This window comes from Amblyomma maculatum, chromosome 10, assembly GCF_055883805.1.
Source record: "Amblyomma maculatum isolate TAMU_Amacu chromosome 10, ASM5588380v1, whole genome shotgun sequence".
NCBI classification, from domain to species: domain Eukaryota; kingdom Metazoa; phylum Arthropoda; class Arachnida; order Ixodida; family Ixodidae; genus Amblyomma; species Amblyomma maculatum.
The window spans coordinates 72678059-72822237 of record NC_139353.1 but is presented as its reverse complement, the minus strand read 5'-3'; the positions used below and the strand labels follow the sequence as shown (position 1 = coordinate 72822237).

The following is a 144179-nucleotide window of genomic DNA, read 5'->3' as shown; positions in this document are numbered from 1 at the left end:
CACCCCTGGAAAAGCCGAGCGCCAGGTCGGGGGACGCTTGTACCCATTTTTACCGGTGGGTGTCCGGCGGTGGGTTTCGAACTAACCACCTCCCGCAGCCGAGACGGGCGCTCTAACCACTAGGCCACGGCTGCGGACTACCGGGGGGGGGGGGGGGGGGGGGGCTGGTCGCATTGCTTTAGTCTTAGTTGAAAAACGGCGGCACCACTCAGCCATTGCGGCGTGGCAGTTATTTTGGAGACAATACCTCTTGTGAATTGTAGCCATTTACAACGGATTTTGCGATAGAGCGTGAGGGCCCTGTGTCGAAGAAACCCTCTTGTCAGCTTCGTTGTCCAAAGTGACGTGAAAATCAGCAATGAATGAAAGAAAAGAAGTCAAAAACATGCTGCGTCTGTGTGAAACGTTATTAGGTAACTAACGGTGGAGGTTCCCCCTCCCCGGCGTTCTGACCATTTATCATGTTGCCATTAGCTTCAGCCTCTTTATTCTGCTTAAATCTATATATGAGTGAATAATTGGAAACCAGAAGCCTTCCATAAGCATGGAAGAGAGCGAATGTAGTCCTTATACTTAAGCCAGGTGAAACACCGATATTGAAAAACCTGGGACCCATTTCGCTAACCTCATAGGCGGGCAAACTAATGGTACACGTAGTGCAAACGAGACTCTACAAATACATGGAACAAGAAAACCTAAGGACACTTGAAATCGTGGACTTCAAGCCGGAGCTCAGCACACAGTACGTAATGCTGAGACTTATGTAGGACATTCTAAACCAACATACTCTCCCCTGGACCTAACCCAAAGTCTTTGACAATGTCAAACACGGGGCAATACTCAGTGGACTTCAAAAAATTGGAGTTGGCGAGAAAAAATGCACCTACATTAGAGACTTTCTCTCAAACTGGGAGATAGTCAGAAACTTCCAAGACAGCAAATTCTCTACAACCACACTAGGAAGCAAGAGAATCCCTTAAGTCTCTGTGTTATAGCAATGAGAGGACTTCCACCTATTTTACACCGAATTCAAGACCTAAACTTTAGCATGTACGCGGATAAATAGGGGCAGTGACGCGGAAATAGGGTGGAAGCTGCAAACTGCCGCAGATGTGGTAGTCAAATATACAGCCGACCTAGGCCTATCATGCTCTTCGCAGAAATCAGAGCTCTTTGTCTACAGCCCGATAAGCAGGAAAAAGAAAGAGGCAGACATAAAAATCAAAATCGAAGATTATCTTGTTCTTTTAGTAGACGAAGTCAGAATATTGGGTATGTTCATTCAAACGAATGGCCAAATGCGAACGCCATAAGGATACTGGAAAATTACGCGCCGCAGGTTACGGGCATTTTTAGGAGCATTGAGCTCAAAGGCGATGGCCTTAAATAACACAGCCTTTTAAAAATGAAGTAGACTTACATCATCAGGCGTATCTCTTGCGCCACACCCTTTTTCGATATAAGAAAGTTGAACGCAATCGAATTAACACCATTATCAGAAAATGCACTAAGCGGACACTAGGATTTCCTTAAGTACACTTCGACAGACAAGCTGGAAAATATAGGGATTCACAATACATGGCAGGAACTTAGTGAGGCGGTCCGAATTCTGCAACTACATTGAAAGATTAAGCCAGACAAAAGCGAAGAGAGCCCTCCTAGAGTGGATAGCCCTCGAACCAGATAGAGGTCTACAAGACAAAAACACATTTCTTTATACACGGAGGAAACACTTATTTTTCCCACCCTTGTCGAGGAACATACACCCGGTGCATAATAAAGAACGCAGAGCACACAGAGCAAAAACCTTTGCAAAAAGAATGAGAAAGAAGTTAGCCGAAGAAGCAGCTTATGTTGATGTACCTTGCGGGAAACATAGAGCTGCAGCCTCGGCGGTGGTCGAGGGAAACCGAACACTCAAGACAAAGTGCTCGCTTGAGTAGGTACGCTGACAAACGTGCTTATGAGCGACAGTAAAACTACTTTTTGGAATTTCTGAAAAGGGAGGATCTCGGAGGAAGCCAAGCGTATCTTATTAGCCAAATTTTTAATAAAAAATATCCATTACCCGGTACGCTGTATCATTACCTGGTGCGCTGTAATTATACATACATGGTGCGCTGTAGCCGACGGAAGAGCTGTTTCACAATACCGCTTGTGATAATCAGCGGTGACAACGATCCAGCGGTTGCTGTCATGACACTTGAAAAAGGGTCGCAATAGGTCTAACCCGAACTGCTGAAAAGAAAATCTGGGCGGCTTCACAGGAAGTAGGAGACCAAGAATAGGCCCAGTTAGACATTTGTGACTGAAACAGCTAGCCACATACTTCTCGGTGGTTTCCCTCATCCGCGGCCAATAAAAACATTCTTTGGTGCGATGTAGTGCCCTCGCAAATCTCAGGTGTCCCGATGGGGAATTGTCATGCATGGCGCGCAAAACAGAGGATCGTAAGCTGTCAGGTACAAGCAGAAGGTAGCGGAGGCCAATGGCACAATAGTCTTTCTTGTACAAAAGCCCGCCACGTACACAAAAAGAACGGGAAGCTGTTGCGTCCTGTCCAGCGGGAAAAAAAAATTCTTCAGATTATCGTCCTGCCTTTGGTCAGTGCGGAAAGTACGAGCATCAGGGAACGGAGGTAATGGCGCTGCAATGTAAGCGTCAGAGTTGTTGGCGCCGCATTCTGTCGTCGCAAGCGGCAAACGTGAGTAGCCATCCGCGTCAGCGTGCCGGCGCTCACTCTTGTATGGCAATATATAATGAAATGTTTGCAGATGGATTGCCCACCACGTAAAACGTCCAGACGGATCGCGAGCAGCCAACACAGGGAATGATGGTCAGTAACCACTGGGAAGGGACGTCCGTACGAATAGCCGCGGAACCGCTGAGCGGCGAAGACTACGGCAAGGCACGCTTGCTCAGTAATTATGTAATTGCGCTCAGGTTCGCTTTAAGAGCGACTGGTGTAAGCGATAACATGTTCTTTGTCGTCATAATGATGGATCAACACCGCACCGATGGCAATACCACTGTTGTCAGTGTGAACTTCAGAGGGAGCAGAAGGGTCGAAATGCCGCAGAATCGGATGCGATGTTAGTAGAAACTTAGGTTGGTGGAACAAAAAGTTGCAATCGGATGACCACTCGTAAGTAGCGTCTTTGCGGAGAAGGCACGTGGGCGGGTGTGCGTTGTCCGACAAACGGGGAATGAAGTGGTGAGTATATGAGCACAACCCCAGGAAATCTCGACATTCCTTTACATTTTGAGGTGGTTGAAATGAAGCAACGGCCGCGGTCTTCAGTGAATCAAGTCTGATGCCTTCGCGATCAACGAGGTGCTTAAAACCAAAGTCTGCCGTTCACCGAAGCGGTATTTCTTTGCATTCAGTATTAGACCAGCGTTTTGCAGGTAGTCCACTACAAGCGCAGGCCTTTCATTGTGCTTATATAATGTCCAATAAAAAATGACATCATCGAGGTAGCACGTACATATATGCCATTTTAGGTCACGTAGGATGGCATCCACAAATCTCTCGAAAGTTGCGGGAGCATTGCACAACCCGAATGGCATTACATCAAATTTGAACAGGCTGTCGGGTCTGAAAAAAGCTGTCCTTGGGGTGCATAGGTATCTGCCAATATATCGACCGCAGATCGACGGATGAAAAGTATGAAACAGAGAACAGGAAATCTGTCGCGTCATCGATCCAGGGATAAACGTCTTTGTTGCAGCATCAAGGTGGAGATAGTCCACGCTAGAGCGCCTCGTACCATCTTTCTTCTTGACCAAAATGACAGGAGCAGCCCACGGACTGCATGACACTTAAGTTATCTGATCTTACTAGGAACACACATTCTTCTGTCACAAGATGCACAGAACGGTGAAAGGTGGTCACTCCGCGAGCGAATTACTCCACACAAAAAATATACACATTGTCAATACTTTTATATTATTTTCAAAAATCAGGTCTTGATTTTTAACATGTATTGTACGAGTATTACGGGAACTTTTTATTTATTATGCTTTCTTAAATAGCTAAGAAGCAATATTCTGTGATTTTTTCTTTATGATTTTATTTTTTGCGTTTATTTTTTAAAGTAAGTCAGGTGCTAAGTATGGTCTTCTTCCTTTTCTATCGTTGCTGGCCCCGTAAAGGGGGCTGCGAGCTCTGTCAAGTCACTCTCTTCTAAAGATACTTTTACCCGCAGTTCCCTCCATCATTTAGGGATATAAAGATATTATTCTAACACTTTTTTTCCAGCATATCCTGAACCTGTTCACTTATGACCTCTTGTTCTGTTGCCGACACTCTATACGGCTTCCGTCGAACTGGGTGTGAGTAGCCTGTGTCAATGCGATAGCGGTACGTGCCAGGGAAATGCACCTTGAAACGCCTCTATCCGAAATGTCAAAGATTAACGAGTACTTGAGTCGTAAAGTCTCCAACGCCTCAAGTTGTGCATTGATTAGCGATTTTCTAACCTTTCGATGCAGTTGAGAGTCGGGGGTTGGAGCAGCAGTAACTCCGTTAGGCGCGTCTGATATCAAAGCCACTGACGAAGCAGCATCATTTTGGCTAAATGTGGCAATCTTCATATTCATGGGAAAACCCACAAGTAGGAGCCCGGACGGAAGAGGATCGCCAATGCAAAATTCTCTGGAGCGAGAGTCCACCGTCGCACCACACTTACGCAAAAAATCAATGCCGAGAATCACGTCATGCGTGCATCGCGAAAGTACTGAAAACTCCACAGTGAATATCGTTCCACCTAGGCACACCGTTGCACAGCATGTTCCCAAAGGGCACAACAACTCACTACCCGCTCCATGAAAGTTCACGTTTCTATCTCACATAAACGTAACTTTTCAGCCTAAGCGCTTTTTAAAGGATAAACGTATAATAGAATTGACGCCCCCGTATTCACTAACCTCCTATGATCAGCTTCATAAAACCCCGGCCCTCAGTCACCAGCGGCTGCGGAGCAACTGACCACGGCGGCGGTCAGACCTGTGACGCAGCAGGGGGGGCTAAGAATACCTGGCTCTGCTGGACAGGCCGCCAATGGAAACTGAACCTGGCGTCGTTTAACGCTAGAACTCGAGCTAGTGAAGCTAGTTTAGCAGCGTTGTTAGAGGAAGGGTATGAAATGGGATATCGTAAGGCTTAGTGAGGTTAGGATGCCGAATGAGGCATATACTGTACTGAAGGATGGGCATGTACTGTGTTATCGAGGTTTACCAGAGAGGCGACAACTAGGAGTAGGTTTCCTTGTCAATAAGTGATAGACGAATTCTATAGTAATAATGAGAGGGTGGCAGGCATCGTTATTAGGCGTAATAAGCGATATAAACTGAAGGTTGTACAGGCCTATGCACCTACATATAGTTATGATGACCAGGAAGTTAAACGCTTCTACGAAGATGTAGAATCGGCAATGCGAAATTAAAGACGCAGTATACTGTACTAATGGGCAACTTTGTGTGTGTGTGTGTGTGCGCGCGCGCGCGCGCGAAAGAGAGAGGGGGAGGGTTGTGCGCGAGCTGCTTGAGCGAAAACATGTCGTGTAGGTCATGTAGCGGGCGGTGCACTCCAATAACATGTTGAACTATGCATGAGCCCTATCTAATGCTGGCCGCCTCACCAAACACCAGCCTAGCCTTTCACTACTTTAATCCTTGAATTAATAAATCAATCAATGAGTTTATTTTCGCATACAATGTACAGCGAAAAAGGGTGATAGGAGAAAAAGCTGCTTTTATTGCAGCCCGACCGAGCTCCAGTCACCCAGCAGCATTGACGAACGATGCACTAGTTACGTCTACACATAATTTGACTGCATTAATTATACATAATACACTTACACATAATAAAGAAAAATGAGCATGCGAAATGCATAAGTAAAAAGGTGTACATGATCAAAGAGAAATGAACATGCAAAATGCATAAGTAAAAAGGTTTACATGATCAAAGACTATATTTACTAGGACACATATAGCATATTATACCCCAATGCATTATAAACGGGGGCAGTAAATGACACTGTATAAACAGTTCAGCAATACCGTTTTGACACAGTTCAGCGATATCAATCTGAAGCGCATCGTACTGATTTAGTAGTGTTGGTAACATATGTTGGGTCATCATTTTACCATAAGTTCTTATTGACGGAACCAGCCAAGTTGATGGATTACGAAAACAATAGTTACTGGAAGATTTTGTTAGTTGGGCTAAATCTAAAAATAGGTCTAAGGTAGCTTTAATGGCTCGTTTATCGTAATTTTTGCGTATACATATCTTGCGCCTTAATGATCCTCTGTGTACGAAAAAGTGGTGCTGTGTGTTCCAAGGCTGACGCATTTCCAACTGCGCAGTGAGCTCGTTTCTGGAGGACCGAAGTTTTATGTATATTTGTTGCAATGGTTTTGCCCCAAACTAAAACACAATAACACAGACGTGAATGAAAAAGAGCATAGTAGATCATGCGTTTTATTATGACTGGAAAAAATGGCGACAACGGTTTATCATTCCCGCTGCCCTGCTTAATTTTGATGAAAGGTAGTTAACATGAAGGCACCGACATTCTAGTAGAAATTAAGAAGAAGAAATGGACATGGGCAGGACATGTAGTGCGAAGAGAGGATAACCGATGGTCGCTGAAGGTAACAAACTGGATTCCAAGGGAAGGAAAGCGTAGCAGGGGGCGACAGAAAGTTAGGTGGGCGGATGAGATTAAGAAGTTCGCAGGGGTCAAGTGGATTCAGCTAGCACAGAACCGGGTTAAGTGGAGAAATATGGGAGAGGCCTTCGCCCTGCAGTGGGTATAATCAGGCTGATGATGATGATTATGATGATGAGTTGACGTGATCATTCCACGACAGATGTTCTTGAAAGATCACTCCAAGTGATTTGACACATTTTTCTGTACAAACTACATGCTGCAGACCCTTACAATTGAAGCCTAAATGACGTAAACAAAAGGCCTCCAGTATTCTGTGGAATTACCTCTCGTTTGGCAGCTTCGCTGAACTTTTGCTGTACGTACAGGAGAGCGACAGCTTCGGGCAGCCCCTTCTTTACAAGACCAACGTGTGCTGTGCGATGTCAGTGCACGTTAAAGAACCCCAGGTGGTCGAAATTTCCGGAGTCCTCCACTACGGCGTCTCTCATAGCCTGAGTTGCTTTGGGACGTTAAACCCCACAAGCCAAGCCAAGCCAAGGCAAGTTTCCCACCTTGGTTTGTCTGTAACCACGCCCGTACTTGCTTTCGTGAGCTCAAATGAAGCATTCCTGAAATCTTCAGATACTTGTGCTCCGTATTGTAGCATGATTTTAAAGCCAGCGTAGTTGTACAGTGTGTTTCTGAAAAAAAATGCAAGAACCATGCACTGCGCTTTCAAAAGAGGCGATAGTTGAAGCCTCTCGGAAACATGCCAACTTATTAGCTTCTGTAAATACAACGCAGGGCGTCACCTCTGCAATATTATTTATCCCAGTCGAAAATCTACAGAAGGTTTTAGTTTATCAAAACAGAATTTCCGTGCGGGTGCGTACAGTGAATTTGTTGTGACAGCAGAAAGTTCTGAAGTACCATCAGTAATTTCTTTAGTTACAACAGAAAACTACTAAATACCTACAGACTACAGAAAAGTACCACAGAAAGAACCGCAGACCTGTGGGACAATACAACAAAACTACAGCAATATCTGGCGTTTGCTACACAACTACAGAATATTTTGCAGTATTTTTGACATGGTTGTGTAGTTTTTTCAAGTGGGAAGGGCACAGAAACCAACATTTTCTGATGTATTACGCGCGAGACATCCGTAAATATGAATCACACAGTGCAATTTGCTTATGCTCAGTATGTAATTTTTGAATAAATGTATACTATTAGACCGTTTCAATGTCAGGTATCCACAGGATACTTCCGACGACCAAGTAGGTGTGAGATCAGGTGTGACTAACAAAACTATAGTATAGTTGATATTTGTCCAGTGATATTCACTGCGGCATCTGCAGTAACTTAGTGGTATTTGTTTACCTTTACAGCGAAGGACTGCAATGATTTGTCTCAAACAATTCTGCACTGCAGTTCTACAAATTTCAGAACTGCTATTGAAAGCCTTCTCGTGTTAAAAACAGTCCGATGTTGAAGACCTTTCTTGTAAAGCCCGTACTTAAAAGAATTTAAAGTATGAATGAGTAAACAAGTATACTTCACGTTTTCGTGCGTCACACGATGTCATACTCACCTGTGACGCCGAAATTACTTCGTAAACTTGACACTTTAACTAAAGCTGCCAGTGGTAAAAAATCTAACTACAAATTATTTAGTTTAATCATTGATGTTTACTAAAGTCTGACGTGCAGGATGAAAGTATTTTTTCTAGGGGTGTGCGAATATTCGAAATTTTCGAATATCGAATCGAATATCATAATATTCAATTCGTTAAACGAATCAAATAGTGGACATTAAAACTTATTCGAAACTGTTCGAATATCTTCGTAAATTTTTGAATAATGCTCGAATACTTTTCGAATAACTGGCACGAATTAACGACTCGGTTACCTCCGACCATTTTCGCGAAGGCAGCGTCAGCTCCGAGCAGGCACAGCTTGCTGCCACAATAAACCTACGCGAGAAGCAGAGATCACCGTTTTATGGAGCCTACTTGCTTCAGCGTGGCCGCGACACGGTCCATTCGCATGGAAACATTGTTAAAGATTGGACATATCACGAATAGCGGAGGCAACTTCTCGTAGTCGTGTCATAGTTCACACGTCTCTAATCTGCCGAGAAGTAACGCTACATGTTTATTCCCTGAAAATTTCAGTCACTTTCATCATCAATAGTTGAGGTTAAGTTTATTATGCGAGTGGCGCATGACATGAGAGTTGCATGAATATTGTCAGCTCATGCTCATACATCTCTCCACTATATATCTTAGGTCGCCTAGCGCCAGTTGTAATCGCCTAGCGCCAGCTAGAGGGGAGCACGCGAGCTAATTCAGAAAGAACGAAAGCATCGAATGTCACTGAAAAGAAGAGGACGATGAGGAGATCGCGCGCTCGGCGATAGCTAGTTCGAAGAGCCAACAGCAGGGAAAGCGCAACTCTATGGCCTCGGGTTACGCGAACGCAAGTCGGACGAAAGCGTCGCTCAGCCATTCGTAATCTCTGATATATTGTATAATGCAATCTAGTTCACTAAATAAACTCGTTGAAACGTAATTGTTGTAGGTAAAAACAATCAGCAACTGACAATGTGCTACTGACAATTTCTAGTTGTGCATTCTAGTAGTGCCAGGCTGTACTTCTAGCCAAGTTGCATCTAGTAATTTTATTAACTCCTGCCAACTCCACTTGACTTTACTGAGTGCTTTTTTCTTTTGCTTATGGCTCTGTGCAATCTTTTTGCTTTTAAATATTTAGACTTTATCTCGTCTGTAGTCAAGGTTGACGCAGCTGTACATTGTTGTGAACTATATATCAAACAGCATTTTGAATAAAATTGAATTTCAGACACTTTTTATTGTTTTGTAATCAACGTACAAATGAAATGAACATAACTTGCAGAGTATTCAATTCGTATTCTATTCGCTGCTTTCACTATTCGATTCGTATTCGATTCGCTTTTTAGCTACATTATTCATATTCGATTCGATAGCAAGAGTGCACTATTTGTATTCGATTCGGTTTGGAAAAAGTACTATTCGAACACCCCTAATTGTTTCCCTAAAAATTTCTTTTCTCAATCTTTAAATTCTTCTTGTTTTTAAGGGCATAAATATGTTCTCTTGTGTAGCTGATTCACAGCTCTTTAGACCATAGCCTTCTTGACATGTGTTACCCAAGAGGCGTTATACTTATGGAGTGGGCTCAAATGCTTCATGGAAGGGGGTCTGTAGGGCCCGTTTGGCCAGAAAGCCTTTGTCGTACGCCATCATTGGCACCATTCTAAACACGGTAAAAAGAAGTCTACTGGAAAAAATGCGCACGTGATTGCGTATCGAAAATGTGATGTGACCGTTCACTGCACACGTTCAAGTTGTACATACAATTTAACTTCCAATTACCTAATAGTCATATTGGAGGCTATTTTGCAATAGGGATTCAAACCGAAGACATAAGTTCCTCCGACTGTATGCGGTTAATCATAAAGGAGGGTGTTCACTCAGGTATTAGACAAATAATGTGCATTCTTCTGCCCTAAAACCGACATTACTTCAAAAATGAAAAAATGTTGGTGACGGTTACGTTGCTTCCTAAGGCGAAATTTGAGCGCAGCTCATTTAGCTGTTCCAGCTTTTCGATAGATTCAGGCAAGGAATTCGAGCAAAGCAAGTATGTATAACTACACTTTATTTTTCGCACATATTACCGACTACTTCCTCTTCAGCGGGTTGTTTGTTTGCTGTTTGTGCCGACTGAAAGAAAAAGGAAAAGAAAATGCACGGGCCTGGTACTGGCTCTCTAGCTGAGCCACCACCGCTGCCTCGTGCGGAGAGAAGAGAAAACGTAGAGAAGAAAGGAGAAGAAGAGAGAGAGAGAAAGACGCACTTCGCAGCAGCCGTCGTCCACCACTGAAACTGTAGCGGGTGCAATGACGGCCTACAACAGACAAAAATATGGTTGAAGGCTAGCCCACGCCACAAGAGGCAGTGACTTACCAGTCCCAGACCCGTAGGGCCAGGAAAAGCCACTCCTCCACCTCCCTCTTTTGCGGGGGACAGATAGTGGGCGTTTCGTTTCCTGTACAACACTTAACTGACTCTAGTTTCGATTGAGACGAAACGCAGAGGCGTCCGTGGGCAGTGCGATGTCAGTAAAGAATTCGAGCAAGACATCTATATACAATTCAGACAACGTTTTTTTTCACACGTATTCTATACCAATTAGTGCCTATTCCGCGAGTGGCAGTGTGCCTTTCCTTTTCTGTAAAGCACTTGACTTGCTCTAAATTAAGTTTCGATTGAGGTAAAACCAAGAGGCGTCCATGTGCTATACGTAATGAGTGCACGTTAAAGATCCATAGGTGGTCGATCCACAGGTGGTCGAAATTTCTACGGAGCCCTACACTTCGGCACTCCTCTCATTCGAACCGTTTTCACTACCATCGTCCTCCCTTCCTTTAAGGAGTGCACAAAACTGGGGTGATAGACATTGCGCCTTTCTTTTTCTGTGAACCAATTGTAAGTGTTATTGGCTATAAATAATTACCTAATTATAGCACATCAACCATTTTCTCATTTTCACCCATAACTCGACGCTCTATCCTAAGATGGCATTCTTTTTCCGATGTACCTAACAGTTCGTCTTTTACAGTACCCAAACATTATGCACACCATTCCTTGAGGCTCCTTCTTTATCACCTGCGGAGGTTGTCACGAGCGACAATGGTGACGCCGACAATTATGGTACTAGCTACTGGGAAACGGAAGGATGAGCGCCAAAGAGGTGCTCTCTAAAATTCCTAGAGTAGTGTGGAATCTACACTGCAGAAATGGAAAGCCTAAGCGTTGCTGGTGCACACAGTACATCACTAATTACAGCGTCGTTGTCATCGCTAATATTATCCTTACGGTAGACAAGGAGAATTATGATGTGCGTCTCACTATCCCGGGCGTGGCGCAGTTGTTTATCGAAACTGGATAGGAGGTTTGCAGTGTTTGTGTGAGGTTCTTCTTGTGAAAGGACCAGTCAAACCAACAGTTTCATAGGCTACGCGGGAGGCCCTAGTTTATCTCTTTTATTTGTGCAAAAGTTACACAATTTATGTTGTTTAGAGATATTAAAGGCCTATATTTACGTGCTGTTATGCAGTTGAGACTTTGCAAAGTTTTGCCTCAATTTGTCGTTATATCACAATGCAGTTAGAGAACTATGTATGGGACTTAAAAGAAGTTGTTCAAGGTTGCACTTTCTTTATACAAGATTTTCTTCGGATAATCTTAGTCATGTGACACTGAAGAAACTAAGAAGAGATATATGTGACTTACTGTTCCCTCCACTATTGTATAGATATATGCACATTGGAAGCTCTGGTCAAAATGTCCTTAAAAGAGGTTAAAAATGGACATCACTCCTGCAGCCAAAACATTCTTTTTTTGACTAAACAGCGGGACGTTTCCGGCTATACGCAGTTTTCTTCTAAGACGTCCTCTAAAGGACTCCTAAAAATGATTTTTTGCTTGACCCACAAGAAATCAGGTATATCCCGATTGAAAACGAGGATGGTTTTCCATATGACCTCTTAATGGCATGGGGCCTGCGCAATATATGGAGAAACAGGATGGCAGTGGGTCAAGCAGATCTTGACGCACGGCCAGTTAGAGAATACTTTAAGAAAGTGCTGAAAGATATTGTGAACTTATAGACATTGTGGGTCCAGCACCTGACAGTCTGCCGTGCATTGCAATCTGAAATTGTTCAAAGAATTTTAACCCTGGTATGTCAGTCAAGTACGGCAGATGGTTCCTGTGTAATTATTGCATATTTCAAGTGATATACAAAATGTAGCGCAGTTGATTAGAGCACTAGTCTGTGATTGCAAGGTGTAAAGGTTCAAATCCTCGTGGAGACAGATATTTATGGAGCTAGTTAGAGGGACAACGGTGACGCCGAGAAACGCAAGAATGGGGGCCAAAAGCTGCACTCTAAAACCTCAACGAAAGGAAACTGTTAAGTAAATGGTGCTGTTAAGTCTAATCTTAAGGAGTACCTTGAGCGTACCTTTATTATTTATTGAAATTCCAAATGCACCAGTACCAAGGCTAAGACGACTTTGCATTTTGCGGTGCCCGCCGGGTCCTAGAGGCCCCTCTTTGCATGAAACCGGAAAAGCACTTATTTCAAAGAAGAAATTTAGGCACATACACGTGCCCTGAAAATTTGGAACTATCTAATTTAGCCGTTTTATACCTGAAGCTATTTAGAATGATTTCTCCCTACAGGAAGTAGTCCCATTGTACGGAGAGCGAAGTTTTTTGTTTGCTTCTTTTTGCTTGCTTTTTGGCTTGCTTTTTTTGCTTTTTTTTTGCTTTTTTGCTTCTTGCTTTTTCAATGGCTTGTCTTCTACCCCTTCAATTCATGTCAGAAGCAAAAATTGCTTCTTGACGTGTTTTGTGTCAAGCTAAGCATATATACCTGTGTACACTGCAGGTTTTAAATTTACAAGAAATCTGTGACAGATGTAATCGTATGGACATCATGTAGTACAGATGGCTAAAGAATTATTGTATCGGCTTACACTAGAGCAAACGCAATCGACACCTCTTTTGTGCGCTCCTCGTGTCTTGTTCTTTCATACTCGATATATTGTTTCACTGCTAAGTGAGTTTAAACACTAAATTGTGCTAGAAAAGTGCATTGAAACTGGTTCGTTACTTACGGGTCTGCACATTCGAGAAAAGAATTTAGTTTGCTGTAGTATTTCGAGCCATACCATTCAACAGTCTCGTTCTCGTACAGCGTAATGTTTGCCTTGGAGAATTCCTTGTTTAGTAAACTGAGGAGGGGCACCTATTAAAAGGAGGAAAGCAGATGACTCGCAAGTTTCCGGCCACTATAAACAATGTGGAAGCGAATATATAGTGCTGTCGATTGCTCTATATGCTGGTAAATGTACATAGCGTCGGTACGCTGCCAAGCGCCCATCGTTACATATACGAGATGCTAGGAAAACCTTGTGTATATATTTACAGTTATCTTTTTTAAGGAACGTGAATATTAATCTGAACACACTGCTAAGATAGCATGAAGAGCACGTAACTTTTCTCTTCTCAATCTGGTTAGAAATTGCAGCGCTAGTGTGCTGCCTTCCACCTGCAGTCACGCGTAAAAGTTGATACTTTTCTGAGGATGGCGCCAGAAAAAGGAGAAAGAAGCACAAGAATGGAAATATGTGCCTGGATGTCAGCATAGAATACTACCCATGATAAAATGGAATAAAGGTGGAACGAAACTCACCCATACATAATTCTTGCATGCTGGCATACAGACATAATTAATAAAGGGTGTGTATCAGCCCATGTTCTTTGGAAAAGTCAGCCCTTCAGGTAAATCAGGTAAACGGCTAAAAGAAAGTGCACTGTTTGCCAGGAAAACAGGCCGGGGTTATTTGTTACCTCGAGGACTGCTACAACGCAAAGAGCAATTTCAGCGTGTTCCTTTCTCTCTTGAAGCTTCCACGTGTTTAGTGTCAGACACCCGTATCTACAAATAATCATATTTCTGTAAAACATCGCTTAAACAAAAATAACAAGTCTTTTAAATACCTCCCGTAATGTTGACGCTAAGTTATGCTGCCTTCCTATGCGACTAATGTTGCTTGTTTTTTTTGGCAGCTGTTTGACTTTATCACTGTTTTCTACATGGGGCATATTGTTTGTTCATCTTAAAGTATGCAGTTTCTCACTGTTTTCTACATGGGGCATGTTGTTTGTTCATCTTAAAGTATGCAGTTTCAAGCCTGCTTGTCTGCAAAACACCTTTCTTTTTTCCAAAGCTCAATGAGTTCTCAAGTTAAGATAAACCGCTTTAGTGAGACTCCATGTTTTTGTCCCATAGGTGAGTACTTGAGGTAGAACTACTGTGCACGTTTTTCTTGAGGGAGACTGGTAAGCTGTCATTAATAACTTAAAAGTACTTGGCAAAAGCACAACACCTATATTTTTTTCAGTTATTTCACTTTCCTTGTATAGATATTCGCCGACCTGCCCCAGGTAGATGTATTTCCTTACCACTTCCAATGCCTCACTACTAACCGTATACGCTGCTGCACTCATACAAAACTGAACACATGCATGTTTACTGGCATTGATCATACGTTGCAGGCCTTGATCCTTGTATGTGTTGCAATGCCATTAGTGAAATTCCGATTATTGAGGTATTCCCAATTATCTTTTATCCCCAACAGTTATCCATCTAGGTCACCATACTTCTAAACGTGTGATGAATAACACTGGTGACGTTGTCCATCTGCCTAACAGTTTTCCTTATAGGGAGCTTTTTCTTTCTTTATGCAAGTCTAGGGTTGCGGTGCAGCCGTTATACATTTCTTCCAACACTTTCACATATGCCCGTTTGGCACCTAAGTTGCGTAAGGGCTGCATGCAAGGTGCTTTCACCAAACAGAAATTTTCATTCTACGCATTTCACGTCTCCCTGATGGGCAGAGCATGCATCATATTTTATCTTGTGGCACTTACGAATGCCTGCCTAGTAATTGAGATAAATGAACTCTAATGTTCTCAGTCTATATGTGAATACCATGGTATGAACCGCGCAGAAAAAGGAATGAAATGTAATTGTAGTTCTTCAAGTCCTTTATGTGAGGACATAAAGGACTTGAAGAACTACAATTAACTACGGATTAAGATAGTGTTTTGCGATATTACCTGATTCCGGTACCATTGAGGTTGCAATGCATTGCGTAAAACACCTGCTGTTATTTTGCTTTTCCATCATCGGCTGCATTTATTCCTTGTATTCGCTTATAGGGATTTCTTTACTTCTTGTATTATTGCCGAAATGCCCAATTGCTCAGCACTACCGATTCTCTTATCATTGTATTCAATACACAGGGCACTGTAATATAATACTGTGGAACAGCTCGCCGATTTTTACTACCTCATATATTACGACCTACGTTCATTACGTAAACAATATTTATAAGTCCCTTAGATTACGAAACATTATACGGCTGTCTTCGTTATAGGACTGCTTGTCTGACGGACACTCAAGCTATTAAAGGCACCTAAGGAAATGGCTGCGGGTAATTGCGACCCCTTCTGGCTTTTACCGGGTGCCCTCATCGCATAGTACATGGGCGCCTTGCATTTGTCTCCCCCCCCCCTTCCCCCATCAAAGCATGGCCACCACTGCCGCAGTCGAACACCGGCCGCCAGCTTATCCAAAATTAAACTTCTGTTTTAGACCGGTGTCTTGCTTCCATATCAACGTTATAGTTTCTTGTCCTGTAATTTTGTAAAGTTAGAGCGATGATGACGACTAGAGTATATGCGTTCCCGTTGTCGTCAGTGGTACGTCAATATAAGCCGTGCATCGCAAAGATGTAAGGTTGCTTACGCTCGTAAAATTCTTCTGCAGCTCTCCGATGGTGGTTCTGAGGTACCTTTTCATCACGTCCCGCCTCTCCTCGCGAGATGCCGTCAGCTAGAACAAAGGAGGGATGATATGAAATCGAACGATGCCAGAATGCGTCCTTAATGCTTCAGATTCACCAATATGAGGCCAAAACTTTCCATCTAAAATTACAACATATCAAGGGAGGCAGATGATATATAGAGGATTGGACTGGGGTATCTAATGATAGAGGTAAATAAATGCAATTTAGTGTAACGTTTAAATAAATGCAATATATTGCACAGAACCGGGTAATTTGGAGAAATATGGGAGAGGCCTTCGCCCTGCAGTGGGTATAGTCAGGCTGATGATGATGATGATGATGATGATGATATTGCTAAGGAACTCAGGGGAAGTATTAGGGTTAAAACCATAAAAAGAAGATGGGTACACCGTATGAAAGATCACTGAACCAATGTTGAGAAGAGCCTCAAATCGCAAGCCGAGCCAACGTTCCAACACGGTGACTTGTTTTCTCGTTGCACCGCATGTTTGATGGCTTGAACATCGAAAACACTGCAGAAATAATGAACATTAATGTGATGAAAACAAAGCAAGCATCAGCAGTCTTGCTCGGCATGGCATCTAACGACAGGGAATGAAGTATTGGGTAAACATACAATTGCGTCTTCGAATGGGAATTGGAGATTTCACATCGGCACCGCGATAAATACATATCTGGAACTATGACAATGAAAAGAAGGGAATTGGGCAGGCGCTTTCATTTCTTTAAGATAATATTCCGCAAAGAAGAAAGTATACCCAGAGAGTTTTTAAATATATATATATATATATATATATATATATATATATATATATATATATATATATATATATATATATATATATATTTACAAACACTCAGTGACATGCTGGTCTTGTCTGTGCTGTACCAGCGCAACTAAAATTGTTTGTTTGTTCTGTGGGGGCTAGCGCCCCAAGGCGCCTCAGGCGATGAGAGACGCCGCAGCGGAGGTCTCCAAAAATTTTGACCACCTGGGGTTCTTTAACGTGCACCGACATTGCACAGTACACTGGCGCCTTGCTTTTCGCCTCCATCGAAAAGTGGCCGCCGAGGCCGGGATTCGATCCCGCGTCCGAGACACATCTCTTACGATAACATATCAATAAAATCGCATCGTATGAAATCTACCCAATACAGATTCAGTTCAAGTATTCTATGAGGCAGGAAGTTTAAATAATTTCTGTGAAACTACAACGCTCAGTGGCAAAATTTGATAAGCATGTGATCCAGTAAAGCAGGCTCGAGTGGCTTGAAGTTCAGCTAACTGGAACATCACGTTTAACCAAGTGATAACCTCGGAATATTGTTAGATAGCGTTATGAATATATTGATGTGAATTGTATAATCTTCAGATTGATAACAAACATTTTGCTCATGAAATGTGTCCCGCACTCACACTGAGTTGTGAAGACAAGCTTAAAAATCAATGGGATGCTTTCTTATTGATGGAGGCCAGAAAAAGGAAGCCTTTCGGAATATGAGTGACTAATACACTTATTTCGCACTGTACGAAACAATTGAATGAAAGGAAGGAACAGCTCAAACGGACAGGACGTGTAGGAAGGCGAAACAGACACATGAGCTGTGAGCTCATGTGAGACACATGAGTTCATGTGTCTGTCTCGCTTTCCTACACGTCCCGTCCGTTTGAGCTGTTCTTTCCTTCCATTCGGCATGAACCAACCAGCCCGACAAAGGACTCTTCACGAAACAATTGCGCTCGTAAATAACCTTCTGCTGGAAGCTAAGGCTTGTTCAGAAAGAATGAATATGTTGAACACTTTGAGGCTCGATATGTGGAAGCACAATGCGCATTCTGAAATTTCTGAATCTGAGTTCGCATTTTGTGTTGACTACATTAGAATTCGCTTTTTGAGCTAGCGCCTTAACTGTACCGTTATTTTAGTTAGTTATTTAATATTTCATTAACCTCTATCACGTACATACATAACGTTGCCTAACGGTGCCATCCACACCCACCGATTGAACCTACACATCGTTCGTCGTTTCTACAAATGCATAAAGCAGTTTCTCGTTAGTGCTGACTTGAGGGGTTGAAACTCAGAGCTCAGCAAAAAGGCCGGAAATTAAAATTGGGAATAGTGAAAAAAAAACGTGATATGAAATAAATTGGGAGTAAGAAGATAAGACCGTGGGTGGAGAGAATTAGGAAGTGTATGATGTCACATTTTAATAAAAGAGGGAAAACTAACCCACGACGGCAGATATTTATTTTATGGAACAAAGCAATATCATCATGTTAATTTTATGTCGAGGTTCCGAGGAAAAAAAGAATACGAAAATGGTTCTCACATTGGCCAACTGTCCTTCGAAGTTTACGAGCTCCTCAGAAAGTGTCGTCAGCTCTTCATCGCTTATATTGGGTCTCATAAACCTCAGCGCCGCTTTCGTGAGGTTCTTGTAGGCATCAATTATTTTCACGTTAGTTTTTTTCTCTGGCTGAATTAGCTGATTTCTGCCCACCGTCTTGAAACTTAACTGATCGAGCTGAAAGGCGGGACGGAGGAAGACAAGTAATACGTGAACCAGTGCGCATCACACGTACAGTACACAAAAAAATTGGGCTGTTTTTTTTTTTTACCAGCAATAACACTGCCATGGTCATATAGTCAAGGTTGATGAGAATAATAATTTGAGGGCAGCACACCGTGTGAGAAACCGATATGGCGAATTAATTGCTAGTTTCTACATGAAAATCTGAATTTGAGCTCATCTGTAATTCTAGCTTCTATTATTTTATTGCAAACCTAGCCTAAATTATACTAACTACATTAGTGTCTTTGCACAATAGCATTCTACAGGCAAATTAACGCACAAGCTATGGTAAACAGATAGTTAAATTCGCTGCGATTTTCTTTTGGAATAGGCAACCTATCAGCACTGAATATTCTCCATCGCTTTTTTTCATTCAAGCGGCTGTTAAGCTCTTTCGTGTGTACTTAATTTTACCCCGTTGATAAATTTTGTTTCTTTACAGAGACCACAAATATGGGCCAATTTGATTTGTAGGGTTGCTATTACTGTGATCTAAAGTTTTTTCTTTGCTTATGCATTGACAGATAACAATTATGTTTTGTTTTTTGTCAATCAATAATACAAGTCTTTGCTGTCGGTATTACAGAAGAAAGTCCGGTGCGGAACGGTAGTGAAACCGGTCATCAAGAATTGGGTACCCAATTCTTTTGTTTTGGGTACCCAATTGGGTACCCAAAACAAAACTTGAGGGGTGATTTAGGAGAGCTAAGAAAATTTCATTGATGCCTTCTGATAGATACCAGTAGTGATAGGCGCAATCCAGGACTTTACAAATAACTAATACGGTTTCCGTAAGGTTACCCAACTGCAAGGTTACGTGGCACTAAAAAAAACAAAGGCACCAGTAAACGTTCTCCTCGCTTTCATCCTCATCTTCTTCAGGTTTATAAAGCCAAACAACTTGTGAAATTTGTGGCTTTCCTCTTTTCCGCGAAATTTATAGTCGCCCTATCTTTCAAAATGAAACTGAAAGAACAGAGTGCCTTGTATGACTGTACTCTGGCCAACTTCTCTCACCCAGATGGCGTAAGAATTTAACGTCGTGATATCTCTTCTGACGGCTGAAGTAAAGACAGGAAATAGACCCGTCTGGTTCAGCACTTCTGAGCAATTTTTGAACATATCTCCGGTGTCGTTTGTTATCGGCCAGTGAGCGACTCCAGGCGCGGCCATTATCTCTCCCATCGCATCGCGTTGGTCTTCCATTGCTGGAACAGCTGAAAAAGAAAGAAGAGATGCACACAAATATTTGCTATTTTTCGCCAGAGTTAGTGAGCGATTGGCGCTTGTTTGTCGGCCATAGAGTGGAACCCTAACGGCAAAATCGACATCAAAAGGTCTCAAAAGGTAAGCAAGAGGGTCCACTCTGTCCCATTTATTGAAATATAAAGTCGTGCCATAAGTGCTTCACCGAGAAACAAAAAACTTTGATTGGTTACATGGCATGTACGTTGCCCGCGCGAAATCATGCAATATCACGTACATGCACGCACACACACACACACACTCTCTCTCTCTCTTTCTCTCTCTCTCTCTCTTTCTCTCACACACACAAACGCGCGCACGCACGCACATGCGCACAGACACACACATACACAGGTGGCGAGATTCCGTTCTCTCAACGGTAGGGTCCTCTAAGCAGCGTCACCTGGCGACAGACAGCGGAAATATTGTAAAAATGAATAAGAGCTCATTTAAAGCCTGCCCTATACTTTGCTTCAATGGCGCAATGGAATGACACTACTTACCTAATGTTACGTTTCTCCACCGACAAGTGGGACAGCTGACGCGGCCACCGCATAGCAACAGGCAGAACCGCGAGCGGATCGGCCATTTCGACGCCGTTCATCGGCCGCGCAACGCTTCCTCCCGCCGACAAGTCTCAGCGTGTTCCTGCCACGCGCCAAATGTGTGTGCGTGCGTGTGTGTGCAAAAGCTGGCCAAGCCTGGAGCTCGAGGGAGAGAGCGTCGCCCTCTCCTGTCTGCAGGAGATGGAGGAGATGAGGTCGGAACATCAGCGATTGAGTCATTCGTCGTGAACCAACATGTTTGGCTCTCCCTTTCCTGTGAGGGTTTACCCTTTCCCTGTGAACGGGAAAACCTATAAAAAGCAGCGGCCGACTCCGCTGGGACAGAGACTACTTTGACGCGCCGTTGGCACGACGATAGACACCAGCTGTGTGAGAGTGTCTGTAATCTCTCCGGGTCAGCTTCACTGCCCGTTTCTTCATGATGTTGCAGTAAAGGTTGTTTCGTTAAAAGACGCCTCGTCTTTGCTGGCACCTTTCATGCCGTCCGCCGTCCACGGAGCCGCAAGGCCAACGCTACCGAGGGGCGCGCAAGCGCGAGCCGCAAGCAACAACTGGCGTCAGCGATACGCTAACCCCGGCACACGCGACTCCAAATGTAACAATTGGTGGCAGCGGTGGGATGACGACGACCAAGCCGTAACCGTGGTTGGAGGGACGAGCCAGGCGATACCGTCGTCCAACAACTGGTGAACAGCGGAGAGACGAGGATGACCAAGCAGTGACCGTGGTCGGTGAAACGAGCCAGGCCTGGCCGAGGTGCAACATCTTATGGGAAGAGCGGAGATGTCACAGGCGTGACCCGTGAATCAAAGCAGCTCAGCGGAAAGGCGGGAGCAGTGCAACGAGCCCTGTGTGATGACTGGTTGCTTGCAGCGGAACGACTGCGTTGGATTCTTGGCTGCGAGGTTTGGTGAGTGCGGGACTTTCTTCTACTGAGTTTTGCCAGGCTTTTGTTAAGTAGAGAACAGAGCTGGTAATTGTGTTGTCGTTGTTGCTGGGTTAATTGCAGCAAGGCAATAGTGGGCAGTAGAGAAAGCAGCACTCGGAACAGCCATGGGTTTGGATTTGAAGTCGTTGCGCAAACCGAAATTGCTGGAGCTTGCGGAGGCGTTGGGTCTGAATTTGTCAGACAAACTCAGAAAACTAGAAGTGTTAAAGGCTATTCTTGCGTTAGAAGCTGAAGATGACGAGCTTTTGGAATGCCTTGAGATCATTGACGAACGTCAAGAGGAACGCGAACGTAGAGAACGTCACGAGAAAGAGGAACGTGAACGTAGAGAACGTCACGAGAAAGAGATGCGTGAACGTAGAGAACGTTACGAGAAAGAGATGCGTGAACGTAGGGAAGGTTTCGAGAAAGAGGACGCCCGCGTAAGGAAACTGATGCAGCTGGAGATTTCAGCACATAGAAGGAGCGTGGAAAGGATTAAAGCTTGCAATGCCATTCAGTGTAACGGTTCAATACCGCGAGATGGTCCGCCACCGTTCCTCATTGCCGAGGATGTGGCCGAGTATTTGGCAGACTTCGAGAATGTCTGCAGAAGTAAACGTTTCGAGCGAGATAGTTGGGCGCAGAAGTGGTAGCTCTTCTCTCCGCTGAGGCGTCGGAAGAAATCAAGCGATTGGTTGGCGACCGCTTGAAAAATTACGATGAACTAAAAGAGTCATTGCTGATACGATATCAGATAACGCCTCAGGATCTTCGGAAGAGATATGAGAGCGAGAAACATTGTAACGAGGCATACTTTGACTTGGCCTATCAGTTGAAAGCCGCTGTAAGCGAATGGCTAGACAGTGCGGAAGTTCCGGAGCAAATCGAACTTGCACCGGGGTGTGAGAAACAGCTTGGGGAAGCGGCCGAGCAATGTGACCGCAGTAGCGAGCCGACCGAGCCTCGAACAGAAGAGTATCCTGTTACCTTGGTCGAGCCACTAGCTGAGACGGTTAGCACATGCTTAATCGGCGAGAAGTCCGAAGTGACGCCGTTAAGCGAGGTGAACTGCATGCCGACCCAAGTAGCTGTAAGAGATACAGTTCCATCAAATGAGAGTGGGGAGCTGGTAGTAACTGAACCGTCTCTCGAGTCGAAAGCAGAAGCTTGTGTAGAGCGCGATGTAGATGGAAATGAGCTAGAAAAGGAGAAACTTTCAGTTTCCGAAATCAGCTGTGTCGTAGAGCAGGGCACGTTGAAAAGCGAAGTGCCGATCAGCGAAACTGCGCAGCCCGCGAGTTGTGATCAGCCAGGGCAGACCGACGAGGAGTGCGCGTCCGCTGTAGAGAGCGAGACTTGCGAAGGCGACAGCGAACGACCAGAGCAGAGTCAGAATAGTTCGTGCTCCGAAACCACGCTAGGTTGTATTCGCGAAAGCAACCCCAGTGCGAACGCGGACGTGGCACACATGACCCTCACGCAATCCGAAGCGTCCCAGCTGTCGAAGGAGCTTGATCGTGCGCCGGTTAACGCTGAGCGATGCGGCTTATCGGAGGACCCGTGTAACGTGAGTGGCGAGCCAGAGGAAATGCCTAGCTTGAGGGCTGGCATAAGCGGTTGTTCGGATTTGACTGAAAGTGAGTCATGCGATGCAGCCGCGGCGCCGTCAGAGGAACTGCCTAGCTTGAGGGCTGGCATAAGCGGTTGTTGTTCGGACTTGTCTGAAGGTGAGTCATGCGCTGCTGGCCGCGATGCAGACGCGGCGCCGCACTTAGACCACTTTGACGACACCGGTGTCCTACTAGCTCCGGTTACCGCTAGCTTCCCAGAGCTCGCGCCGAAAGAAAGTAGGACTAGAGTATTCAAGTGCTGTCACCGAAAAACGCGTAAGGGCAGGCACGAGAAAGATTGCTGCCGTCGTAAGGAGAGCAAGCTCAAACGGTTGCAAAAAGAAAGCAGAAAGCCTGTGTTCCAGTGCTGCCGCAGGAAAAAGCGGAAAGGCAGGCGCGAGAAAGAATGGAGCAAGTTGAGGCTATCGCGAAAAAGAAAGCGACTATCCCAAAGGCACAAATACGCCCGTGCAAAGAAAATGCGTGACTGGTGCTCAACCCGTAAGGAGAGGGATAGGTTGTTCCGAAAAGTGAGCGACTCAAGCGCATGTGTTTCTTTGCACAGAGACAGGAAGATAAGGTTGCTCCGTGAAACGGACAACCGAAGTTTTAGTGAAAAGGGTGATCTCAATGGTAACGCCGATGGCTTAAGTCGGAGCTCATAATGTGAGAAGAAGCCTGTATTCACTTGTTTGTGTTTTTCTTCCTGGCATAGGATTTTGAACCTTTGTATTATCTTTGTTCGAAGTGCTGTTTTGAAAATGCGATTTTCAAATTTGTGGACGCGTTCCAAGTGCTGCTGAGCTGCCCTTTAGTATAGATGGGGGCATAAGAGGGAAATAGTCTGGCAAAACTTAGTGAAGTTTGTGCCGTGCTTGCTGGCTAAACGGTTGAGTTTTTAGCGTGGTTGTGACGTTGCGGGTTGTCAGAAATCTCTCCTGAAGACAAGTTTCAGAGTGCCTTGGAAACCCGGACTTGCCAAGGAATTCTTCAGGCTGACTGGCTCAAGAGAAACAGAGTCGGATGACCCCGGCTAGCAGCAACATCCCGATCCCTCCGGACAGCGGATGCAGTCCCCTGCCCTTCGGGATCTCCCTTCCCCGGCGGGGCAGTCTGTTACGTTTCTCCACCGACAAGTGGGACAGCTGACGCGGCCACCGCATAGCAACAGGCAGAACCGCGAGCGGATCGGCCATTTCGACGCCGTTCATCGGCCGCGCAACGCTTCCTCCCGCCGACAAGTCTCAGCGTGTTCCTGCCACGCGCCAAATGTGTGTGCGTGCGTGTGTGTGCAAAAGCTGGCCAAGCCTGGAGCTCGAGGTAGAGAGCGTCGCCCTCTCCTGTCTGCAGGAGGTGGAGGAGATGAGGTCGGAACACCTGCGATTGAGTCATTCGTCGTGAACCAACATGTTTGGCTCTCCCTTTCCTGTGAGGGTTTACCCTCACGGGAAAACCTATAAAAAGCAGCGGCCGACTCCGCTGGGACAGAGACTACTTTGACGCGCCGTTGGCACGACGATAGACACCAGCTGTGTGAGAGTGTCTGTAATCTCTCCGGGTCAGCTTCACTGCCCGTTTCTTCATGATGTTGCAGTAAAGGTTGTTTCGTTAAAAGACGCCTCGTCTTTGCTGGCACCTTTCATGCCGTCCGCCGTCCACGCAGCCGCCAGGCCAACGCTACCGAGGGGCCGCGCGCCGCACGTAATAACTGCTGGCAGCGGTACGCTACCCAGGCGCTCACGCCCAAACCTAACACTAAGCACTGAGGGAATAAAATATCTATTCGAATCCTGTAATTGTAATTTTTTTTATAATTCTTTTAAAGACAACGTTAAAATAACCCGAAATCATTCCAGGGGGGGGGGGGGGTTCCCTTTTAGGTTGTATTATATGATATTTCTACCTCTTAATAGCCTCAAAATCAGCCTTGTACATAATAACCATGAGGTGGAAGCCTGACAACAGTAACAGTATTCAATTAGCTTCACCGTAATCATTTCCTGCCTTTAGCGAGTGTATGTTACCTTTAGGTTGCGTTCATGAACGCAACATAAAGGTTGCGCAACCTGCAGAGACACCTCTCGGTAACAATCGCCGTTTAACCCGTTGAGAGGCAACCAGTGAGGAGAAAGAAGTGGCGGGACCCTACCGTAGAGAAGACTGAATTACGCACACAGGTGCATACACCCCGACACACATACTCGTGAGCATGTAGATGGGTGGAAGCGTGTGTACATATGTAGTGTATAAGAGCACATTCATTGAGAGATAAACGTTTCTAGCACCTCGAACCGGCAAGGTTGCCGACTATTTCCCTATTAGCATGCGGTTACAGAGTGAACTCCCAGAGTCTCATATCGAGCTCGTACTATCACACTTTACTGTAAAATGTATAGATCGATCGTTGTTAAACACGATACATTCTATGCGGGATGCCTAAACCGCTTTCCGCTGTTCTAGAAACTTTTGTGCTCGCTAGTATTGACAGGGTGTCAGAGAGTTAGATAGAAAACAGCGTGGTTGCTCGAATAGTTAGTGGGCTGAATACACAAAGGCTTAAAACAGAACCTGATTTCTGTAAGCATTTGAAGGCGCAGAGAAATGTAGCTTCATTGTTTCAGCGAGCCCGATATTATTTAAAGAAAATCGTTGTAGTTCTACTTAAGCGCTTAGCGCAAAATTTAATATGCAAAAAAAGCTGCAAGTCTAACGCAACCAGGCACACGTATACCCAATGGCAAGATTGAGCATAGCCAAGTAGTATAAGTTACCACCGAGCGCACGTGGTCATGAATTTTTTTTTTCAGTTCTACCGAAGTTGTTCTCCAGTTGTTCGGCTTCGCTTTATTGGCCGTCCCTGGACATTTGAAGCCTCGTTAAGGCACCTAGAGATGCGTTTGCTATCATTCGACGTTGATTAATTGTACTTCTGAAGAAACAGTTCAACTACAGAAAAGCTAAAATTATTAAAAAACGCAAAGAATCGTGACGGCATGTCGCCCTGTTTTTTGGCTGATACATATGCGTATACGTGGTCGGCAGATCGAGCCGCATCAGCTGGCATTATATATCAGTGAGTACATTTCGCTGGTTCTCAGCTGCGACGCAAGTGCTCTGCTTCGTGTAACCGGTCTCCACTGGAAATCTGAAGCCTTTTAAAAAGCACAGGAGATGTCGCTATAGCATTGGATCGCTTGAAGGCCGACTGTTTGTACCAGGTTCTCCATCCACATCTGACGCCTCGGATGCCCAAACAGCTTTATACTCAAGCTTGGCGAGCTTCATAAAATTGTACGACTAGCTGCTGTCCGAACTTTGCTTTGTTAACTATTGCCTTCTCGCTAGTGTCCAGGTTAAAAGAAAAGAAACACGAAAGCTTAGGCTTCTGAGGGTGCCCGCCATTCCGCCGCATAAAGCTATTGTGGGTCCACTATGAGGCGAGCATTCCGCAATTTATCTCGACTTAAGCTTTATTTTTAATTTAATTTAAAATAGCGTTGTTCTCTCATTGACTCAAATTTCACTCTGGTGGAATATCACTTATGCATTGTATATGAAGGGTTGCTCAATGCTCTAATGGGATGCAAAAGTACTTGATGCAGGGTTTGTTGGTTCATCCTGCAAAATTTAAACGGCGAAAAAGGGTTTCTGTCGTTTCCTGCTTGTGTGTCTTTTGCGCTGTTATAGTTTTGCTCTGATGGGACATTCCGCACATCCAAAGACCTGCAAGGGATGGTGCTTCATGCATATACCTCTGTCGCACGCACGTTTTTAATGCGGAAAGCACTCGATGAATGACCTGGTTCACAGGCGAAAATCTAGAGCGAGCGCCGGCTGCCATATTATGTGAGGAAATAAAGTATCCACTTGCATTTTCACCTATGGTCTTCCTACATTCTGCAAAGGATTGCTCAGCTAGGAACTATATATATATATTGTCTCGAAGACTTCCTAAGAACCTCCAGAAGAGCCTGGTTATCCTCTTGAAGAAGGCAAATGTGTGCAAATTTGACAAAAGAAAATATTTGCTGAAATAGTTCGCTTTGTAGCAAAATGAAGTATCTTTGCTTGAGGTAACATTAATGACAATCTTTTCTGAACGGCAGCAGATTTGCTTGAGGTGTAGCTGTGAATTCAGTGAACAAACCTTACATGGCTATTTGAATGCCAAGCTGTTCTGCAACGCATTATGTGTATTTGTTGAAATGGTTGGAGGTGACATCATATTGCTATCGAATGTTTAGTGAAGGACATTTTTTAATATACTGAAGGCGATTTGTACTGTATTTTCTGAATTTGTACACTCTGAAGGCTTTTAAGTGTATGAGCATCCTTGGCTTGTTGTTTACAAAATATGCTTAGAACGATAGTCCTTTTTCTTTAGCCTTACAATTCGTAATGTACTGAAGTCACCCGTGTTGGCTCTGTTCCTTACTGTATAACCTCCCTTAAGCGGTTTTTTTTATAACTTCGATGTCTCTTCAGAAGTAATCAATTATTTGTTCACAATATTCTATACCGCTTGCATTTTGTGTTTGCTGTGTCTCATACCACTTGTATTTTGTGTTCGCTATGTTCCTTACACAACCTTCAAGCTGACCTGGTTTTACATTAAAGGAGTTTTATTTATTTTGTTTTTTGAGCCATTTTTATATGCATATTTTTCATCTATATCGCAATAGAAGAAATGTGAACTTAAATTATATTTCTGCACGTTAGACATGGTTTTCTGTGGCTTGCAAACAATAGTTTAATGTGGGATCATATTTCAAACTTCGTTGTGCCCAATTTACATTTTTGCGGTAATACATGTTCGGAGATACTATGCATTATACTGGAATAATCACTTCGGTTGTATTTGATGTAGACAACACATAAGATATTTTTTCTAGTTGTGTCAACACTTTGAGCCAATGAATGTTTTTGCCATCACACTGATTTTTCTCGTTTGTTGTCTTCTACACCATAAATCTTTTTTCTGTGGGGTTTAACGTCCCAAACAACTCAGGCTATGAGAGACGCCGTAGTGGAGGACTCCAGAAGTTTCGACCACCTGGGGGTCTTTAACGTGCACTGACATCGCACAGCACACGGGCACCTTGCTTTTCGCCTCCATCGGAAAGCGGTCGCCGAGGCCAGGATTCGATCCCACATCCTTGGGAACAGTAGTCGAGTGCTGTCACCACTGCGCCAATCCGGCGGGGCTGGTTAATATATTTTTGTACTCTTGAAGTCGACACCCAGCAGGTTTGGACTGCGTAACTTTTAGCATGCTCAAGGAACATTTTTATAAATGATCATTTTATGCCAACCATTAAAGCGTACAAAGGGTGCACGTGTTGCAGCATGTAACCTATGCCATTTTGAGTGCAGCATACCTTTGCAAAGGTTGCACCGTTTCAAATACATCTACCGTACGTTTGAAATAAACGTCTCTTTACGATTTGTAACTTTTGCAAAGGTTAATTGGATAAAGGTTACATTTTGTGACTTTTAAATTATAGGTGCATATGAATATAAAAATGTGCACCTTTATAAAGGTTACACGAAGGTTACCTTGTTTACAGTGCTTGTACACTGAACGTATGCACTGCTCGGCCTATTTGAAACACCCGTAATGCATCATTCCTATACTGCACAGCGCAATATCAATGTACCGTCGGCAGATTCACGCACACAAAGAATGCCGCTGCCTACAAGCTGTAAAGGGGTCATCGTAAGAAACGAAAATTACTGTCTGTTGGTAGAAGACTCTAATATTAGATTCTCGCCCAATGGTGAAACGCCCACGGAAGATATCTCAACACTTGGTCTGAACCCCTGCTAAGAAGCGTAAGCTGAGGAACCATTTTCGGTTTAGGTATATATAAACCCTTGTGTGACCTTGTGGTTAGCAAGCTTTTCGGCTGTGGGATGATTGGGCATGAGGTTTGCAACACTAGCATTCATATGGAAGTAAACAGCTCGTGGTATATGTCTCCCAAGACTTGTATTCAACATGACGGGCGTCCATTAACCATATTTGCAAATTAAGGTCTCTACTGTGTACTTTGTGTTGTCCAACCAAAAATGCCCGGAGTTCAGGGTAATAACGAGAACTGCTCTGTTTTAAAAGCGCTGTGCTGATGGTAAATAGTGGTACTTTTGAATTTGCTACCTGAAGCGATTTAAACATGTCGACAGCGCGCATCGACTGAGGAAGAGGGTAAGTACCAGTTTTCATACCCCCTTCCTTACTACGCGCCAACGTAATACCGCACGTCATTTTTGTAGAAGCTCAAAAGATTTTCAATGTAAGCAGAAATAATACCTACTAGAGAACAATAGTCTAAAGTCTTTTGAAATTTCGCGCCCCTATTTTACGCCTCTGTTGTGCAGCAAATAGCGTTCTCACCCTGAAGGTAACAGTCGCCGTTTGCTACGAGAACATATATTGTGGCTGCTTAGTGGTGTTTGAAAAGACTGAAAGCTCACTTACCCATACATGCATTGTACGCGACAGCAGCCTTGTCTGTGATGTTCTGGCATTCGTAAACAAGGCTCATGTTTTCCAGTATGTCTAAAACGGAAGGTAAACAAAGAAGACAAGAGATCGAATAAAAGAATAAGAGGCTTGGATTAGGCGACTTTCAATAACCCCAGGTGTAAAAGCGTAAACACTAGGCCAATGTGGTAGCTACTATTCTCGCAAGTGAGATAGCATCGAGCGGAGCTGAAGCAGCAATGGGTCCTCAAAAGAGACCCTGGTATATAAACTGCGTTATAGAGGCAAATCGCCCTGCACCTGAGGTGCCAGGGTTGCTTTCGAAGGGCAGTTCACGGCGACATCACGAGCAGAGGTTAACACCGTTGCTTGCAGGAACAATCTTGGTCAAAAGCTTAGAGCACAGCGTGTTTGTTTTGTCTCATATGACGTCACTCGTAACACATACCAGTGTTTCAATTCAACTGAACATAAATAATTGTTTTTCTCTCATCTGCGACGGCAAGAACGTCACAGAATGCGGCAGGAGCTCCCATACATGCGACCTCGGCTAGCAATATTTAAAAAAAAATACAGTACTCGATTGGGGGAGGTTGGGAATGTGATTGCAAGTTAGTTCCTTAACTTCGTTATAATATAGCGCTTCCTTATAGTTCACATAGCCGAGAAGCTTATAGTACTTGATTAATGATTTTTTAAGTCATTTTGTCTGCGAACGACGGCGGTCCAATTGAACGTCCATATTAAAAAACAACATGGCTGAGGATTACTGTGTTCGATGATGCGAAATCTAAGCTCAGCTGCTGAAACAATTTTAGTTTCGTTACATGAGGTCGTCATAGATATAGAAGCAGTAATGAGAAACACACAAAGCACGATTTTGTACATGAGTTGGTCTCCGTGAGCAACAACTCATGATGACCAGCAATCAAGAAAAGTTCGCCTGAATGCTGCCATGCAAAAGTATGGAAGTCATCCATACAACTGATGCGGCGAAGCTACGACTGCAGGTAAGGTGATTTTCGTATTCGAACAACATTCGTCGTCTCACCAATCATTTACCGTGATGCCGTTGAATGCTGAATTCTGCAGATCTATGATGGTTAGCGTGGGGAGCGAATTAGGTTGAAAAACATTTATGTCGTCAGAAAAGACAATGCAGATGATCCGTGATAGGTGGCTTCTCAAGTCCATGGCTGACCTGAGTAGCCCGTTCAATGACCCAGGTTCCAACTAGCAGGTATGAGCTGACCAACACGGCTTCCTGTTGCTCGAGAGTAGGAACTGCTATTACAGATTCCGGGGGTAGCTACTCTTTACAATGCGTGAATTCACGGACATGTAGTGAATACGAGTTTCCCGCGTACCTTTAGCGCCGCCTGGTTACCGTCGCAGCACTCGCTTAAAAAGGTGACTGCGGCTACATCGGCAGGAGGCGCGCAAGAGCGGCTACATTTTCGCGAAATTGAATCTCAGGTTAATGCGTTTACAAGTTCTCAGCTATGATAAAATGTTTGTTCTGTGCTCGACTTCGTTGTGGCCGTACAAAATAACGCCTGACGAGTACAGATCGTTCTCGTTCAGTTCGTGCACTGCTTTATGACGCATATTATTTTCCCTTTTCTGACGCCCTATTCATAAAACAACTTTAATTTGTTCGTTGTTCTTAGCTCAACTTGAGGTCAAAACATGGTGTGGAGTGAAAGCACCTGTTCGAACTGCGCTGGAGCTCGAGGTTTCCTCTCCAACAACAGACCATTCAACGTGGCTTGTGCGCTTTTTTTAATCATTGCGAGATCGACGGGAAGAAGCTGTAGTCAATAGACGAGCGATGGCTTACGTTTGCGGAACTTTATGTCAAAAACCAAGCCAGTTAACGACTTATCCAAATGCGTAGTATTTTGCCGTACAAGTGTTAACGCGAAGTCAACGCATGAAGTGGCGTGCTTTGACAATTTTTGCAATAAACTACTTAAAAATTTTAGTGAGACACAGCAAGCGCGCCGTGCTCGAACGCAACTCCGCGTCTGAAGCATTCGATTGCTGTTTGCCTGGAATAAATATATATTTTTTCACGAGCAACAAAAAAAAAAGCGCTTTTTGATAGTTTTGACTTGGGTTAAAGTTTGGCGCCTTACACCTCGCAAAAAAAGGTAATGTAATGGTTCTTTCAGCATATGTACAAAGGAATCTCAAATGATTAGGTAGAAATCTTCCCATGCCGAAAGATTTGCCCTTTATAAATATCATGCTGCAAGCTATGGATGGTACGAAATATGTCTATTTTAGGGTGAGTATGCCCGTGATTAAGGCATTTTTTTTTTGTTTTTCTTACCATGGAACCCCATTTTCTAGAGGAACCCCCATTTTGACAGGGTATCGTAAGCACTCATTAGAAGACGGAGGGGGGGGAGGGTCATCAATATACAGTCACACAGGTCACATGATAAGAAACGATGTCTACTGCGAATCTCCATCTGTCTAGAAAAGAACACACGCTGATAACTTTCTTTCAATTCTGCTCTGATTCTGTTTTGTACTTATCGGCGTGGGATGGGACCTAGTCCATCGATGCAGTTTATACGCTGTTCTTACGGATGAGAGCACTTGCTGAGGCTAAGAAAGTAACAAGGTGTAGTGACTCTTCCCCCAGCTCATATTGTACGTCAGCGACAATTTCTCTCAATAATATATCGATGAGACAATTGCAGATATTTAATTGCCTACCGTGCGAAGAAAAGGAGCGTTTACGATGAATAATTCGCTGCGTGTTTCGCTGTTAACCGCTTGAAATAATAAGCGGACTAATTAGAAAGAAATTATAAATATAAGGAGGCTAATCTAGACCCCTGGAATACTAGCTGTACACAGTCGTACTCCGGAAATTGTCCAAACACGTCAGCTGGCCTTTGGTTCTCCCCAGATGCATTTGATTATTTTGTCTTCGTAAACAGTGCATTGTATGTTTTGGCACGCGAAGTGTAATGCAATGTTTCTCGAAAAGGTAACCGGGTACGTACGATTCTCCAAAAGTAGCGCAGACAAGTACTGCACACGTTTACTGTGCTTGGAACGTGCAAGCCGTGGAAACGAATATGAATGATTACATCAGAAAACGATATTTTTGCTTTTGAGCGATATTTCGCCTCCAGGAGCAATGTTTCACTGCACCTGAAGATTAATTTCTTGGAAGCATACATCAAATTTTCTGTACCGAAACGTCCCACTTCGCAAAAACCTACAGAAACAAAACAAAAGAAAAAACATTCGGTTTCAAACATGTGTGTAGTGACGTTATGGTTTCCGTAATGGAGCGGCAGCACACCCCGTAGCCAAGTTGGCAGAAACTGGGCCGGTCACATTGCACTTTTAATCCGCACTTTAGAAATAGCGATGGTCATAAAAGCAAAATAAAGTAAACACTATGCACGAACGGGAAAGCTTACCATGCACCGACTGGCACAGTCACACAGCGTCGACTTATCTGCTCCGTCCTACTGTACGCTTGCTGATTTTACAACCAAGCTTCGCTCAGCGTCCAGCTTTAGGTGGGCTTCCTCGAAAGCGGCTCCGCCGTTCAAGGCTGGTGGAAGGACTTGAGCATGCAGCTCCGCGCCGTCGACCGCCATAATGGTACACTGCTTGGTTTCGTTTCTTTTAGGATGTTTAACGTAACGTTCCAAAGTGAGTCGAGCTATGAGAGACGCCGTAGTGGAGGGCTGCGGGGCAATTTCGACCAGATGGGCGTCCTTAACGTGCACATGATCACGCACGCCTCTTTGTTTTGCCTTCATCGAAATAAAAAAACCGCCGCCGCCGCCGCCGAGATTCGGTCCCGCATCCTCGAGCACAGCAATCGACCGTCCTAAAGCACTGTACCATGGCTTCGGAATGTATAAGCAGAAGCAGGCGGCAGGAGACGATTGCTGTGTGCGCTGTTCGGCCGGGTAATTTTACATATTCTGACCTGCGTCCTCTTTTCTGCGAGATTTGTAGTCGCCCTATCGTTCAAAATGAAACTGAAAGAACAGAATGCCTTGTATGACTGTACTCCGGCCGACTTCTCTCACCCCGATGGCGTAAGAATTTAACGTCGTGATATCTCTTCTGACGGCTGAAGTAAAGACAGGAAATAGTCCCGTCTGGTTGAGCACTTCTGAGCAGCTTTTAAACATCGAAATTGCGCCCTTGCATCCCGCCCGCCATGCCTCTACACCGCGCACCGAGACGGTCCATGTTGCACGCCTAAAGCCGTACTACACAGACCCTGGTTTGGACGCTAGTACGCACCGAGACGCTGCTTTTCAGCCGGCGAGGTAGTGTCACATTAGGCGGTGCATACGCATAAGGAAAGAAGAAGAAGACTCTCGTGAGTTTTGAAAGAAGACGACGTTCAACAGCGTCGGCTGGTGCCTGCAGAAAACGTCTGTTTGAAAACCTTGTCTTCCGTTTCCGCCCTCTGCTACAAGCTGAACTACCCCGTAACAATATTGTGCGCCCTCAATCACCCGAATGCATAAATAGTGACGCAGCTGCACTTGTGAGCTTGATTACGCGAAGATAACCTGCTTCCGCGTCCCTTGATACACTACACTGATGCAAAGGGGGTTCAAATTGTACAATTTTCCAGTAGATCCAGAACTTAAAAATAAGACGGAGCCGCAGATGAAACAAGAGTGTTAGAAACCGATAGACAGATGTAAGAATTGGGAAGTAAGAAGGAAAGACACGTTTTCATTTAATCCGTGCTCGCTGTTGGTAATCTTGTTTCATAACGTGGATGAGAATAGGTTTCCCATGACTTGGAAATCTCCAACGCACCTACTCTTGAAGAGCCATTCATTGTACGACCATTTATCCCTGAATAAATGTTGGGCTGTCATGTGTCACAGGGAGTGTAGCTGAAGGATCTCGATAATACGCATAATAAATTCACCACTATTATTACTGACTGTTTTAGTAGCCTTTTGCCATCGCGTTTAGTAGTATTACATTATTTCTTCATTATATTGAGGGAGCCTCTGCTGTAAACAAACGTTTTTTTTTCAGACATATTATTTAATACACGCGGTTATGTACTAAACGGGCTACGTACACAGACTATTTACAAAACACTCAGGCGTTGCTGAGCTGCACAGCAGAAAGCACAACTAAAAGGCAGGCAAAGATAAACACTACAAGAAGCGCATGCGTTTGTCATCTTCGTTTTGACCCTGTAATTTCGCGCTCAATAAAATCGCTATGATAGCACATAACCAAAAATACCAACAGTTGACTCTTTTGGAACCTGGCGACTACCGTCTCTGGATATTAATTGTGAGTGAACATGCGTATTAAATCCTAATAAATATTAGTAACATCGCAATTTTAAATTGTTATGAATAGCAATATTATAAATAATTAATTTTACTATTTCCATATCAACACTATTAAATTTCAGTCTTTTCTCCCCAAGCGGGTCGCACACGTTCTTCTTCAATTTTTGAAATAACCTGAAAAACTTGCGGACTTGCATGAACTGTGACCTAAAACCACCAACTCGGGTGTCCGCTTGTAGATGAGGAGGGTACATGGAAATTGAACCTGCTAGGCCTCCTGGGCAAGAAGTCAGACATGCTCCTAGACCAATAGCCACGTCCGTTTGGCTTGGTTAGGTAAAGTTAAGCTTTATGGCTATAAAATGCAGGCGGTCTTTCATTGTAGTGTGGAACGTATGACTGCATACCAATAAATACGAACGAGATACGAACTATAAAGATATAAACGGATTGCAGTCAAGTGGGTACCGAGGTACACGTCAAGGAAATAGCGGCCATGCGTTCTGCCGCCGGCGAGGGCTATTAAAGACGTTACGTCATACACTCAAAGCAAGGCTTATGTATCCGTGCAATGTTCGGATTTGATTCTGCCTCTCTTTTTGCATTTCACTGGTGCGGAGGCCTCAGTTGAGCGCGTGATTTTGTGGGTGGCGATGGGCAGCAAGTAGATATGGCTGCGTATAAGGTGCGCTGCTCTCATCGAGGCTTCTAAAAGGTTGAGATGGCGGATCTTCAGGAGGCACCAGGAGGATAAAGGCCTTTTAAGGAAGCATTTTTGAGAGTTAACGTTGAAGGGGCATCTGGAGGGCGGATACCGGAAGCAGACCAGCATCTTCTGGATGGTGCCGGTCTTCTGTAAAGTAGAAGTGGATATACGCTGCATGTTGGTGTTCCTCTCATCGGTGTCTGATAACTGAACGCTTTATAGAAGCAAAATGTGGCCGATGGGCTCCGCGTCAAGACGTTGGAAGCCCCAGTTCTTTTCTGGCACATATAGGCGCCGGTATTGTGCGAAATGGTGCTACTGATTTTTCATCGTTTGAAAAGGCAGCGCCTAATTTTTTTGCAGCTTGTGCTTGTTGAACGAGCCTTGCGTTAGCAGATTTTCTGAAATAGCCAATTGCCCCGCAGGTGTTTCAGTGGATAGGGAGGTCGACGACTGTGCCAAAGAATGCGGGATCAAATCCAGACCGCAGCGGCCGTTTTTCGAAGGAGGCAGAAACCAGGCGTCCGTGTGCTGTGCGATGTCAGAGCACGTTAAAGAACCCGAGGTGATCGAAGTTACTCCAATTGCTCCGCTTCGGGGTCTTTCACAGCCTCAGCCATTTGGCTCCTTAACCCCATATATAAAACCTAAAATAGTCAATCTGAGTACATTCGGCCATGTCCCATACTAGTGTGCCAAAAAGGACTGTATGAATACCTATTTCTAAAATATAAAGTAAACCTATCGATTGGAAGGATACGGGAATAGTGGGATGCCAAAGAGCGTGCACTGAAAGCTACGCTGACGAGGCGAAGCCTATGTATAAGTTTGGTTAGCCTAGCCTCATCCACTCAGGTCCTAACCTAAAGCTGCGTATTTATTTGTGCCTCGTGACCCCTCGAGCCCGAAAATAAAAAATTACGACGATTATGGTACTTTGTAATGCGAAATTTGAGCGCAGCTCGTCAGCTGTTTCAGTTTTTCTATAGATTTAGTCAACTAATTCGAGCAAGACATATATGTATAATTACAGACAACTGGTTACGAGGGACAATGGCGACGGCGACGACGACGCGAAACCCAGGAACAAGCGCCAAAGAGCTTAATGCTGGAACGATGCCATTCGAGACATATTTTGAAAAGCGAGGTTTTTTTTTACCGTGGTGAACTAGGTGTATATAAGCAAGCTACATCAAAATATGATGCTTTTCTCTGTGAGTGTGTGAATTCTCGGTTCCTGCACATGTTACCCTGCAGTTCGGTGTGGGCGCTCGCATTATTCATGAATTATCTTTGCAGTGTGCACCATTTGTGGTCGCGTCTTCCCCTTGAGCTGTGAAGCGTGCCTTTCATAATTGTTTCACACGAATGTAAAGGCGAAGTGTTGGTCACTTGTTTCTGTGGACACCTGAATCGCGCCGGAAGGGGAGGAAGGAAGGTGAGAGTGAAAGTCCATTTGAGCTTTGAAGCGTGCCTTTCAAAGTTGGTTCACATGAATGGAAAGGCGCAGTATCTGTCACACTTGTTTCTGTGGACCCCTGAATCGCGCTGTAAGGGGAGTTAGGTGAGAGTGACAGTCCACTTGAGCTGTGAAGCGTGCCTTTCATAATTGGTTCACATGAATGGAAAGGCGCAGTATCTGTCTCACTCGTTTTCTGTGGACACAGCAACCGCGCCGTAAGGGAAGGAAGGAAGGTGGGAGTGAAAGTGGAGCTGGTTACGAGGGACAACGCTGACGCCGCCGCGAAACCCAGGAACGGGCGCCAAAGAGCTGCGCTCTAAAAAGTATAGTGTGCTGTGCGATGTCAGCGCACGTCAAAGATCCTCAGGTGGTCAAATTACTCCGTAGCCCACCACTACGGCTCCCCTTTTTCTCTTTCCACTTTCACTCCCACCTTAATCCCTTCTATTACGGCGCGGTTCAGGTGTCCACAGAGTAAGTGTGAATGATACTGCGCCTTTCCCTTCCTGTGAACTATTTTTTTTACAGTTTAATGCAGTATCAAAACTTCGCGGAGGGTAATGCGACGAAGCTTTATTTTCCTCGTTCACGCTCAGAGCCTCCAGGTTGCTACATGCTCACTTCTTCAGAACGCAAGGTGCGCCGACAATAATTTAGAAAGAATACTACCGCGTGGGATTGCTTTTACATTGGTCTTGATGAACTGTTTCCTTTGACGGCTCTATCTCAGTGTTTCCTTACCTACTGGAACATTCAGCGTTGCCGGGAGCAGCAAGCATTCTGTTTCTAGAGAACCGCCAAGCGCAATTGCCGTGTTCGACGCCGCCGAATTCATTTGCAGGTGTGGATGAGCCCTGATAAAGCGTTTTTACGGAAAGTTTTCCGTGTCTGTCTTACTACTCGATATCCGCCCTTACAACGTAACAGTATACTTGCACGTTATTGGTCCGACAAAGACAAGAACAAATGCATATTTTGCGCGTCTTACCCTTAAGCGTTTTTTGCAGTTCATCGCGCAGGATACCGAGGTTGCCCGTCCAAGACTTGCTTTCCGGTATTTCGTGACTCTTGATCCAGCCGCCACATGCATACGCGTAGAAATCGTCGCATGGGTCAATGCACCGGTCGAGGGACGCATTGATCAGCTGGGCTAGATTGAAAATTAACCAGACAGATAAATCGACACGTTACGCCATCATCCACGAAAATAAATCAACTATATTTAAAAAATATGCGCTCTACCAAGCTCGTGTATTGCGCTATCCAATCAAGAAAACTAAACCTATTTTTGGCCAATTGTTAGCGTATTGATTGTTTATAAATTGGATAGACACTGGGCCTGTCCTGGTAGAAAATTTGGTTTAACGTCTTCTCCATCATCAGGTACACAAACGTTGTCTGTAGTAGGTGCAGAAAAAATTAAAAAGACGGCTTTTTAATTACATGAAATACGAAAAAGAAACTATATCAGCGACCTTTAAAACAACGTTTCTGATGTCTGCTTTTTTGAGCCATGTTACTAAAGTGGAAAATTTATAAAATTTATATATCGTGTCTTAATCGATGTTCAAGGCCTTCAGGTTTGCAGTACAGGGTTGGTACATGAAATAAAGTTAAGGAAAGTGGTTACTAATTCTACTTTTAGATTTGTGTAACAGGTATATTATATCATGTACATGATATCCACTTTGCTGTATTGCTTTCCTGTAAGAAGATGAAATCTCCTCTTTAAAAAGTTGTAATGCTAAATCATTTCTTGCCACGTCAGGAATCAGGCGGTAGGAATAGAAATTGGACCGTCATCTGTCCGTTCTCCAGCCGTGAGCGGAAACCACTACTCTACGCGGACATCCTGATAACGGACATCATGATAATACCGCAGGGCGATCAGCGAAAAGACAACAGGGACAGTAAGAAAAATTAAACATAAAAAGCTGTCCTTCAGATTAAGTAATGGAGGGCAAAGAGACTAATTCCAAATCTGCACAAAAAAACTGCCATAGAGGCAAGTCATCATCATCATCATCAGCCTGACTATACCCACTGCAGGGCGAAGGCCTCTCCCATATTTCTCCACTTAACCCGGTTCTGTGCTAGCTGCATCCACTTGACGCCTGTGAACTTATTAATCTCATCCGCCCACCTAACTTTCTGGCTTTCCTTCCCTTGGAATCCAGTTTGTTACCCTAAGCGACCATCGGTTATCCTCTCTTCGCACTACATGTCCTGCCCATGTCCATTTCTTCTTCTTAATTTCCACTAGAATGTCGGTAACTTGAGTTATTTCTCTGACCCACTCTGCACGCTTCCTATCTCTTAATGTTACCCTTACCATTTTTCGATCCATAGCCCTCTGGGTTGTCCTCAACTTAAGTAGAACTCTCTTGGTTTGCCTCCACGTTTCAGAGGCAAGTAATGTCCTGTTAATTCGCGTGACGCCGCCTAAAAGGTTGACACAAAACACAACACAGCAGTCTTGTGCGGCTCTCGCGAAGAAATAGCAATTAAGTTCAATCATCAAATTGGCGTGGATCTGTCTACGCTGTAGGCAACTAATTTAATACCAAAGAATTGAAAGTATAAATGAAGTTGTAGACGACGCAAAAACTTAAACAGAGAATGAACTCGTGATAGAATTAGGCACCGAACGCTTTGGCATTTATTTCCGAAAATGCTTCTGTATTTCTGCATGCATAGACACCTGTAATGCGCTTCAAAATGCGAATCCATAAATATTTATTAATGCCGCATATAAAAAGCTTCGGTATAACTTAAAGTAAACTATGGTTTATTTGTTCGGTGTAAGCTGAAGAGAAGCATCGGTAACGGTCTTTTTGTTTTGTCGTAAAAATGTTACACCTAGTTTCCTCAAATTCCTTCATGTATAACATAGTTTCAGATTAACATGGAGCAGGCTATGGGCAATGTTATATATCTCAGGAAGTTCCAAATGTTAATTTTAAATTATCTGATTAAACTTTACAGAAGTAAATTTTATGATCACAGAAGCCTTTATTTTAACACGATGATTAAAAATGAAACGATTTTGGAGAAGCAATGTGCGTGTACTTGCGTATCGCGAACCGTGGTGCGTTGCGAAATGCCCACTTCGTCGGCAAGGCAGAACCGATTTTAAGGGAGCACCAAAAGGTAATTACTGAATTCTGCAATGGTATACGAAAAATGGATACCCCATTAGTCCCATTGGGGAAGTGGAAATTTTTCAGGTGGCTTCCCTGCCACTGAGGACACCATTGATCAAAAACGAGTCTCTTCCTCTCTCTCGCATCTCAGCGCACGTCTGTCCACGAAAAACAGGACCCCTTAGAAGGCGCACCAAGAAAGACACGTTTCCGTCATCGAGAAATAAGGGACTACAAATCTGAGGTGAATGGCACTTGCAAGGAGCATTTTTAAAATTTACCCAAAGATTACAAGGTCCACGCAAGGTTTATAAATTTGACTAAATGCTCTGAAAAGCCGCCTGAATAACGGTTCTGTTGCACTAAAATATTGTCATAAATATGAAGCCAGGCCCCTCTAAGAAGGGTGCTTTGGACAATGTAAATTTTATGCGTACGAAATAGGCACTGGGAGATAGTAGGGAGACATTTGTTTATCCGGATATCAGAAGCGATCTGAAAGGTGTTTATTTAAAAGCCATCCCACGGTATTTGTGCCCAACTCCTACACATTGTAGTTGAGCCACGTCGCCGTCATTTACAATTTAATCGAGCGAAAGAGAATAACAAGCCCCAAAAGAATGATGAGCCAAAATAATATCTCGAAAGAATATCAACAGCCACGAGCTTCGTGCCGCTCGCTCATCGGATAACCGAGATTGCCCACCAGCTAGAGTGCTTGCCTCACCGAGGCTGGCATCAACAAACGTCCTAGAGGCTCTCTATAACTCTCTCTCTCTCTCTCTCTCTCTCTGGCTTCGCGTTCTCATTTGTCAAAAAAAAATCTTAGGAGTTGTGCTCAAGTCTTGCATTGGGGAACATCTTATTCGACCGCAGAGTTTTTTAATAAAGTGTAAAAAATTAAAGACGTAAGATGTGAGAAACACTTTACCTCTCTGCCGACATATCTCGGTCCTACACACAGTGTAGCCCCCTGTGTAGAGTAAGCGAAAAGAATTTCATATAAGGAAAATGGACAAAAAAGAGAACAAGCGCACTTTTCAACAGTAGGTTGTTTACCAACCCATTCGCACATCCCAAGATTTCACAATAGCAACTACTATGTCTGCAGTTTAACCATCGGGACGCCTATAGTTTGCTGCTACTTACCACCAAAACATATTTAATTGTATTATGTGACGTTTGTATTAGTTACAAGGTAGGAGAAACCCCCTAAAGCAACATTTTTGTCAAAATTGGAAGCGCAGAGTGTTATTTCAGTTCACTAGCAGCCTTATTGCTAATAAGGCTGCTAGTATTCCTTTGAAATCCCATAAAAACAATTTAATACTGAGTAAGAAATTGTGAGCTTAACTGGTAATTCCAGAAACTGTTTGTGGCTGGATTACCGAGAGGAACTTCGAGCTGAGATGGATCTCAGGGAAAAGAAAATGATACCTTACAACACTGATAGACGGGTTTTACATGCAACTATTTTCTTTATGAGTGAGGACTACAAATTCACCAATATACTGGAGCCAAAACTGTTCCGTCAGATATAAGGCCTTGAAAACCCCTATCAAAAACGTAAAGACAACAACCACCTACGTGTCCAGACATCTGGTACAGCTTGAAAACTACTGTTATCTCAACAATGCCAAGATGCGGGGCATTTCTAGTACAGTTGAAGAAAACCTCACTGAACTTGTGGTTAACATTAACCAAAATGTAAAATGCGTTATTCCCAACACTGAGATTGACCCAGAGTATCCGCTCTAAACATCTAAAAAACAAAGGGATCAATCTTAGGTTTTTGCAAAAGCCAATGCACTGAAAATCCAGAAGACAGCAAAATACGAACAAATTCTCACGTTTCACGAGGTTTCAAGAGAGCCACAGTCGCTTCAGCTACTGCTTCGACCTTGGCACTCTTCTGAACTTAGTATGCTTCTCGGAAACTGGCTAATCTGGCTTGTTGCTGTTCGGGGGTCTCTTGCTGCCAGCCTTATACGGCAGCGTTCACTGTCTTTAGCGAGAGTGCTTTCCTCTACACTATGCCGCTTGGCGGATTCGAACGACAATACGCTCGCATATTTCGTCCGCACTCGACCAGATGGCTTATGCTTATGGCGGATTTACCTAGGTTAAATGAACGTAGGCTGCATATAGAACTTTATGAAGACAGCAATATTAACGGCACAACGCGAGAATGTTACAATTCGAACTTTGTGAAAGAGAGGATGTTTACTGCACAATGGAAGAGTGTGTTGCAGTCTTATACGGATCTGATCTACTGTGCCGATAGCATATAAAGCTCGCGTGCCAGGGTCAGATAAGCTTGGCGCATGCGCAGTACTTAGCTTGCGAAGAAGAATGACCTGGAGGGATAGCAGAATGAGCCTTAATAATTCCGTCCACTTGGGAATCTTTAAAAGCTCTGAAATCCCACAGCGCCCGGAATCCTTTTCGGTGTGCTGTGCGATGTCAGTGCACGTTAAGGATCCCCAGGTGGTCGAAATTACTCCGTAGCCCTCCACTACGGCTCCCTTTCTCTCTTTCCACTTTCACTCCCACCTTCCTCCCTTCCCCTACGGTGCGGTTCAGGTGTCCACAGAGCAAGTGTGACAGATACTGCGCCTTGCCATTCCATGTGAACCAACCAACCAACCGCCATCAGAACGCGGCCACCATGGTGGTGTTTGAATCCGGGTTCCTAGGTTCACTAGTTGAGCGTTTAACAGCTGAGTAACCAATGCGGGCCCAAATTGAACAAGCTATTTAAAAACCTAATGACTACTAAGCTTCGCCTAAATGTAGACGGATTTAATGGCATCCGCTAGTTTACTTCATCTACTTTTTAGCTACGTACGATACAATAAGACGCAATACCTAATCACTTTTTAGTATTTCGTATTGTTATTTTTCCTCTTTTTATGTTTATATATTATTTGTTTAATGAATATTTGAAACAACTTTAAAAAGGATCATTATTTATTAATAATGGGTTTAGTAATAACCAAAAATCAACTGTCACACTTCCCTTTCACTACCAATCACTTATCGATGAACTAAAAGCCTCTCCCTGCCCCGAGACATTCCGAATCCTTTACACAAATGCCGACAACAATCGAAACTAAGCTGAGGTTTGGCGACGGATTTTCGACCAAACTTGCTGTAGACGCCTGACCAACGCTACTTTCTCAACATGAGCAATAAAACGGTCTCGCCTTAAAGCATCGCAATTTCCTCGGATGTAATGAAGCAAAACAAAAGGACGCAATGCTCTTTAATGGGCCAACAAAATGTGTAATGCAGGCAAGTTTGAATGTCAGCGAGCTATGAAAACAAAGATATGATGAGCTTATAAATTTTCCTGCAGTCCGCCATTTATAGTCACGTACGTACACCCGCGAGCAAAAGCGGTATACTCCCTGTGAACAGCAATCTATTGCATTTTTTCTGTAAAGCAATGTGCCAGACAGAATTGCTTCGGCAAGATGGCAAGTATATCGAGTAGGGTACCTTATGCATATCTCAGAAATAACTGCTTCTCTGTCGGAAAACTCTGGCGAGCAGTTTTCTTGCAGCATGTGGAGTATACCTCTTTTGCTCACGATTGTACGAATACGTCATGATAGTCACGCTTGCTGCGCCAGAACAATTGAATTGCGAAGTGCTAATGTGGTCTAAGTTATTACTTCTGCACCCGAACAAAGGAAGCTCAAGATGACCTTACCAGACATTTTAAAAATATTTTCAACGTTAAACTATTACTTCTAGGTTATTCTCTTATTCGATAATAGATTATAAGCGAATAAATGACTAATGTCCCTTAAAAGGATGCATCTTTGAATTTAAATCCTATCCCCACTTTATTGGGTTATACAGATCATGTTAACCCATATGGAGACTACAGAAGATACCAAACTCTCGGCTGACTGTTTTGAAGATTATTCAGTAATCAGTAATTTCATGCAATGATGATAGTCAAATAAGAACAAAAGTAAACTTTAACAGGTATAGTATCTAGATCGCCACAAAATGCAGAAACCACTGAGAGAAACTTCAAACCCCTAATGTGTGCAGCAATAGTAAATATGGCACAGGAAACACTTGGAGAGAACACTTTCATGACACTGGAACATGTTCTCCACTAATACGGTAATCAATTTCGTCGTCAAAATATTTCACCAGCACTGAAGTCTAGAGTCGCACCACACTGGTGCAGAAGGACACACCCAATATCATGTCATTCGTGGCACGTCCCAATACAGCGAGTTCTGTTCTGTAGCACTCGTTACAAAGCACAACTGAAACTGAGCACAGGCCAGCAGCAACTAATGTTTCAACCGAACTCCACAAAATTAACTTTTTTTTGCATGCAAAAAATAGGTTTCTGTCGAAGGCGGTTGTTAAATGTAAGGCTCATAACTGACAGTGTCACCAGAGTCAATCAAATTATCCCTTTTAACACTGTTCAAACATACTGAAACTTTATGTTCTGGAATGACGATAGGCAGTCGTATTAGTGAAATTGACCGTCCGGCGCCCTCGCCCCCAACGGTCACATAACCTAGTTTCCAAGTGGTGGAGGAACTAAGCGGAGTCATGGAGTTGGCGAATCACCTTGTCGCTGCGGCGGGGGAGTAATGCGGCGATCGGACACAGGGTAGTAGTCATTGCGTGCGCCCCGTTGGTATGGAGAAGGCCGATAGAAGGTGGCGGGTGGCTATTCCCACTGGGCGTCCTTCGTAAAGCATAGTGGTCGTTGTAGAGGGGCCGACAAATTTGGCGCAGCGGTCAAAAGTAGCAGATGTGTGTTCTGCCCCCCCACCGTAACACATCGGTGACTGGCGGCCTTAGTATATGACAGCAATCTCTTGGATACCGAGACGAGGAGACATACGTGCAATCAGGCGCACCACTAGGCACATTATCCGGATGGGATGGAAAGTGCTAGAAATAAGGATGCAACGTCAATTGCTTGGTCCACTCAATACCGTAATTATAAGACGGTTCTTTGCTATTTGATGCACTCCATGGCGTACGTTGCTCCTATGATGGCATAGATATCAATGTCAGGTGGTAATGTAAATGAAACTTCGTAGGTTGTCGCGGAGTATCTATCTTCTCGCGTAAAATTCACCTGGTCATAGAAGCGATGTCTGCAGCCTCGGGAATGTTGATCATGGCAGTGGTTATCACAATTTAAAAGCAGCGGAATTTCGGCACTACCCGGCATATTTTGAGCGCCTCAAATTCCAGGCACTGTTGTCTGGAGAAGTAAGTTATACACGTCCTCAGCGATCTCCTTGATATGGTGCCGACCCTGTCTTCGAACATGTGTTCGTTGACAATGTGGCAAAGTTTTAATACTTCATATCTGTATCGTGTGCATGTCTCACAAGGCGGTTGGGCTCTATGCGAAAGTTCATACTGAGTGCGTTCCCTTTTCGAAACAGTACATCCAGAGGACTTAGTGATATCTGCAACAAACAGGTTCCAGGTCTTAAGGATTTCCTCGTGGTTCTCAAACCGTCAGAGTTCTGCCAGCAAGAACGAAATCAACGTTTGCAGGCGGGCGATACTGTTCGCATGGTTGTACTTGGTCCACCTTTCGTAATGTCGGAGGTATTTTTCAATGTCATCTTCAGGCTGACCATGGATCGTACGCGGCTCTTGCTGATGGAGCAAAGTCGCCTGTTCTTCAGCACTCTGTTTCTGGGTCTGCGTTTTTTGGGTCTTAACTTCTTGACAATACCCAGTTATTGTGGCGCTGATACATTGCACATATTCATTTGCATTTGCGTGATGTTGTCTAAGTAGGCAATCAAGAAAAAAAGCTACGACAGCTACGACGTTGTGCACGCGCTGCTCAAGAGAGCATCGTGACTACGAATGCGATTCGTCCTAACTGCTGTCTCTTTTCGAACTCTTCAGACTACCTACACTGTACGTGATCAGTTTTGACAGTGTAAAGCGGTGACTGCACACTAATATACCTTATCCGGAAGGTGCATATTACAGGTTTTAAAGTTACAGTTTCTCTAAAGTTTTTGAAGCTTGAACAAGCAAGTTGAAAACGCCACCGCATTGAATTATAGTAGGGATTGGCTTTCAGCTGAAAATAAAGAAATACGTTGGGAATGCTAGAGTCAGGTAAAACTAAATAAAAAAGATGGTTCTACATACACCGCTAAGCTAGAGTTGCTGTAATAGCTCTTGAAACGAGTTTGTAGTATTTGTTACAATAAATTAATTTGATACGTGAAACAAATTACGAAACTCATGGGTCTGGCTATGTACTACAGTTGGTAATTTACATAGGAAGACTACAAATATGTATCTAGCTTATGCATTCAGCAAAACGAGAAAAGGCATTAGCAAAGTTTCTTTCACAAGCGCCGTAAGTTGGTGAAAAGACTCTAGCAGCTTGCCGTTTGGATCTTCTAAACCAGTCAATGTTGAAGCTACCATGGTTCCCCAAGTTGCCAGGCAAGCTGCTATCGCAAGATGTCTGGCTTCCATAGCATCTGTGTAGAAAATTGCCCTGAAAGTAATGCAAGAAAAAGCCACAGTTTCAGGCCGCGGGAGATATTTTTCAAAACATATATGTATGCCCAAGCTATATTTCAGCTTAAATATCACACGACATGCGGGCTATTCTGACGTCAACCATGCCATTACGTTCATAGGAAACGTAGATGCCCGCATATGTTTTATAATGGCGTATTACTCAACTGGTTTAGGCCAGCTGCTAGCCTTTGTTGGCTGTCCCGAAAGTAGTCTCTTTGATAAGAGAAAGTGTAGTTCCTAACCCTAAGTCTCGCTCGTTGTCACAGGTCGGATAGCCGTTACCTATATCGCCGAGAACAAACAATATCGTGCACAGAGACACATCGCAGTTTGTATCCAGGGGTTACATTGAATTGCAAGGTTTCTAACAATTTTTTCGTAACTACATGTCTAGATCGCAGCACATGTCTGAACGATGATTCTTTCACTACAAAGAGATGCAAGCCGCAAAGGTAGGACAATGTTTTTTAGCTTCATACTACAAATGTTGATTTGGCCTTCCTCAAATTTGTGCACTCTAAGATCTTAAGTTCGAATGGTGCCAAAATCATCTAGACCCACGTCAGGTTGAATTCCATGTTTACGTCCTTTCATTTCTAAATAAAAGTAGGGCTTGTAATAGGCAGCTTAAATACATAACAAAAAGGTGTGCCGAATTCGTTTTTGTTTTTGTTTTTTATTAGACTAAACCCAGTCAAGCAAAGAAATCGACAAATCAGGGAGAGGAAAAGAGGTAGAGATGAGAGGAAAAGAGATAGAGATAGAGATGATTGACATAAAGGTTCGAATCAATTGTCATTGCAGCCTGGGTACCACGCATTTATCGCATTTTCACAATCTTCTCCCTCACAAAGGCAATACAAACTCGGCGTGACTCGGCAGCAATGCTGCAAATAGAAAATGGCAGATGTGTTAGGAAGCAGAAGGAGGTCCAAATGGCAAACAACACATGCGCAAAACATTACAAGACGAACCGCACAAGCAACAGGAATAACAGCTTCTTTCTCCTGTCGTATACAAAAAGGGCAGCTGAGGGAAACGCTCTTTCATGTAGACCTCCAACAAAGAAACGGCGCCGGCTTATTGTCAGGGCATCAGTTTGCTCCCTGGAAAATCTTCGTAATCTGCACTCTGGCGCCCGCGGAGTGGTTGCCTCCGTTGTGCATGCAGCGCTGGCACTGTACGAACTGAAGCGGGGTCTGTTGGCGGGCGCGTGATTCCGTTCTCTGAACGGTAGGGTACTCTCAGCAGCCTCACCTGACGATATATAGCGAAAATATTGTCAAAAAGGAATAAGAATGCATTGAAAGCCTGCCATTCCCGCCGCTTCTTTGGCACGGCAACTGGGATACTATAGCTTAAGTCGTCCAAAATATCCAATGGTCTGAGACACCAGTAAAGTATCTAGGGGGCCACTAGATAACTGTAAGAATGCGAATGAACGCTCGTATAGTGAAACTGTCAAGGCATGACAGAAGAATCTCAGCTCCGGTGAATGTGGTCTTCCAATGTGCTCCCGCGCGGCGGTGTGCAACTTGTTCATTGTCGCGAAAATTTGGTATGTGCTTGTAGTGCTGTGCATGACGAGAGTAAACGTGCAGAAAATATATAGAGGTTTCGCGGTCTCGGTCTGGGGGTCTACGTGGGAGCGAACTAGTCGGAATAATTGCTTCGCTCTGTGAAAAAGGGTTCTTGGATTGATTCATTTGTTTTTACGGCAGATGTTACTATATGTTTGTGTTTTTGCAGGAACAAAGTGATTCGTTTTTGCGAACAGCGATACATGTCAGGCTACGGGAAGCGTCACATGACTTTGTTGTATCGACATAGGAAGCAAACACTACAAGTGTTCGAGGATTCTTGCTCGGTTTTCGTCGGAATATTTATCTAGTGTTTCAAGAAAAAACATTAGAAAGGTGTATGCGGTGCGCTCTTACCATTATGACTATATTGTTCCATATACGGTGCAGTTCCAGGAGGGACAGGTTTCTTCCCCGGTCCCCCAGCCCACATTTTCTAACTTCTTGTTTCATCGCCACACACAAGCGGCAACCGGTTTGCATTCATTCATTCATTCATTCATTCATTCATTCATTCATTCATTCATTCATTCATTCATTCATTCATTCATTCATTCATTCATTCATTCATTACTTGCCTATTTCAAGCCGTATCTCTCTCCGTTTGTGTTTTAAGGTGTGGTTTTATTTTCCAAGGCATCTTCGTTGCTGATCGTACGTAAACGAACCGAATCTGTTTCTGCTGAGCTGCCTGCGGAAGGGGCTGGCATTCGACATTAGCCTTGTTGAAACGCCACTTCAGAAAACTACACATGACAAGCATGGAAAGCGTTCCGGCCGTGGAAAGCAAGACAAAAGACGGACAAAGCAGGCGATGAGCAGGCGAAACATGCCTGCTGAATTGCAGGGTCCGCGGCGCAGGACTACACGATGGCGGAGAGTCAGTTTTTTTTTTTTTTTTTAGGCAACGTAGCCTCACGGTCAACCAACATGCTCCAGCTACCGGGCGGTACCGCATGTTCACTGGCCGATATAGAGGGCAATTTAAGATTGTGCCATTGTTACAGCAATACCGTTTTTATATGATACGTAATTGTTTGGGCAATTAGTAAAATACCAATTAATAGTCAACTTTATAGCATGCAGTGTATTATAGGTTAATGTTCTATTTTCAGCAGCTTCTGAGGCGGCGAGTCAGTAAGAGGGCTCGTTGTAGGTGCCAAGCTCAAAGAACCGAAACTGGTAAAGGAGACGCCACGCACAACCCACATACACTAGGTTAATAGCCGGATAGAGCTATCGCCATCTATGAGTCACCCTCGAATGTGCTACGTTATTTTTTACAATACATTTCACGTTTACATCTGCTTCCGACCATGGTAAACAAATATTTGTCCCGAGAAATAGTTCTAAAATATGTAGGAGTGGCCGACAGAAGCGCAGCGAAAACTATCAGATTTAGTTAACGTAAAAAGACGGGCTAGAATTGGTCTTGATGAGTACAGTGCATATTTTTTCAGCGCAAACTTACAGACAGGACTAAAAAAGGAGACATACAAGGGACGAATGCTGAACTTCAACTGATAGTTTATTGAAGGCAACATCAATATTGTTACGTAGATGACGACGTAAGATTGATAGACGACGACGAAGTGGGACTGTTTTGATGCGGTTGTTCTCGTTGCTTTGCCAGTTTCACTCTTGTAAATATACTGTAAATACATTGAGTCTTCACATAATATACACAAAAAGTGTACAACGCCATCTCTTAAGCGCATGTCCCCAAACCTTCGCCTCTGCTTTATCGTACAGATTAGAGCCTCACCAGAATCAGCTATGGTAGATGTCATTCTGTTCTTTAAAAATTCCAGCTCTTTGGGCGACAACAAAACCGAGCTACTGCTGACACAATTATCACCTTGATCGTGAAGCTCAAATGCCTCGAAAATATCCCTGCTCAACTGCTGCTTGAAGTTGTGCAACACACGTGTGTCCCTCAAAGCAGGTGTGCATGATAGACTGGTAGGGCTAGGGCAGCGGCTGCAGTGCAAGGCCAAATGGCTAATCTTTGCAAGGGATCTGACTGCTCTTCGGCGCTCTCGCAATCTGTAGTTGATGCATCTGCCCGTCTGTCCGACGTAGGTTTTCCCACACGACAGAGGAACCTTGTGTACTAACCCCATTCTACAGGGGATGAAGCAGGTTTCATGCTTCTTCGTGCATGCATCAGTGCCACTCTTTTGCCCATTTACCTTAGGGCAAAGCCGTGACAACTTTTCAGGTGAAGAAAAGACGACAGGGACGCCGCATTTCTCTGCAACCTTCTTCAAACTGTGAGAGAATCCATGGATGTAAGGAATGGCAAGAGGCCTTGCTTACTGGCTTCTGGATTGTTGTGATCTCCCTCGTTCCTCACTCTCCATTTCCCGCAACAGCTTGTTCGCTACCGAAGCCAGGAGTTCGTTCGGGTAGCCCGCGAGTTTGAAGTGTTCGATCTGACCCTGCACGCTGATGGTCATAAAGTGTGCACACGACTTTGTAGAGCAGCACGTAGACAGTTAAGAGCGATTCCTCTTATTAGAAATTTTGAATGGGCCGAATCATACCCCAACACTTCTTTTTTCGGCCGCCTGTTTCGACGCTACTACCGTGTACAAGCTCAGTACAAAACACAGTGGTGCGCTCTATCCAGTATGTTTATTTTAGCACAGATGACCCTTTTTATCTCGACGCTCTCAACAAGCACTCTCTCGCCCAGCAGGAGAGGGACGACATAAAACTGCGGCGTCGACTCTGACAGTTGTGCTTATTAGACGGTGTCACCTACAAAAGAAATTGCGCTCGCTGTTGTACTGATTAGACAAGTTAGCCTTTTGAAGATCTGTATGATCGACCGACATGCAGAATTGGCGCAATCGTGGGAATCGATGTTTCAATACCATGGGTTTTGGTGTGCGTGGAGTGTAAGCTGCGCAGGCTCAACAGCCTGATAGGCCTGCGATGACATCTCCTGAACGTGTGGTATAGGCAAAAGCAAGACACACTGAGGTGTAGGTCATCAGACTTGGATTGTCTGCGTTTAAAGGGACACAAGACTGACAAAAATACCGTTACAGGACGGCAAGCCGGAAAACAGGGGGCCACCCAACGATCTTCGCATTCGTAGACTAGGAAGATTGCTCACGACTATAATGAATTGGAATGCTAATTTGACGGCAGATATGGTTCATAGGGTCACGAAGAGTAGGACACGACTGAACGACTGAACTGAACTGAATCTGACGGTGAAGGAATCAATGACGTGACGATAGGCGTGACTAGATAGGCGAAGTTAGAAGAGGTAAAAGGAAAGAACGCACATTAGTAGTCATGATATTATGATGGAAAGAAAAAAAAAACTTGCCTCCTATAGTATAGATCAAGTGCTGCAATTTTTAAGAAACGAGGATTTATAATTTGAATTTGTTACTGAAAACAGAATGATAACAACTGAAGTGGCCTCTTACGGGGAGAGAGTGTAATTACCCCTGCAGTAATTAGTGTGACCATAGCTCAAGAAAATGCCATTGATTTTCGTACGTGCACGGTGTTCTCAAATGTTTGCAGAGTGTGCGCCTTGTTTAAATATGCTTTGCACTGTCTAGTGCGCCTTGAATAAAAACCCACACTCATTGAGCATCATCAATGATTTGCGTTTAGTGTTTACCACTATATAATGCCAGTATCTTGAATTGTTAAGATGAAGCGTGACCATGGCTGGCTCACTAAAAGTTTTGTCGATGAGAGCTATGTTACTGTGGCGTAGCAGCCTTGGGTGTAGAAATTAAATCGAGACTACTCTGTAATAAAATGTGTGATTATTGTCTGGCGGATTAGATTTATATTAATTTCGGCTAAAGATCACTTTTGTAGCCCAGAAATTGTCATCGTGGTCGCCACCCCTGGTTTCCTGCATCGGACTATACATAAAAACGGGTGCCCGCAATTATCAGAAAACTCTTGGTAAAATAATCCTGTGGCGTTTGCGACAAAACGCGGAGTCACTCATTCGAGGCAGGAAGCTTTTCATTGCGACGAATAAAACTGGATGCTGAAAGTGTAGTGTTCTGCCCTTTTAACCACTGCTAATTTTCTATCTCAACTATACTCCTTTAAGGAGCATGCTGGGAAGTCACATTTCCACAGCAGAAAATGTAAGCAATGATGGAGAAAAACAAGCGCAGTAGAAACGTTTCTACAAAATGCCAGGGAGACAGAAGGATACAATTTTAATGAGAGCAGATGTGAAATTTTTGCCGTAAATGTGCAGTTCTTTCGGTCTCGTAAACTGTGCACCTGAGCCAGGCATATAGGGTGGAACTTGTGAGCTGGGTCTCACACTGCTACCTTGATTGCCAAAAAAACATTATTTTTTTCTTTTGATGCTTATTGAACTGTTGCTGCACTTTTCGTAAGCGTAAAAGTGCAATTTTCTCAAACTTTCTATTCTAAAGTGTTCTCAAATTTACCTTGTCATAGAAAGTCCTTATTTGACTGTGCGGTAATTTCAAAGCAATCATTTCCCTCTGTTATAAGCAGTTTCGAGCTTAAATAGGTCGTCATAATGTTCGAGAAGATATTCTTAATTCCTAAAGTAGAGGGCAAATTATTTCGTAAGAATGCATGTATGCTTATTTCGGTACCTGCACGTTGTCCTCTTCATAAAGCGGTAGGTGTCTGAGCAGCGAAACGTAACAGTCTTTACTTAATAACCTATGTTCAACTTCTGAGAATTCTGGTAGCTTCTTGGCTTTGCAGAAAAAGGTTTTATAAAATTCAGAATGGGACCTATAAATTTTCAGTTCAAAACAACCTTCCACGACAGTGCGCCCTATGCCACCGAAAAGGATATAGTGGACCCTGTATTCGTTTGCACAGAACTGTCTATCTACTATGAAGGCGGGGCATCCCATCAAGGCACCTTTGTGGAAGAATAAGTGCAACCCCAAGTAGTTATCTGTTTTATAAAACGTCAGGCAACACTAGAAGTTAGTTGGAGCCAGCGTAATAGAGTGCTAGCGGCCCACTTGCTCTATAGTAGATATTTCGAAGATGTTTGGCTAGAGGACTTTTTTTTTTGAATTCGACATAGGGTAGTACACTTACAGCGCTCCCCCAATGACTGCGTTCAACCATGAAGTATGTGAAGTCCAACAGAAATAGGACCCCACAGAACATCGCAAAATAAGGCTTAGAGTGTATGTACTTGAGGCAATGTGACGTGAGCGCCGGGAGGGTGGTCGTCAACCAGGCAGGCGCTTTGGAAGCGCCGAAACCAGAGAGCTGCTTCAGGTCTTTGCACCGCTAATTCAGACCAGCGTTTCCTTGCTCATTAACTGAGCCAGTAAGCTTAGATCCAGTAATCAGGCACCTGATGACGCAAGGCCACGGTCTCAAATCCCGGCTTTGATCCCGGTTCCTTTATTTTCCGTAGTCTAGCGCCCTAACTGAAAGAGGCAAAAAGCATGGTTCCTGTGTGATTAGTGATGTCAGGCACGTTAAAGAACCCTTGATGTTTGAGGTTCCCGGCGCCCCTCCCTCCTCCCTACGAAGTTTCTCTAGCCTTAGTCGTTTGGGGCATTAAATGCCTTAAACCAGGATCATTCGTTTTGATGCGAAAGTAACACTACGCCAGTATGCTCGGCTCGTCGTGTATGCTTGTATGCCAAGCCGCAAATGGCAGGAGCTGCCAACTTGGGTAACTCATTTCACATGGTGGGGGGGAGGTTATGTCAGAATCAGCCTTCCAGAACCCAGGTATTCACGTTACCCCTATAGGCCACTAAGGCACGTTAATACGGCTTGGTTAAAGCAGGGGTTTATATGTGGGTCGGTACTTTACGCTATTGTGACATACCCTTAAAGGCGGAGCTTAAGTGTCCCACATATTTAGATGCAATAAACGCCTTTACCACCACCACCTAAAATGCCGGTGAAAAGTGATGCGTTCAACAGTACGCTGGTTGTGCTCTATGCAACCCTCGGTTGCCTGCAGCCAACGCTTTAGCTCCACACTTGTATGAAGTAGCTACAAATGGGAGGGGCAACGAAACCCTCAGGAGACGGCATGCAAAGAAACAGATGAAGATTGCGTTGCACGTCTCTAGACAAGAAGGAAGGGGAATCTGGTCGGTTTAATCGCTGAGCCTGGAGACGACGAAGGTGGTCGGCGCGCAAGAAGGAAGGAGGAAGATGAGGAGGAAAGCAGGGGGTTAACCAGTAAAAGCAACCGGTTTGCTTCCCTGCACTGGGGGAAGGGAATGAGTGGATATAAAAGTTGTGAGAGAGGGATAGTTGAAGTTATTACAGTTACATAACAGACACGCCACATTACATCACGTTACAGTCATGTCATAGCAAACTTAGTCTTTCGTCTAGGCCTGTGCTTCTCATAAAGCGGAGCAGTGCCTGGGAGGCCTTCACCGCAGACGATCGCCGTGGCCAAGGACCTAAAATTGTAGTTTCACTCAATGGGCGTCCATCTAGATGCTCCAGCGAACGGCCTGCAGACACTGCCTTTCCTCGCTGTATATCGGGCACTCACAAAGAATGTGGCCTATAGACTTGTCGCATCCACAGTTTGTACATGTAGGGTTGTTTGCCATGCCTATCATAAAAGAATGCGAGTTTGTGAATGCTACACCAACCCACAGGCGGCACAGTAAAGTTAGTTCGCGTCGGGGTAGGCCAGGTGGAAGGCGGAGCTTCAGGTCAGGGTCCAGGGATTTTAAGCGGCAGTTCGCAAACTGGCCAGCATTCCAAAAGAAGGGTGTGTGTTCCCGCGCAAGTGCGCGAAGCCTGCCCGCTGCATCTCCCCTGGAAATGGGAATCAACACACAATCGCCGTCTTGGTGGGCTGTTCATGCGACTTCGTCCGCCCGAAGATTGCCCGCTATGCCGCTGTGTCCTGGAAGCCACTGGAACAAGATGTCATGTCCTCCATTAATTGCACAGTGATGAATTTGTCGTATTTCCGCAACGAGTTGTTCATGAGCTCCACGGTGCAGAGCCGCTTTTAATGCTTGCAGGGCTGCTTTTGAATCTGTGAAAATCGACCACCACTGGGGGCTCTGCTGACTGATATGCCTAATTGCGACACGAAGAGCGGTTAGCTCTGCAGCTGTTGAAGAAGTCTGGTGAACTGTCCTAACTTTTATTTCTGTATTAATTGAGGGTATGACCATGGAGCCGGAAGACCTCACGGCATCACTGAACCATAGGTGTAGACGTGCAAACGATTTGCATGGTACTCATGGAAGTATTCAAGCGTGATATGTTTCAGTTCTGCAGTCGATAGCTCGACCTTCTTCCTGATGCCGGGTATTGAAAGAAGCACGTGTGGTTTATGCAGGCTCCATAGTGGAGAGGACGGTCTAGATGCGGATGTTAATGGTGACGGCAATATAGCGCGATGCGCATCAACGGTCTTTCCCCCAACAAAGGCAAGTACGTGAGTAATTGCTGTCAGCCTCTTTTTCATGAATGAAATATGGAGAGTCCACGAAAGATTTCGGTCGATGATAACTCCCAGAAAGCGATGGCTGCTTTCGTAAGGTATTGTCTTTCCATCAATGCGTACGGCGTAAGGTGACATGTTCTTGCGTGTGAATGCAACTAGCGAACATTTTTCAGTTGATATTTGTAGATCACGCAGGTGGAGGTAGGTCGCAACTATTCTTGCCGCCTTTTGAAGCCTCGCTCTAACCTGTGGGCGCGTAACTCCTGATGGCCAGGTACAGATGTGGTCTGCATATATTGAAAGTTGCGCCGATTGTGGTATTAAGTCGACAATCCCGACAAGAGTAAGATTGAAAAGCGTTGGGCTTAGTACTCCACCCTGTGGGACTCCACGGGAAGTGAAATGAGATGTTGGGCTATGCTCAGTCTGCATAAAGTGAGATCTGTTGGATACATAACTGCGTATCCATCAAAAAACACGACCGCCAAGCTCGACAGCTTCCAGAGCGTCCAAAATGGCCTGGTGAGTGACGTTGTCATATGAGCTCTTTATATCCAGGAACAACGCCGCGGGTAAGCGCTTCAAAATGTTTTGGTGTTGTACAGATGATACCAGGTCCACCATGTTGTCAAATCGAAGAGCGTCCACGTCGAAACCCTCACATAATATCCGGATATATGCGGTAGCGCTCTAGGTACCATTCAGTACGTGTAAGCAGCATTCTTTCAAGTACTTTACCAACGCAACTAGCCAGCGCAATTGCACGGTATGATGTCAAGTCCAGAGGCGATTTGCCAGGTTTCAGGAGCGGAACTAAACGACTGCACTTCCATTTGTCTGGAACTGTACTCTCACTCCATGATTTGTTGTAATAGACTTTGCACAAAGAGGGAGCGAGCACGAGTCGGCCACGCGAGAGTTTCACCGCCGCTTCACGAACAACCCCTTCGGAACTGTGTGTTCTGTGTGTGGCCGGCTGTGGCATATATATGATATAACACAGATGAGTGAACTTACGCATCCGACTCTTCATTTGGCCACAAGCGTAGTCATTCAGCCGTTGCTTTCGCAATTCAACTAGGGTTATTCAGAGCTAAATCACAGCCAACGTTTTTCGTTTATCGACTGGTTGGATGAAATTCGAGAAATGATCCGACCAGCACCTCGGAATCGAGATTACAATGAGGAATATAGGCCTAAATAGCACCGCGTCCCATCAGCTGTATTCAGATTGATGTTTGTGTGCGGAGCTAAAAATGGGAGCCTGTGGAATTAGATTCACGGATTGTGGGGAAACGAGGCCTGCCAGGCCAACGAGGATAAAGCACGCTTGTGTTTGTGAATTACGTATCGAGGTGTTAGACATAGTAAGTTTATGACAGCCAAGAAAACCTTTATAATTATGAATATTTTCCCAGAGGGCTAAAAATGTCTTTAGAGGGTGTTCACAACGAGTTTCAGAGCAGTCTAAATTTAAAACGTCGTGGGTTCAAAGCAGAAATAAAATTTGCAGGAACAAACTTTCGCTACAGCGGACGCAACATGCTGCAAAACTCCTCTTACTACTTACCTGATAAACTGGAACCTACTAAATAAAATTTTATTTTTGCAGTGTAATGGTTAGTCGCAATGGGCAATTCGAAGCCGTGAACAAAAGAATGCGATATAATTTGTTTAAACGCTGAAAAACCAATTTGCTAAGATCATGAAGCGTGAGAAACTCCAATGTATTTTTTCGTACGCAATAGACACTAGATCAAAGAGAGCCGCAGTGACCTCGGTGCAGAAGGAACGTCTGGCGATGACGTAATTATGTGCTAATGGCGTCGAATTCTAACTGCTTGCTCTGCTATAACGAGCCATCTACTTTTGTTTCCTCCGTTTCTCCTAAATATAACAGCGAAGTAGCTGCAAATGGCTGATGTTAGCCTTGCACCAAACGGCGAGACATAAGTATGTACAATCGCTGCCGAAAATACACTGCCCACGGCTTCAACCAGCGGAGCAGCTCGAGCCGTGGGAACCGTGGGAGCAACAGGTGGTGCGAGGGTGCTCACCGTGAAGAGATTTTGCCCTGCTCTTGGGCGCGTTTGTCGCGAATTGGGTAAAACTGAAGTGCTTACAGCGATTAAGTAGATGGGACGAAAGAGGGCTCCCCTTTCCATGCATGCGCATTCGGCGTGTAGCTAAGCATGCCGCTGAATGTCCTCCCCTCACCCTCCAATTGACACCGACATCCATCTGTTCCCTCCCGCAAACCGAGACCAGTACTATAAAGTTAGTGAAACAAAACAAGTAGTGCAACCATCGGTAGCACTACTTGTTTCTATATTTTGCACTATATATTTTGCTGCTATATTTTGCACAAAGTGAAAGCGACGGTCGTAAGTTATCTATTTTGAGTAGAATAACGCACGTTGTAATGATTTAGTGCCCTCTAACAGCAGCAAATGAAGTATGCCGCTGCCCTCATTCCAATTAGGCAGAAAAGAGATGCAGAAAAGGCGCTCCAGTAGTGCAAAAACGGAGCAAACATGAGTACTGCAACAGTAAAAATATGCATACCTATGCGCTACACTGTACACATTTCTTCGGGCTTGTAAGCTTTCTGGAAATCAAACGATGCTTGAAACGATCATGATATAATTATGAAAGGCTCAAATTTTTGTTTTATTATCATAATCGTAAAAGCGCGATGAAAAAAAGTGCTAATAATAGAGCGCACAAGTGTCACGCTGATATCATTTCTTGTTCTATCGCCCTTGCAAATGCCGAAATGCATGACGTGCAAGCGTAATGAAAACAGAGAAGTATAGCCATGCAACAGATGCGTATACTGTTCCAGCTGTGCCTCAATATATGCCACTTTCACTCCAGCGGCGCATACCAACAATTTTAGCGTTTTAGCTTTTTTTGGAATTCTTCAAAAGCTCTTCAATTTTGGAGGAAGGGCAAATGCTGGGAGTAATGTTGAAAAACATCGTAATAGAGAATTCAATAAGTGAAAGCAAATTTTTTAAATAATTAAATATAGCCTCAGCATATGCACTTTGATATGCACTCAACACGAAACAGCTTTATATTAATATTGTCAAAACGAAATTATATAAGTGCAGTGATTAAAATACAATTATTGCCAACGCACTTTAGAGCAAAGCGAGCAAATTGTGGGTAAATAGCATTGAACTTTTAAACAGCGCCTGCTTCTTCAGGGGAGCTGTTTTGTCAAGCTAATAACCTGAGGCCGATCATTTTAACTATAAGAAACTCTATTCTCCTCATTCAAGAAATGGGGCCAGAAGCAGCCTTAAGGAGTTTCAAGAACAAGAATGCTGTTCTCGTCTCGAGATGTATCAAAACATGAGCGCTGAACAGTCACATACTTTTCTTAGGCTGCTGGTCGTGATTGGGGCTCAAAAATTCATCACTTTCATAGCACACAATTACAGCTGCCCTGAGCTATTCCTGTGCGTACACTTCCTCCGGCAACCACGCGTAAATAGCGTAAATAATCTCAAAAACAATACATAGGAATATTCAGATATGTGCACCGAGGGAGGTATCCGTAATATAGTAACAAAATGTATCCAGCTGAATTTTGTGCAGCCACGCATGCCGCATCTTGGCGTTCTCTTTTCACTTCGTTCGCAATAGCAAAGAGCACCTCGTCCGATTCGTGCCAATTGCTGCACCCAAGCATTGTTCGCTTTCTTTATGCACCTTTAACGCGCAAGCGTGAGAACGCGGCCGTGATTCTTGTGCAACGTTTCTCTGAAGAAAAAAGAGCTATAACTATTCAGCACTCTTCAAGATGTGTGTAGCAGAAGCCGCGAGAAAGAAGCGAGGAGGACCATTTATGGTGGAAATAACCACGTGACCGCGGAGAATGAATCGTGGGAGCGGCGGCGAAGAGACAACGTATGCGCTAATTTTCCCGTTCCAGGGATTTTAGCTGAGACCAAACCAAGTGGGCGCGCTTTCGGTCGCTTGGCTAAGTGGTCGGGGCTTATACCTCCGGGAACTTAGGGTACCTCAAGGCGCTGCTGGTCCATCAAGGCATCGAATAATATGTGTTCGGATGTGTGACTCCCCTCATCATGTTTAGGCGCGCATTGTGTCCGTGTGCGCAGTCCTGCCCGTCTCTGCGACAAAAAATCTGCATGCTTTAAAGCGGAAGCCGAGATGCCAACGAGAGGGAAAAGCTATCCCTAGCAGCATCCGCAGAATCTGTCGCTGGAGTCATAGTCGTAAAATGTCTGGTGACGTCTTACGAAGATGTACGTCATCTCATCAGTCATGTATTCTTATTGCGTAAAGCTAAACGACATAGCCATAGAACTCGGTAACATGAAGTTATTACAAAATAGTGTAATCACGACTAGTCATGGGATGTTCGATATGTCATGTGCAAGAAAAAGATATTCAAAATGGATTTCGTAGCGTGCTGGAAGTTATATGCAACTTGACACTAATCAAGTATCGTGAAGACTAACTCCGAAGTGCCCCGTGATTCAAGACAAAGTATCGCCGTTCAGGATGAAATAGAAAATGATGGCGGCACACCGCCGTGGCGTGACAGAGAAGTGGGATATGATTCTGGTTGTCTTGCAAAGAGTGGCATCACACCATAGTCGCTAGGGAAATAAATGTCATGCGATGCCGAATGACATACAAAAATGATGACACACACCGGAATCATATGCGAAACGTCGCCTGATTCAGGACGACTGGCAAAAAAGTGATAAAATTGACCGGAGTCTCGTAGCAAAACAGTGTCACGTGATTGAAGATGACGTGCGAAATGCCGAGTTGTCGCACAGGAGTCAAATGAGAAAGTGCTATATGCAGGATGACATGAAAAATTGGTGACATCGTGTGAGAGTCTCTTGGCAATGTCACGTGAATCAGGATGACTTGCAAAAATGGTGGCGTCATATCTGCATTTTGTGATCAAGGATGACTTGCAAAAAATGGTAATGTCACCTGCTTTTTTTTCATGGCGCTCATACCTCAAACAGCACTTATCATATCATCGCTTTGGCCAACCTACCCAAATGAACAGAACTACAGCAAAAAAAAAAAAAACAGTCTAGGCTATTCACATTAAGGACAGGGGCTTTGGAAAGAAACTTCTGGATATATGCGCGTGTATGAAAACCTTAAATGACGAACAGACTGTGTTAAAATTTGCAGAAATTTTATTTTATGTCAATGAGGCACAACAAAACTTGGTAATTATTGTTATTATGAATCACTTAGCTGCGAAAACCTATGCGGTGGCGGTGCGGCGCTTTATAAAAGCATTTTCATGATCCAAATGTATTTGCCACTGTGGGAAACAATGAATCTCTCACTGTAAAGTGTGAAGCCTAATAACAGGTGTCTTTTTGTTTTGACTACTTTTCTGAACATTTACCATCCTCCCAGAGTTCAGTGGTAATTATCATACATTTCTACATTATTCTTCTCTCCCTTATGCGTGTTTCGGTGAGCTCAACCATTAATTTTTTTCTCGCGCTAAAATATTATTTATAAATATACGCCCTGGTGCAACTACGGATACAACCTTTCCCGATTTGTATCTGGCAAGCTGTTATAACAGTAACTAGCGCGCCGAAGATTTTTCAATGGCAGCCACCGACCAGAGCAAATATTTTGTTTCCTGCCGTCGCAAGTCGTATGTAGGCACCTCAGTGGAGCAGGCATCGCCGTCTAATTTTGTGACCTTTTTGGGCCGTGAAAGTTCGGAAGTTATTTTAAATGCTGACAATAGCAAGGACCCATATGATTTATTATTAGTCAGTAAATAGTATGGTGAGGCTTCCGTGCATACAAATATTCAGAAAAACAAAAAAAATTTCGAAAATCTTGAATTAAGAAGAAATTTAAGTGATGATGAACATCCTAAAGGAATTGTTCAATACGTTTATTAAGACCATAAATATCGAATAACATTTAGAATACATAGGAGAACCGAGAAATAAGTTAGGTGGTTATTTATTCATAACCTGTGTGTCGTAATGTATGAAGTTTGCTTTTGTATGCTACTTAGCTTAAAAAGCTTTAGGCCTAGTGAAATTCAAAAATTTGCCCGCAAATTGACGCTTAACCATGATTTTGTCGTGGATGGTGTAGTTCACAGCGGTAAATCATTAGCGAACCAGTTTAACAGACATTTGCTTACGTCTGGTGCACCTAGTAGTAGCTCCACTAAGCCATATTTAAATGAAATAGTAAAATAGGCTCTCTATTTTATCCCGAACCCCACCAGTTTAAATTAAAGCAGTCATAACCCCCGCGTCGTCTCTTTAGTCTGGGCGTTCGATTGTTGAACTTGAGGACGAGGATTCAATCCTTTCCGCGGCGGCCGAGTTTCGATGGAGAAAAAATGGAAGCCATTAGCTTACTGTGCGATAGGAGGGCAGGATAAAGAGCGACAGGTGGTCGAATTTTCGAAACCCTCCACTACGCCGACCAAACAGCTTGAGATTCTTCGAGGCGTTAGACCACGTAAACGAAACGAAGCGGACGTGAAAATTATGAAAGATTTTTTCTGCACATGATCTTGATTACACTTCAGTCCGTCCAATGAGGAAAATTATAAATACACTAAATCAAAGCTCGAAACGTTGCCTTATTTGAACGTAATATATACATTTTCAACACCCTACGAAGTGTTTGCTCTATAATATATATATATAAATATATATATATATATATATATATATATATATATATATATATATATATATATATATATATATATATATATATGACCCTTGCGTATTCTTACATTTCTTCTTCTGGCTTCGTCAGCTTAGATTAAAATAACACCGAATAAATAGCATTACACTTTTTTTCATGTCAGAGTCTATGCAACTGATTTTTATGTAGCCACAGCACAATCGACGGGACAAAAACGATTGACAAAATAACCACACACACCGAACGAAATTATGTTTGCACAAATGAGGATTTCCATGACTTTTGTTGAGCTGTAGTACTTTGTTCTGCTCGTCTGTGAGCCAGCTTCACCAGAGAGTGCATCGGTCCTTCGGGTTCATCGTCGAATTAGATGAGCAGCCAAAGATCTTGCTGAATGCTTGCAAGTTTTGCATTGGTACGTTGACTCTAGAATAAATAACAAAATATTTCAGCACCTCAGCACTTGTTACGTTCAACAGTAGTGCATTGTGTACAGATATAGTGCTGCTGGTTAAAATTTACATGGCGTTTCAACCTTTAGAATCATCTTGATGGAATACAAGTAAAAGAGGAGCAATTTAAGATAGGCGAAGCAAAGAAAGGATCACGAAATCATGATGTAAAAGCAAAACAATAATTAATTGACAAACAGAACGGAGATTGCACTTATTGTCTCCGCCAGCGCCGATATCCCACTAAGCATTATTTCAAGTCACGATGAGTGGTTGAGTTAAAGTGGAACTTCTCAAGCAGAGTATTGCGTGTATTTTTAAAGAGATATAGAAACTGCATTTCTTCCTTTTCTGAATTACTTTTTCAGTGCCAAAGAAAACTCGCTCAAATGCAGGGACTGTATTGTGGGGAACAAAGAGGTTTCAAGAACGAATTGCAAACATTAACGCAATACTCCAGCACTGATTGTCCTATGAGGTGAAAAGATATGAATGTATCGGGGCAGACGCAGCATTCGTTTCTAATACACTTCTGGATAGAATCTCTTTTTGTTACCTCATACAGGTCAACGGGCTGGTGGGTGATAAGTAACAAGGTGAATAAAAAGATCAGTAGACATGTATATAGCTAAGATTGGTCGATGACGGATGGACAGATGGAAAAGGTTAGGAAGAAGTTTGAGCGAAATGATTTCTTTTTTGAGAAATAGCGATTCCTTGCCTTGTTTTAGATTGTACAGTGTCTCCAAATGCTTCTGGAATCACTGACTGAAGACATTACATACACTGGTCAAGACAAAATACACTGTTGTCCGGCGGAATCCCTTCGTCCTAGGTAACAGCTATACCGGTCACAAGTACCTTAACATTTGACTGCAGTTATACTCTCCTGTAATGCTTATTTGCACTGCCTAGTAAATTATTGCTAGAAGATGTCCGGGAAAACGCGAACTAGTCAGTGACCCTCTGCAAAAATAATTGTGCAAGGTTTGCGAGAAAAAAAGACAGCCTTTAAATTATGTGCGTCTAGTTGCATCTGTTATTACCCAGACGTGAAGGGAATATGTCATTATTTTCACAGTTGCGTGTATTACAGCCAACTAGAGAAATATTTCATATGTCGGATAAGGGGGTAGCATACTATAGACGGATGCACTCACAAAGTTTTAGATGTGCTTACTGTATGTCCCCTCACGTGCCGGCATTTCGCAATAGAGCAGCAGAGCCTTACCTATATTGACTTGGGCTGTGCGGATCGTACTGGATCTGCTGCTTGACGTACTCTGGGCGGCTGTTGCTGCACCATACCTGCGCAGGCAGGCAATCCCATGTTATACAAGCCTCATCATTTCATTCTAAAAATAATCAGTACAGTCACTGTGTGATAATGCTACTCGAAGAAACTTCGGCCTGAGAAAATATATGTACCATTGCGTGTCCAATGAAGAATAGCTGTTTCGCAGTTATGTTCTCCAGGCCCCATAAGCGGGTGTCGTTCTCACATTGCTCTTCCAGTAGCTTGTCAAACGCCTGCAAGAGGTTCACATGACGTGTTATATGACAACTTAAATGTTAGTGCTTGAGACTAAGATCACAAATCAGGTATACTTATGCATGCATATCTATCCTTATGGACACATACATACATACATACATACATACATACATACATACATACATACATACATACATACATACATACATACATACATACATACATACATACATACATACATACATACATACATACATACATACATACATACATACATACATACATACATACATACATACATACATACATACATACATACATACATACATACATACATACATACATACATACATACATACATACATACATACATACATACATACATACATACATACATACATACATACATACATACATACATACATGCGTTCATCATCATCATCATCAGCCTGATTATACCCACTGCAGGGCGAAGGCCTCTCCCATATTTCTCCACTTAACCCGGTTCTGTGTTAGCTGCATCCACTTGACCCCTGCGAACTTCTTAATCTCATCCGCCCACCTAACTTTCTGCCGCCCCCTGCTACGCTTTCCTTCCCTTGAAATCCAGTTTGTTACCCTCAGCGACCATCGGTTATCCTCTCTTCGCTCTACATGTCCTGCCCATGTCCATTTCTTCGTCTTAATTTCCACTAGAATATCGGTAACTTGAGTTATTTCTCTGACCCACTCTGCACGCTTTCTATCTCTTAATGTTACCCCTACCATTTTTCGTTCCATAGCCCTCTGGGTTGTCCTCAACTTAAGTAGAACTCTCTTGGTTAGCCTCCACGTTTCAGCCCCATAGGTGAGTACAGGCAAGATGCAACTGTTGTATACTTTCCTCTTGAGCGATACCGGTAAGCTGCTGGTCATAATCTGCGAGTGCTTGCCAAATGCGCTCCATCCCAATCTTATTCTTCTTGTTATTTCCTTTTCATGGTCCGGATCTGCGGTTACTACCTGTCCTAAGTAGACATATTCGCCTACTACTTCACGTATTTCGCTACCTAATGTAAACTGCTGTTCCTTCCCGAGGCTGTTGAACATTACCTTAGTCTTCTGCATATTGATTTTCAAGCCTACCTTTCTACTTTTTCTGTCTAGGTCATCAATCATTATTTGCAGTTCATCCCCCGAGTTGCTTAGCAAGGCAATGTCATCAGCAAATCGCAAATTACTGAGGTATTCTCCATCTACCCTTATCCCTAACTGCTCCCTAAATGCGTTCATACGCGTCCAGAATTCATACACGTACTGTTTTTGTCAAAGCAAGCAGGCTGCATACATTGCTGCTCGATCGCATAGTAAAGCACGTAATGCTTTAAATCTGGGCTGGTTAATATGAACCAGTGTCGCCTCAAACTTTCAAGCGACTTTATAATTCGAGAAACTTGTCGGGGCTCAGCTATGCGAGGGCGAAGCGAAGGACAAGAAGGATGAGGTTGGTCGACTATTTAAAGGAATCCTCCAAAGTGGAATAGATTTGTAATAAGTGAATAATTACTCCTTGACACCCACCCAAGCGCAGCCATACGAAACTTTGTAGGTAAAAAAAAATTCGTCCTGATCTGGGGATCCTTTCCTTAGTAGCCCTATGACTGCGCTTGGGTGGGTGTCAGTGAGCAATTATTTTAGAGTTCTGAGTAATGTCATGGGAATTGAAACCATATGTCACACATAATTGTTTTTCAGCTGAATCCTTTTTGTGCGAAGCATCCGCACAGACGACCTTTGGCCCTCAAAACCTGTGATTCGGTGCGAACTTCGGGGGCCTGTGGTAGGCGGACCAGTACGGGTGCTATCAAAAGACTCGTTCTTTCAACATGTAAAAGCTGGAGCCAGAATTTAAGACCTAGAATCAAATTTGTTCTAACGTTCTCTTTTTTCGAGCACCTGGGGGATCTTTAATGTTTGCTCACATAACACGGTACGCGGACGCGTCTGCGTTTCGCTTCCATAGAAACGCTGCCGCCTGTAGGGTGGGGGGGTTCGAGCCCAGGTACTTGTGTTCAAATGTTGAGCGTCTTTACCGCTGAACCAGAGCTGCGGAACTTTCAAGAAATATGAACAATGATTGGTGTACAGCAAACGAAAGGCGCGGCATCTGTCATACACTGTTTGTTGACATCTGACGCTCGTTAAGCTAAGGGAGGAGGGCGGGAGTGCAATAATTTAAAAGAATGAGTTGTCGTAGAGTGCTAAGGGATAATTGCGACCTCCTGTGGGTCCGTGACGTTCACTGACATCGCACAGAGCAAGGTTGCCGCTCCATTTCGCATGCATTGAAGCGGAGCTGCCGGTGCTCCGGTTCAAATTTGGGTGCGACGGTAAACAGTCTGGCAACTCAATCACTAGCCACCGCGGCGGAGTCCCAAAAATGCTGAGCCATCAGAGGCTGCGTTTTGATGGAGGCAAAACAAAGTGTGTGTGCTGTGCGATGTCAGTGCAAGTTAAAGAACACCAGGATGTCCAAATACTCGTTGGGCCTCCACAACCACTCTTATTTCTCTATTTCCTGTTTCAATTCTATCTTCCTTCTTTACCTTACAGCAGGCGTCTATGGAATATTTCTGAGATATGTTGCGACTTTGCTTTCCTCTAAAGCAGTTGTCATCAAGCAAACAATTATAAACGTCGATCGGCCGGAAACTCCTCTGCGAAGGTTTAGCTCTCAGAACCGGCATCGCAAGTGATTGGTGGTTCCGTAAACAAAATAGTGTCATGATAATTTGTGGTTGTAGCTATTTATGGTTACGTAGTGTGTGACAGGTGGTAACGTGGTAATGAAAAATAAAAACCATATTTTAAATAGAAAATGGTCTCAAGTGTATAAAAATGCTCAGAATGAATAGGTTTGGTTTAACTTCCCAAAGCAAATAAGGCTATGAAAGGCGCCGTAGAGGAGGGCTCCTGAACAACCGCCTCAAGACCAGTGTCTCAGGCAGTGCTTATCACACGTCCAATCGCTAACCGGTATTCTGGTATGACGGACACTGATCTCATCCGCGTGGACCAAGGTTTTGTGATGACTAGCATTACCTATATGCTAGCATACTTCAAACTTAGCGTAGCAAAACACCGTGTTGATTGCCTGATCAGATGGGCATTCAAGTCCGCACTTGGCCTATCGTATAAATACTTCCACGCAGAGCTTCAGTGCCCTCCGAGTCTACAAATGCTCTTAGCGAGCTGGTAGAGGCCCACCTCAGCTCTCATTACGAACGGCTAACCCACACACTCACAGGACTCTTTATCCTTGAAGCCCTTTTAAATTTGTACCTCGCAATAAGCCAGGACAAAGTGCCATATGCGATGATCCCGCGAACTAGAAAGTCCTACCTCTCCTGAAGAATATGCACCCTCAAGTTGCTTCAGGCAGGCGAGCTGAAAAAGCCATAGCCCTAGACAAGCAATGCCAGTTGAAACACGACACGGTCTGTGTCGATACAACCGAACACGCGGACCGCAACGCCTTCCCGATTGTGACCCTAAATTATCAGGGTCAACAGCTCACGGCCGCTTCGGTCATTGCTAATGATCCGGAGGAAGCGCAGCTGACTGCGATCACCCTCGCGATAAGCTCAACCTCAGCCTTCATATAATTAGTGACACGAAAACCGCAATAAAGAATTGCAGCAAAGGTAGGATATCCCCTATAGCACTCAAATTGCTGGTTAGCTCTCTAACAACTCACTTTCCCATATAGCTAATCAATACACCAGCACATTCCGCCCTGCCTGGCAATGAGGCTGCCCACAATTTCGACTGAAGGCTCATCAGCCCGACGACGGGACAATCTCTCATGTGGTCAGCTAAGGACTGCATTATTTCCTATCAGGAAATCCCACTACAGTTCCGTCAAACACGTATCTTATACCTTTTAGGGTACAATTTCTTCACAAAGGCACAGGATGCCATTTGGCGAAAATTACAGACGCATTCCTTTCCGAGTTACGTAGCCTACTCATGCTGGGCAAATGTTCAACTTTTGAACTGCTGCATGATGTTCAATAAAGTTTTCTCGATGGCTTATAGTTCTGTTATTGAAAACATTCTAAGTTTAGTCACCTCAGCACAGAGAAAAAGTTACTGCTGTCATAATGAATAATTAAGCGTCAGTTTAAAAACCTATCAGTTTCAAAATCATGACGATGTAGTACCTTTTGTGCCTAAATTCTAAAGCTGAATATGCAGGATGAGATCAATCGCCAGTTATTTTATGAATTTTCGTACAAATCTGATGACTTCAAAAAAACATTTTTCGATTGTCATTATATGTCACATATTCTATATATTGTTTTCGTAAATAACAGTTAGAAATCCAAGAAGTATTTTATCTTATTCTCAATAAGAATTTAGCCCAGAAACTACAATAGTTTAGAAGTCGCAGTTTTGTAGCCAGAGCAATAGTTTAGAAGTCGCAGTTTTGTAGCCAGAGCTACATTCGACTATTAGTGGAGCATTTAGCTGCAGAACCGCTCTGGAATGTGTTGAATGAGCCGCGCACAGGAGGAGCACGTGCGAGTGGCGTGAAATTATAGCTTCACTACAGTGCGCACCCACACGTGGATGCCACGTGTCGTGTCAGCTGCATAAGTGCGAATGCGTAAAAGCGTGCACAAACGTGGCGAGACATGGCGGTCGCAGCACGGTCGTTTTGTGTGGAGAATGAAGTGGCGGTGGTATCGACAGGGGACTCGCAATTCCTCGAATCCAGTATGTTTCGCCCTCAAATCGCCATTTAGCAGGGCAAGCGTAATACCGAATGGCCGAGCGAGCAACAGAGACTCCTGAACAGAGAGGACATCTCGCCAAGCTGAAACGCCAGGATGCAGAGCTTAAAAGGCTGCGCATAGGAGCTTAGATGGAGCCTTGGAAAGATCAAGGGGAAGCAACAACTCCGACAGAAGAGGATGAAAAGGCCCGCAGTATAAATGTTTTGGTGATGCCAGTAGACTTCACCTAAATAAAGTTTAAGATGGCTTAGCTCTACTATGCCTGGATATACGTAGCGAAAAGCGGTGACTACCTCAGGATAAGAAGATGTTAATTTCTCCAGTCTTTTCTGCCGTTCGTCAGCAGCTAAACTCTCCTTGGAATTCCTGTCGAGCGCGTCTTTCACCGGCGTTCTATAATTCTTTTACATGAAAGGAAAGGCGCAGCATCTGCTCGCAGAAAGCAAGAAGCGCCGCCCGGCGGCGTTGGAGCGCACTCGTTCTCGCTTGGTCCTCATAGCGGACGACCGATGAAGGACGTCACATACATATACATACACACATACATACATGAACTTTATTGCGAGAAATATACATGCAAAAAATATCGGGTGCCCGCAGAAGCGCAAGCGCTTGTGGGCGGGCAACGGCAGTCACAGCGGTATGCATTCAATATAAAAACGCTGATAGTACACAGTCAGTCAAAAAAGAAAAACAAACAAAAACTGGTACAATGCATATATAGTTTTCTCAGTACAATCAATAGCTAAAAGACACTCAAACCTGTAGTCAATAAACGTAATGAAATCGGCAAAAAAGAAAAAAAAAAAAAACGAACATAAATTACAAAGAAGCTTGATAGCTTTCTTCGCGACCTGCAATCCACGCTTTCAGTGCAGATTTAGTAGCCTTCATAGAATCGCAACCCAACACATGTGCTGGTAGTTTGTTGAAATAGTAAGGAATATAAAACTGTCGTGTTTTTTTGCCATAATTGGTATAAACCCTTGGTACCTTGTAACGTGCTATGTGCCTAAGGGACTCTGGTTTTTTATCTGGTTGTTTGAACTGGTTTGAAAAGTAATTTCTTAGAATTACCACTTGCACGTACAAGTCATGCAGGGGACTAACACCTGCTTCAACCATCCTGGTGTTGTAGTCAGCCTTCTCATAAGCAGTTCCATACAGCAAATTAGTGGAGATTCTGCACAACAACTTATCAACCTTCCTAATCTTACAGGGCGCACATGATCCATAGACAGAAATGCCGTATCTAAGCATAGATTCTCCCAAAGATTTATACACAGTCTGACGCAACTTTACAGGTGCAGTGTATTTTATACGATACAGCTGCACAGAAAGGGAACGCATTCGCTTTAATAAGTGGTCAATTTGAGACGACCAACACATATTAGAATCAAGATACATCCTTGACGTCACTCTAATTGAGTGACAACTTTTTTAGACTTTGATACTTTCAAATTGTGCGCCAATCGCAGTATCTGTCACTCGAGGAATCTCGCTATCATCCCCATGGTAGACAAGCGGAATTATGAAGAGCGCTTCACGACCCCGAGCTTGACAGTGGAAACTTTGGAAGTTAAACTCATCGCTGGTAAACTACCAAGAATTTATCAATCGTGTACGCACACAGCTCCAATCATGTTTTTCAGGAAGTCTGCCCTTGTTTGCCACTTGGTAAATGTTCAAGCAGAAAGTACGTGTGATATCAATTGAGCTTGGTGCAATTGAATATTTATACCGGAAACATCAGGAGCAGGAACTTAACAGCTTGTGCAACCAGTATGAACTAGAATGTCAATCCCCTGGCTCACATATAAATGAAATTGCTGGTGTAAAAAGTGAATTACAAAGGCATGATGCGGAACGATACTGGGGTGCCTAATTCGATCTCGTGCCAATCGTGTTTAACACTGCGAACGCCCGACACGGCAAGCTTTGCTTAATGAAAGTGATTATGTCTGCAAAGCTGAGTCCGGGATCAATGCGTAATGGCACATTGGTTACGAGTAGAGTGACGTTATGTCCGTATTCTTGGATTATTATTCGATGTTGTTGAGTGGCACTCGTCCTGTGAGATATTCTGACGTTATCTCAAGTTTCTCATCCCTGGTGACCCCTTTATCAGAAAATGATTGCTCTGTAATTAGTATCTCTCACGCAGCAGGAGGTTGAAGTAGCAATTGATTAGTTACCTCCCTCAAAAACGCCTGGTCCTGATTGCATTTCCTCTGAATTTTACAAAGCTTTTAAAACTCTTCTTGCTCCTATCCTTCTAGAGGTGTTAGTGATGAGTTTTGGTGTAGAGGCCCTTCCCGAGACATTTACAAAATGTCACACAGTGTAAATTCCAAAGAATACTGATGAAGAAAAATTACGCTCAGTGGAAGGCTATAATAGACTAATCACACTTGCTTTTGTGAATTACAAGATTGTCGCCAAAACTTTATAAAATTACCTACAGTTCGCAATGTCGGTTCACATTGGCGCTCACCAGACGTGCAGCTTGAGGAGCCGTGTCATTCACAGTATTGTACATATTGCGCGTACAGTCCTCGAATGATCAGGCTGCTTTTATTTAGGTCGACCTCGTAAAACCATTTTATCGAGTTCGTCATTCTTTCCTGTTTTCTCTTCTAGAACGAGCGAACGTTGGTTCTGAAGTACTGAAGGGGTGCAACTTTGCTACAGGAATTGTTCGACTCGCCTGATAGCAAACGGCCACCTATCAAGCCCCGTACCAATCAACTCTTCTGTGAAGCAAGGCTGTCCGATGTCTTCGCTGCTTTTTGCTCTTTACTTGGAGCCGCTTTGAGTGTTTTACGTATAGTAGTATCAGTGGCTTCTCTCTCCTTGGAAATAAGGTTAAAGTGCTTGCCTATGCGGATGATCTTGCGTTTTTCTGCACTGACAAACCAAACATGAAAACTTTATATCCAGCATAGAACAATTCGGCATTGTTTCTGGTGCTCAGGTGAATCATTCCAAGAGTTCTGGCCTTAGGTTTAGTTCGTGTGGCTCAACACCGCCCCTATATCCAGGAGGGGCATGCGTGAACCGTAAATATCTGGACGTTTCAGTGCATGCAATTAAGTCAAGTGCAAATTACTGGAAAGAGTGAGTTTCAGACGTCCAGCGTTATGCTAATACATTTGTCCCCTATCGGCTTTCAATCTACGGTCGGGCTAAGGTCTGCAACATGTTCCTGTAGACAAAACATTTTTTACGTGCTTCAGGTCCTCCACCGTGCTAGACATTACATCCAGCGTTTTCACCGAATATTTGCGACGTTTATTTGGTCAGCACATTTTGAACCCATTCGAAGTGATAACCATTCAGACCTATTTGTGCGGTGGGCTCGGCTTACTACACCGGTTTGTGAGGTAGTTAGTTGCCCGCACCTTTTTTTTTCGTGATTGTTCACACTCGATTATTAGAGCATTCCTGTAAGTTAATTTCATGAATCTGCTTCCCGACTTAGTGGTTTCTTCAGATTTTGCGGACCACCCACAGATACTAGAATTTATGCAGAAAATTTATGCTTCGGTGCGGTCTTTGACAGTACGGTTCTCGAATGAGTACTTATATTCTGTTTCGAGCAAAAGTCTTTACAAGGTGTTGATAGCAATACTTTTTCCGCCACCACTGTATCGTTGTCTATGATTTGGTCTTAAGGGTCATGGTGTGCTAAAGAGGTTGCGCGCACAATCCAGATTTCTCATTGTACGAAACATTTTTCTTTAAATTACACACCGAAGCTCTACCTGTTAACACATAGCTCAAAAGGAAAAATATTTTTGCATCTTCTGTAAAGTGCCGTCTGTATGATGTGCCTGAAAAAATTACGCACGGTTTCATTAATCGCAAAGACGCAATTCTCTTTTCGGACGTGTTGAAAGAACTCTAAACAAAGACTTTGTTCTAGATTTGTACAGTGTGCGGTATCTTGCTGTTACGCAATCTGATTACAAACCATATGACATGTCTTTCCTTATTGGACTTCATAGCGTGTGGAAGACACCCATGTTGGATCGCAACACAGAACCGGTTGTTCCACTTAGACTCCATTTTAGCAGAATGATGCTACAACTGAAGAACATTTATGAAGATAACTTTCAACTTGACTGCATTCCGCTGGTGACACGGTGGTTATCTTTGCCTGCCTTTTAGTTGTGTTTTTTTGTGCAGCTCAGCAACCGCTGAGCACTTTGTAAATGGTATCTGTACATAACCATTTCTCTGCATAACCACGTGCATAACAACCATGTCAGAAAAACAAAAAAAACCAGACGTGGCACAGCGGTGAATTGCTCGGCTGGGAATCCAAGGTATGGAGGTTCCATTGCCGGATGGAGACTTTTTTTTTAATGAGGAGGAGTCGCACACTTCTTGAACGCTGCGAGGCAATGCCGGCAGAGCTTGGCGAGGGGGCTGCGCAGCTGGCCTTGGCCGTGACGCCACGGCATACGGCATACGCGAAGCTCGATTCTGACCCTCGTAGTGAACTTCATTTTGAAGGTAGCGCAAAAAACGATGACCAAGAAGTAGAAGGACGTAACACGAGTGCTTTTTCGCAACTTCTTATTGAAAAACACGGAATACCCATCGCACGAAACTAAAACAGAAGAAAAGAAATGTGATAGCATCAAGTAAAGGAAAAGTGCAGGGCACCATACAGCTGGCGTGGGTGCTTATAAATTAAGATAAGATGCGAAAGCAAATAACCACATAGTCACGAAAACAAACAAGTTACCAAAAAAGGTAAAGGAAGTGACGGGAGAGATTAGTTACATGTGTGATCTAGATATTCCAGTTCTTTTTGTGTTAGAGCAATCGACGGTGTGCTTATGCATGTACTCCCTTGTCTTGGTATGTAAAAAGCCTCCGTGATTTCCCGCTGAAGTCCTTCGTTATGACTTGAGAATATTTCTGCTTCCTCATAGAGGGGTTTACACTTTTTTTCATGCACACAGGCTTGCACTCCGGCTTATAATCCGGTTTATAATCTTGACATCCCTGGCAATGGTCAACCAAATGCGAGGAATTTGACCCTGACAACGACTTTTCATGTTCCTTTAGCCGTAGATCTACACAACCTGCACGTCAAAGGACCCCAGGCAGTCGAAATTTCCGGAGTCCTCCACTACGCCGTCTCTCATAGCCTGAGTTGCTTTGGGACGTTAAACCCCACAAACCAAACCAAACAACGTCCCGGCTACCTTCAAAATGAACAAGATTCAGCTCGCCCAACTTTCAACCTTACTGCTCGTAGTGAAGCTTTTCGCTTCAGTAAGAAAGTCAGAGTCTCCACCTACATGACAAAAGGTGTCGCTGCTCTCAGTCATCTGACTTAAATCGCAGTGAACAATGTAGAAGCCTGCTGGGTTAGACTTGTGGAGGGTGGCATTGTCATACAAGGAGTTTCGTGGTGCCGGATCCATCTGTCGAACCCAGATTAATCTAGGTTTTAACCTGTGAGCCAGATTACGGGACGTTTCCAGAGTTGCGCGTGACTTTAAGAGACTTCAACAGGGAGGAGGTCTAGTTTCGTCGTCATATGAAACAAAAATTCGGCTTTAATTTCGCATGAATCCCAACGTCTGAACCATACGGTGGCTGACTGCCATTGATCTGGTATATAAAAGTGATCTGTACATTCAAGATTCTGCATACAATCAATCGCAACGGCAGCGTGATCACCAAGCCGTCATCCTTCCCCGGCATGAAACAAAACAATGATGTGTGGCACCCAATGTCTTTTTATTGCTAATCAACATAATCTCACAATAGGCTCGCCAATATGCAAAACAAGAACAAAGAAGCTCTCGCTACGTATATCCTGCCGCAGCCAAGCTAAGTCACTGCCAATTTTTATTTTCTACCACCCTGTCTGCATATTTTGACTGCTTTTCAACCGAGCGATTTCCCGCCTAAAACAACCACGCTCCTCCAATGGGTTTCAAACGGATGACACCCTTATGGCACGAACAATAATCCATCAGCTGAGCGTTGGTAGCGATCACACAATTTTCTACATTGAGCAGAATCAATCGTATTACGTTTTATTACGTTTCGCCAGATTCGTGCGGAATCGCTAACGCCGCTGCCGCAGACGCAGGGCCATCACTCGAAGGGGTGGACATTTTGCGCAAAATTGTGCACACTGGTGCTCCGCCGCGATTAGGCGGTGGTCAAGATGCCGATCTACTGTGCCGAAGTACCCGGGCTCGAACCCCACCGCCAATGGATGCATTTTGATGCTGACGAAAGGAAGAGGCGCCCGTGTGATGGGCCGTGGCTGCACGCTCAATATTCCCTGGAGGTCGAAACTACTTCACAGCCTTCCACTATGGCACCTCTTTTTCTCTTACTTCTTTCACGCCCATCGTCCTGCCTTGCCCTACGGCACAGGAAGGCGTCCACAGTAAAAGTGCGACTGGTACTTCGCCTTTATTTTAATGGTCATCAATAATTATGGTGTAAGTTGGCAGTGGAGGCTTCCGGCGTTTAGCCTGCCAAGACCCATCCGGAAATATGTCATCGCAATGTGCAATCGAGTGCATGTGCGGGCGGGGCACCTGTGGGGACCCATGTGTGCATGCGTGTGCGCTATGCCTTTTATTGCGCATATGCAACTATGACCATCATGTGCCTTATGTGTGGGTATGTTTGTGTTTTGTGCATGCGTCTTTGCGCTCGGGGAGCATAACCGCCCACAGCTAATGCGAAGACGTTTACAGGTGTCGGCGTAGCTGCTTAATACAGCATGGTTTTAGGCCATTTGTGGAACGATCGCGACCATGAGGAACAAGAACGGAGCAATGAGTGTGTTGTGGCCTTAATTCATTTCTGTATTTTGTTTGGTTTTATTGATAGGCATGCTGTAAATGGATATGTCCGCAGGATCTTGTTGTTGTGGCTGTAGCAAGAAGGAAAAGAAAATGCACGGGCCTGCTACTGGCTTTGTAGCTGAGCCACCTCCGCTGCCTAGTGCAGAGAGGAGAAAATAGACAAGAAAAAAAAAGAGGGGAAAAGAAAAACGCGCTCTGCAACAACAGCCGTCGTCCACCACCACCGCAGCGGTGGCTAGTGCAATGACGACCTACAACAGATAAAAATTCAGTGGCAGGCCAGCCCCCGCCGAAAGGGGCGGTGACCTACCTGTTTGAGCCGCGTATTTGGCTTTACTCGGTGTGGTGCTCCGCGAGAGAGAAAACAACTGAAGAGTCGGAGAAAGCGGGCTGTTCCCACTAGCATCGACCATCCCCAGAGGCGGCGCAAAATTGAGGGAGCCGAGCGGCCTAGCTATTCAAGGCGCATGCTTTTTAATTGACAGATACTAGCCTTTCTCTTCCTGTGAACCAATTATTATTATTATTATTATTATTATTATTATTATTATTATTATTATTATTATTATTATTATTATTATTATTATTATTATTATTATTATTATTATTATTATTATTATTATTATTATTATTATTATTATTATTATTATTATTTTTTTCCATGTGTGCGTCGTCGTCGTCTGACGGTGTTAGTCTTAGCGACGGTGGTGCTAGAGTCCCTGGTGCCCCGCTCCTGCCCAGCCACCCGACCGGTTTTCCCCCTTCAGCCGCGACCGGCGAACATGGCGGTGAGTTTGCCTCGCTACGGGCTCTCCTCCTCGACGCGCTTGAGGGAATCTCTTTTCTGAGCGATGAGGTTGCCCAGCTACGGGAAGAGAACGAGCGCCTTCGTGTAGAGAACTCGCGGGCTTTCGTACAACAAGCCGAGGTTATCGCCTCTTTACGTGCCGATGTTCGCGGCCTACGCCAGGAGCTTGTGCGGTGCGCTGCTTCGCAGTGTGAGCGTCCTCTCGTCGAGCGTCCTCTCGTTGTCTCCGTGGGCAATCCTACCCGTGAGGAGCAGCCATCTGTGGACTACTCCGCCGCTCTTCATCGAGGGATGACTCCTGGAGATATTCCCTGTTCATCTTCTGCCTCTGCTCCTCGCCGTGCGGTTGACTTACCCAGTGAGATGAAGAAGCACCGAAGTCGAGCCATTACTGGCGCATCGAGCTCTTCTGTCCTGAACGTTGCCATTTACCAAAAGAAGCGTCCGAAGACTATTTTCGTCTCTAAACTCAGTCCCGATACTACATCGGTAGACCTTACCAACCATCTAAAATCAGTGAATATTACTCCCATTTCCTGCCGGAAGCTGAAAACAAGGTACGACTCCTACTCGTCCTTCCATATTGAAGTTGATGAAGAATCCTACAGTAAGCTTGTTGAGCCTTCGATGTGGCCGATGGGTTGCATATACAAGGACTTTCGTGGGAAGCTTTACGACGATATGCTTCATCCCTCTGAACTGACGCAAAATTGCAGTGGCCCCTAATTTGGATATCTATTATCAAAACGCCCGAGGTCTTCGGACTAAGGGATCAGAATTTTTTTCTAGCGTCTTGTCCTCTTGTTATACCGCTGTTGTGGTTACCGAAACCTGGCTGTCAAGTGATATTCCTTCCAATGATTTCTTTCCAAATAATTACTCTGTTTTTCGTAGCGACCGCCCTGAAACAGGTCCCAAATCAAGAGGAGGTGGAGTGCTCATTGCTATTGACAGTTTTGTGAAGTGTGTTCGACGTTCCGATCTGGAAACTGTTGAAGAATGTGTGTGGCTCGAGCTCACTTTAAATCGACATGAAAAACTTTTACTTGCAGCTTTCTACATTCCTCCGAATCTACCTCCTTCAGCCTATGATGATGTTCTGCTCTCAATCGAACATGTTATAACCCGTCATAGCAAACACAAACTTCTTATTTTAGGTGATTTTAATACTCCTGGTATCAACTGGAACTCACTTATTTCTTCTCACAACAATCATTACATATTAAGTAAGTGTAACGCTCTACTTGATTTCATAGCCTTTAACTATTTGCAGCAACACAATTTCATTGAAAACTGTTGCGGTAATATTCTTGACATCTGTCTATCGAATTTTGAAAGTGTTCGAGTCTCGAGTTCGGACATACCGCTGACTCGCTGTGACAAATTTCACACTCCGCTTCTAGTTACTACTGCTGTCTCTGCCTCACCTTCTACTAACTCAGATCGGGTGGGGAATTCGCCCCGTTTCGCGTATGCACGTGGTGATTATGTCGGTCTTTTCAATTTCTTCTCTTCCGTCGACTGGTCCCTTTTAAATGACATTAATGATTCAGATGGACAAGTCAGTCGCTTTACAGAAATAGTTCTTGATGGTATGCGTCGGTACATACCTTTGCATACTCCTACGCGTAGGAAGTTCCCTTCCTGGTTTTCAAGGGAACTAATAACGGCGTTAAAGCTCAAGGAACGGGCCCATCGTAAAGCGAAACGCCCTGGGTTTCACAATTGGGCAGATGAGTTTCGCCGTGTGCGTTCTCTTTGCAAACGCTTATACAAGCGGGACTACGACTCCTATCTTGAGTCTTTAGAGAGGTATGCCTCAAATCGTCCTAGTTAGTTCTGGCGTTACGTTCGCAAGCGTTCCATTAAATCAGATTTAAGTATCAGCTTAGTTGACTCTCAGGGTTCGGAAATTCGGGATGTTGCCGACAGTTTTGCACAACATTTTTCCTCCGTTTACAAACATCCACATTGTGATTCCGTTTGCCTCCCATCTGGTGCACTATCTAATTCCATTCTCTTTGACGAGGAGTTGATAACTGAGAGTCTTAAGCGTCTGAGACCATCTTTGTCTCCTGGACCTGATGGCATTCCAGCTGCCATAATAAAAGCCTTCAGTTATATCTTCGTACCAGTACTGACTGCCATATTTAATAACTGTTTAAAAAATGCTGCCTTTCCTCGCGTGTGGAAAATGGCACGCGTGTTTCCTGTCTTCAAGTCTGGAAACAAAACTGATGTTTCCAATTATCGTCCGATTTCTCTTCTATGTGCAACCTCTAAGCTTTTCGAATTAGCTTTGCACAGCGTACTTTCCTTCCATCTCAAACATATCATAGTACCGAATCAACATGGCTTCATGTCGGGTCGCTCTACTTCCACCAACCTAGTCACGTTTATGACGTATGCCTCTGCAGCAGTCCTTCAGAGGGGTCAGGTTGACACTGTGTACTGTGATATGAGCAAAGCTTTCGACGTTGTTACTCACTCACTACTTCTTGAAAAACTTCTACTCTCTGGCGTTGAAGTCTCTCTCGTAGCCCTCCTACGCAACTATCTCCTTGATCGCTTCTGCTTTGTCAGTGTCAATGGACAGACTTCTTTCGTTTACCCTGCAACGAGCGGAGTTCCTCAAGGTTCAGTACTAGGCCCGCTTCTCTTCTCCGTTTTTATTAATGATGTTTCCTGGGCGATAAAGAACTCCTCGTTTCTTCTTTATGCTGATGATATAAAAATATTCAAGGTAATACATTCTTTTCAAGATTGCGTGTTGTTGCAATCGGACATATCTGCTTTTTCTGATTGGTGTGCGATGAATCGACTTACCCTCAATTCTTCCAAAACTAGGGTTGTGTCCTTTACTCGTAAAACACATAGCTTTCTCTACCATTATTCTGTCAATTCTGTGCTCTTGGACAGGGTTGATGAAATTAATGACCTTGGTGTACTTTTTGACCGCACCCTCAGCTTCTCCTCTCACACTAAACGCATTGCTCAGCGGGCTATGCGCACACTCGGATTCGTTTGCAGACTTTCGAGAGAGTTCCATACTCCACTTCCGTTCCTAAAACTGTACCTGTCCATATGCCTCCCGGTCTTGGAGTATGCGTCGGTTGTTTGGAATGGCACTTGCAAATCGAACTTGGACAAGGTTGACAGAGTACAAAAAAAATTTTTACGGATATTTCATTATCGCTTTCCTTTCGCAACTTCCCCCTCTCGCTCCACCAGGAGCGCCCAACTGAATCTTCCTTCCTTTCACTGCCGTCGTATCAGACTTGATATCATATTTCTGTACAAACTCCTTCATGGCCACATTATGTGCCCTCAGCTCTTAGAGTACGTCCTACTGCGCGTTCCGCGAAAGAGCATGAGGGAATTCAGACCATTTCAGGTTTCTCCTCTTCATTCCCACTCCCCTCTGGACAGGATGCAGTGGTTATTTAACTCTTTTTGTCCTCACCTTGACATCTTCCAAAACTCGCTCTGTTCATTTACATTGGATGTTCGTAGCGTTGTATTCTAAATAGTACTTTATCACATATAACTCCCACTTTCTAGCCTTAAATTGTATTTACTTCACTTTTTGCTTTTTCTCCTGTTCAATGCTGTCTGTATCTTGAACTACTTTTTATCCGTTTCTTGCTTATATTTCAACTTTAAACTTTATATTCGAATCTTACTGTCCCTTGTTCAATTTTACTTCTTTATTGTATTATTCTGTATTTCTAGCCTGTGTTTTAAGTACCATGCACTTGTTGCGCCTGGAATGGTTGTTTATTTTATGTATATTTCTATATTACCATAATCAATGTCAGTCATCTGTTTTTTTTTTTTTTCTCTTCTACCTACCGTTCTTTTTTTTTTTCTTTATTTCCTGGTGTGCTAAAAATTCTCTCACTGTGTATATAAGTGATGATACTCATTGTTTGCTTAATTTCCGTGATACTTTTCGTCTCAGTTTCATTTCATGTATTAATTATTTCTTTTTTTTGTGTTCTCTCTGTGTGTGTAAACATGTTTGTGCTTTTTCATTTTTTTTTTTTGTGCTGCAGCACAAAGACCACATGGTTGTTCCTGCGCACATTAAATAAAGATTGATTGATTGATTATTATTATTATTATTATTATTATTATTATTATTATTATTATTATTATTATTATTATTATTATTATTATTATTATTATTATTATTATTATTATTATTATTATTATTATTATTATTATTAGTTCTTGATGGTATGAGTCGGTACATACCTTTGCATACCTTTGCATACTCCTACGCGTAGGAACTTCCCTTCCTGGTTTCAAGGGAACTAATAGCGGCTTTAAAACTCAAGGAACGGGCCCATCGTAACACGAAACGCTCTGGGTTTCACAATCGGGCAGATGAGTTTCGCCGTGTGCGTTCTCTTTGCAAACGCTTATACAAGCGGGACTATGACTCCTATCTTGAGTCTTTAGAGAGGAGTGCCTCAAATCGTCCTAGTCAGCTCTGGCGTTACGTTCGCAAGCGTTCCATTAAATCAGATTTAAGTATTAGCTTAGTTGACTCTCAGGGTTCGGAAATTCGGGATGTCGCCGACAGGTTTGCCCAACATTTTTCCTCCGTTTACAAACATCCACTTCGTGATTCCGTTTGCCTCCCATCTGGTGCACTATCTCATTCCATTCTCTTTGACGAGGAGTTGATAACAGAGTCTTAAGCATCTGAGACCATCTTTGTCTCCTGGACCTGATGGCATTCCAGCCGCCATAATAAAAGCCTTCAGTTATATCTTTGTACCAGTACTGACTGCCGTATTTAATAACTGCTTAAAAAATGCTTCCTTTCCTCGCGTGTGAAAAATGGCACGCGTGTTTCCTGTCTTCAAGTCTGGAAAAAAATCTGATGTTTCCAATTATCGTCCAATTTCTCTTCTTTGTGCAACCTCTAAGCTTTTCGAATTAGCTTTGCACAACGTACTTTCCTTCCATCTCAAATATATAATAGTACCGAATCAACGTGGCTTCATGTCGGGTCGCTCTACTTCTACCAACCTAGTCACGTTTATGACGTATGCCTCTGCAGCAGTCCTTCAGAGGGGTCAGGTTGACACTGTGTACTGTGATATGAGCAAAGCTTTCGACGTTGATACTCACTCACTACTTCTTGAAAAACTTCTACTCTCTGGCGTTGAAGTCTCTCTCGTAGCCCTCCTACGCAACTATCTCCTTGATCGCTTCTGCTTTGTCAGTGTCAATGGACAGACTTCTTTCGTTTACCCTGCAACGAGTGGAGTTCCTCAAGGTTCAGTACTAGGTCCGCTTCTCTTCTCCGTTTTTATTAATGATGTTTCCTCGGCGATAAATAACTCCTCGTTTTTTCTTTATGCTGATGATATAAAAATATTCAAGGTAATATATTCTTTTCAAGATTGCTTGTTGTTGCAATCGGACATATCTGCTTTTTCTGATTGGTGTGCGAAGAATCGACTTACCCTCAATTCTTCCAAAACTAGGGTTGTGTCCTTTACTCGTAAAACACATGACTTTCTCTACCATTATTCTGTGAATTCTGTGCTCTTGGACAGGGTTGATGAAATTAATGACCTTGGTGTACTTTTTGACCGCACCCTCAGCTTCTCCTCTCACACTAAACGCATTGCTCAGCGGGCTATGCGCACACTCGGATTCGTTTGCAGACTTTCGAGAGAGTTCTATACTCCCCTTCCGTTCCTAAAACTGTACCTGTCCATATGCTTGCAGCTTTAGAGTATGCGTTGGTTGTTTGGAATGGCACTTGCAAATCGAACTTGGACAAGGTTGACAGAGTACAAAAAAAATTTTACGGATATTTCATTGCCGCTCTCCTTGCGCAACTTCCCCCTCTCGCTCCACCAGGAGCGCCCAACTGAATCTTCCTTCTCTTCACTGCCCTCGTATCAGACTTTATATCATATTTCTGTACAAACTCCTTCGTGGCCACATTATGTGCCCTCAGCTCTTAGAGTACATCCTACTGCGCGTTCCGCGAAAGAGCATGAGGGAATTCAGACCATTTCAGGCTTCTCCTCTTCATTCCCACACCCCTCTGGACAGGATGCAGTGGTTATTTAACTCTTTTTTCCTCATCTTGACATCTTCCAAAACTCGCTCTGTTCATTTACATTGGATGTTCGTAGCGTTGTATCCTAAATAGTACTTTATCACATATAACTCCCACTTTCTAGCCTTAATATTGTATTTACTTCACTTTTTGCTTTTTCTCCTGTTCAATGCTGTCTCTATCTTGAACTACTTTTTATCCGTTTCTTACTTATATTTCAACTTTAAACTTTATATTCGAATCTTACTGTCCCTTGTTCAATTCTACTTCTTTATTGTATTATTCTGTATTTCTAGCCCGTGTTTTAAGTACCATGCACTTGTTGCGCCTGGAATGGTTGTTTATTTTATGTATATTTCTATATTACTATAATCAATGTCAGTTATTTGTTGTTGTTTTTTTCTCTTCTATCTACCGTTCTTTTTCTTTTTTTCTTTCCTGATGTGCTCAAAAATTATCTCACTGTGTATATAAGTGGTGCTACTCATTTATTGATAACCTTCCGTGATACTTTTCGTCTCAGTTTCATTTCATGTATTATTTATTTCTTCTTTTGTGTTGTGTGTGTGTGTGTAAACATGTTCGTGCATTTTCATTTTTGTTTCTTTTTTTGTGCTGCAGCACTAAGACCACATGGATGTTCCTGCGCACATTAAATAAAGATTGATTGATTGATTGATTATTACTATTATTATTGAATCGCTGGACCGCTGGACTCTCTCAAGCTAGGTCCATGCCAACATGACGCCCATTGAAAAGGCATGCGCTTTGAATCGCTCGGCCACTCGGCTCCCTCATGCTTGCTCCGCCTCTGGGGGCGGTCGATGCGAGCCAGCCACTGAATTTTTCTTTTTTGTAGGCCGTCATTGCACCCGCCACCGCTTAGGTGGTGGACGACGGCTGTTGCTGCGCGCGTCTTCCTTTCTCTCTCCTTTTTCTTTCGTCTACTTTCTCTCTTCTGTCCGCACGAGGCAGCGGAGGTGGCTAAGCTACAGAGCCAGTATCAGGCCCGTGCATTTTCTTTTCCTTCTTCCTACAGCCACAACAACAACACAATAACGTGTACGTCTACTCTGCTACCTTAATTTCCGCAGTGTGAAATCTCTACTAGGGCGCGCGATGTACCTTGCGCAGCAGCAACGCTCAGGCTTTCGCATTTCTCCAATGCAATTTCTGCAGTGCCCTCTGCAAATTTTTGCTCAATTAAGTTATTTAGGTGGACCGTGTGCAGATTGATGGATCGTGACTTGCGCTCTTCTAACCCGTTCTTTTCATCTGAGTTTTGAGGATAGTGAATGTTGCTTCCCGTTTGAAGAGATCACCCGTCGAGAGACCTGGGTCCGTATTGCTAGTTTGCGTCGTTATCAAACCTGTCGACATCTCCCGATCTCGAGTCATCTGATTGATAGAACACCGGATTCGGATGCCGTCACCAATTCTGGGTTCAGGGTTTCCAGCAGTCAGATGACTCGAGGTCAGGGAGATATCGACACTTTCGATAACTACTCAAACTCGGAACACGGAGCTTGCTCTCTGTTAAGGTGTTTGTATTTCTCTTTTGGTCCTGGTTGGTGACTCTTCTTTGACTATGCGGGATTAAAACGCTTTTATGATAATGATGCCTCATCCTTTGCTGGGATGTTTATATGCTTTCCAGTTAGCCTTAGGTGGCCGGGATAATACTTGACCTTGGATTGGTTGGTTGGTTTGTGGGGTTTAACGTCCCAAAGCAACTCAGGCTATGAGACGCAATACTGACCTTGGAGCTTGCGAGCGCATTTTAACAGCTCTTCCATAGACTTTTCACCAGCGTTACATTATATGTTGTATGCGGATGTATAACCTCCTGCATTATCGCCAGTGACACATGGAACATGATCGAATGGCCTGGGCGGCCCCTCTGCGTGAACTCTGTAATATTCCCGTAGTGTCCAGGTTGCCGTGCAGGGTTACTGATCTCTAGTTATAGAAATTAGCTGTGTTAAAAATATGTGAGGGATGAGCATGGTGTTACTAACCTCAAAGGCCAGTCGAAGGCCGCCGTTGTCGGCGATATTTTCTCCCACGGTGTTCTGGCCATTGAGCTATAGGAAAGAAAAAGCAAGCAAGCAGAGCACTTATTACTCCAGAAAGTTGTGTCAATTTAAGTGGCAATGCAAATATACATATGACCCGACAACAGATGATATTTGCGTTACCGTTTAGCGCAAATTGTTCCGTTTAAGCTATTGCAGTTCAGTGCTTTCGATATGAAACGAAATGGGGCCAGTCTTCTGCAATGAGTTCAGGTCATCAGCCTGCGTGCATTAGAGGCTAGTAATTGAATGAATATAATAGCATGCGTTGATATTCGATATTTTAAGTGATATTCCAAACGACAACAGGATGAACACATATGCCCTTAGCGTAGACGTCCGCACGACACATTTACTCCACTACAAAGCGCTGTTTGTAGACGATACCGCTGGAATAGTATGAAGCACTGCAGTGTTATTTCTTCCATATATAGAATGGTGGTTATAGCTCATGCGTCGACATTGTGGGTTCAAGAGTAGATGTGTGAATCCAATTTTACTCGTTGGTTGCTTAACTGCGCGTACATTGCGAGTCACAAGATTTGAAAGCGAACAAACACTGCATAGAACCAAGTATAGATTTCCGAAATCTCACCGACATGTTCGCCATTGTGTCAGTGATGTTTCCATATTGGCTAATGAAGCACTCAGCCTTCTGTTCAAAATGCTTCCGGGTGTCCGTCGACCACCACTGTTTCAGAGCACCATAGGCGTCGAACTGGCTTCCTGTAGCGGTAAGGATAAAATAAAAACCTGTCACAACAGTTGACAAGTGCAGTAATAGTAATGCTTAAAATAAAAACCTGTGACAGCAGTTGACAACCAAGTGCAGTAGTAGTAATGCTTTAGAAATGCGCACTTTGGTAGCCCAAGAGACGTTCTTGTGCTTGTGCCGCCACAGAAAATTTTTGCGCTTCAAGGCCAATTCAGACATATTTTGTGGATGCGCCATGTGAGGGACGGATAGAGCGAGGTTTGCAGTTGTTCTCAGTTACAGGTGGAATTACGTTTGCGAGCTTTGACGGAAATAGCTCCACCGTAGCGAGAACAAAAATATTAAGTGGTTCCCAAAAGTCAATTGCATACATCGATTGCATGCAATAGTTTTTATTCGCTCCTATTGACACCGTCTGCAGTCCCGAGTCGAGTCTGGAAGGAAGATTTAAAAAGGCATATATATTCTTTCGAAAAAGCATTTGACTCAGTTGAAACCACGGCGGTGATGCAGGCATTGCGAAATCAGGGGGTAGACGAGCCGTACGCAAAAGTGCTGGAAGATATATATATAGTGGCTGCACAGCAACCATAGCTCTGCATAAAGAAAATAACAAAATTCCCATAACGAAAGGTGTTAGGCAAGGAGACACAATCTCGCCAGTACTATTCACAGCTTGCTTAGAGGAAGTATTCAGAGACTTGGAATGGGAGCAGTTAGGGTTAAGGATAGATGGACAATAACTCAATAATCTGTGATTTGTTGATGACATTGCCTTGCTAAGCGACTCGGGGGATGAACTGCAAATTATGATTGATGACCTAGAAAGGAAAAGTTGAAAGGCAAGCTTGAAAATCAATATGCAGAAGACTAAGGTAATGTTCAACAGTCTCGGGAAAGAATGGCAGTTTTCATTAGGTAGCGAAGTACTGGAAGTAGTAGGCGAATATGTCTATTTAGGACAGGTAGTAACCGCCGATCCGGACCATGAAAAGGAAATAACAAGAAGAATAAGATTGCGATGGAGCGCATTTGGCAAGCCCTCGCAGATTATGACTAGCAGCTTACCGGTATCGCTCAAGAGGAAAGTATACAACAGTTACATGTTACCTGTACTCACCTATGGGGATGAAACGTGGAGGCTAACCAAGAAGGTTCTATGTAAGTTGAGGATAACGCAGAGGGCTATGGAACGATATATGGTACGTGTAACATTAAGAGATAGGAAGGGTGCAGACGGGGTCAGAGAAATGAGTCAAGTTACAGACATTCTAGTGGAAATTAAGAAGAAGAAATGGGCATGGGCAGGACATGTAGTGCGAAGAGAAGATAACCGATGGTCGCTTAAGGTAACAACCTGGATTCCAAGGGAAGGAAAGCGTAGCAGGGGGCGGCAGAAAGTTAGGTTGGCGGATGAGGTTAAGAAGTTTGCAGGGGTCAAGTGGATGCAGCTAGCACAGAACCGGGTTAAGTGGAGAAATATAGGAGAGACCTTCGCCCTGGAGTAGGTATAGCCAGGCTGATGATGGTGATGATGATGATATATTCTTTCTATAAGTCCGGTCTACGCTCGGCTAGAAAATCTCAAATTAACTGTGCGGGACTCCCTCGAGGGAAGCGAACAACACACCTTTTCTGCTGTATATTTGCACCTGCTTCGGACGGTGTGGTGTCCTGGACAGCATTTAATGTATTGTTCTATATCCCCACACACAGCATAATTGGAACGCATCAAAGATAATGCAAGGCCCGTCTTACACACCTATCCAGGGGTAAGAACAGAGTCTATGCGAATGCGATTGAGTAAAGTAGCTTGGGATCTTGGTAGTTCTTTGGTCGCACATGTCCTGTAGTGCGAAGTTAAAAAAGAATTGAAGTGAGGATTACACGTCAAAGGGTAATGCCATAACAGAACACAAGCTACAGGGTGGAGCTAGAATCCGGGGAGAAGTAATTTCTTATTTGATATGTAACACCTTGAACCATTCGCGCTATCTCGACAGCAAGAGGAGAGACGTACATTAAAACAAGAAAACCATAATCCTTGGCAAAGAACAACACAATACAAGCGACTTCGGTGCAGCCGCTTGTAACTTTTTTATATGATGGAAAAAGAATTTATCTTTTCAATGTTATTTTACGTAATCTATGCTGGCATATTGCATGGTTCAACCAACACAAAATTAGCTGTATATGGAAGAATGAATAACAACATCACTGGCTATATATAAATGAGTAGTTCCCAAATTCATTCTAGCACCCTCAGACGCCAAGAAAACTTTCTCAATAAACTCAAGAAATATGTGGTAATGAATCTTGACACCACTCACCCTCGTCATCAAAGCCATGCGTCATTTCGTGACCGACTACCATGCCAATCGCTCCATAGTTGATTGACCTGCCGAATAAATTATGCTGAGTTTAACATAAGGACTAGAACTGACACGAATCTCCTAATCGCCGAGTGTGAGGTTTATGCAGTGCTGTATTAAACCGAGCCTGCTAATTATCTAATTAGCAAGCACAGTATATCCGAAAAACGTTTAAAACGGGGAGCTCAGAATTTGTTATTAGGAAGTACCGCAATCATCCTTTGATTTTTTTTCGTTCCCGTCAATGTGTTGTCGATATTCGACAAATTACGAGAACTAATCAGTGCCAATGGTGACGAATGGGTCACGAGGCACTCAGGGCAGTTCAAGTTCTGCGGCACTAGAAAATGCGAAGCACGTCGACATTCTACCAAAGCAGTTTAAAGGCGCTCGATAATTTTGGGAGGATAGAAGTTTGCAGGACGAATAAAAGCGCGGCTTCCCATGCAGCCCCTAGTTTTACGATCAGTGAGTAAAAATGTATGCAATAGCTTCACATGCATGCTCTTTGAGGCACACATAAAATCGCCTTAAAAAACATATATTGTCTGGAAACAAAACAACTAAGCGTGTCATTTCCGACATAGCGGACATGAGAACGATATCTTCTGATTATAGCCAAGTTCCGCTAATGCTGGTTACAAGACCCAGGCGCAGATACCTTATTAAAAGGCAGCAATCAATGCTATAGTTCATTACTTTCATCACTACGATGTTACTTCGAAACTTTCTGCTCTGCGGTTCTATGTAAGCTGATGATTAGTTGCTGTAAAATTTTGTTAAGAGTCGAAGACTGCCACTACATGAAGAAAAAGAAGCCTTACCGAGGAAGTCCCTGCTCATAAAAAACGCCTTGAAGAATTCCAGACGGGTACACTGCAAAGAAAAAAATGGCCTCATTTTACTTTCAAATTACGTAATTTTTCATTAAAATTACAAACCCCGCTCTCCCAATATTAACGCGAAAGCTTACTAGCTGTGGGCAAAGTCACGTGTAGTCTTTTGTTCTCGTAAGAGTTGGGATTAACGAGTGGTCGTAATCGAAAGAGAATCGGGTGAAATGCTAAGAAGAAATTATGTCAGTAGGATGATTAGTTAATTATGTAGAGCCAAAAATGCAATTGCAAACATCAATAAGACGTCGAAATGGCCATAGAGCTAATTGACGTCCAAAGGATCTGATGTCACGGCAACCGGAAGTCGATGTGTTGCTGACCTAATGAGTCACAAAATCTATGATAGCTATCAGAAGTGTATAATGAGTGTCAAATAATCAAATAAACATATAATTAGGTTGTAAAAGAGCAAAAACAAATTGTGGTTTAGCTTCGGTTAAACTTAGTGTGAAGCGATAGTTGAAGCGGGCATCTGTGCTTCTTCCTAGCACCTTGCAGCATCGTCGCGCGCTGTTTCTCAAGAAGCTCCTGACGTTTTTCCGGCATTTTCGTCGCTGATTTGGCTTTTGCCCCGTCCCTTCTCGTCTGTAAATTTTCCGCTCGCAGCTCAATGTCCTCCAGATCGTCAGATACAGCCAGCCGACGATCGTAACAAACACGGCTGGCCAGTTTCGTTTCCTCCGAGTTCATCGCATGCATCTATATGTGTTCTAAATGGACGTAAACAATCCTGTTTCTCGCCCCGCAGCTGCTCACAAGTTAAACTAATTCCCATGTGAATTGACCTTTGACCTTGGCCTTGAACTTTGCTGGGAGCATAGCTACCTATATTGTCGTGGCGTTCCAACTTGACCTCGGAGCTCAAGGTCTCGGAAGCACACAGTAACCTTGGCTTTCCCTCGAGTACTGAAGCTACTGCTCCAGAAAATTCCGAACACTGCAGAATCTGCGCCGGAGAAATGCGTAGGACTAAGCGTTGCTGTGCTGTCCGCGAGATGTTTCAGCAAGATTGCACCGGCGACACAGATAAGGCTCGTTTCCTTTCCTGTAAACCAATTATTGAACGCCGGTGAACATTTATGCATTAACGGAACGCTGGTTGTGTTCGACATGGGGCGCGCGACGTACCGCGTGCAGCAGCAACGCTCAGTATTTCGCACTTCTTCAACGCAGAATAAGCAATGTTCTCGGATTTTCTTATATGAAGCGACACAGCACAGCAGATCAGCCATGTGACTGAGACTCCTGAAAACATATAGCAGCGTATCCTTTCCTTTTAATAACTTTGATGTGGAGCACATGAGGAGCACTTAAAGGGGCTAACGGTGAATTTATTCAGAACAAAAGTGCTAAACTGCCACACAAGGGTTAAGATAAAATCTTAACCTTTGTGTGTCATATTTGTGTGTGTGCCTTGGCATATCACAGGTTGGAAGGCTCTTATGTCACCTATCTGGCACAACATAATATATAGTGGTGAAAAAGTAGCATAGAATAAATGAGTTTCAGAATGGAAAAATCAGGAATCAAATCGAGAACGCCTGTCTGAGCGCACCAACATTTCACATTAGACATAAAGAAAGTATTTTTCTGCTTCCTTACATAAAGCTCTCTTAAATAAATAAATAGTACTGGTCTGAAAGGTGGCAGCGAGGTAATGACGCACTAAACAGTAAGCATTTCTTTGTAAAAGACTGCAAAGTCCCCCTAACCACTTAATTTGATCTTCCTGGAAGAATCCTTATACTCCAAATCGGGCCTCACATCCACAATCCAAATTTAAACAAAAAGGTTTATTAATCTGCAAAACGTAATACAAGTGTGTCCGAAGTGTGCAATTATTAATGGGGTTTTCAAAAATTTTTTTCACTATAATTGAGGTCTAGTAACAAACAAAAACGTCCCGCTGACATTGCCGCTTCGTAAATCATATAGTAGCTGAAATCATGCTTATTTTGGATGTCCTCGATTTTGAAATTATGGCCTCAGGGATGGCAAACTTTACCATGTATACAAGACTGCAAGCGCTTATACAGACCAGAACGCTTACAGACATTTATTCAGTTTCATGATGAAGGAGCGGCATCAGTAACCCAGTCTTAGCCCTAACCCAGACATGGATTAATTCTACACCCTGGGTTTACGAGCCTAACGTCCTCTATAATACCTAGACCGCAAAGGTTACGGTATCGCATGCTCTTAAAAGCGCCTGACCGCCTGTCATCATTTCGCTATGATAACACTATCATTTGCGATGACCTGAACACGAGTTTTTTTCTCACTCGCTTGTGTAATCGGTGATACCATCTATTAACCCTGTGTCATACAACAACGTGTAACACATTCTCATTGATCTGCTGTAGGACGCGGGAATGCTACATACCCTCCGTTTCATACATCAAGTGCAACACTACCAAAGCTACAGCTCTTGTTTGCGCTCTCCGCATCCGCGATAAAAAATAGTGCCTGCTCTTGACGAGAGAAAATAATAGTTGCTTTGTCTGCAAGCTTAATACATTTTACATTTGCCATCAACTTCATAAAAAGCACCTTTTTTAGGGAGAAAAGGTCGGATTCGGCTAATTTGTATGTTTTTTTATGTCGTTTTTGTTCGTGTCGCGTTTTGCTGCCCCGCAACCTTTCCAGCTGTGCCACCAGATGGCGCTGGCTGTGCCCTCCGCGCTGCGCATCTCTTTTTGAGAAAATGGTTCTTTGGTGCGCATTTTTTCTATAAGATCCGCTCCGTGAAGATGTCAAAGCATGCGAAGAATGTTATTGCAAACGTGTATGCTCGGAATAGAGCCCGTTTCGGCAGGAACCACTCGCCTACAGAACGAGCGCGTAGTGATACGCCTCCTGTTTTTTTTCTTGTGGACTACTTGCGTAGCTTTCTCTGCGTTGCACCTGATGTATGAAACGGAGTATAGTGACAGGTTTGAAAGTTACGGTGTGGCAACATATCGCTGACGTCATTTCGTATCATTTTATAGACACGCTATTGATAGGCCTAATGCGACGAAGGCGCCGAAAATTCTTTGACGCAGTTTAGGCCTGCGTAAACTTTTCATCCCTATTGAGGCAAAGATGACACATTGAAAAGAAAGCGGTCATTTAGAAACAAAATCTGGTTCAAACATTCGTAACTATAGTCAGACACGCACATAGCGTATTTTCATCTTCTTACCCATTTCGTTGCTGCTTGGACTATAAAAAGCGTTCACAACAGCAGGGCCGACGAACCAGCTGCAGTGAACGTGGAAAGGAAAGTTATACAAATTATGCACAAAAGTATCCCAACAGACCAAGCAACGCCAGCCTCACTTGCCCTAGTCCCATGTGAGTCAGCCTGAATGGGTTAAGACCACTATTCCTTCAACCTTTATTCGCATTATTTATCTTTGAAAACAATATTATGAATATTTTACTTGCGAATATGCGTTACAAAGGATGATAAAACATTCAATAGCCACATCCGCGGGCTTCATTGAACTAAACATTGTCTTGAAGGAAGTTTCTACAATCACAAAATAACGGCTTGAGGGGCTAGTTGGTGCTGCATCGTATTCAGATATGTGGCGCAACAAACACACTTCGAGCAAGTACATACTTATTTACCTTTGCACTTTGTCTGTGCCAGTGCATTTCTGTGAGTGTAGGAGAGAGGAAAACGTTAACAGCTTACTCTTTGTCCTGGTCATAAGGTTGTCGCAGCTTAAGTATTTCTTGTATCCGGTTGTTCCTCGCTAGCCAGTAAAGCACTTGCGCGAAAGAACAATTTCTACATATCTCTGGAACCTGCAGGAAAAGAGTGTTTGCTGTTTTTAATTGCAAAATGAAAATATAGCCGCAACAACTGCAGTGTTCATGACTACATTGTTAAATCAAGCATCAGATGCAGTTCTTCTTTCACTGAGAAAACTCCAAATCATGTCTCCAATTTTGTCCTCAATTTTGTCCTCAATTTCATATCACACGAAATGTAGGAGGCATCAGGCAATTTTTATAAGGTGTGCTCTAGATGGATGTGACAATGGGCTTAATCTCTCGGCAAAGCAGAATAACATAATCCAAACAAAGGAAGGATCACGTTTTGCTCTTATGATAAGGCACCATCCTGTTTCCAATGGAACGCAGTTTGCCACCTCTCATGCGGTGGACAGCCTTTTTCCTGGAAACCCAAACGTTTAGATCGAATTCGAATGACTTAACAGCATGTGCCGCGCTTGTGCTTCTTACGTCGGCACGTGTGCACGGCGGCTGCACGCGGGACAACGCGGTAGCACCCGAAACGCGTTGCATTTTGCCTTCTTGTACAGCTCCATCGCTCGTGTCATTGCTTTCCTACGTCAACGGTACTTCCTGCGGAAAGAGCGGTGCTGTTAGGCACAGCCAAGATGTTTTCGCCGGGGGAATTGTGTAGAATAATGGTGCGAAAGATAAAATGACTGAATTGAAGCGTCCATGTTCTGAATTACCGTTGGGTCAATTGGGATTCGAGAATGCCTGATAGTGTTTGGTACGGTACTGAAATGATAGGGGAGGACTAAATAGTAGGCGTATAAATCGAATAATTTGCCTCGAACAGGAATTTTACAAAGAGTTTCTCTAATGTTGTCATAGTCAATATTATTTCTTTGTAGGGGAAAGTAGTTTCCTTCGTGGGTGGATAAGGGCATGTATCACAGGAGCTCGGTGGGGAATTTTGCAGTAAGGCGATGCACTATTTCAATGCTTGGGACACCAGCGACGTGGAATCTATATCAGCATGACACTGTAGATGCGCAGTTTCTTTGGTGCTTCTTGTAGGTCGTCACGTAGTTCTGAAGGAATACGAACAGCATAAAGGGCATGTAGAGCCTGGTTTGATTCGGTTTGTGAAGTTTAACCTCCCAACAGTGACTCAGACTATAAGAGACGCCGCAGTGGAGAGCTCCAGAAATTTTGACGTGGAGCTTAGTATGCACTACTCTCGCAGTGCACACGGATGAATTGCTTTTCGCCTCCATCGAAAAGTGGCCGCCGCGGCCGGTATTCGGTTCCGCGTCCGTATAGCCTATTCTGAATCATTCTATACGTATATCCTGAAGGATTAGGAAGGCCTAGAGAGCGGTCTTGAATACTGCCAATTATAGGTAGGATCTCTATGGTCGCCTTGGAAAGAGACCAGAGTTAAGACCAATGGTGTCCGTCACTGCCTTGCCGCTGCTGTCCATTGAGTTAGCGATCACCGCAATGTGGCTTCGTGAGGCGCCTGTGAAGATAATTTTAGAAAATCAATATACAGAAGACGAAGGTAATGTTCAACAGCCTCGGGAAGAAACAGCCGTTTGCGTTATATAGCGATGCACTGGAAGTAGTAGGCGAATATATCTACTTGGGGCAGGTAGTAACCGCAGATCCGGATCATGAAAGCAAACACAAAACAAGGTTTGGGTTGGTTTGTGATGTTTAACGTGTGATGTTTAATTTCGACCACATGGAGTTCTTTAACGTGCACTGGCATTGCACAGCACACGGGCGCCTTGCTTTTCACCTCCACAGAAAAGCGACAAATAAACAAGGATAATAAGGACAATAAGATTGGGATGGAGCGCATTTGGAAAGTACTCTCAAGTTATAATCAGCAGCTTACCGGTATCGCTCAAGAGGAAAATATACAACAGTTGCATCTAACCTGTACTCGATTATGGGGTTGAAACGTGGAGGCTAACGAAAAGGGTGCTACTTAAGTTTAGGATAACGCAGAGGGCTATGGAATAGAAAATGGTAGAAGTAACGTTAAGAAGTAGCAAGCATGCAGAATGGATCAGACAAATAACTCAAGTTGCTGACATTCTAGTAGAAATCAAGGAGAAATGATCATCGGCAGGACATATAGTGCAAAGAGACGATAAACGATTGTCGCTTAGGGTAACAAACTGGATTCATTGAAGGAAAGCGCATCAGGGGGCGGAAAAAAGTTAGGTGGGCGGAGGAGATTAAGAAGTTCGCAGGGGTCAAGTGGATGCAGGTAGCAAAGGACCAGTTTAGTTGTAACATTATGGAAGATGCATTCGCCCTGCATTGGGTATAGTGAGTGATGATGACATGATTCTTGATTCAAAAGAACGCGAGTAGAATGTCCGCCTAGCTTAGTGCCTATCGTCACTACCTTTATTTGAATGGGGATGATAATAATGCTATCTGGGAATGGCAAAGGGGTAATATAGGAAGGATGATTGTTTTAAGTACTGCTTGCTAAAGTATACGCTGTCCTCATTTAGTGCAAGAAAGAAGCACAATTTTTGGTCTTCCTGTTGCTGAATGAGCTGTCCTAGGGGCCCGAACAGCCTCGTAGACTATAAGGGCTCAGCGGAGTGATGTATGGAAACAATAAGTGAGGTATTGGACAACGTATCAAACATAACCTGAATATGATGCCTTTGGTAACATATTTGATTGACGTATGGAATTGTACACATAATTCTGTAGAGTTTATGGCTGGGCAAGTGGCTTGACTTAGCACGTGCGTAGTGTACTTGCTACAAAACCTAACTGGAAATTCATTCGTAGAAATATTTACCATGTTAGTTTACTCATGGACAATAAGTCTAAGGAGTCGGCAGGAGGATAAGCAAAGGATGAAGCAACCACCATTAAGAAAATATTCACAATGTTGTACTGGCGTTATCAGCGAGTTTCAAATGAATTGCAATTCGAATATTTCAGGTGCAGGAGAAACGCCTACTGTGTCAAGGTAACCATACGCTGCATCGACGTTTTGCTGCATATTCGCCGACACCATCTCATGAGATCAAGAGATGCCCCAAAAAGTAAGGTCGTATGCATACAATGTTTTTGTTAAGTTTTTACTAGTTCCAGCATATGAGGAATGTAAACCCAAGGTTTGAAATGGTGGATGATACAAAAGTGTCCTTTGAGTGTCACGTGAGGTTAAGGGGTAAGCCGAGATGATGTGTAATCAGGTTTCCGTACATATTTGGACAGCAGTTAGTAGAAGCAAGGAAATTCGGATCGTGAGCAAAGTTACAAACGCCTCATGTAAGTCACTTGCAATATGTCATGGATCTGGGAATAGTGAACGTGGTCAGATTTGTGGTTCAGGAGGAAAATAAGTCATAAATAGGCTCAACATTTTAAAAGTCAGGTTTGAGGCAACGAAATATATAGAATTAAGATGAGCCTGAAGTGGATTGAGCGCCATACTTTCTGTTGTCTTTCTCAGGAATGAGGTTAGAAAAATTGGGTGAAGGTCTAGAAGCACCATTTTTACCTTCTTTGGTACTTGTTGTAACTGATTCACTTCGTTTAGGCTGTTGTAGTTTTAAGTAACTTCGCTTTGACAACAAACAATTAATGAACCAAATACAACTTCTTTAAGAGGAGAGCAAGAGCTCGGAAAGAGGCATGCTCATCGATGGGGCTCCCCGTTCGTACTGCCGGCGTTCCTTTTCCGCGATCCGCTTGTCTAGGCGTTGGCGCCTCTCCCATGGCATCCCGCAGAGGGTGGCCCGGGGAGAAGCTGTCGCCGGCCATAAATTACTGAAAGGCGCCTGTTTAGTGACAGGCGAACACTTTGCACAAAGGGAAAGGACACATTTCAAGAGTGCAAGAAAAGGAGAAAAACGCGTTTCAACAGTAGCAGGAGGACAAGAAATTGTTTCCAAGGCTCAGTAATGATGCACGTTTCCCCGTGGACAGTTTATATTGCTCAGAGCATGTTTTTGTTCGTGTCGCAGAGGTTTAAAATCAAGGAGTCGGTAATCAGTTAAACGTCTCGGGCTTAGTTCGTCTTTAGCTATATTAGGGTCAACTCGAGATCCCTGAGGGTACCAGCCCTTCAATTTCTGTATTTGCTGTACCAGTATAGCAGGACAGAAGCTTTATAAGAAGGAAGAATATAGATGTTTAATAATATGATGCATTTATGACTGTTGCGCACGGGTCGCTATGGAGGCCCATTCACACTAGGCTGACGCGGCGCCAACGCCGACGCGACGACGGCATCGGTGGTCGACGGACAGGTCGGGCAATTCCATCACTAGTCCACGGGTATGTCGCAATAGACCGACAACAGAGCCGACACGACCAATAGCCGCTTGAGGTCATGTGTGACAGGTTTTCAGGCCAGCGAAGCCGGCGAAACCCGATCGGTCTTCGGCAAATCGGCAAGAGAGCGAAAATGCAGTAACTACGAGCATCGTACGGTGCATTGATGCACTTTTCTCGCCGTATTCGTGCTAAAAGTAAGCAGTAAGGGTGACTTTCGTATTGTTATGTGCATACTACGCACGGGGGAGGGGGTTATTTACAGGGATCAGTCAAAGCAGGACCGCGGCAAAGCGTACAAATGTGCTTCCACCGTTGCTCTTCTTCGTGCTCCACCGATCCACCCGACTGTTCTTCTTCCATCGATGTTCTTCGAAGGCGCATGGCATTTCGCTCCTCGCAGATGAAGCCCTTCAGGTGAGTTATATAGAACGTCTGAATGAAATCGCTTGAGGCGGGATACATGCACCCCCCACGACTGGCGTGACTGTCCACCATTTGCAGTTCGGCGTGCTATAGTTCGGCGTAGTTCAGGTCGCTTATGCGCTCTAGCACAACAAACCGTCCAGTGTAGTGTGACAGCCGTTTCTGACAAAAACCCCTCTTACGTAGAGGTGTTCACAACCATACATAGTCACCAGGAACATACGAAACTTGGTGTCAGGCGTTGTTGCGACTCTCAGAATTGTCTTGCGATGATAAAATTCCAACTTGGGCCAGCTGGCGAACTTCTTCAACTCTGCGGAGTGTGGTAGCAAGAAAAGGTTCATCCTGAATGAAAATGGCAATATGGTGTCGAGGTCACAGCGAAGCGAGTGAGTATAGAACAGGAACAAGGGGTTGAAGCCAGTTGTCTCATGTTGCGCTGTGTTTTATGCATGAGTAATGAACGGCAGGACGCCATCCCAGTCCTTATGATACGTACATAGCTAGCATGGTGGTGAGCGTAGAATTAGTGCGTTCGACCACACCGTTCGTTTGGGGATGATAAGGCGTCGAGTCGCGAAAACTGCATGCGCTAAGGCGGAGTTCTTCGACAACGTCCGCTGAGAATTGGCGTATACGGTAACTAATGAGAATTGCGGGAGGGCCGTGCCGAAGAGTGAGGATTTGAAGTAGAAAATGAGACACTTCAGACGCAGTATCGTATGGTATCGCGGTTGTATCACAATAACGGATTAAATAATTTAGGCACACAAGAAAACATCGGGTACATTTAGAGGACTGTGGGAAAGATCCAAAAAAGTCAATGCAAGCATGCTCGAATGGGGCTGTCGGAGCTCTGATTGGCCGCAGCGTTCCCAGTGGGCTTGCAGTCGGCAGCTTAAAACGCTGGCATTGTACAGAGCTGGCTACATACCGCTGGATAGTTGAACGCATCTTCGGCCAGTGAAATCGCTGATGTGCGCGGTGGAGTGTTCGCGCCGCTCCCATGTGCCAGACATGGCGTCGCTGTGCATTATTTCAAAAAGTGTGACGCGTAAGCTTTCTAGCACGACAAGAAGCATGCGTGCTCTCTCAGAGGAGAAATCGTTTTTGTAAAGCAATTCCTCGCAAATTCAAGAAAGTGTTCTTTGTAGACTTGCTGGCCGCATCAAACAGAGATCTTTCGATCTTTCTATTTCTCAGTTCGGAAAACTCGAAGATCGGGGAAGGCTTGTGAAAGTTAAGCCAAGAATTCATTGAAGTTTTCTGCATCTTCATCAATCGTTTGAAGTGGCGAACGCGAAAGGCAATGAGCATCTGAATGTTAATAGCAGCCTTTATGCACCACAATAAAATTAAACTCTTGTAGGCGCAAACCCCATCGAGCGAGCCGTCCTCAGGGGTCACGAAGACTCACGAGCCAGCAAGGGGAACAATGGTCGGTCACGACGCTGAAAGCATTCCCTTAGAGATAACAAAAAACGGCGAAACATTCTTTCTTGGGAACCGTGCAATTTCTTTCGCACTTACTCAACGAGTGGCTGGCATACGCTATCACATGATGATCACGGCCATTACATTGCATAAGTACAGCGCCGATAACGATACTACTTGAGTCAGTGTGTACGTCTAGTAGTGCTGATGGGCTGAAGTGGGGTAGGATGAGTCACGAGGTGACGAAAAACTGGGTCATATTCGCTGAAATTGAATGCTGCACTTTATGCAATAGACACGTGATTGGGTAAGCGATGTCAGCCCTTAACAGCTCTACAAGTCTTTTACTGAATTGGGCGCCATAAAATGTTTAACAGCTTCGATTTTCTTAGAATCTGGTCGAAAGCCGTTTTTGTCGATAATGTGACCGAGAATAATTTCTCCACGATCCCCAAAATGACAGTTCTCTGCAGTCAGTGCAAGGCCAACTCGTTCCATGCAATCAAGCACGATATCCAGATTGCGGTTGGGCTCAATAAATGTTTTGTCAAAAATTATAATGCCGCCCAAATAACAAATTTACCACAATAGTTCACTCAGGATTGTATCTATGAACCATTTGAATGCGGCAGTCGCATTACATATTCCACGTGGCGTAACGTTAAATTCATGAAGACCGTCTGGTGTTACAAACGCCGTTTTTTCTGGTTTGGTTTGGTTTGTGGGGTTTAACGTCCCGAAGCTACTCAGGCTATGAAAGACGCCGTAATGCAGAACTCCGTTATATGCAATGTGCATGGGGATTTGCTGGTAGCCGGATCTGAAGTAAATAGAAGAAAAGCATGAAGCTGAGTGCAGACAGTCTATTGCGTCATCTATGCGTGGATGGGGCTAGATTTCGTGACTGTATTTAAGCGACGGTAGTCAACACAAAACCTCCACGTTCCACGTTTCTGACAAGGATAACTGGAGCTGCCGAAAGACTAGAAGATTCTCGAATTGCCACGCTTTAGCACATCTTGACCTTACTCATCTATTACCTTACGTTTAGTTTCTTAGACAGGATAGGGCTTCTGACGTATCGGAGGTGCGGACCAAGTGTTGATCGTGTGATGAATACAACTATGCGAAGTGGTGTTGAGTCGTCCGGGCCAACGTTGAACACTGTCACGCGTTTCAGAAGTAGGTTCACTAGAATGCGGTGCTCGGTTGTGGAGACCTAATAATCACCGCCGCAACTTGGGTCTTCATACCCGACTGCACGTGCTGCTCAATGACACAGCTATTTAACGCCTCGAGGGAGCCTGACAAGCCGGACGTCATCGACTCGCTGGCGGCCTCACCTCCATCGGCCACGTCTCCTAGTTTTGCTGAGGCGGAGGGGAAGATTTACGTCGAGGGGAAGGTGACCACCGCTGGCGCTGGGGTGGTGGCGTCACATTACTATCAGATGCAGGTGATGAATTCCGGAAATATGTCGAATGGTACGTGTCCCAAGCGGACATAGTCGGGTATCGCTGCTGTTCTGTGGGATATCGTCTGTGAATGTTCGCTGGGGTCGGTAGTCTTGGACAGATGGAAAACAGCGGCGTAAATATCTAGCATTATACACCGCAATTCCACCCCTGTAGCACACAGGTTGAGGGCGCCAGCGATCAGCATAAGAGTCTGACTAACAAAGTGGCGACCTTGGTTGTAGCCAGGCTCTCGCTGCTGACAAACCAAGGTTCCACAGTAGGCGGGCCTCCTTTTCGGCAGCTGCTGGCCATAGCGTTGAGTGGAGCGGCTCCGATCGTCCATATGCGAAGCGCCGCTAGGTTGAACCCATGGCGCAGACTGGACGGAGACATCTTTCTACGGTTCACAACTGTGCCGCCCATATTCTTCACCCCTTATTGTGTGCCTGGATCTTGATAATGGCTCGCTCACAATCTCTCGTATTATATCAGCCAAGGCAACTGTTGTACAGGCTTCAACACTGGCTACATAGGTGACATTGCGCAGTGTTCAGAATTTAGGGGTATTTCAACGCAGCTTGAGAGCTTCATATGTTCTAAAATGCTTTATAACGTCCGCGACGGTGCTCAGGATCTCTTTGCTAATCAGAAAATGACAGACGTATTTCATTATTCCTTTAAAGATATAGCCGACTTTGTCTTCAAGCATACTGGGATTTACCGGCTTACATAGCTCTAGGATGGATTCGATGTATGCAGTACAAGTATCTCCAGGTACTTGCGCCCAGTGAAGCAATGTCTGTTCCGAGCGCTTCTTTGCAGATTCGTCCCCAAAAATGTTCATCTCGCTTGTAAAGATAGCCCATGAACTTAATAAATTTCATATTTATCGAACCAGTTGAAAACAGTGGCGGCAAAGAAGAGCACCACGTTATAGAATTTAGCAGCGTTTCATCGATTTATACTTGCTCATTATTTCGTAGTGTTTCAGCCACTTGTAAACGCACTCCTCAGGTGTTCCAAATAATGACAGGGACTGTAAATAATGGGGCTGATTTTCACCATGGATGGTCCCGGTTGCTCAACAGTGCCGTCGTCAGTCATGTCCGATGGCACCGGTGGTAATCCAGCGAGTCTACGGCTTCTTTGGTAAATGGAACGCTCCAGGTCTCTATACAAGCACCTCTCAACAAAGCTGTTACTTGCTTAGTACGCATCAGGGGTTTATTTACAGATTCAGTCGTTGCAGGAGCGCGGCGAAGCGTGCAAGCGTCCTTCTTCCATTGCTCTTCTTCCTTCTCCGCTGATACACCCGACCGTTATTCTTCCGTCGACGTTCTGCCAAGGCGCGTGATAATATTTTCACATTTTGAAACTACCGTGCATTTTGCTATATTCTTGAATATGTGTTGGCGCCGGCCCCCTCTTACTGCAAGTGCGCCTAGGGAGCCCGCAGGATTCGTGTGTGCGATTTATACGATCGTAGAGAGAACATTAACAAGTTTAAGCGACTACAAACGGTCACTGAGTGTAGTTTCTGTTGACATCACGTGAGATCGACGTTTGCTTTTGTCACAGGACGCACGTACCGAAAGCAGTAAGCAATGGCGTGGCCTTATCTGCCGAACAATGTAGAAAAGGACTGCAGCTCGCAGAAGTCGTCTTCTGTGTGACTCGTGTGAAAAAATTACACCGTTTTTATTCATGTAAGCAGTAGCGGAACCTATTTCCGGAAAACGAAAGGGCTCAAGATGGACAGAATTGAAGAAAGCTAATCAGAAGCAAGTCCATCAGTCTTGCCCTAGGTCAACAACCAAAGGCGAGACATCTATCATGCAATATGTTGAATACTCGATGCTTCTTGTGCAGTTTTCGTTCTGTGTAAATGCATAATGTTGCAACTGGAAAGCGAAAAGAGAAAATATTCAAGTAAAGTAGAATCGGGTATGCGTTTTTCGTCATGTAAATGGTGAGTAGGTATTTTTACCTCATTGTAAAGAGCAGCAGCGACGATATGATGCCTTTGTCATAAGCGCATCCTTAGTAAAAGTTATCGCTCACATAGGGATCAACAAAGCGTGTTCTGTTGGCTGGAAGAATTCATTTAGCGATCGCAAGAGAGGCTTGCTGAACAAAGAGTGGAACAAATTGAGCACCGAATATCAAAATTGTGTCAGGGGTTCTGTAACAAACGCGCGGCGCGGCTGTGGAAGGAACGAAGTGAAAACGGGCAGGCCGAGATATTCGTCGGCCAACCACCCTTGCACTGCCGGCGTTGGCACACATATGACAAACATGAGGACCATGCAAAAATTGCATCTGTTGATGATTGGCGACATAAGCCGGTTTAGTGTTAACGTACCTTCATTGTAGCAGTTGACATAGCAGCTCATTAAGTGCACGTGCAACCTCCATTTCTAAGTACGATAAAGTCACTACATGCAGCGAATGATAAAAAATCTTTTTCGGAATCGCTTCTGGGATACTTTTTCATACGATGTCGCGATTTGTGTTTCCCTTATGCCCATCCTAACACCATGGTAAACCACTCATGAAGTGACAGATCGTTGGTACAGAATACCTTGCTTAAATATGGCTGCAGCAACTAGAGAAGAGTGAAGTTGTTTTCCTACAATTTCGATGAGGAATAGCAGCAATTCCCCAACTGCACCAAGATTGTAACTAGTGCCTTGTGGGAAATTTTGCTAGAATTGCTACTTTAATATATGCCGGCTATAGGATTGAACAGGCAAAAGTGAAAGCAATTATGGCATAATACGCTGAGACCAATGGGAGAACAAGGTGATGTCAGAGGGATGTGGGAACAGCTGGCTTCGTTTTCTCCAATATCGTATGCAAACACTTTGATCTACTAGCTGCGTACAAAAAGTGAGAATACCAATATAAATATCAAATAATATTCAACAAACCATGCAAGCAGTAATGTGACAGCTCAAGTCAGGTTACTAGAACTAGTTCAGTTCAGTTTAGTTCATTCACTCAGCCGTGTCCGACCCTAGGGGATAACTAGAACTAGTTGTCCCCTATTAAACTATTTTCAGTACGCTCGTTTTTAGACAGCACATTGTAAATAGGCCTGATACTTACAAACTGGTAAAGTTCTTCCAGGTAAGTCGTGTTGTAAAGCCAATGTGGGTATCCTATTTTGGTTCCCATTTTCACCAGCTGAAAAATGACAAATACGATGTTTTTACATTGTACAGCGCGTGTATAGGCCTTCAGCCGTATTCCTTGCTATCATATGTGCTAAAAATAAAGAACAAACATGTGCTGGCCCGCTTCAAAAGTTCAGTTTCACCAAAATGAACATATTGAAGGCACCACCAGGCTTTTCACCTATAAGATGTACTGGTATTCATAATTGTGGTGTAAAGGTGGCGATGTCACAAACTTTAAAAAGGAATGCGCAGTGCCTGTTAGTGCAATGCATAAATTCCGCAAAGTGAATCAAAGTTAAGCGTCTCACCTTCTCTTCTGCAGCTGCCCTGGTTACGTTATCCATCCATGTTGCGTTCTGAAGCGTTTCGTTGAAGACTTTCATGAGCCTTTTAGCAAGGTCTTCGACCTGAAACAGGCGAGTGAAATCACGAGTGGAAGCACAGAATTTTCTTATTGTCTTTATATTGGAAGCGTGCAGAAACGAGCATGAAAGGCATATGTAAGTTTATATACGTGTCTTCAGCGTTCCCTTCGTTTTCGCAATAAGAATACCTAATTTTCAGACGAATGTAAGCATGCAGTAGGTATAGATAAAATATTAGAATTTTTACATTTAACTTTAGATAGGCAGGGGATATTTTTATGAAGAGGATTAACATCTTCCCAAATTTTGTAAGCTGTAACGTAAGCTATTACCAGAAACGTTCACTGAATCGTTTTCCCTATATCACAGACCGCATCATATGTGCCGATGTTTTATAAAAGGGAATATTACATCATTCGATTTTCTCGCTCTAAGGCAGACATCAATTAACTTTTCATCCACATTAAGAAATTCGTGCAGCTCATACTAATTGCTTTTTCTATTTTACTGCAATTGACACAAAGAACACGCGCTGCCTGGAGATTTGCAATTACCTCTTTCTTGGCTTGTTCGCTAAACTTCTGCTCTACGTAGAGAAGGCCGACAATTTCGGGCATGAAGTTGTTCACGGTGCCAACACACTTATCCCACGTTGGCTTGTCTGTGACCACTCCCGAAATAGCTTTATTGAGCTCTAAAGAAGCATTTCGGAAACTTGCAGATACTTGCGCTCCGAAACCAAGCGTGACTTTCAAGCCAGCGTAATTGTACAGTGTGGTTCTGGAAAAAAAAAAGTTAAAATAGAGCGGTATTGTTAGGAAAGAAAATGGAATAGCTGTTCTCTGCTCTACAGGGCACAGTAATGTAACATACTGCAAGGTTATAAGTGTAAACCTGTAAAACCTTTAATTGATTTTGAATTTTCTGTAATTTATGTAGCAAACTCTGATGGTTGGGGCGGCATAACGTTAATTTAAACGAGTGGCATTGAAAGACGTTTTGGGACATAAACTTTATTGCCTTAAAAAAGCTTGCCGTCTCAATCATCCGATTCTGTAAGAGAGAAAAGTCGCTATGCGAAGCATCTTTAATAGACAAGAATGATTGCAACATGACGACGTTAATACGGAGTGCTTAGGGTTATACACATATGTTATGCTGAGGCATGCGAAAGGAAAGAAAAATAAAGAGCCTCTGCCCGTGCCACAAAGTATAACGGGCTATGGGTTATACACAGGGTGAACCAGCATAATGTAACCAAACGTCTAAACATACGGTCCCATAAAAGTCAAGTAAAAAAAAACTAAGAGCTGTTTACAGTCGCCTATCTTATTCTGGTATGTTATCTTCACCCATGTAATTTGTTAATCGTTAATAATTACCTAATGTTTTATATTTGCTTAAGGAAGAAAGTGTAAATCACCTCTACAGATAGATAGCCACGTTATTTCATAAACCTAGAATTTATTTGGCCTCAATTATTGGCCTTCAATAAAGGTGCAGTCACCGGCCGCTACCCTTAATCATTCGCCCCCTGCGCAACCACTGCAAAGACAAACGAATTTTGCTATGTGGACCGTGTCTCTGAAAGTGGCGCCGCTTTTATGAAGAAACTCTTTTTATGGAGCGAATTATTGCTTTTGGTCAATAAATCTATTTTGCGTAAACGCTACCCTGATAGGAACAGTGTATTTTGCAGGTTTTCGAGATTTACAGCTTTGACATAGACGCTGTGTTCCTAAGCCAATAATTAAATAATAAGCTCTATAGACTTCACTCTCACATACGTAATAATACTGCAGAACCAGAGAGGCGATTTTCAACAGCTCTTAGGTGCTTTCACTGGGCCAGGGAATTCAGATCACAAGCATTCAATATAATTATAACATGGTCCTCGGCCATTTAATCGTACCTATGATGTATTATGTATCAAAGGAGTGAGGCAAGGCTGCATACTGTCGCTCTGAATATTTAACCTATATGCAGAGTGCATCATGAGGAAGGCCGGTCCTGGGCGACTCTTCAGCTGGAGTGAAGATTGCTGGAAAACGTATCAACAACCTTAGATATGCGGATGATACCACTTGAATGGCAGAAAGTGAAGTGGAACTCAAGAGACTTCTGATGCGCGTACAAGAAGAGAGTGAGAAGTTTGGGTTTAAACTGAACATTAAAAAAAACATATCATGGCGTCTTGCCCTATCAAGTCCTGGAGCATCAAGGGGCAAGAAGTGGAAGCTGTGACAGATTTTCTCATGAAATGAGGAGACGCCTGCTTCTGATAAAAAGAGCCATGGTTAGCTTTGACCGCCTAGTAAAGATGAGAGACATTAGTCTGCCAACCAAGATCCGTATAAAACGTGGTATGGTCTTTCCAGTTGTGTTGTATGGATGCGAGAGTTGGACTGTGAAGAAAGCTGACCGCCGAAGAATTGACGCGTATGAATTGTGGTGCTGGCGGAGACTCCTGAGAGTTCCTTGGAATGCCAGAAGATCAAATCAGTCGATATTGTCGACTATAAACCCTGACTGCTCATTGGAGGGTCAAATTCTAAAGTTAAAGCTCAGCTACTTTGGTCATCTGATGAGAAGAGAGGAGTCGCTGGAGAAAGATTTGGTGTTGGGAAAGGTTGAGGGTCGCCGGCGAAAGGGTAGGCGGCGAACGCGATGGTTAGATGGCATCCTCGAGGCGCTGCAGATGAAGTTATGTGATGTTAGGAAGATATTAGAGACCGGAAAGCGTGGCGTGACATGGTCCACGGGGTCACGAAGAGTCGGACACGACTGAGAGACTGAACTGAACTGAACTGAACTGATGATGTATCAAATTGCTTACAACAAAGGAAATACTGAATGATAACAAAATGATGTAATGAGATCTTTACAGAGCAGAAAGCCACAATCGCTTTCATGCTTGCCAAAAATATTTGCAGTCAACTATACCAGTATACACGCTTTCCCTTTGGAGCTCCGAATACATTTTGCTGTTCCAAGTGAATGCAGCCCGTTGAAAATGTCTGTCGCATTGAGGCTTACCTTTTCGTTTCCCCTGATATTAAGGGACGCATTGGCAGTGTTTTTGAGGTATTCACCTTTGCCATACCAGTTTTAAACTCACATTTTAACAGCTTGACCGCTAATAACGTCCCCACGTGCATGGCTTGTAATTATTATGTTTTGCCCCCGTACATCATTTGAATGTGCCTTTGAGCTCGCGAGTAGAGGACTGCGGGACATAAGAGCTGGAACAATATACGAATTGTAAGTTCCGATTAAGCGGACAGATAGCCGCCGAGAAGGAGGAAGAGGAAGTGCTTTTGCAGACCAGCTGACTCAAAGTTAAGCCACCACCGCTCCGGTTCTTCTCGGTGCCGGTGCCCGCTACCAGTGCCTGAATCCTCGCTTAACGCTTGGTGGAGGTCGCGGGATTTATCTTCCATTTTCTCGTCCTGGAGCTCCGCAGCCGTCGAATTCCGTCCTCAATGACTGAGTCCAGCACAAACACCACCGGCCCCGCTCCCTCGGCCCCTTCTATTCCATGCACCGGGGTGCTTCAACAGCGGGACCTGCCGATCTTCAGCGGTACCGACGCTCAGGACGTCGAGGACCGGCTTTCTTCGTATGAACGCGTAAAGCACCCACAATAAGTGGGATGACATCCTGAAACTTAAAAACGTGATCTTTTACCTGACTCAAGTAGCAAAGTTGTGGTTCATAAATCATGAAGGTGACATTCCAACCTTGGCCTCGTTGAAATCCCGACTTGTGGATGTCTTGGGTATACCTGCGGTTCGCAAGCTTCGCGCCGAACACCGTTTGCGCGAGCGGGTGCAGCAGACGCCACATCATGATGTGCATCCATGAAGGCGTGTTCAACATTCTGATGGCAAAAGAACCCCGCACTGTAAGTGATGTTGTCACGATGTGTCAAAGTTACGACTACCTTCGTCGCCAACGCATCGTCCCTCGACAACCTGAACCTACGATCTCGGCTATGTCAGGTACCACTGTAAGCACCACACTTATTCAAGAAATTAAAGACTTCGTACGGGAAGACGTTGCACGGCAAATATCGCTAACTCCACACGTTGCGCATTAAAGCTCAAACCTCGCTCTGACCATATGCCAGGTTATTCAGGAACAAGTTGCCGACGCACTTCCGCCCCCTCGACAACCAAGTCTTCGTGCCGCTCCACTGACCGCTCCGCTCATTCATGCCGACGCTATTCCGACGTCCGGATCCACTCCACTGTCTTATGCTGAGGTTGCCGGAAGACCACCCCCTCCTACGCCTTTGCCATCATATGGTCCGCCTCAGCGCGCATTTTTCACTCAGCGCCGTGCGCCACCTATTCTACTCCATTGGCGCACATCTGACAACCGGCCCATTTGCTTTGCATGTGGTCTCCCTGGCCATGTTGCATGCCTGTGCAGCCGTCGCCCGAACCAGTACGCTTTCGATCAGAGCCCGGTTGCCTACGCACAACCGCCATCCCCACTCATTGCGCCACCTCAGCCCTCGTTCAACTTTGACCACTTCTCGCACGACCACCGCTCAACCTCTCCGCGTTTTCGCTCGCCGTCACCGATGCGTCGTCGCTCTACCTCGCCAATGCCGGAATACCACTAGACGCAGTTCCGCAGGCAAGAACTGTGCTTTCGTCGACAAGTGAAAGTCCTGCTTTGCCACCGAACAATTTAATCGAACTTACCATTGAAAATGTTTGTACTCTTGCGCTTGTAGATACTGGTGCTGCTGTGTCGGTTATTAACATTAGACTGTGCCGCTAGTTACGAAACGTTGTTCTGCCATATTCTGGGATCTTTTTGCGCACCGCCACTGCTCAACACGTCGAACCTCTCGGTACCTGCACGGCTCGAGTCACTATTCAGGATGTTCTCTATGTCATCAGTTTTATCGTTCTCCGTGACTGCTCCCACGACATTATTTTAGGATGGGACTTCTTGTGTCGAAATCGCGCTGTAATTCATTGCGCTCGTGCCGAAGTAGAGCTTTCACCGCTGTGCACCGCACCGACCGCCGCTAACATTCTTGGGGAAGCCAAATGACACAATGCCACGTTGCGGATGCTACTGATATCCCGCCTTCATCTGCTGCGATTGTGCCTATAAACTGTACCTCTTTACAAGACTGTACAGTTCTCTTCACCACATCTTCCCTTTTCGTCTCGCGACACTGTCTTCCCCTCCCCTGCACCGTCCTTAGCGTACGAAGCGGCCGCACCGAACTCGCCATTAGTAATGATTCGTTCTATACACTCACGTTGCAACGTAGCAGTGTGTTGGGCATGCCGAGCCTGTTCGATCAGAAGATTTTGTGACCGTCCCGCCGCTTCTCTCCACCTGCGCTTGCACAATCTCCGACACCATCAGTGCCCTTAGCCCACCTCGTTCCTCGTCTTCTTCGTCGCCTCTGGCGGTCTTCGACAATGCCATCGGCAGTGCTCTCGCTCCAGGTTAACGCGCCTAGCTCCTCGACTTGCTAAACCGATTCCGAGCTTCCTTTGACATCCAGCAGCTATCCTTGGGTCGTACATCAACTGTTGCCCTCCACATCTATACCGGTACGCACGCCCCATCGCGCCAACGTCCTTATCGTGTATCAGCCTCAGAGCGGCGCATTATTGATGAGAAAGTCGACTAGATGCTCAGTAAGGATGTCATTCAACCTTCCAGTAGCCCTTGGGCGTCCCCGGTCGTTTTAGCAAGAAGAAAGACAGGTCTACTCGAGTCTGTGTGGACTACCACCGCCTTAATGCACTCACATGAAAAGATGTCTATCCGCTACCACGCATAGACGACGTGCTGGACACTTTGCATGAAGCAGAATTTTTCTCTTCAATCGATTTACGTTCTGGCTACTGGCAAGTTCCAATGGCTGAGGACGATGGCCCGAAGACAGCTTTTGTCACCCCGACGGGCTTAATGAGTTCAACGTCATGCCGTTTGGCCTGTGTAACCCGCCCGCCACCTTTGAACGCATGATGGACAATATTCTCCGCAGTTTGAAGTGGCACACATATCTCTGCTACTTGAATGATATCGTCGCATTTTCATCAGACTTCGCGACCCAACTAACTCGCCTTGAAACTGTCTTGCAATGTCTTAGCGATGCCGGTCTGCAGCTCAATCTGAAAAAGTGCCATTTCCCCGATCACCATCTCACTATTTAGGGCATTCAGTGTCCAAGAATGGCATCCTTCCGGATCCGTCTAAACTCCGCGCTGTCGCTGAGTTCCCGAAGCCGACATCTATCAAGCAATTACGCAGCTTTATAGGCTTATGCTCCTATTTTAGGTGTTTCGTTCGGACCTTTGCGACTATCATTGCCCCTCTGACGCGACTTCTCGGCGCTCACAAAGGGTTTTCTGCCTGGTCGTCGGCTTGCGATACTGCTTTCACGAAATTGCGCACGATATTACCTCACCCCCCGTATTGCGCCATTTTGACCCGGCTGCTCCTATCGAAGTGCACACCGATGCCAGCGGCACCGGCCTCGGCGCAGCCTAGCGATTAGAGGCCTCGGCGCCTCGGCCTCACGAAAACCCGGTGTTGATGAATACGTTGTGGCGTACGCAAGTCGAACGTTGACCAAGGCCGAGACCAACTACTCGGTGACAGAAAAGGAATGCTTGGCTATTGTTTGGGCGCTTCAGAAAGTTCGGCCATACTTGTATGGGCGCCCTTGCGATGTTGTTACAGACCACCACGATTTGTGCTGGTTGTCTTCATTAAAAGACCCCACCGGCCGTCTCGCCCGCTGGTCGCCTAGACTGCAAGAGTATGATATACGAGTTATCTATCGTGCAGGGCGCAAGCACTCCGACGCAGACGCTTTATCTCGCTCGCGGGTGCCTCCTGACGCTCCGTTGTCCTATGCCTACAGCTCCGCCTTGTCTTCCCTGTCCATCGACGACATGCCATCAGAACAGCGCAAGGATCCGTGGCTAACATCACTAATCGATCTTCTAACTCGTTACTTCCACCGGCTCCTTGCGCCCTTCGTCGTCAAGCGCAGCATTTCGCCCTTCGTGACCGTCTCCTCTATCGACGCAATTATATGCCAGATGGACTAAGTGGCTGCTAGTCGTTAACCTCGCCAACTTCATAGTGATATCTGCGCATCTTATCATAACGATCCACAGTGTGGTCATGTGGGTGCATTTAAGAATTATGAACGGTTGCGACAGCGCTTCTACTGGCGCGGTATGTATACCTTCGTCAGTAAGTATGTGCGTTCGTGCATCGATTGCCAGCGTCGCAAGCCACCTCCTCTCCATCAGCCGGCTCCAGTACAGCATCATCCGTGCACATACCGACCATTCGATCGTGTTGGCATCGATTTGTATGGACCTCTGCCTTATTCACCTGCAGGGAATCGCTGGATCACCGTGGCCGTCGATCACCTTACTCGCTACGCGGAGACAGCAGCACTTCAGGATGCCACCGGGCCCAATATTGCGTCCTTTCTTCTTCATCATTTCATTCTGCGGCACGGGGCCCCTCGTGAACTTCTAAATGATCGAGGCAAATCTTTCATATCCGAGGTTGTCGAAGCGCTCCTACGTGAATGTCAGACCATCCACCAGCGCGTACCACCCTCAAACTAACGGCCTCAGAGAGCGCTTCAACCGCACACTCGGTAACATGATGTCCAAGTACATCGCCTCCGACCACTCCGATTGGGACAAGATTCTCCCATTTATAACCTATGCGTACAACACCGCCGTTCAAGCAACTACCCGATTCTCGCCATTTTTTCTGCTGTACGGGCGTGAACCTTCGTCTCCACTCGACACCATCCTCCCCTACCGTCCTGATATCTCAGAGTATACATCACTTTCAGCAGCTGCTAGGCACGCTGAAGAATTTCGCAAGCTGGCTCGCCCATTTACTTCGGACGAGCAAGCCCAGAAGAAAGTGCACAGTGACAGCAGCCACTCTGTCCTCCAATTTTCTCCCGGTTCTCACGTTTGGCTTTGGGACCCTTCGACACCACCCGGTCTGACGAGCACGTTTACTTCCAAGTACCACGGATCCTATCTAGTACTCCAACAGACTTTTCCCGTCAATTACCTAGTTGAACCGCTAGCCGCTTCTACCCACCTTCGCCGCCGTGGGTGTGAGATTGTTCACGTCGACCGCTTAAAACCGTATTACGATCCGGCTATCATTTCGTCTCCTTAAGTCACCAGGATGGCTCCTCTTTTCTGCGGGGGCCAGATTGTAAAGAAGTTCCGATTAAGCGGACATATAGACGAGAAAGAGGAAGAGGAAGCGCTTTTGCGGACCAGCTGACTCAAAGTTAAGCCACCACCGCTCCGGCTCTTTTCGCTACAGGTGCCCGCTACCAGTGCCTGGATCCCTGCTTAACAGAACGATGGCCATTCGCCTGTAGAGTTCAGCTGCTAGGGGCGCATGCTATAACGACAGGGCAGACTGCTAGACTGCACATTTTTTGACTCACCTTTGCCCTAGTCCTTTCTCATCATCACACTAGTATGTACGTCTCGCTATAGCATCCTGGTTCATTTCGCTTTCACACACCGCCATTCTGATACTCAAAGTACAATAGACTTTGCCGTTGCCTGCTGCTTCTTCATCTATTTATTTTTATCCGTAAACGACTACGACCTTCATTGAACATATTTTTATAGACCATAATCTGTTAAGAGCTTGAACGTACTCAATAAAAGTTTCTTTAAACACTTACGGGTCAGCAGTACATCGAAGAAAATAATCTAGTTTCTGGTAGTAATTCAAGGCGTACAATTCTACTGTTTCATTGTCACTTAGCGTGATATTTGCCTTGGTGATTTCTTTCTGTAGTAAATCGAGGAGTGGAATCTGCCAAAAACGGAACAACAAATAGTGAGATTTATACAGGCTACAAACACTCAGCAGCCTTAAGAACTGTGCCGAACAAAATGTAGCTTGGTTTGGTTTGGTTTGTGGGGTTTAACGTCCCAAAGCGACTAAGACTATGAGAGACGCCGTAGTGGAGGACTCCGGAAATTTCGACCACCTGAGGTTCTTTAACGTGCACTGACATCGTACAGCACAGAGGTAGTAGTTTAGTTTACTTTAGGGGGTTTAACGTTACAAAGCGACTAAGGCTAGACTAACGCCATAGTAGAGGGCTTCAGAAAGTTCGGCCACTTCGGGTTTTTGACGTGCACTCTCATCTCATATCACACGTACGCCTTGCTTTTCGCCTCAATCGAAGAAAGATTGATGATGGTTTAGCTTGAGTAAACCTACTGTGTAAGCGAAATCTCATTACTCATGGTTACACGTGGCAAAGCTCTTTATTTACACATCGGTTGGTTCTTTGGCTATTGTGGATCTGAAAAGCGAGCGCATGCACAGCGGATTTTCGCAGCTGCGAGAAGAGCACGGCGTGTGCGCAGTGAGATGTGTAGTTTTAGATGACGTCAGGCATGGCGATGCGAGAGGAGCGCCAATGGCGGCGCGGGCTGCATGTTTGTTGCTCGGCGTGAATGGTTGTCATGGCAACGGCGCATGTGAAGCTGTGGCCCCCGGCATTCCAATGGCCTTGGCATTAAATGGCGTAATTACCTTTCGCTTCAAAACGACTGCACAACCGGGATTCGATCCCGTATCCTTGTGCACAGTAGTCGAGTGTCTTAACAACTGCAGGATCGCGGCTAAGCCAAGTAGTAATCGTTCATTTCTATGCTTACTTTACGTTAAATGAGCTAGTGTCTGTGGTGTCTGCAAAGCTTCGACCTCCCGTAGACCCGGATGATCGCACTGCGTACGACTTGAGAGGCACCGCACAATTTGCTTCGGAGTGCACCTTCGAGACCTCTGGCTTCAGCTGTTGTATGCCTGCCTAGGCGGGAGTGTGCGTTCTCCGACTGGCGAGCATCCCACAAGTAGGAGCACAAGGCTGTGTTTGGCACCGAACGGGCAGATGGCGCATCTAGGAGTTCAAAAATTTTCAGCAGCGCTCATTACCAATGACGTCTTGTGGGGCGAGTGGGTTCATGACTCGAAAACAACACAAGAAAAGGACACATGTGATACCCTTTTCTTTCTGTGTTTTCTTTGAGCCGTAGTGGTTTTCAAATTATTCCCTACGTTACTGCAGCTGAAGGAATAGCAGTGGCCGATTACAGTCGTCTCCACACAGGGCGAGGGGGAGCCAGTGGCAACGCTCATGCCATGAACATTACTGCGTAGGCTAGCAATGATGATTTCTCAGACCATACTTTAATGCACTAAATAACTAGCGTTGAAGTCGTCAACCACCGCAGACACCTCCGGGGCAACAAGGCGTAGATATCTCCTCTCGTTTTTCTCCTGAGCGCCGTGACAGTTAACTGTTCCGCCGTGCCTCTGCCTCCTTTGTTACCTTCTTTTATTCGTTCAAATATTTTGTTTTATATTTCTTAATAAGTACACAATATTTGATTGCCAGTGCTATTGTTTTTTTTTTGACATTCATATAAGCGAAAGCGTTACAACCCAGAATACACGGTTCATCTTACAGCACTCGTTTGTACCCGTAAAGATTACCGCGAGTAGGACAACCCGGAATTGTTTGTAGTTAAATACGTAAGAATTACAGGTCTGCGCCTAAGTATCCTTATGAGCGGAAATTGCGCCGTCATTATCATCTATATTATTATCCTAAGGCTAGATGAGGAAAAGAACATTGTTTTCCATGACACCGACGTGGAGTAGAGGCATGCGCGCTCCACTGCGGATAGGAGGGATGGTGGCTAGATTCCACGTGATGGCATGTGTTTCTTCCTAGTTAATAGCGAGAAGGATGTTTTCGGGTTGGGTTTTCTGCTCACACTTTGTTAACACCACGTGTTAGGCTAAAAAAATGCTTTCGTCTTAATCTTTTCGACATTGGGGTTAGAAATGAAGCCTTCCGCCCTAAAGGCTGGCGCGCAATGCCGCGAGGGGCCGTTGGTTTTATTCCTGTTAACGGGTCATTTATTGAACGGGTTCTAGCACGTGTAACTTTCTAGCTTGTGTTTACGACTCGTACTGCTGATGCAGTAATGATAATTGTTGTGTACAACGGGCGAGCGTGGTGGTAGCGTCTACGCAGCAATGATGACAGATTTTGAAGCACTGAAGCATTGCGAGAAATCGAGACAAATGAAATCTGGAATGAAATTAAACTACTTCTTGCTGTCCAAGTATTTCCGGTCTGGTGTGCACCAATGCAGGACATAAAAATGCTGCAGTGAATTTGTGAGCAATTGCACCGAAACTGTGCCTCACAAAGACTGATACTTTGGCATTCTGCCACGTAGCCAGTCTTAGCTGCCTCTGTCGAATTTTATATTTGCAGTGGACAAGATATATGAGAGAATGGTTGGCTCGGCACGGAGGCAAATGTTGAAGCCCTGACTATCCAAGACGACGTATGCTGCTTGCGCCATCAGCGAGCGCTCGCTTCACAATTGTACTATTTTGTGAAACAGCGAAAGGTACCTCTTCTCAGGCGAATCTTTGTAGCCATGTTATCATTGACTCGAAATCGAAAATTTTGTTATGCGCTTTTTCATCTTCGTTCGGATATGTCACCGTTGGTAACATTCCAGGAAAATATTGATAAACAGTTGATAGTGTGATAGGGTCACAGCACTGAGTGGCAGCCCTGAATATCGGCAACATGGACTAGCATTCGGATATTCTGGTTAGCGCACAACGAAGACGCACACAGAAGGTAGGACGATAGCTGGCAAGCTAGTCCGGTCCCCCAACCTTTTGTGTGCGTCTTCCTTGTGCGCTAGCCACAATATTCGAATCTAGCAAGCAACTAACCGAATGAAGAGCCTTGCCTGGACTAGCGAAATGAATAAATCTCTTTTTCGGCTAGTTGGTTCATTATGGCCCGCAAACATTGAGCGCGAATGAGGTACCTAAAGGCAAAATGAAGTGAAAGGAAAAACCGCTGTCACCTTTCCTGTCACTTCTTTTCACCTTCCAGTTACTTCATCCGGACTGATTATCATCCGGACTTGGATTATCCAGCTAGTAGTCCTGAAGTTAGCTGCCACCAGCATAACTTTTGGCGCGGAATACTCATCAGCTAGCTCCTGCAAATTATTATGTTTTATAATTGCACCCTCTCTTTCTTTGTAATAAAATTACCTCCGGTGATATGAAATAAAATTTAGGGGCGCCTTGCTCCATCAAAAAAGATATGAATGAATGAATGAATGAATGAGATCTCCCTTGATAAACAAGTTGCATTCTCATACTGACCTCCCAGCATGTACGGCTTTGAATGGCACATAAAATTTACCTACGCTCGTGAAATTCTCTTGCAGATCGGCGATGGTGGTTCTGTTGTAAATTTGCATTATGTCGCGTCTCTCTTCAGGAGGTGCCGTCATCTGCAAGAAAGGCGGCTTATTTGAAATCTGGGACGCAGTTATGTTCTTTGATTCATGCAAAGGCGGAGGTACATCTCCAGAGCTTCTCTTCTACTTTGCAGTTTTGTGTGCACATGCAAAATAAATGGCGGCTGGATGCAGCGAACGCCATGTATGAATAATCACGATGAAGGCTAATGTTCCCCAAACACCATATGACTGCCTCCAAGCTCGCATTAGTAAAATGATTGGCTTATATCGGATATTCCCGATAATTTACGCAAAAGCTAAAATAATATAACATTTCAAGTACATAAAAGCAACCAGCTGCGTGCAGCTACTAGCTGTCTCGAGTTCCACAGACATTTTTTATAATACGCGGATTGGCGATTTAGGTAATTTTTCTGAATTACTAAATGTTCACTTTGGAGACAGAGTATCTTCAAAACCCTTGACTACGTTATTCGCGATAAAGAGTTCAACGTGAACTGTTTTATCTGCACTCGAAACAAAGCCCGCGAACTGCAAAAGAAATCATCGCGCAACTAGTGCATTCGAACCCCACGATTTTCCTGCTCTCAGCTGTGGTCTCAGCAAACAGAACCAGCTTCCATGGCCAGGTTCATCGTCAGGCCAATATGTCAAAGAGGGTTACTATACCAATCGACGCATGTGACGGTGCGAGCTGCCGCCACCGCGGCAAGCGTCTTGCCACCGTCGCCAACATACCGTCCTGCCGCTGCAACGGGGCCTTCGATCAAGTCCTGGCCGCTGCTACATTCGCTCGCTCTAACCACGCTTGAGAGCAGCACAATCGTGATACGCGAATGCGCTATTTTCAGATAATTTTGTGTGTTTCGCGGTCTTTTCTTGGAGTGCGGAAAAAGACACGCGTGGGATATTCCTTACTGCGATTAATAAAATAGAGTTACTGAAGGTTCCCTATAATTTCACCAATCCCATTTATGTTTTAAGTGAATATTCAGTAATTTAGCTTTATAAATACTATTCATAGCATATGAAATTGGATCTAGGACACAAGACGACTGTCAGCTGCATGCAAATTTTTCCCTCGCATTCCTCCAATAATGTTTACCCACGGCCAAAGATAGCTGGAAACTCCGGTTAAAAACAATTTCTTAGCTTCTTTTGACTAGATGCTTACAGGAAGCATTCAGGCTACTATGCATAACGATTATAGAAAGAGATAGTCGAGACAGTCTCTATCGCACTTTACGTCACTGCATCGCAGCAATTGTACCACCTTGCTCTAATGAGACAGCTTGATTTACAAGAGCTGAGGATCAGAGTCAACTGAAAACAACGTAAGCATTGATTTGACATCTGCTGATGAAATTAATCGGTAAGAAACTCGGGAGAGGAATCGTAGCTCGTGCCCGCGCCCGGAGGCGTGAAACATATTGGCAGAACTGAAAAATTATAAGAACAGAAGTACGCTGAGTAAAGCTCGGAGTGGCAGTTTGAGAAGAAAAGAGACGTTTTCCACAGTTAGGAACGTGTCGGAACCCTTAGGTTATAACTTCCAAAGAAACTCGGGCTATGAGGGGCATTGTAGGGAAAGGCTCCGAAACTTTCGACTACCTGGCGTCTTTTAACTGAACATTGCAAAGTACACGGGCGTCTTCCTTTTAGCCTCTATCGAAAGGCGACCGCTTCAGGCAGGGTCTAATCCGCATACTGGGGTTCAACAGACTAACGATCCAACATGAGCCACCACATCAGGAAGTGGTAAGAAAATGTGTCTGAGGAATAGGTGCATATCCAGAACAATTGAGCTAAACAGCTGCGAAGAAAATGACGTAGAGCGCCTTTGGCAGTAACTTTTGGGTGACGAGTACTAAATGAGCTGTACGATACCATGGCTTGAAAGTGAAGGAAATAATAAGGCCTAAATGTAAATTGAACAAAGATAATATAAATTTGAAGAGTAAAACAATGGGTGTAACGTTGGGGTAGCGAGAAGACACGAGTTAATTATGTACTGTTCGTTATAAGGAAGGGAATGCTCGCATTGGGAGACGTTTAAATTAGGTTATTAAATTCATTATCTATCAGAGCAAGGTCTTCTTTTAGGAACGAAAGAAAAAACAAAGGCACGCGTTTCCGTACTTACGTTGGCCAACTGCCCTTCGAAGTTTACAATTTCTTGGGAAAGTCGAGCCAGATCTTCTTCAGTGATTTCGGGTCTCATGAATTTGAGTGCCGTTTCGATGAGATACTTGTAGGCCTTAATTATTTCCTTGTTTTCGTCTTTCTCAGGGTGTATGAGCTGGTTTCGGCCCACTGTGCCGAACGATAACTGATCGAGCTGGGAAAAGTAAAATCATGAGTCAGTCTTTGCACATGAAAATACGCTGTCAATACAAATTTTTATTTTTGAAGCTATAGGTAAAGGGCTTGTTCGCCAGAAAGTCTGGCTTCAGCGTCATCGCGGTCGGCTGGTGTTGTGAGCGAAAAACTACAATTATGTTGCCAATAGGTGGGGCAGGCAGCTGACATAACCAACAGAAGCTTTTAAGATTTGCGAGTTTTAAAAAAGACAACATGAAAACAGAAATTTAGAAGGAGCTGCTTACTCGGCTTGGTCTTTTCATGTGGGACGGGGAAACAAGAATCAACCTTCCAGTGTCCTTGGATACCGAGTCAAGCACCCTAATCATAGGCAGTGCTGACACGTTCACACCATCTGCTTACAGCAGGGCTTTAATGTCGGCTGGTAACCTAAGCTAACGCGTCGTACGCTAACTACGGAGCTTAAGTTTCCCTTACAGATTTTAAGGCAAAAGCGTCCTTCGCACTGCAACCTAAAAAATATCTATAATGGGAAACAAACCACTATCTCTCCAATCTTCAGCCGTGCGCGCAAACCACTGCTCCACACTGGGCTCGTAAAAACAGACCACATAATACTAACGATGACAATGTCGCTGTAGTTAGTTATAATAACAATGGTGACAGTAGCGATGACAGTTAGCGTGAATTGAAATTATGTTGACAAATATGGTGGCACCGATGTTGACATCTTCCCAAAGTATACTGTGCACACAAAAGCAAGGATGTGAAAGTACACACAACAAGCGCAGAGATAGGCCAGACGGGCCGATGTTTAAATGACCGCTTAAGAGAACACCAGCTTCCTTTGAAGAATAAAACAGGGTAGAATTTAGCCCTGCACTGCGGCGCTTGCCCGGAAGCTACACGCGACAAGCCATGCCTACCTTTGCTAACGAAAACAAAATTTTTAAAGATAAGCAGAGATCAGGTCGCACGTGAACTTCCTAATGCGTTTTTCATCAGTAAGCGTGACGATGATTGTATAAGTTACCGTTCGATCAATCTTTATAAAAAAGAAGGCAGAATATTGAACTGCGCATGGTCCTAGGTATGACGCTTGAAGGCATATAGGATGAGTTTCCTTTCTTATGAATTCAGTCGCGAGTCTGCACTTCTTGTGTGTGCCTTCACGTCCCTGTTTTTGTGTGTGCAGTATACTTCGGAAAATACGTCTGACCGAGTCGCCCGACAACGCATTCTTTTAAACCAATGTTCATGACTGAATTAGTTTGGTTGTGGCGTTCCCCTTTGTAAAGATGTGCAATAAAAGTCCTAATCAAGACATGATCGTGGCGGAGTATGCCCCGCCGAGGCATCAATTCCAGTGCCATCTATATGATAGCCTTCTCTAGTTCTTAAGGCGACTCTTTTATGTCTCCGCATCCCTTCAGTGCCACTGTGATACTTCACTGTCACCCGCACCCCTACTAATAATATGATAATGGTAGGGATGAGAATGACAATGTAGTTATGAAAACAGCTCTTCAAGTACCTTTCGCCAGTTCTTTCATTAAGCGCACTTAAGCACAGTCCTGTAGTTTTTCGCACGACTTTGCCTAAATTGTTTGTTGTATTGCAGTTTCGCTTAGAAATTGTTAAAGCACTTGTGTGGATCAGCATGCAACGAGGAGCTGACGATAGAACTGCAACAGGTGCTACAAAAACATCTTGCCCTACTGACCAGCTGGAGATGACACAATGATCATGTGTTGCCCGCAAGTCAACCACACGACGACAGGATGTTGGTATACACGCACGACATGCGGGTGATCGCGACACACTGCGCGTTAGAGTGGCACATGGTGACCATATGAGCGCCTCTGCTGACCAGGTGCGGACTCTACGTGCTGGCTAAAGGGGCCGGCCCTATGGGGACGCATTGCTTCGCACACGTGGGCGGCACGCACTGAACACTCACTGTCGTCCCAGCCACTGTGTGTTGGTCACAAACTAAGAGAATGTAGTCTTTTTGGAACTGTTTAAATACCGACGAGGCAGCAGTGTCACCTTCAAGCTGGCGGTGCAAACAAATAGAACAAGGTTGTTCCCCATCAAGCCTCCTGTTTATGATTTATTCAATAAATGTTGAAGTGAGGCTACAAAAAAGTCGTCTAGGTTTATTCTGTCGTATAGGATAAGCAGAAATGACGTAGAATATTGTACTGCTAGCAATAGCCAGGGAGACTTGCATACTTTATGTAATTTTTGTGAACACGACGGGGGGCTCTAGTCTTCAAGTTTAGCGAAGTTACTTCGAAATAGACAATTTTTATAGTTACAACAGCCATATGCTTAAAGTACAAAGCCATTAAATACTCAGAATTCCGGAATACAAATACCGCAGGTTATAGCTAAACGAACAACTCACATACATGGAACAGCACGAACAGTCTGTTATAGCAAAACGGCAATCAGGCAACCTTATAATGAAACATATGGGTTTGAAGGGGGCAGGCAAGAGGGCTACAACAGATATCAGGTATTGAGGTGTATTTGCAAAGGAAACAAATGGTATTATTGTTTTCTTTTGCAGATCTGTTTTGAGATCTGTTGAACGATTAGCACTAAGGGACCTTGGAAAAATCGCAATCGAGGGGGCGCAGATAAATACGGCCTGGTCATCTTTTGAAGCACAGGAAACTAATATTAAAACGTTATGCATGGGAGCATGAGATAACTAGACAATAACTGAATAATTTGAACACCTGCAACTAAAAAACGTTGGCTGACAGAAAACGAAAATAACTTGTAGACTAATCAGTAACTATGCAGGAGACAAAATGAAGAAATAAAGACTTAAACGTCAGTCAAGAAATACATCGGGTAAACGCTTAGTAAATTCAACGGAAAGGAAGCAGAGTGTTCAACTAAAACGTATTTTGAAAAGGCAGTTAAGGAAGAGATTTTTTTCCATAACTGGAGAAGCAGCGCCAGATTCTAAGAAAATTGATTAAGGTGGCTTAGTACACACTGCTAGGAAAACCTCAACCAAGAGAATGGCACATGTGCAGTGTGGTAAATCGGCAATGAATGATAGCGGTGGAAGATAGTTCAATGAATCTGCGGTGAGGATGGGAAAAAGCGACTAGAAGATCGGTGCCTGTAAATCAGAAGGTTGTGTAATGTTAACAAATGCGGGAATACATTAGTAAAGTGAAAATACTCGATTGATTTATAACAACGTTACGGAAATCCAAGGAAAACGCTAAATATTGTGGCCACTACCACCACACTGTTTTCAAGCGAATGCTCTTATGTTCAATCCGTCCATCCGCTCCTCACTATGCCATGGCGTCAATGATGATCTGTTATGATGGAGGACCGGTGTGTTTATTCTTGGTAAATCCTTCGTCAAAAAGTCCGCCCTCTCTTTAGTGACTTCTAGAAGCAGTTATGATGAGGGAGCGGTGCGATCTCAACCGGAATCTCCTTCATCAGCAAGTCAAAACCCGCTCTAGCAACTTCTAGGGAAGCTGTAAAATTGAACTTCCAATGACCAATAACGTGTGTAGAAAATTGTGCACTACAAGGTGAACTCACTTTACCCTCTACATGTTTTCGCATCATTCTCATTGTTTTTCATGCGAAGTCGTGAAATTTCCCGCTCCTAAGAAAAAGGCTCCATGAAACACTCTGTCTCCACCTATGGTGGTGAAACATGTGCCCTCAACTTCAATTTCTGCGTCGCTAGAAGGAGGAACTGCCATCGTGACCACAGTGCGCGACATCTATAGCTGTAAATAGACCGTGTTGCTACTAGTCGAAATTCTATCATACGGCCATGATAAAACGTTTTAGTCGTAGTTGTATGTTCCAAGGCGTACTGCATGACGCACTAAGTCCACTAAGTCCATGGAGGCGGAAGTGTCCATTGGTGTCCTTTCAAGCCTAATCTTGCAGCCATTGAGATCCTGCGGCCGCAACGCTATTCTGTAGCGTAGCATAAAAATAGAGAAAATCTGAGCAGCAAAAAATGAGTGAAAGTATCTTTAAACATCTAAAACCAAATGTGTTTGGTTTCGCTTTCTGGGTGGCTGTTTACATCTGAAGATCAGTTTCAACGTTGCAATACCGAACGCCCTGTACCTGGTAAAATGAGTAACATATCTTGGTGCTGCTGATGAATAGAGCTTTCGGAACAATTTTAGGCTACAAAAAGCACCAAGTAGTCCACTTAAATTTCAAAATTGCCATGTGATCCAACATATGCAGAGCGATGGCTGCTAAACATCGACGACTCTTACATTAGAGTTACACCGTGCAGTTGGGGCTCTGCTCCTGTCAGGTTTTTATTTTGGCGAAAGGAGTTGCCATGGCTTGACAGACCTTCAAGAAAAGCTACATGATAGGCATAAAATGCACAAAGATTATTGCAGCGAACGTTATAGCGCCGAACTTAAGAGTATGATGCGGCCACACGAAAGGATCCCACCCATGGCAGAATTCTTGCATCTCATTCGAGTACACGTGCTTTTGCACTGGTTTGCTCACTAATCGCTTACATTTCTTAATCTCTTATATAACGAATATCACGGAAATACTATTTAATATACCGCTGTGAGCTACCATATCGGAAAGACCACCTGACATGGATGCAAACCCAGATTAACTCCGCCGTGCTGACAAGTAGTGCCTCTGTCGTCTATGGGTAGCATGTATAATTCTGAAAGCTAGAGCCCTGGATGGTGCGATTTTCCCCAGCCTCCTATCTGAAACGAAAAACCAGAAGTGGCAAATATTGCCGAGTCGGCCAATACACGCTTTCGCATGAAGTCGCTCAACCTTAAAACTAATCAATATCTAACCATGTCAGCTGCAGCTACCACAAGACAACCCTCTAAAGCTGCGCTTTATAGGGCAAACAAAATTCAAAGAACCCGGAGCTGGCCTACATGACAAAAATAAGTGGAAATGACAACGACTTCACCTGCCAGGGAAAAACGAGATCACTCTCATGCTTCCTTTATGAGCTTCAGTGCATGCACTTGAGGAGTTCGAACTTCACAGAATTTCGCACTTTAATAATAGTCATCACTTAACTTTGACAGGCAGCTACCAACAAGCCCGTGTAGCTATTTCGGTGCTCTGAGGAAAAAAAACTGCAGCCTCGTTGGCTGAGTTAGATGTGGTCGCTGTCAGCTTACCCCAATGATATTAGAGTTTAGCATCTTGATGTCTCTTCCCACATTGAAGGAAAGAATTGCGGAGATTCCAGTCATGTGCAGCACTTCGGAGCTATTCTCAAACACCTTTTGAGTTTCGTTTGTTATCGGCCAACGAACGACTCCAGACGCGTTCATTATTTCTAGCATCACATCACGTCGGTCTGGTGATGTTGGAACCGCTGAAAAAGGAGGCGTACATGCTTTAGTATACACACCACAAACGCGTGAACATGTGAACATATGACATGCAGACATGGCCAAATACATACATACATACATACATACATGCATGCATACATACATACATACATACATACATACATACATACATACATACATACATACATACATACATACATACATACATACATACATACATACATACATACATACATACATACATACATACATACATACATACATACATACATACATACATACATACATACATACATACATACATACATACATACATACATACATACATACATACATACATACATACATACATACATACATACATACATTATTGCACGTGTTACACACAATTATATATACACACATGCAATCATAAGTTGCAAAACCACGCACGTCTTGACAGCAAAAAAGGTGATGATATATCTGTTAGTAGCAAGTGCGCCGAGACAATACATAGCAAAATTAATTACTTCAAAAATAGAAATAAATTATCAATCATTTTAATAAAATCACCAACTGCTATTAGGTTACCAATTGCTGTTGGAAAATTATTCATATTAAGTTATGATTACTTTCCAAGAGTAATATAATTACTGTTGAGTTTCTATGCATACAAATAGCAGGCTGTCTCCAGGCGCCGACGCACGGCCTATTTCTTCTTTGGACCAAATTTCCTTCCACAGAACTATTCCTTCCGTCATCTTTTCTTTAGCACGCGCTATTGAAAATATACGAAAAAGGCAACAAAAAGAACTAAAATAGAAGTATGGTCAAACACTCGCACTTTCATTGCGCTCAAAACAGATACGAGTGACAAACCTACTGTCGTTGCTGGCCAATACAGTCTCCATCATTAGAAGCTCCAAAAATATGTTTGCTTCAGCACTCCCGGCAGACAACCCCAGTAGCTTGCGTTCAGCAATGCCTGTCCAAATCCGCCTTACGGGAAGCAGACAAAATTGTGCCTCCAGCCGACGCAGTCCCACTATGCGCTCCTAATCAGCTTTGATTTTCCTGCGCCATCTCCCCCTTCCGATGCTCGTCGGCACCTTATACCTTCCCGCTTAGTGAATGATCCCGTTTACCCATCACGTACCTTGCATCAAACGCAACTCTGGCGTTTTCTCAGCCTCTTTGGAAATCAATAAACCTTCCACGGTACGTTCTCCTGAGCTTTCTAGTTGTATCAACGGCAATTTAGCTGTCATTTTGATGCTTTATAACACCGCAAACAAGATTCAACATATTCCACATGGTGGTATCAATCAAGGAAATTTCTATCTTTTGGTGCATGACATCACTGAATGCACTGTCGTTTATATTACCACTACGAATGCTGCAGAGGACGCTTTTAAGCTTATTTTCGGTACTAACAGGATAACGGTTAGCCCAGCTACCACTTACAGTCTCAACTTAGAGTTATATGGCTGCTATATCCGTGATGCGTAGGTTGCCAATCATGAAGTCATGAGTTTGACAATACCTACTTTTGGTTTCTGCTTTCTGTCCTTTTCTCTTCTAAAAACTTTTACATATTATGTCAAAAAAGATGCACAAAGAAGGTAGCGGGACAGAGAATACGCCAGTGTGCTCTGTCCCGCTACCTTCTGCGTGCATTTTAGTCGATCCTGCTCCTCCACCTTCTGTGTGCGTCTTGCTTACGAGCTAGCAACTCTGTCCGAACCTGGCTTGCCGCACATCGTTCCTTTTGCAGTGTCATTGCTCATCAAACAGTTGTGGTGAATTTAGTGAAAGTGCTTTTGAAGAGAATCATTTGTTCTTGCTGCCCTGAAGACATTAAAGAATTACAAAACTAGACCTGAAACGTCATTAATTACGCTGTAAATTCCCACAAATTACCAAAACTACTGTAATTTTATTAAAGTTATTCAGTTACTGCTGTGGCTACCTGAGGCCGTAATCATAGAAATGCAAGTGAGGCTTACGGACCCTCACTTGTGGCACTAAAAAGGGTGATTTTCAGACATGGCACAAATGTTGATGAGTTGATTTTCATGTCGCCTTGAGATCCTTTTCTTTCTTAAATAAGTATGCGAGAATAGTTTTCATCTAAAGTAATGTGTTTAAAGGGCTAGGTTGTGGGCATGCTACGTGGTGGGTTATGCATCGCCAACGCTGGAAACGTCTTGAAATTGAGAGAAACTATTGCCCGCTCCCTTCTAACACGGATGCTGAAAGCGTCTTATAGGAATGGACTACCTAAGAAGCGAATTTTCTGGGCTCTTTATATTGACAAAGACTGGACATGCCATCGCACGGAATTCAAGTCGTGAGACTACGTTTTGTTAATCCTTCACAGCTTAGCTCGACGTTAGTATGCTAACGTCAGGTGAACGCGCACTTCAGATGGCCATTTGAGCGGAATTATTTGTGACGTGTGTTGAGTTTTTAGTGATTGAAACATAAAACAAACATGTGTTCCGCTCTTTATGTTCGTGTTTGATCTTTATCAATTGTCAAAGTTGAATGGAGCAGACCAATATTATCAACGTCTCGCTGAAAACCGGTAGCTGAGAATTGTTTTATTTGCGGTCATGGCCATTTAGCGAACCTTACGGCCACAAGCTATTCATTCCGTGCGCTACGAATGCAAGGGTTTCGTCCGACAACTACTGCTTCTACTGCTACAAGGAGGTGATGCCTGATATCATCTATAATGCAGTGCCCATGACATCATCTATCGTCCTCTTTATGCAAATGTTTATACTGCGGGCATCATGCAGTCCAAGCAGCTACAAGCGTTGTGTGGGGCTTTAGAAAAACATGTTCTTATTTGCAGTTTCCTCTCTTTTTATAATGATTGGTTCACAGGAAGGAAACGGCACGGTATCTACCACACTTGTTTTTATGGACACCTGCACTCGCGCCTTAAGGGAAGCGAAGAAGTTGGGAGTGAAGGCGGTAAGAAGGAAAGGGTGGCGTAGTGGAGGGCTCCGGAATAATTTCGACCACCTGGGGATCCAGCGTATCCGACAGCACACGGATGCCTCTTCCTTTCGCCTCCATCATAACGCAGCAGCTGGCGGTCACGATCGAATCAGGGTACTCCAGCGCAGTAGTCAGGCAGCTCAACTACTACACCACCGCGGCGGGGCAATTTGCTTCTTTTAAATGTTCAATAACTCATTTTTGGTAGTCTGAAAATTTCAAAAACTTATGGCGGCAACCGGGGGCAACAGAGCCTGGACTCAGTTACTCTGGCTGGTGATAATGGTTCCCCATTGGTTTTCTTCGTACAGCTTTTCTTGTGAGTGCCTACATGAACGTCAAACAGGCCGCCACCTAATGGGCAGCCCGTTCACTGCACATTCATTGTGTAGCCCAAGTAACATTTCTATATTTTTTTACACTGATCCTAACTTTAAAGGAAACTTGAAGACTGGTTTTGTCCTATAACTTGACTTTCATGTAGCGGGACAAGCTCTTCGATGCACACACTTATTTACAAACCAGTAACCACATCTGCCAACAAATGCCACTCACTGGGATGTCGAAAGAGCTCGTGCTCTTCCAATAGGCAATTATGGAGCTAAAGCACGAATACAGCATATTAAAAGAAGTGTTCGAGCAATAGCTCAGGAAGGATATACGAGGATATTAGCTTACCTTTTAATAATCAACGATAAGAAAAAATGAAAGTATAACATAACACAAGAGAAAAAAAAATGAAAACCTTAAGAAGTATCCGAGCAGTCTGTGAAAGCATCGTGATGCTTTGTACTTGTGACTCAAAGAGCACGAATTTCAACTTATGCAGAACGAACACTATTCGACATTTTTCGACGTCAGTGTCGGCTGGATCGTATGCAGATACAGAAAGTGCTCTGTAAATAGATAATAATTTAGGCAAGGTTCTGGTGTTTTTCTTGCAAATGCTAACATTCAGGCATGCCACCGTCATGAAACAGGCGCCATTTTCGCGCGTCAAACAATGTACCATATGCACACATAGCTGAAGGCGACCTTTCTCTTAAAAAGGCCAAAAAAGTGAATATTTACATAAGAAACAATAGAACTGCATCCAAAGACCAAATGAAGCACGTTTCTGCGACTCCGAAAGCATTGTTTGCTGCGGGAAGCGCGAAAAAAGGCTTTCGATGCAAGTATTAGCTAGTTCAGCAAGAAGACATTTACGCCGAGAAAGCAGATGGCCCGTCTATGATTTCTTAAGCCAATGTTTAGAGACAACTATTGGATAGGGATTTGTTTTCGCTTTGAGCATTTTTTCTATCATCTGAAGTTGAATATACTGTAACAGAATAATGTCTGACATAATCCCTGCTCATCCAAAGTGATCGATCAATAGCCAAAAAGGAAGAGCTAACACACTTGCTTCGCATTTCTTTTTTGTAATAATGCTCATAGAAACATGCTACATTAAGTACTCACGCGTATTCATTATAGCTCGCTATCATAATTTATTGAAGTCGTGTGGATAGGCGGGGAAGGAAGGGGGGGGGGAGGGAGAGGGCATCTGTGTTGCGATATTTGACCCATAGCCACTTTTATTTTGAATTACATTTTTCTACAACTGAGTTTTCTAGGCCAATGCAGATTTTACGAGTGCTTAAAATGCAAAAACCTAAAGATTAATGCGTGTTGTCGAATTGCCTTCCAATATTGGGGCTAGCAGTATCTAATAGACGGATAAAAAAATCTGTAATATCCAAATAAGTTTTCTCTACAAAACTTTCTCTTCGACTATCAGCATGATTTTATGCAGCCACAGAAACCACACATTTATTCTAAATATAAATTATTGTAGAAGCGTTTAGTAAGAAACATGTAGTCCTTGCATTAACATCGATTTTTCAAAAGCGTTTCCCCCGGTAATATCGTTTTCGTTCTAAATTTACATAGGTATGGAATTCACGGAACACCGCAAGCACTTAATATATAAAGTTTGAATAGAGAGTGCATCTGCGTAACCCTACAACTATTGCTACCGACCAAGAGCAATATCTATAAATTCATAACAATAAATCCTAAACAGAATTCACACCAGTTTTCCCCATGGTAGCTTACAAGGGTAGCTTTTATACATATTTTATATCAATCATAAAGCATATTGAGCACATAGCATAAATCTCAACTTTTGTGCTGATGACACACCGTATTTCTTGTCAGGGATCCCGGAAACACTTATTGAGGAACGAACAAAATTGTATTACTAGATTTGGATGTTTACGTGAAAGCAAACTGCTCGATTTAAAACAAGTATGACAAACGCAGAGTATGTTGCACTCACCGAAAGAGAAGGAAGAAAGGGTAATATAAACATACGACTACGAATAGAACAGATTGAACATCAATGGCTGTTGGCACTATAGCTCGACTGAGACACCTTCTACCTTCTAAACTAAGGCTGCCCTTTTAAAATTCACTTTTGCTACCCTTTAAAAGATACCGTAAATTAGTTTGGCGTACCACAGTTGTGATATAAGAACATGCATAACAGTCAATGGTACTTTAGATTTCAGATATTCAGTGTTTTCGATCAGATATCGCTTGCACAAACTAGATCATGCTTATTGCAGTTCTGCTTCTAACTCCACAGGTTAACAAACCCAAGACTGCGCAAAAATAATATTGTTGTGGTTTTTTTTTTCAAATATCGTGTATTAGCGTCAGCATGGTCGTCAAATCAAGGTCAGCCAAAGCAAAATGCAGCAGCGACCTCCTATTCATCCAAAGCGAAATTCTCCTGGTTTGTAGGGAGCCTTGTTTTCGCGCCAAGTACGCAAAAACCGCAACGCTTATTTCTGAAAAGTGCATGAGTATACGAATGCTATTTCTTCGTTAGCATCTTGAGCATGTGCTCCTTAGAACCATTATTCAGTTGCGAATGCAGACTCGCAAAGCCAGGTAAAGTGAAACTGTCTCAGTATAGGGAAGAAATAATGCCTACAATAACTAAACCATGTGGCAGCCCTGTAACTGTGAATTGAAGACATGAACCCATTCATTGGTACTCATTACTGTGTATCGAAAAGGAAGTTTTAAAGAAGCAGATGAATTTTGCGTCTGACACCATAGTCCTGATGCAAAAATAATAGGTTGTGTTTTAATAATTCCAAAGCCTTCGCAATGTCGACCAAGACAACGACAACAATACTATTTTTGCGCAGGCCTGGCTTTGTAACATGTACAGTTAGCAGTAAAATTGCAGTGGGCTTGCATTTGCGGGAACGGAAACGAGGCTGGCTTGTGCGGTTAAAATATAGTCTAGATGTTAGCTTTCATCTAAGCTAAGAGTTTCTGCTATGATAAAGAAGAACAAATTTTTTATGTTAATAAGTATAGGACACTGACGTACCCATGCAGGCGTTGTAAGCAACAGCAGCCTTGTCTGTCACGTTTTGGCACTCATAAACCAGGGTCATATTTTCGAGTATACCTAAATGAAAGGGATAAATGAGATAATTATAATATCACTTGAGTGTACATGTGAAACAACTCCGTTAATATACTCGAGAAGCTTAGAGTAATAGAAGATGCAGAAGCATAGACAACTTTGCAGCTGATTGACACTGCTTTCACAAGAAACAAAGTGTTCAGTTGTAAAAAAGCAGGAACATTTGATCACATGGGCAGTCCGAGAATATGAAAGTGCTCTTATGGCGTCGGAGCAAATTGAATAGTATAGGCTGTGGGATCATGTTTCGACCCGATTGTTTTCGTAACCTAATTCAGGGTAATTTTTTCTTGCTATTTGAGTGGTATTAAAATACACTGAATCTTTTCAGCTCACTTGATATGTGGTGATAATAATTTTTGACACAAATTTTCTGGCTATTCAAATATAATATTCTGACCGGACGGCCAACTAATCAATAAAAGAACGCCCAATCGATTAGCATTTTGTACTTACTGTCGTATATCACCGCTACGCTTCGGCATCGTCGTTCTTAGTAAATTTTCCAGAGAGTACTGACTGAACTATGATTTCTGCGATTATATATGACAAAGGGTAAACGCCGTGGGGTTTGCGTTGCGGGGCCCTTTAGAAACATAGATTTCTTTTTTTCTAAAAACATTTATTACTATAAACAAATAATGGAAGCAGCGAAATAGTACCACGTGAAATTAGAGGGGAAACAACAAATATAGGGAACTCTTACGTTTCAGCGTCTCCTGCAGCTCATCACGCAGGAAGTTGAAAGTACCCGTCTTAGACTTGCTCGGTGGTATTGTATGGTTTTGTATCCACCCACCACAGGCATAGGAGTAAAAATCTTCGCATGGGTCAATGCAGCGGTCGAGGGAAGCGTTGATGAGCCGGGCTGGAGAGAGTAGTTTGATACATCAATCATTTATTGATCAGTCAATCATATCCAAGAAAATGATCACTTATTTATGAGTCACTTAATGCAATAGGGTTATTTATTCATCAAACAAACAAATTGATCGCATATAAAATTTGAAATTTAATCAGTCCCTCAATGAATAGATCAAGAACACCGTCTTTTTTATTTAAGCTATTTCCTACACAGTCATTCTGTTTATCGTCACCGCTTCTTCTTAGGGCTTATTTCTTAGCACAAAAGCAGGCATACGCTCACAACCACCGACCTTATCATATCTTACGTTGCTTCGCTTTTATTGCCGAAGATTTCTCGTGTGGTCACAACCACATGGCAAGTCCGCTGCAGCGGTTGGACGTGTTGTCTTCCCGACGTGTATTTCAACACCGCGAGACAACACAGAGTAAGAGGGGTGGAGCCTATGACTCACCAATTCTCTCATGACCTATTGCAGTGTTTCAGACTACGCGAAAAGCCATCGAGCAGAATTTGTACAAGTCGGATTCGAAGTCGGGTATTCGAGGTCAGTCGCCGAGTGCCTACCTGCTGAGACACAGCTTTTTATGTCCTTACTGCATGCTTGAAGATAAATACAGCGCAGCCAGTAAAGCGCATAGCACGTGCCAAACGTCCGTTTTCACATAACCATGAAACTTTTTCAATGTGACAATTAGCCATACAGGCTCAACCATTCGGGCGGCTCAGGATTAGCTCTATAAATGTTCCTCGCGTATGTCAAACTGTCACTGAATATGTTACCAGTAGAGAAACATTCTCGTCAGTGTGAGTGGCCAGCATTCATCTTCTACGGAAGCTGTGGAGGCAGTCAGGACCATTATTTTGTCTTATCGGCCGACATCATTTTTACCAGCAGATAAGCGATAGCCATGAGACATCACAGAACACAGAGAAAAGATTTACCACTACGCTACCGCGACGGCACCTAGATGGCATCACGAATCCGCGGCCTTTGCGATAAAGTGCGCCGTTGAAGCGGAGCTGATCTCTGTAGAATCGGTTAAATCATCTCCCAGATGGCACCATGTTTACTGGCGAACTGCAGCTTCCCTCATTATCGCACTATATTCGGTTTGACAAATATTATTTGTCCCATGTTTTTCTAGCATCCCTAAAATCTTTCTCCATAATCTTACGCGCTGTTTTGCATCGTCAGGACTTTAAATGTATCGCTTTTCATTTCAAACCACAGAAAAACGAGTGCTATGGTTGGCAGCTATATTGTGTTTCGTGCTGTAGCAAACATAGGCGAATATAAATAACTTTACACATCTCTTGTGAAACGTTCAGAAGGACGACTACACAAATCTCACATGTGCTTCATTAAAGTTACATGTTGAAACCTGTATTAGATTTATTAGGTTTGTATAGTCATAAAGAGGATCGTATATATATATATATATATATATATATATATATATATATATATATATATATATATATATATATATATATATATATATATATATATATATATATATATATATATATAAGATGAGGTGGGGCCGCACAAACGAAAACAAAGGTTTATTTCCGACGTTTCGGCCGGGGCCCGGCCTTCGTCAAGGAATTCCTTGACGAAGGCAGGGCCCCGGCCGAAACGTCGGAAGTAAACCTTTGTTTTCGTTTGTGCGGCCCCACCTCATCTTATATATATATATATATATATATATATATATATATATATATATATATATATATATATATATGTATGTATGTATATGTATATATATGAGTATGCGCTGGATGTCTTGGATGTGCAATGTTCGAAGCAATGACTGCACTCCACGCAAGTATTACATACATTCAAGGCACTTGCGTATGCATGTGAGATTTTGTGCAAATTGAATGCATATGAGCAACGGGTGAACATAACTGGTGCCGACGGGAGCGCCTATCGTGGTGAGGAGCGCACTTGCTGCAGGATGCACTCGACAACGCGCGTGCGGAAACGCTGCATCCCCGCTGCGGCGAGGATGCTGCTATTTATCATTTAGCAAAGCAGCCGATTTTGATCATAAATTGTTGGGTTGTGGATTCTGGAGGCATATATATACACACACATAAATATATTTCTCGGTGAATCTAGATAAACGGCTTACACTAGTCATTTGATTGCGGCTGTCGCACTACACGCGTTACCTCGGACAGGATACAACTCTTGTCGGTTACCGAAGAATATGCTATGGACGCAGCTGTATGCGAAATCGACTTGAATTTCCTCCCCAAACGCAAGTCAAGAATAGGGAGGAAGTGTTTTGTTCCCGTTATGCAGTCAAATGAAGACGGCCATCCACCGTGTTATAAAACCGGCACTTGTACAAATTGCTAGCTATCAATCTTTAGTAATATAGGCGATAGCTATATATTTACCAGCTGTCTAGAAGAAAAGCAATCGTTCAGGATGGCTTCCTCTCTCAAGCCATAAAAACTCTGTCTGTTCTACCTATCGCGATTCGTTCCCATTCCATAGAAACTAAAGATGCTGATCTCAGAGAACAGCACGCGAGGAAGACTGTAGTCTGAAAAGCCAGATTTTACCTGAAGCATACTATTGAGCTCGTTGTACGTGCTCTAAATAGTTAGCTGGTAAGCGTTTGTGGCACACCGCTAAATTGCGACAAAATAAATAGTTTTTGATGGATTTCCCATTATGCGTGCTTATTCCGCCTTGCTTTAAAGAGAGCATAGCTGTTTTTTTAACTAATGGATGATTATACAGATCTTCCCAAAGGCTTATCACCTGTCTCCTAGAAGATAAAAATATATTCAGTGGTGGAAGTGTGTGAAGCTAATTTATCACAAACTTAGTTTAACTGCAATGAGCTGTGCGCTGATTTCGAATATTTATTTTCACCTTAGCCAGATGTACACAAGGGACTGTTTCCTCCATTCTCATGCTATACTCTTCATGTCCAACAATTCCGTCGATAAACATTTTCTTTTCCTGCATGAATGGGCCATCTTTCCTTGTTCGTGATTGAAATTTCGTGCAGCACAGCAGCTTACCATGCACTATGTTAACATTTTTAGTGTACTATACTTAGGACGGTGAAATCCAACGACGAATACTAATTAGTGAAGCCTCTGCCAGTAATAGGGGGAAGCGCCATTGGAGCTGAGCAGAATAAAATACAGGATTTTAATGTGAGAAGCGGATACGAATTCTCGTACCTGCCGCTGCACCCGATTACGCCTACGCGTAGAACGCAACACATTCTCGCGCTGTTGATTGCATGTCACCATATCAACTGGCATCTGTGCGGAAAAACTTTCGCCCGTGCTACTCGATCACTTTGATAATACGTTCAAATGGTACATTTTGTTCTTGCCGTCCCGAATTCAGTCTGAGGACATCATGAGTATTATGGTGTCGTCAAAAACTCCGTCTTGCGTTGTATACATAGGCTCAATGCACGGCAACTATATATATATATATATATATATATATATATATATATATATATATAATATATATATATATATATATATATATATATATATATATATATATGGCATCGCATCCTATGCGGCGAGGTATACGCCGCGCAGCAACAGCACGGTTCCGGTTCCGGTCCCAGAGCTTCCGACTGAGCAAATACACACTGTAGGTTGCATTCAGAGACATTTTTAGCCGATATCAATGCCTCAAAGGCTGACAGACGACTATACATAGGAAGTTCGGGTATCGTACCATTGAGAGAAAGAAATTGTCACGTAGCCATATAATAACTGATACGTTATGTATGGCAGAGCAAACCACTAAAGCTCTGAAGCAGCCAGAACTGTGAGCATTTTTAAAACAGGCGTTTATTAAGATGAAGTGCGGCCGCGCGTTGTTCGCCGGAGGCATGCAATTTACTGTGTTTTCAGAGGAGAGGACCTCCTTCACATCATTTACATGTATTGCTTTCAAAAGTGAGCGCTTCTTTTAAACTGACTCTGCAAGATAAAATTACTGATCATTAAAATGTCTAAGGCATAAATCGCGGCCGGAATAGCCATTTGTCACAACACTTTGTTTTGCAATGTCTTCGGTGAGGCCTTTGGTTTGGCGCTGTGTTAACCAGCCTCCTACGCCGGGCGTGCCGGAGCGATTTGGTAATACTTTCCATGCTGCTCGCAGGGTGGCGCTGGCTTGCTAGCCGATCGAGGCTCCTAGCTAATAGGTGGTGTCCAGGTTTTGGTGGACATTGCGTCCCGGCCAGGATTTGTCACGTGAATTTTGACTTCCGGGTCGTTTTCGTGGTTTTGTTTCTGGCGGCATTGCTTGCAGGCTGGCGGTTGCGACTTTTATACTCTTGATATCTCCGCCAAATTTGCTGGGAATGTGGTGTTGTGCTCGGCTTCCAACTACGGTAACTCAACTAAAATGCAATACAAGATGCCCCGAGTGCCTTCGAGTTGTGAACGGCGAAAACAGTTGGCCGTTGCAATCCGCTGGCTGACCATCGACGGCGAGTTGCACGTAGAACACGAGGCTTTATTTTGAGTATTTTGTCAAAGGCAAGTGTTGAATAGCTCTCTTAAAGCTAGGGAAGATTGTGAAGTAGGTTTTTTTCTTTCGTTCAGGAGCACCAAGTTATCGCTCGGACTTCGGCTATGCGCTAGAGCTCTTTTCGCATGACGGCGGTAAGAGCAAGCGGTCGTTCCAAGACTTCAAAAGGTTCGCAAATTGTGTTGTTTGGCCACCGTCAGTGCAGCGTGATATGATATTATAAGTACTGAGAAATTTTCTCCCCAGCCATTTCTGCTAAATCCAAGTTTCTACAACCACGGCCAGTGCAATCAGCTGTCGATGGCTGGCCCCGTTGCCTGACTAGGCAAGCCTGTCACCGTTAGCACTTTATATACTGTTGTGTAATTATTTGCTGATTTAACTCCAGACAGCGAAACAAGATTTCACTAGCCAAGCAATCACCGTGAGCATGCACAAAATGTCGGAGGAATACGAGCAGGACATGGATAGTTCCCTGCTTGTGCAGACCTGCATGGTGTTGTGGTGTTTATTTTAGTTTTGTGTGGAAATAGAGACCGTTAAAGACTGTTTCAGAAATAAAGATAATAGTATTTTTATATGCTCTGGGTCAGAGTCATTAAAATCTTTTCTTCAGGATGGCACTAGCATTGCCCAGCTATTTTTCATCTTTATTTGTATGACACATAGAAAAGCTGACAGCTGAGACACATGGTATAAAGCCACATTTTGCTGTTCAGCAAAGCAGTTTTATATTTACCTATGTGCTGCTAAGCGTGCATGCGAAATAAATGAATATCTACATAAGCTACTTGTGATGCAATGCAAGGTGCTGCATACGTGAAGTTTGCGTTATTTTCATTTGCTGTGTGGCCTTCAAATGAAAATCAAGGCGCTGGGGGTCATCGGCTATCACAAGAAGTGCAAAATTCTGCAAGGTAGGCAGGGGCTGGCCTAGCAAGCAGCTTTTATGTCTGTAAGGATAAGAAGTATGAATTTTCCCCAGGCAAGATTTCTGTGCTCTATACTATGAATTTTCTTACAGCTTGCTTTTCTTGCCCGGAGATCTCTTGAAGCTCATTTCTACAGCCTGTACTAGGCATTTTGTCACAATTCGGTATTTCTTACTCTGCATGAGCCTTGCTTGGAGGTCTATTAATCACATGCTGTAAAACATTTCTGCCAACGTTCTGCTGGAGGAAGTGTTAGGAGGTGTAATTACAATACAAGAACGGTTTCCCATTTCCAAGAATCTTTGTTCTTTCATGTCTATAATAAAAGTCTAGTCACTTTTATGTTTGGCTATTTTCTTGTGCCTGACTGTTTCTCTTCATGCCCATAGCAAAGCTGTGCTAATCGTTGATACCTTGCTTTCAATTGATGTTTTCATTATGAAGAAGCAGAATTTATGCCTAGCGTTTCGTACTTGATTCGTTTACTTTGAACACATTGCATATAGTGCGGAAATTATACATTCCCACATTTCAGTATGTATGCATTAACAGCCTATGTGCCTGCCGGAAACATCTGAATGTACACAATCTATAGTTTTTCTGTCAGACTCCAGCACAAAGTACACAAGAGCAGATTAGTTACAGGCTCTTCCCAGCTTTTATTCGAAGAAATATTTGTTTCGCATTCTGATTCTGAAGTTTCTGGAGGTTTCAAGAGATGTCATTAAAACAAAGCACTTGGTTTAATACTTCCCTTTTTTGGCCGACATAATGCAGCAATCATTATTGGGGAATAAAGCATGGAGAGCTTCCACAGTTATATGTGAATGGCGTAAAATGTCAATTACACTATGCCTGGTTAATTTTGTTTATTAGTGGCGTTTTCTTGCATGCACTACAGCATCGGCAAGTGGATATGTCTAACTGCCGAAATAGCTACGTTACTAGCCGACCCAGGCCCTCAACAAACATTAGTAGAGGTTTTCGGCCGTATACAGTCTTGCCTATACATACAGTTTGGGGTATGATGAATGCCAAATGAATACAGCAGTGCTAAAAATGCAACTCATACATGTCATGCAGTTGAATTTTTGTAATACAACTCAAGTAAAAATCAAATGCTAGAGAGATTTGTATTTATTTCGCGATCCTCCTAACGTTTTCATTGACTGACAATGTTAACCATGATACAGTTCTTTGGCATTCTACCTCCTACAGTTTTCAGAAGAAAAAAGCGCATATGTAAGCAAAATCAGTGGAGCTGTCAAGAGCATGCAGCTTAACATAGCAAAAACTGCGCATAGTTCTATAGTTTCGAAGCATTGGTAAGTAAACCTAGATCTTGTGTAGGAATAGCACAGCACACTGTTAGAATCGCATGTCACAATTTTATTTCAGCGACTAAAACGCGGTGTACCGGCCATGCTTGCAGATAGGTGCAGTGTACCGCAAGACCCTAGCTTTTCTGACTACCTCAGGCACTGCAGCATAAACCAATAAAGCTTTGTAAAAGCTGCAAAAAAGTGCACAATGTCCTCGTGGTATTTGCATGCTTTCAGCTCTAGCCGTTGCAGCTACAACTTGCGCGACACTCAGCTCCTATAGTATCGCTAAACTGCGGCTGCCTGACAGCCTAATTACCGGCTTCAGCTAACGAAATACCTCTAAACAATGATTACTCTAGTATATGTTAAATATATATGTAGTGACTGAATGAGAATATCAACGAAAAACGAACTTTCACCGAATAAATAATGCATGCAAACTTCAGCGCGAATAGACGACACACGTCGTAATGGTTGCACTTGCAGCGAGTTTTTACCCGGTTTGTACAAATACGAAACGTTAAATAGGGTCATAAAATGTGTGATCATTATGACCTTTTCTACTACTTCATTTGCGCTTATAAAACACATGAAGAGTCGAATTTAGGCATGACGACGCCAAGTTTCAAGCACAGCGCAACAGGCGCGCGTCTCGCAGAAAGACGCGGAAGTTTTCGTGCTTTGCGGCTGGTTCCGATTGGACACCACCTATGTCCGCTGCCACTAGATCACTACAGTTTGAGCAGGATATGAAAAAAATATGCGCGCGCGCCGCATTCCGGAAAAGAAATTTCAAATCACGGTCTGTTGCTGAATTCTCGCTTCCATAGCAGTGAGGAACAAGCCTACGAAATCTGCGCTGTGTACCCATCCCGCTATCTGCTTTAAAGGCACAGCTCTGACAGTGCGGTCAATGCTATATATTGAAAACCTTGCTTCTTGGGAGCATCATCTCACAAGCCAGCGTTTTGGGAAGGATGTGAGTATTCGGCCGGGCCGGCAAGTTCTGTTTTCGGAACGGTGGGTTATGAGTTGATGGCATCCCTTCCTCAACCCTTTTTCAGGTTTCTTTGACATTGTGTAGCCATCTTCTTCACTTTGTTCCGCCTTAATTCGTAAGAAAACTAAGAACTGCAGAACCTTCACCCGTGGTCACAGAGCCATAAGCGCATGGCCCAGCTCAGTCACAGAAGTTAAGGACACGAACAGCCAGGAATACTTTACCTCGCTGCTTGCACACGTCGCTGTCACAGATTGTGTAGTTTCCTGGAGAGAAGGATTTCATGGTAGAAATAAATTATATATCAAAGTCAAGTAAATAAATTTACTGCATATATCATTCCAACTGAAAATTCCTTTAGTGCAGCGCTCAGGGTCGCTACTTTACGATGCTTAAAGGCGAAGAATTAGTTAAGCTTCCATCATTATCTAGAGCAGATTGTCGCCATGACCCTTTTCACAGCCGCTGTATTCAATTTGACGTTCGGAGAATTATTTACTGGACTCCAAAATATAGACCTCTACTCGACCCTCCCCCGCCCCCCCCCCCCCCCACCCCCATCTCTGTGTTAGCGGGTTTCATTACCTGTCATAAAGCAGCCTTACGTTCATCTCACATCTTTGAAAGTTAGACTACATCTTCGTGGTAATATTCTAGTCAGGTTTTCTTCACTTTAGCGGCCAGAACTCTTAAACATTAGAAATAGTACATCTGAAATGCAACGAGAAAGTTTATGTTTTTTGCACCTGGCTTATGGTTGAAATCAGTGATTTGCATGGATCATAAGTGATAAATTGCTTAATGTGTAGTCACACAATTACTGTTCTGGGGTATTCATAACTCTCAAAAGCTGCAAGGGTTGATGGATGAAAATATTTGAAGAAACGCAGGAAGAAATGGGCAAAATAAAGGAAAAAGTATCTGAAATAAGACTTCATTTTTCTAAAATCGTAATTTTATATTACAGTATAAAACATTACTAGTGCAAATTCAGTTCCGCGCCTGAAGGATTTCATCAACAGACTCAGACTGTCAAACTGAATCAAGCAGCTTGCCCTTTGACCGTAATGTATCATGGCACGCTATTGATACACTCCCTCATGTACTCACTCCATAGGCTCGTGATGGACGTGGTTTCACTGCTAATTCGTAAAGGTGAAGTTAGCAGAAGTAGCCCCGTGTTTTCAAATGCACCACTCATTCTGTTAAACCTATTCGAAACTGAGGGGGATAAGCAACGTTTTTCAAAAAAAAAAAAAAGGGACCTGTACGCGTGGGGCATCAAAGCAGATACATACACCCGTCCTCCACTAGATACACCATTGATTAGTCACCATTTGAAACGCTCCTGCCAGGATAGCCGAAACTCTTTCACGGCAAAAAGCCGGGACTGTGTACCACTGTCTTTGTCACGGAGTGACCTTCAGTGTAAAGCAAAGACATATGGGTTGATACAAAAAAATTCATATGGCTCTTAAAGAAAACTACAGCCAAGCGTAACGAAAAGGCTGACGAGAAAGGGACATTTCGGTATTTCATACAGGTTATACAGTGGACCACTTGTAGCCTGGTTGACGTCCATTATATTCAAATCTAATGAAAATAAAAAAATAACAATTTAAAGATACTAAAATGCGAAATACATACCCGAAGATCTGTGCAGATCTGAAGCCTCTGCGGGAACATTCTCCAACAAATTTGAACCTGAAAAAATAACAGCAAAAATCTTGGACGTATGACGGTGTATTAAAAAAATACAAACAAAACTGCGGTGAAATAGTAGTAAAAAATAATGATCGTACAGAAAAATAAATTTGGATCACTTGAAAAAGTTTAGCACTCATGTTCTCTTAAGTCGGTACTTTTCGGACGCCTTCGGCTTTCTGTCCTCTTCAATATATATTTTTTTTGTCCCCTTTTCAGCTGTTTTAGTCGCCCTGATTTATCTTCTCGCCCGCTCAGCCTCTATAAAAGGGGAAGTAGCATAAAAACACCGTCCTTGAAAAGATCGGGCCTGCGGTCATAACCTCTAGCCAAATAACATATTTCCTTTATTGGAGCGCACACATTGTTTTATACTCTTCTTTCTCCCTCTCTCTCTCTCTCTCTCTCTCTCTCTCTCTATATATATATATATATATATATATATATATATATATATATATATATATATATATATATATATATATATATATATATATATATATACAGTGCAGTTCACTCGTTCAGTCGTGTCCGACTCGACGTGACCCTATGGACCATGTCACGCCACGCTTTCCGGTTTCTCACTATCTTCCTAACATCACATAACTTCATCCTCAGTGCCTCGAGGATGCCATCTAACCATCGCGTTCGCTACCTACTCCTTCTCCGGCGACCCTCAACCTTTCCCAACATCAAATCTTTCTCCAACGACTCCTCTCTTCTCATCAGATGACCAAAGTAGCTGAGCTTTAACTTTAGAATTTGACCCTCCAATGAGCAGTCAAGGTTTATGGTCGACAATATCGACTGATTTGATTTTCTGGCGGTCCAAGGAACTCTCAAGAGTCTTCGCCAACACCACAATTCAAAAGCGTCAATTCTTCAGCGGTCAGCCTTTTACACAGTCCAACTCTCGCATCCATACATCACAACTGGAAAGACCATAGCACGAGTTATACGGATCTTGGTTGGCAGACTAATGTCTCTGCTCTTTACTAGGCGGTCAAGGCTAACCATTGCTCGCTTTCCCAGAAGCAGGCGTCTCCTAATTTCATGGCTGCAGTCTCCTTCCGAGGTAATCTTGGAGCCCAAGAAGAGAAAATCTGTCACAGCTTCCACTTCTTGTCCATTGATATATATATATATATATATATATATATATATATATATATATATATATATATATATATATATATATATATATATATATATATATATATATATATATATATAGGCAGGGGGTTGAAGCTCAAACGGGTCCGGTCGGGCATAAACGTAAAGGAGGTGACACACGGCGGAAAAACAGTAACGCCTTTTTCGCAAGCATGCGAAAAAGACGTTCTTGGCTGCAGAGGAAATAAATAGCGAACATGCTTAACACTTCATTTATTCTTCGTCGGCGTTTCGACCCAGATGGATCCAGCTGCTCAGGAGGACCTCGCTGCGGAGAGTCAGGCGTGGCAAATCAGCAAGGCAGCGACCAACGTCTTCGTCCTCGAGTGTGTCAGCACGCGATGCATGGCAGTGGCTATGAAGACGAAGATTACCACACCACATTTTCCCCCCGTGTAGAGAAGGAGCCATCCTGGCGACTTATGGAGCCGAAAGAACAGACGGATCGTAGTAGGGCTTGATTCGGTTCACATGAACTGTTTCGCGTCCACGGCTACGCAAGTCCTCAGAGGGCCTAACAGGCTCAACTACGTAGTTGACAGGAGACGTTTTTTGAAGGACTCGGTATGGACCGTGATACCGAGCAAGAAGCTTCTTTGAAAGGCCGGTGGTTGTGGTAGGAACCCAGAACCACACCAGGGAGTTGGGTGCATATGAAGGCGCCTCGCCAGTGTCACGATGGTTTTTTTGTTGCCACTTGTTTCCCTTTGTAAGCGAACGAGCGAGCTGACGGCATTCTTCTGCGTACTGGGCGGGGTCCGAGAGTGGCGTCGATTCAGAAACATCAAGGCGGTAGGGAAAAAGCGCGTCCATTGTGCAGGTTGGCTCGCGCCCGTACAGAAGGAAGAAGGGAGAGAATGCAGTGGTTATCTGTATCGCGGTGTTGTACGCGTAGGTTGCAAAGGGAAGAACCTGGTCCCAGTTGGAATGAGCGTCGTTGACGTACATAGCAAGCACGTCACTCAGAGTACGGTTAAAGCGTTCTGTCAGGCCATTCGTCTGAGGGTGGTAAGAAGTAGCGGTGCGATGAATGATGCGGCATTCTTTCAGTAGGGCCTCAAGAGCGTCTGACAAGAAAACGCGTCCGCGGTTACTTCGCGTGGCGGCGAAGAATCAAGTTGTTGAGAAGGAACAAAGCAACGTCTCTTGCAGAGGTAGAGGGTAACGGTGATGTTTCAGTGTAACGAGTAAGATGGTCTACTGCCACGATAATCCACCGTTTTCCAGCCGGTGTAGTAGGAAGAGGGCCATAGAGATCTATGCCAACGCGGTCAAACGGACGAGCAGGACAGGGTAACGGCTGCAACGAAACAGGGGACTTCTGAGGAGTTTTTCAGCGTTGACAAGATTCGCAAGCGCGCACGAATTGTTGCACAAAGCGGTACCTTCCACGCCAGTAAACTCGCAGACGTAGGCGCATGTAGGTTTTCAATACGCCACCGTGAGCACATTGTGGGTCACGATGGTACGCAGTACAAATGGCGGCACGGAGATGACGCGGGATGACTAGAAGCCAGTTCCGTCCATCAAGCAAATAATTGCGGCGATTGAGAAGACCGTCCCGAATGGAGAAGTGATGGGCTTGCCGGACGAGTGCTTTGGATGAATGACCGGGAGTAGGACTTGAGAGAAAATCGAAAAGTGCATTGATCCAGGGGTCATTCCTCTGCTCGGTAGCCATGTCGATAGTGGCAAGAGTCGAGAAATCGTAAGCACAGTCGTAGACAGACGAGGTATCCCTAGGCAATGGTGAGCAGGAAAGAGCATCCGCGTCCGTATGCTTCCGACCTGATCGATAAATGAAATAGATGTCATACTCATGGAGGCAGAGAGCCCAGCGAGCAAGGCGACCGGATGGGTCTTTCATAGAGGCCGACCAGCACAAAGCGTGGTGATCGGTCACAACATAACACAGTCGGCCATACACATAGGGACAAAATTTTCCGATGGCCCAAATAATGGCCAAACATTCCCTTTCTGTGACTGACTAATTGGACTCTGCTTTCGTCAATGTTCGGCTGGCGTATGCCACAACGTACTCGCTGTAACCAGGTTTACGTTCTGTAAGGACGGCACCAAGCCCGGTACCGCTGGCATCCGTGTGGATCTCCGTAGGCACAGTCGGATCAAAGTGGCGTAGAATGGGAGGCGAAACCAAAAGGCGGCGTAAAGTGCCGAAGGCTTCATTG

At 43.9% G+C, this 144179-nt stretch overlaps 2 protein-coding genes across 2 annotated transcripts in view; both read right to left on the bottom strand.

The window, feature by feature from the left end:
- The window catches only part of LOC146176787 (neprilysin-1-like), a 57564-nt gene extending 12458 nt beyond the window's left edge, over positions 1-45106 (bottom strand). The window contains exons 1-11 of the mRNA XM_084581389.1: positions 45079-45106; positions 41125-41166; positions 38039-38200; positions 29559-29639; positions 19746-19945; positions 18486-18680; positions 16091-16177; positions 13392-13522; positions 7201-7360; positions 7004-7072; positions 788-848 (exon numbers count right to left, since the gene is read on the bottom strand). Coding sequence (XP_084437515.1) covers positions 788-848; positions 7004-7072; positions 7201-7360; positions 13392-13522; positions 16091-16177; positions 18486-18680; positions 19746-19945; positions 29559-29639; positions 38039-38200; positions 41125-41166; positions 45079-45106 — 1216 coding nt within the window. The remainder of the gene's footprint in view (positions 1-787; positions 849-7003; positions 7073-7200; positions 7361-13391; positions 13523-16090; positions 16178-18485; positions 18681-19745; positions 19946-29558; positions 29640-38038; positions 38201-41124; positions 41167-45078) is intronic.
- Positions 45107-62546: 17440 nt separating this feature from the next.
- Positions 62547-139398, bottom strand: LOC146176786 (neprilysin-1-like). Its single transcript, XM_084581388.1, has 19 exons — positions 139338-139398; positions 131158-131319; positions 130353-130433; positions 123797-123996; positions 118432-118626; positions 116232-116318; positions 112646-112779; positions 104466-104691; positions 103855-103953; positions 103476-103553; positions 92684-92796; positions 92186-92244; positions 88930-88981; positions 88064-88131; positions 85614-85744; positions 84962-85027; positions 64352-64453; positions 64155-64231; positions 62547-62897 (listed from the first exon to the last, which is right to left on the bottom strand). Exons 1-19 carry the CDS (start codon positions 139396-139398, stop codon positions 62798-62800), a joined length of 2091 nt encoding a protein of 696 aa, XP_084437514.1. The 3' UTR covers positions 62547-62797.
- Between the last annotated feature and the right edge of the window lie 4781 nt (positions 139399-144179).

What these genes read in the sequence shown, in the direction of transcription:
- LOC146176786 (XM_084581388.1), bottom strand. Translation starts at nt 139,398, where the DNA reads ATGAAATCCTTCTCTCCAGGAAACTACACAATCTGTGACAGCGACGTG. An exon ending in CCTTATGACCAGGACAAAGA is followed by an intron (nt 92,245 to 92,683) that starts GTAAGCTGTTAA and finishes CGTTCACTGCAG; the next exon opens with CTGGTTCGTCGGCCCTGCTG. An exon ending in TATGAGCAGGGACTTCCTCG is followed by an intron (nt 88,132 to 88,929) that starts GTAAGGCTTCTT and finishes TTTATTCGGCAG; the next exon opens with GTCAATCAACTATGGAGCGA.